This window comes from Lagenorhynchus albirostris, chromosome 18 (assembly GCF_949774975.1).
Source record: "Lagenorhynchus albirostris chromosome 18, mLagAlb1.1, whole genome shotgun sequence".
NCBI classification, from domain to species: domain Eukaryota; kingdom Metazoa; phylum Chordata; class Mammalia; order Artiodactyla; family Delphinidae; genus Lagenorhynchus; species Lagenorhynchus albirostris.
This window is the reverse complement of record NC_083112.1, coordinates 1,187,457-1,293,719: the sequence shown is the minus strand read 5'-3', so window position 1 is coordinate 1,293,719 and position 106,263 is coordinate 1,187,457. Positions and strand designations below refer to the sequence as shown.

Genomic DNA, 106,263 nt, shown 5'->3' with positions numbered 1-106,263 from the left:
ACTTCAAAATGCTAATTTGATAGGAAGCATACTCATTCTCACATTTAATATTTTTCCTTCTTCCTCTTTCTTAAAGAGTGTCTAGATGTAAAGTTCTTATGTAATTGCACAAAACAAATGCTTTGGAACACAGGGCCCAATCTGAAGCATCATAAGCCTCAAACATTTAATGTCACAAATACTCATTTGTCTACACTTTTGCAGATATATCATGGAACTGCCGTAATTACTATTTGTAGTGGGTAGAGACATTTTGTAATCTTTTGTAGGTTGCTTTATAAAGATCTTCCTTGACTTAGGATGGGATTATGTCCCAATAAACCCATTGTAAGTTGAAAACATCCTAAGGTGAAAATGCTTTTAATACATCGAACCTACCAAACATCACAGCTTAGCCTCCCCTGCCTTAAACGTGGTTAGAACACTTAATATCAGCCTACAGTTGGGCAAAATCATCTGACACAGAGCCTGTTTTAGAATAAAGTGTTGACTGTCTCATGTAGTTTGTTGAACACCGTACTGAAAGTAAAAACCAGAATGGTCTTAACGGTACCAGTGGTTCACCCTCGTGATTGTGCGGCTGACTGGGCGCTGTGCCCCACGAGGGTGTATCGGACAGCGCATCGGGACCGCACATCGCAGCCCCGGAAGAGATCAAAAATCGAAGCACGGCTTCCAATGAATATGTAACGCTTTCACACCATCAAGAAGTCGAAAAATCGTTAAGTCCAGACGTCTGTACTTAGTGAAGTATTTATTGAATGCCTACTACATGTTAACCACCTAGTTTCACACAATTTTTAAAGTAAAAAAGGCCATTCACTGCACTCTGCCCTTTTGTAACGAAATAAAAGGTACTTCGTTTCTCAAGCAATAAAAGCCTTGTTAATTCACTTCCTCAACTTCAAGTTGTAGAGATGCCCAATATAAGAAACCCGTTTTTCAATGGAGCTAATAATGCAATTCTGTTGCAGGGACATAAAAAAGGGAAAACCCCAAAGTATGGCTTATTTACCACTGAAAGAAGAGATAAAGGAAGACGTTAACAGAGGAAACTTAACGAACACTGAAATGAACGTGACTTTCTGTGCAGCCCCAAGAAGCAGAACAGCACCAAGAGCTAGAAACCTACGCGTAAGTAGGTGTCAGCTCAGAACAGAACAAGGTTTCCAGCAGTTGGAGCTGGTGTGGCCGCTGAAACAGTGAGGGGAGGAAGGGTGGGTTCCGAGGTCCCCTAACGGACCTTCCCGCCAGGCTCCACACCGAACATCGCTGCTGCGAGGTCCCCACACGGCACAGCGGGGGCGGCGCGCTCCACCGACTCCGGAAGCTAGGCTGCCCGCCGAGGGGGCTCCGGCCTCGTCCCCGTCCGGTGCCCGCAGCTCGGGGCTGTGTGAGGGGGGGGGGACGCGAGCGGGGAGGACGCGCGCTCCGCGGGGTCGCAGGCACTTCCAGTCCCGCAGGCCGCCCTGCCCCGGATGGAGCGCGGCCGCAGAGGACACGTTCGGGCCGGAGGCGCCCCGGGTCGGGCGGCGGGCGGCGGGCGGCGGGCGGGCAAGCGGGCAGGCGAGGACCGGCCCCGGGCAGGGGAGCACCCCGTCGCGCGCCCGCAGCCCTAACCCCGCGACCCCGCGTCGACGTCGGCGGCGGCGACGGCTCCGGCGGGAGCGCGCGAGCCCGGGACGCCGCGCGATTGGCCGGCCGGGCGCCCGCTCCCAGAATGCAGCGCATGGCGCGTCATTGAAGAGAGACCATGATGGCGGCGGCGCTGGGGCCCCCAGAAGTGATCGCTCAGCTGGAGAACGCGGCCAAAGTTCTGATGGTGAGTGGCCGCGTCCCCGCGCCCCGCGTCTGCTGCCTCCGGCGGCCCTGCTGCGCTCGGCCTTGGCGCCCGCCGGGCTGGCGGCCGGCCGCGGCCTCCCGGGAGCCCGGGGCTGGAGGGGGCGGCTGGCGTGGCGCAGGACTCTCCCTCCGGCTGTGCGCCTGCCTCCATGCCCCTGGCCGGACTGTCCCTTCCCTGGGTGTCCGGCGCCCCCGCCGCGCAGCGGAGTGGTGAGCCGAAGGAAAAGGGCTTTTTGCGTCCCAGCCCTCCCGCGCGGGGTCGGGGAGAGGCGGGCGCGAGGTCGGGGGCTTGTGCGCGCCGCTGGGGGGTGGGTGCTGGCCGAGGGCTGGCCCGGCCCCGGTGCTGTTAGCAGCGTTCGTTCCCCTCGTGCCTTCGGGTCCGCGAGTGCTTTCTCCGGCCTGCAGCCACGGCTGGGCAACCGCAGTCGGCCGCACGTGGAAGGACCGGCGGGCGGGCGGGCGGGAGGGAGGGGAATCTTAGGGACCAAGGTCATTGGGGCAAAACTTTGTCTAGTACTGAGCTCTGTGCGGGTCGCGCGTTGAGAAGAGTTGGGTCTGCGGTCCTCGTTGACTTCTTTCTTCCCCTTACAGTACAGTGAACAGAGCGATTTAGTGAGTAGGTTATTTACCTACTCGAGGAGTTGAAGCCTTCCACGCAGGGAGTAGAAGTAAGGATAAACCATATTTAGTTACTCAGTAAACTGTATTTGCTGGCTCAGTTTTGTTTTTTGTAAATCATGACTTCCGTGCTTGTAGATCTCTTTGGAAGCTAGAGGCTTATTTGATTTCTTGAATTGACACAGCCTTTCTAAGAATTGAATGTAGCCAGCTTCGTTACCTTTTTGCACCTTTTTTCCCCTTTTGGTTCGGTGTTTGGGTTATGTATTCAAGCATCATAGTTTAAAATATTTGAACTAATTCTAGCATAGTTTGTAGTTCCTTTTCTCAAGTTTTGTTTTCACACACAACACCAGGTAGCTCATGAAATTTAGCTCATGAAACTGAGAAGCCTAATTAAAAGCAGGATTTACTTGCTGCATTATGAGCGAAGTTAGGTGCATCGTTTTTGTCACAAAAACTGACTTAGAGAACGTTTTCAGACTCTTCCAAGTTAAGTCCAGAAAAAACTAGCTACTATTCCCCCTAAATACAAAGTTCTTAAAATCTCTGACTTACAGCGTTTCCTGAAATATCTGAAAAATTTCTAGGAGCTAGAGGCCCCATTTTCATTAGACTTTGGAAGGAGTATGTGACCCCCAAAACACTGCTTTAGTTCTAAGGTCGATAAGGTAAAAATGTGCCCTTCATCATTGGCCTGAGTTTTTTTTTTTTTTTTTTTTTTTTTTGCGGTACGCGGGCCTCACTGTTGTGGCCTCTCCCGTTGCTGAGAACAGGCTCCGGACGCGCGGGCTCAGCGGCCATGGCTCACGGGCCCAGCCGCTCCGCGGCATGTGGGATCTTCCCGGACCGGGGCACGAACCCGCGTCCCCTGCGTCGGCAGGTGGACCCTCAACCACTGCGCCACCAGGGAAGCCCCCTGGCCTGAGTGTTAATTAGCATTTGTGCTTGCTAGGACCTTCTGTCTTCCCTGGCAAAGCTAGTTTTATCACCTATAAGGGAGTAGCTGAGAAGAATCGGAATAAATACTGTTAATTGAGTGCACATTGCCTGCCAGATGCTGTGCTTGATGCTTTACACACTTTGTTAATCCTTGCAGCCGCCTTACAAGGTTGAGAGAGAGCTTAAGGTGGCCCAGGTTATGTAATTACTAAGTGGCTGAATTAGGTCTAGAACTCGCATCTGTCTGGCTCTAATACTCGCTCTCTTTCTACTCTACCTTACCACCTCTCATATGTGTTGTATAGGTATCCATTTACGTACTTTTAAATCTTTCCATAAGAGGATTGAAAAAAATGTTATTAAAAATTGGAAATTCCTGGGAATTCCCTGGCGGTCCATTGGTTAGGACTCCATGCTTCCACTGCAGGGGGCCCGAGTTCCATCCCTGGTCAGGGAACTAGGATCCCACAAGCCTCGAAGCACGGCTGGGAAAAAAAAAAAAAAAAGGAAATTCCTTTTTGGAAGTGTCCACTTACTATTTAAAAATGTGGAAGAGTAGCGCTTACTGCATGATTTCTCAGTATGAAAGCTGCATTCCATTTTATTATAATTAACAATAATAGCTCACATTTTATTGGGTGCTTACCGTGTGTGAGGCACTATGCAAGCACTTTGCATATATTACCGTATTTAATCATCAGTGACTCTGGTAGTTATTACTTTCATTTCCATTTTCTGGACTAAGGGACTGAAATGTGTAGATGCCAAGTAATTTACCTGGATTTTCAAGGCAAGTAGCAGAGTGGGGACTCCAGCTCAGCTTTGTCTGTTATCAGCCTGTGGTTCTTGGCCTGTGGGGTAGTGGGACTAGAAAGCAGGTAGATTCATTAATTTGAGGATAGCTAAGATTGTCAAATCTCCTTCAGTTACTTAGCATTAGAAGATTAAAAAAAAAAAACAGGTGATCGTAGCATTTATCGGGTCTGTGGGTCGGATGGATATCCCTCTAAGGAAATTTTTTTTTTCTTTTTTTTTTTTTTTTTTGGCCACGCCACACGGCTTGTGAGACCCTAGTTCCCCGGCCAGGGATCAAACCCGTGCCCCCTGCAGTGGAAGCGTGGAATCCTAACCACTGGACTGCCAGGGAAGTCCTTGAGGAAATCTTGTTTGTATAAAACTGCTGTGTATTTTAGCTGTTAATATGTTTTGGGATTCAAAGTAATTAGTGATGTCTTTCACAATTATGTTTGCTTAATTTTTCCGTTTGGTAGTCCATATATTTCTTTCATGAAAATCAGCTTGGAGTTTTAGTGTGTAAAACAATCTCAGGAGATCTTTTCATGCAGAGGTCTTAGGGAGTTCACGATGGGTATTAGAAGGAAATTGTAAGTAAGTTTTTGGGTGCAGACATAACATTTTTGGTAATAGGGTTTATAGCTTTTATCAGCCTCTCTCAGGAAATAGAGACCCTGAAAAAAAAATCTAGTTTAAGTGTTTTGCCTTCCATTCTACGGATGGGGAAACTGAGGTTCAGAGATGTAGAAGTGACTTGCCAAAGGTAGGTCACAGAACAAATGTGTGATAAGAGTGATCCAGAACCTAGATCACCAGACTCCCATTTCAGAACTCTTTTAAAATTTACTTACTCAACCATGTTACTTCTCAAAGTCATATTATAATACTATAAATGTTAAATTTTATTGCTTGATGGGAAATTTCACAATGTGTTTTTGGTTATTGCAGTTGCTTCACTGTGAACACCTATATTCTTTCCTCTTTAGGTTATTGGATAAGCTGCCAATAAAGTAGTATATTAGACCTTCAGAGTAAAAAAGATGTTTATGGGATTTAGAGATGTAGGTCTCAACATAAAGCCTGATTCCCCGCCCCCCACCCCCAAAGTAGTAATAGGGAATATTTTCTGTACATGTTTGTGAATACTGCTTAGTCTTCTGATTCAAGACAGTGAGGTTACTTGCTGGAAAATAAATTTGAAGGTGAACAAACTAGAATGAGGAAGGGCTTTTGTAAATTAGTAACAGTATGCACGTGACGCCATCTATTCTGAAAACAGTGTGCAAATGGAGCGTTGTTTAAATAGGTCTTGAAATTTTCTGTTCCAAAAAGATTCCAGTTGTTGGCTTCTGCTTAAGATACCTAGCCATGCGTTTTTGAGAGGATATTAAATACATACAGAGTAAGTAAAGTGGACCACACTTCTGTGCTGACATTCTCAGCAGTGAGAGTGACTGTAAGAACTTATAGCAGGTTACAGTTACAGACCTGAGAATTTGGTGTTGCTGATACATTTTATGTCATTTACAAATTATGACAGTAATACTGGAACATGTTATTTTAAAGTACATCAACAACGCACAATGTACAGAATAACAAGTGTTCCCTCCTTTCCCCACTCTCAGTCCCCTTTCCTAAGCAATCTGTATTAAGTTTGAATATACTGTGACCTTATTTCCTATGCTTTTACAATATACATTATGTAGTGCTTTCTGTATAAATGATACACTGTAAATATTATCCTTGATTTAAAAAAATCTCATCAATGCCTTTCTGAATAGTAAGAAATTCAAGCTGTGCAGAAAGGTATATGGGGAAAGTAAAGGCTCCCTAAGCCCCCATCTCCTCTCTTCAGAGGTCACTGTTCCTTGGGTATCCATCTTGAAGATCTCTGAGCATATAAGAGCACACATATGTTCTTTTTTAAAATAATCAATCAATTTATTTATTTTTGGCTGCATTGGGTCCTCATTGCTGTGCGCAGGCTTTTCTCTAGTTGGGGCGAGCAGGGGCTACTCTTCCTTACGGTGTGAGAGCTTCTCATTGCGGCGGCTTCTCTTGTTGTGGAGCATGGGCTTTAGGCGCGCGGGCTTCAGTAGTTGTGGTACACGGGCTCAGTAGTTGTGGCTTGCGGGCTCTAGAGCGCAGGCTCAGTAGTTGTGGTGCACGGGCTTAGTTGCTCTGTGGCATGTGGGGTCTTCCCAGACCAGGACTCGAACAGGTGTGCCCTGCAGTGGCAGGCGGATTCTTAACCACTGCGCCACCAGGGAAGTCCCTAATGTATTTTTTTACATAAATGAGATGGTGTGATCCATATCTTCCTGCACTTTTCTTTGTTGACTTCATTGTGGATGAATTTTAAAGAAGTTTATTTCCATTTTCTCCTTTATGTGAATAGATATAAAATAAAGGATGTGTTAGGATTTTACAGACACCATAATGGAGAAACCTAGTATTCTTTTGTTATTAATATTGCATTTGTTTGAACCATAAATCCAAAGAGTGATTTATTGTCTTAAATTTCCTTGGTTTTGCTCCCCTGGCTCCCTTGGATAAAGGGTTGTCCATAACAAGTGTGTGCAGTGACAATATAAAATAATGCAGAGCACATATGTTAATTGATACTTTATAGGAAAGTAATTTCATATATTTGTTTTAAAGCTGGAATGGATTTTAATAAATCTAAATGCAACTTCAATGAGAGAGATTCATGATTGGTTTTCATGGCTTTTATTTTGGAATTTGGTTAACATTTTAAAAGCATCTGCAAAAATGTGCTGTAGAACAATCCTTACCATCTTGTTTGATTTACTTATTCTGCAGCATTTCTTCAGTACACGTGTGCTGGGCACGATGCTGTGTATGCTGAGGAGACAGGAGAAACAGGCCTTGTTTTCAAGGAGAACAAAAGTCTAATGGGGAAGAAAGGCAAAACTATTAGCGAGTATTAGGTGATGTTATAATAGGAGCATATGCTGCTGCTCTATGAGAGTACAGAGGAGGGACGTCTATCTGAGGCTGAGATGGGACCTAGAGAGGGCTTCTCAAAACCTAGGTGATCCTTAAGCGGACATAAAGGACAAATTGGAGTTCTCCAGTTGGATAGGGGTGTCCCAGGTAGAGGGATATATTTGTGTGAAGGCCTGAGAGAACCAAGTGCAGTGTGTTTGGGGACTAGTTGAGCATTTATTTTGTGTTTCCTGAGCCCCTTCTATGTATAAGGTATAATGCTTTTTGTATGTGTGTGTGCGTGCGATCAATAGTGCACGTCATAAAATTAATAATTTTGCTTATAGAGTTTACTTTTCGTATTGAAAAGATTGATTGTATCGTGTAAGCATTTTTATTTATTTCAACCTTGTCTTTTCATCTCTGCTGTGGCGCTAGATATTAGACTGGCACTAACAGTTCTTTTTCTCAAAAAACTAGGTAACGGGAAATTTTTATTTAAAATTCAGTTTAATTAAATTTGTATTTTGCAGTTGGATTTGTGTCAAACTCAGCTAACTGGAATATAACCAGTGATCCAAAGAAGAAATGTGAAAGACATTTGAAATCATCCATAGATAACCTAAAAGGCAGCTGATAAAATTTAACAGCATTTTATGATTAAAAATTCAATAAATTAGGAAATGATAAACATATGATAAAAATAATTATTTGAAACCACCAGTAAATGGAGATAGTCTTACGAGTAAAAGAGGGAGTTCTAATAAAACTATTATTCAACACTTTCTGAAGGGGAGGGCCTAGCTGATACAGTAAGATAAGAAAAAGAAATAAGGGACTTCCCTGGTGGTCCAGTGGCTAAGACTCCGTGCTCCCAATGCAGGGGCCCGGGGTTCGATCCCTCTTCAGGGAACTAGATCCCACATGTTGCAACTAAGAGTTCACACGCCGTAACTAAAGATCCTGCATGCTGCAACTACAAAAAAGAAAAAAAAAGATTCTGCCTACCGCAACTAAAGATCTGCATGCTGCAACGAAGACCCAGTGCAGCCAAATAAGTAAATATCGTAAAGAAAAGTAAAAAGATCATAATTTGCAGGTGATATTCAGAAAGAAGAAATCCAAGGAAATTAACTAAAAGACTATTACTAGAACCAATAGTTGTTTGGTAAGGTGGCCAGATATAAGGCAAATAAACCAATTGTAAGATTTCCTTTATACCAACAATGGTCAGCCTAAAAATGGAAAAAAATCTCATTCTGTTAAGAATAAAAACTGGAGGAATAAACTGTAGGACACTATTTAATAAGAAATATACAACATTTTTGTGACAAAAACTAGACAGCTTATTTGAAGAATGTAAAAGAAGATCTGAATTAAATGAAGGTTGTGTTCCTCAATTCAAAGAGTTAATCTGGTTAAGGTGGCAGTTCCTTCCTCATTAGGCTATATACTGAATGTAATATTAGTAAAAATCCCTCTTCCCCCCTCACCCTTTTTTGAGGTGGGAGAAAATCTTGACTGATTAATTAGAAAATATATATTATCTGGAAGAATATTGCATGACAGTAACAAAAAACGTTAAGAAAAAGAAGAAAGGAGGGTTTGGGGGAGTTTGTACCCGTTATTGAAATGTATTCAGAAGCTACAGTAATTGCAGGGTTGTGGTGCTGGCGTGGAAAAAGAATGGGAAGTTGGAATAGAATAGTGCAGAAACAGACCTGTGATTGAGACGATATTTCAGGCTGTGGATGTATGGAGATGGACAGCGTGTGTGGACGCATAGCAGGCTGCACGTTTGGGAGATGGTCTGGAGGTGTGTTACAGGAGCCTTGAAAGTCTGCATGCCCTCTGACCCAGCTGTTCCACTTCTGCCCCTTCACTCAGCCTCCCGAAATACTTGCATATGGGAAAAGCACTTACTGTAGTGTCTATATACCTTGCTGTAGCAAAGAACTGAAACAGTGTGCATGTCTACTTGGAAGAAATTGTGGTAAATAAAACGTGGTACTCTGTATAGTGGAATATTATGGAACTTTCAAGAAATGTGGGTTTAATATGTGATAGTTTTTTTTGTTTGTTTTTTAATTTTTTGGCTGTGCCGCATGGCATGCGGGGTCTTAGTTCCCTGACCAGGGATCAGACCCGTGCCCCCTGCAGTGGAAGTGTGGAATCTTAACCACTGGACCTCGAGGGAAGTCCCAAATTTAAGTTTTGCTTTTTGGAACTTTCTGGAATTTTTTCCCCAAATATTTTCCATCTGTAGTTGGTTGAATCCTCAGATGTGGAACCTGTGGATTCAGAGGGAAGATGATAATTATTTACAAGTGTAAATTGTAGTACATTTACAGCTCATGATTCTTGCAGAACATTTTTTCTAAAAAGATTGAACTCTTCACATAAATCAGTTTCATGTGAGTTTGAATTTAATTTTAGGTGTAAGTTTATGAATATTTTAATGTTCCTGTGACAGTTATTGTTACTTGCAGAGGTTATACAAGAAACCACAAGTAGCTTAATGATTTGTATGTAATTAAAAACGCCCATTTATGTATCCTGTGGTTGTATCTTCAATTGTAGGAAAAAAGTAAAATTGTCTTCCTCATTAATAAATGGTTCATACAGAGCTTTATGTTAAAATAGCATTCTTCTCCATTGAGTGTGACAATCTCTGAATTTAATTTCTATTTCTAAACCTGTAGATGTTTGCTTTGCTGTAGCAGTTTGAAAATCAGAGATTCTTTTTAAAAAATATTTGTTTATTATTTGGTTGCACTGGGTCTTAGTTGCGGCAGGTGGGCTCCTTAGTTGCATCTTGCCAGCTCCTTAGTTGTGGCATGTGGGATCTAGTTTCCTGACTAGGGGTTGAACCCGGGCCCCCTGAATTGGGAGCACAGAGTCTTAACCACTGCGCCACTAGGGAAGTCTCCAGAGAGAAGAATCAAACTTTTTGAAAAATTCTGATAACTCCCTGAAATGCTTTATTGTGGTGTCCGTGTGTACATTTTTGTTTTGTAGTTTACTGAGAAAGTTTACTGACTTCCTGTCACAGTGCTCAGGCTGGAGAGTTAATGTCTGTGCAGGTGCCTCAGGGATGGGCTCTGGGGAGGGAGATGCAAGCTGGCCTCGCCATGGGCCCGGGTGCTGCTGCCTGCTTGGGCCCAGCTCCCACCCTAGCCACCTTGACCCGGTGCCCCAGGCTGCCTCGAGACACGTGCACGTGTGCCTGGCCACCATCCTGTCCTCACTACTCCCATGCACGCTCCATTGTCCCATTGGGCTTCGCTTACAAAACACAGGTTCAGAGATAAAATGATTAAGAATTTCAGGATGGCGAGCACAGAGTATTGCATTAAGCATGGGGCCCTGTGGAGAGTTGGGCCCCATGCTACTGCCCCGGTCACACATTGAGGAAGCTGGCCTTGGGCTGCGCAGACTGGGCATCCGTCCACACGTTGGATCTGCTCTCTCCTTCCTGAACCTTACACGCATGGATTCCCTCGGCTTAGAACACCCTTCTCCCTCTTTTGCCTAGTTGACATTTAATTTTTCAGATCTCAGTGTAGGTGTTTGCTTTGACAGGAAAGTCTGACCGCTCTGAACTAGGTTAAATTCTCTTCCCATGGCGCCATTTGCTTTAGTAACATTGATGGCATCCACAGTTTTGTGCTGCTTATTTGATTATATGATTGACTTCTCTGCTGGATTGTAAGCTCCTTGGGAACATGGATTCTGTTTGTTTTTGTTTATCAGTGACTCACTGTTGTGTCTGAAGCATCTAGCACATTGCCTGGCACATAGTGGACATTTGTTCGTAATTTGTGGATGGAAATATGCTGTAAGGGAAGGGTTCCAGAGACAGATTACCCAGGTTTGAACTGAAGTTTTATTACTGCTTTCCCTTTGTGAGGCTTTGGATAAGTTTTTATCTTTCCAGCTTCTTCCTTTTTTTTTTTTTTTTTTAAATTTATTTTATTTATTTATTTTTGGCTGTGTTGGGTCTTTGCTGCTGTGCGCGGGTTTTCTCCAGTTGCGGCGAGCGGGGGCTACTCTTCGTTGCAGCGCGCGGGCTTCTCATTGTGGTGGCTTCTCTTGTTGCAGGGCACGGGCTCTAGGAGTGCGGGCTCAGTAGTTGTGGCTTGAGGGCTCTAGAGCGCAGGCTCAGTAGTTGTGGCACACGGGCTTAGTTGCTCCGTGGCATGTGGGATCTTCCCGGAGCAGGGATGGAACCTGTGACCCCTGCATTGGCAGGCGGATTCTCAACCACTGTGCCACCAGGGAAGCCCATATTTCCAGCTTCTGAGGACCCTTCTCCCATCTTTTTTTCTGCATCAGCCACACTAGTTCTTTCTCCATCCTTCCCTCTCCTGTCCTTGGTCCTGTCACAGAACCTTTCATACACTGTTCCCTCTGCCTAAAACGCTCTTCCTCTCTCTCACCTGATCCTTCAGGTCTCCCCATAGTCGCTTTCTCAGGAAAGCCTGCCTTAGCTTCTCAGAAAGGTGAGACTCACCTGTCCTATACTTAGATAACACCTGCCCCATCTGGAATTTTACATTTATTTGTGTGGTTAATTAATGAATGTTGGTCTCCCTAGCTAGATGCTAATATGTGTTAGTTTAGGGACCTTGTTTGCACATAGTAGTTGCTTGGTAATATTTGTTGAATGAAAGAAATGAATAAAGGGGGAAGGGAGATGAGCCTAGAGAAATAGGCAGGGGCTGGGCTATGTAAGGTCTTATTTGCACAATAATTAGCTTGGACTCACCCTGTAGTGTGACATGTCAGTTCTGTGGTTTCACTCTGACAGCAGTGTGAAAATCTCATCTGAGGGAAGCAATTTGTGAGGTGGAAGACCAGTTAGGAGGCTGTTAAGTTGTTCTGCAAAGAGATGATGAGACTCTGAACAAAGCCAGGGTGGAAGGGAATATATTAATATTCTTAAAATTTGTTTTACTGCTAAGGTGACTCTTATGGTAAAAAGAGAGTGAATATATATTTGGCGGGAGCTAGGGAGTACACCAAAACAGCTTGTATAAGCTAAAATTTCTCAATTTTTATCTTAAAAAGTTAATAGAGGGACTTCACTGGTGGTCCAGTGGTTAAGACACCACGCTCCCAATGCAGGGGGCCCGGGTTCGATCCATAGTCAGGGAACTAGATCCCACGTGCTGCAACTATGCAACTAAGACCTGGCACAGCCAAATAAATAAAATATTTCAGAAAAGGTTAATAGAAATTTTATTCTAGTCCATAATATATCCATGTTTTAATATAAAATTATTTGACCCCAATCTTGCTGGTCTATCTATATTTTGTGGATTTGTGGCAGGAATTAGAGAACTAATTAGAAAACAACAGTAGTATGATAGTGACCTAATCAGATAAGATGTTAGAAAAATCACCCTATTGCTAGACTAGGCAGCACACATGGAGCAGTGTTGACATTTAGGAATTGAGCAGCAGTAGAACATAGAGAATCTGGAGCCAGACTGTTTGCATTCCTCTTGACTCCACCCCGTGACTAGCTGTGTGACATTTGGCAAGTCACTTAACCTCTTTGCGTCTGTTTCTTCTTCTCTAAACTAGGAAAATAATCATTTCCAGGGAGTTAATGTGTAGATTAAATGATTTCATTTACATTAAAAGGAAAGTGTTTAGAATAGTGCCTCATACATAATAAGTGCTCTATAAGTGATAGCAGTTATTTTGTACATTAATCTATCACATAACATCGCATCAAATCATATGAATCTAGGTAACCTTATAGTAAGCACTCTGTAAATATTTGTTGAATTAATTAAATTTCTTCAAGAGTAGCGTCTTCTATATCTGCACTCTCCAGTGTGGTGGCCAGTAGCCACATGTAGGTGTTGAGCTCTTGAAACGTGCCTTGTGCAGAGGAGGAACTGAATTTTTTACTTTAATTAATTTACATAGTCAGTGGGGGTAGGGACTGCCATATTGGGCTGCGCGAGTCTGGAGTGTGACTGTATCTCTTTGCGTTCATCTTCTGCTCTGTAAATATTGAGTCCAGGTTTCAAATACTCTTCATGGGTCCTGTCTCTACTCCTGGTTGTTACATTCTCACCCTCAAAATGTAGTACTGATTCTAGACATCAGATGAATCTTTAATACATTTTCGCTTATTATTCTGATTCTTTTTCCTGCTTTAGAATCATCAAAACAATACTTTTGAAAACATTGATGGCATTTAATATTTTATTTATTTATGTACGTATGTATGTCTGTGTTGGGTCTTCGTTGCTGCGCGCGGGCTTTCTCTAGTTGCAGCAAGTGGGGGCTACTCTTTGTTGTAGTGCGCGGGCTTCTCATTGCGGTGTGGCTTCTCTTGTTGCAGAGCACGGGCTCTAGGCGCGCAGGCTTCAGTGGTTGTGACACATGGGCTTAGTTGCTTCGCGGCATGTGGGATCTTTCCGGACCAGGGATCAAACCTGTGTCCCCTGCATTGGCAGGTGGATTCTTAACCACTGCACCAGCAGGGAAGCCCCCATACTCAGTATTTTTGTAGATTATATTCCATTATAGGTTATTACAAGATAATGGCCGTAATTCCCTGTGCTGTACAGTGTATCCTTGTTATCTATTTAACGTAGTTCTTTAATGGAAATATTTTCATTTTTATCTAGAGAGCTGTAGAGGGTGCTATATCATTAGGAATAGTAGTCTGAACTGGCTTTAGCTAATTATAAGAATTCCTTTAGGCAAGAGAATCAAAGTTAATTTTTCTTGGATTTACTTCTTTTTTTTCTATTTTAACTGAAAGTAGAGTAACTAATGTTGCATAATTGATATAGTTTGTAATGAATATTAATCTAATATACCTGGTTATGTTTTTCATCTTCCAGAGTCTTTGAATACAGCTGAAATGATGATTTCCCCACTTTATATTGGTTACAATAACAAAGGTTTATTTTCCTGCCAACTCCCCTCACCCTCCCCTCCCCTCCCAAATTGAGAAATCTGATATTTTGATCTGTATGCTGTATAAGCAATCTCTTCTCCTTCTCTTCAGATGGGTCTCAGTAAGGTCAAAGATAACCTTTGAAAGTATATTTTAGTAATGTATATTTTAGGTAGCGCTGTTCAGAAGAGTATTATCTTTGGAAGAAAGACTGTTAGAACAAAATGGAATTTAAAAACCTGAGCAGACTTTTAGGAGCTGTTTTTGTTGAGAGAGAAGGCTGGCTTTTCTGGCTGATTAATTGATTATTCAGAAAGGAGTTTGGTAAACTCCAAACTTCGCTGTTCCTAATTTTTCTGGTTTAATAGTGATTTTAGAAAACTAGAGGTAGAATTATCTGATAATATTTCTATCTTAAAGGATTGTTTTTAGAAGTTCAATTTTTAGTAATTTTGGATTCATTTTCACCAGGGCTGAAGAATAGAAATTATTTGAACTTGGTCAGTTTAGATGGAGTGGTATATTTCGGAATAAAAGGCAGTGAGTAGGCTGTGTTTTTTTAAAAAATTACAAAAAGATGTTAAATAAATATATCTTTCTTAAATGTAGGCAACTTGAAAGGATTCTGATCCAAACCTTGTCAGGAATTTGTTTCTTTTCCCTGAAACTGTATTTTAAATATTTATCATGAAGTTAAATACTATAGTTACTTAAGAAAAATTAAGCAAGAATTTGTACTCCCGTAGTCCCCTGAAAGTGAAAGTATTTCTCTTGTTGTGGGTAAAAGGATTGCTATTGTTCAAGCTTCCTTATTAAACAAGTGTGCTCTGTGTTTGTGTTTGTTTTTAAATCTCAAGGCACCACCTTCCATGGTTAACACTGAGCAGCGCCAGCATGCTGAGCATATATTCTTATCATTTAGGAAATCAAAATCACCATTTGCAGTTTGCAAGCATATTTTGGGTAAGTGTTTACTTTAAAAATACCTAGTTTTTCTATCTTGAACTTTAGATATTTTAAATTCCTTTAAAAATAAGCAGGTTTGTACAGTTATAATTTTCCATTAATAATCATTCCACTGAAGTGGCTTTAAAGATATTCCATAAAGCCAGAGAGAAAACTCTGATTTTGCTTTGGATTTTTCTTCCTTAAATAAAACATTCAATAAGTTGTTTTATTATTGACCGTAATATCAAGGCTGTTAATGGTGGGAGGAAAATCTAATGTTTTTTCTGTTGTTTTCAAGTATGATATCACTTACAGGAAATGTACTATAACGTATTCCAGTGTTTTAAAATTAAGATTATTTTGGGGGGTTTCTACAGTTTCTTTTAGTTGTTTTTTCATCATTTTTTAAAAACCATGTAGTTTGTACTCAGCTCGCTTAGTGAATATTGGTTAGTTATGTGTAGGATCTTCATCGTATGTCCTAAAATGAAGCATTGATTTTTAAGTCTTGTAAAAAATGTTTTGTGAGTACCTTATGTCTGACATATGTATGGAAGTGATCTCTTTCCTTTAAAAATTATCACAGAAGTCATAACTTATTCAGAGATGGCATTTTCTCTGCCTCTTAGGTATTTTTCAATAATAGTTAAGAGAGATTTCATTGGTTATTGTTATTTTATAATCTGATAATTGTTGGCTGTTTTTCTTAATTGGAGCCACTTTTTTTGTAACCCATATTGAAGGCTTAGAAAAGGAGGCTATTTGAGTTGTCCATGACCACAGAATTGGTTAGTTGAGTGTTAGAAACTAAACTATCTGACCTTTTATCCTTGTGCTTTTAGGAAGACTAATCCGTAGCCACCAGCACTCTGGTTTCTGGATGGAAACAGCCTGCCATTCCAGCTCTGTGTGCAGAGTGCTCTCCAGCTCAGGGCTGGGGCGAGGACTGTGGGGCTCAGTGGGCAGGGCCGGGCGCCAGGGTGCCTGCGGCCTGGAAGCAGCTTGAGGAAGTCACTTCACCTCTCAGGCCCTTTTTCATCTGTGAAATGGGCATAATGATGTCGTTTGCCTTAAATGGACTTGACTGTCTTAAGTCGTAGTGAGGTGCAGATGTAGTAACATATGAAAGCACTTTGTGAACAGTCATGTAAATGTCATTGCCCCGTTACTTCATTTCAGATGGCCTTTGAAAAATGCTCTGTCCTCTGCGCGGAGCTAGCATCGGCGGTAAAGGCGGCCTTGTCTCCTTCAGGAGTTAGATCTTACATTAGAGAAGCAGTTTAATAACCACCTTTAATTCTAAGTGAGGCGGGGATTTTTGTTTTTTGGGTTTTTTTGAGTAGTCTGTTTTTATACTCGGTTGAATTTGCTTCTGGCACTAAGGAAATTTGTTATCTTGTGGAGAATAACTCAGTGTTAAATTAAAAGAAGCAAAACTAAACATCATTAAGAATTTAAGGGAGCCTTACTTCATCCTTACTGCCTTGAAACTGCTGAGCATTAATAGATGTAGAAACCTCAGATGATCTGAGTCTGGCTCTTGTGGCTGTGCCCTCGCTGCATAAACAGGGTCCCAGCGGTGTTTCATCTGACTTCCGACTGACTGTGACTCAGTTGTCCTTCTGTGCTAGCTGGAAATACCCGATCTAAGTGATAAGTATGTTATTAGAGTGTATTTGTTTATACCACTCTTTCCTTTTTAGAGTATGTATATTTTATGAAGAACTATTGCTTTGTTATGATGTGAGCTTGTTTTAGAATACTTTTGTTTTCCTGATAAAAATTTCTAAAGAATAGCATTGCTAGTTCCAGCTGCGCTATTGGAAGCAGTTTGGGTTTTGAGACATTAACTGTTTAAAAGGTTGGGTGCATGTGTAATAAGCATAATCATTAATGTACTGCAAAGCCTTGTGTTACATTAATGTTTACATCTAAACTTCACAGAAAATCTTAACTCCTTATTCAGTTGCCACCAGCCCAGAAAGGTTAATTCCTCTAAGAAGACTTCTCATGCACGTGGCAGTCGATCGCAATCCAGAATTTTCACATTCTTATTTCGGGATTATAAGTCATTTTTATAGAATGTCTGGGTGATAGATTCTAATGAAGGGGAGACTTTCTCTTGGATGCTTCCCTTTTCTGGCCTCTTAAAATTCTTCCTTCCCACTTCTAACTTAAGTTTTATTATGTTTCTCATTTTATCTCATTTCTTTCTCGTCTTATTCTTTTGTTTTCACTGTAGTTTTAATTTCTTTGCTCTTTTCTGTGTGTTTGTGTGCGTGCGTGCGTGTGCATGTTGCATGCTTGTGCGTTTTGTTAGAAGAGCACTTTCAGACCTCTTGGCCTCAGAAGTCTTTGGCACTTAGGAATTTACCAGTTTTATAGGGTCAGGTGTTCCTTCAAAAAACCTGTGAGTTCTGCTCTTGTTAAAGAAATACCCCCAGACCTTGAGGGGTCGGTCCAGCACTTCTGGAGCTAACTTAGCAGCTTCCTTTTGCCCTTTTCTCAGGGAGAAAAGGATTTCTGTCATTTCTTATCTTGGAGGTAGCCGAGACAAAACAGAACGAGCCTGAGACTTATTCCATTACTGTTGGTGTGCTTGTGTGTGTCACTGTGCAGCTTACGTTGCCTCTGCTTTGGACAGGAGCCCCAGGGCCGGAGAGGGGAGCGTAGTTGCCGGAAGCCAGAACGCAGTGCTCTTCCTCTTGGCCCTTACTTTCACTCTCGCTTTAGTCTTCCTGGCTCGAATTCAGATGGCCGACAAGATGTGTGTGAATTTTATTTACGTAATTATTATTAAAGAGTTACTGTGGTAGGAAGTGAAAGCTTCCTGCTAAAGTGGCTTAAACTAAACTGTCGTCTAAACAGTGTCCTAGTCAGTGGGAAATCATCCCTAAGAGTATTAGAATTCTAGATGAACTGTGAGTTCTGCATAAGGACCTTGCAATTTGGAGCATCTTTCCAGCAGGAAGCAAGAATAAGGCTCCTGTGTGTGTCAAGTCCTCATCCTCCGCTGGCAGGCTTCCGGAGCTCCGGCGAGCATCTTCTGCACATTTCTGTTGTGTTTAAGTGCAGTCTATGAAGGCCAATGGCAGTTTTTATGAGAAAGTGTAATTTATTAGGTTAGGAAAACTTTTAACTTTGGAATCTGGCTTCTTTTTTTCAGATTCCTCCATTCTTAGAGACAGTTTCTTATAGGAATAGTAATTTAGAGATCTTCATTGATACCAGACAGAGAAATCTAAGGAAAAGAGGTATCTTGAAAACTTCTGAATGTGATTTACTTTCTGTAATTGTACCCCTACTGACCCTTGCAAAAAAGGGGAGGGGGCAGAAAAAAGCTAGGCTGTAAGCACAGGGAGTTAAGACAGGAGCGTGTTTCCTTGCTCACGAGAAGCAGGAGTATGTGCTGGGCCTTGTCTAGTTGGCACCTGCGCTTAGGGCAAGGCGCGTGTCACCAGAGGACACCACCCAGCCACGCGGGCTGCAGTTTCCTCTCACAGTCAAGTGCAGGGATCGGATTAGATGATCTTCGGAGTTCTATTTCTAAAATTCTATGAGTCCCTACAATTTTGCTTCCTTGTTAAAATCCATGGTTAAGAATTTCAGGTCCTTAAAATGTTTACGATTTCAGTAGAAAGTACAGATAGGCAAACAACCATCATTTTCTTTCAAGAAGAGGTTTATAATAAGAGATGATTTGAATTACCTTTATGAGGCAGTACCATATTTCTCCTTAGTGAGCAAAATAGATAGAACTGGTTTCTGTTTCCAGTCCTCTTTGAATAAAACACTTTTTGTTTTTCTCCTGGAACTTTAAACACATCTTTTTATAATAGGTTTACATTTTTGGAAGCTGTTGCTTTATTTATTCATTATATTTTAAGGTTTCTAAATTTTTGTGAGTTCTGATTACCATCTCAATTAGAATTCATGTTAAGATGGCATGGACTAATCAAACTTAAAAAAAAATAAAGGTCCAGATTGGTTCCTCTTACTAGTTTTAATATGTTCAAAACTCCCGTGCTGCAGTCTAGTGTGATAGGAATTGATGTAGGCATACCTTTTCTCGCACATTTTTATAGAAAATTGTGTCAAGATCACTTGTAATATTTTTAAATGATCTGTGCTTGAAATGGAGAGAAAATGATGTGCCTGCCTGTATCTTCATACTCTTCTGAGAAGTTCTTGAAGGTGTTATTCTGTGCCTAGAGGTATTTCTCGGGCTTCCAGGCACTCCTGTCTAGTGATCTTGGCAAATACCCAGGAGTTGAATCAGACTCTGCATGGGTTTCGCATGATGGTTATTTTGTAGAGCTTCAAAAAATTTCTGCTTTTTCTTGACTTCATTTTGACTGTTTCTCCCTTTTGATAATGCTATTTGGAAACTGATTGTAGTGGTATTGCTGAATTAAAGAAAAAATAGAAAATTAATGTAAAATATTTCTTCAGTATGTTAATTTTCTATTTTTTTCCCCTCCTGATTCAGTTCTTAGTTCGGATACTGTAACTTGCTAGTTAAAGCTGGATCTTTCTGAGTGTAGCTTTGGGATTTTACTCAGTTTGATCAGTATTGCAATCAGAAAATGCACAAGAACTTCTCACCTTGTGTAAATGTGATCCCCCCCCCTTTTTTTTTTAACATTTTGAGAAAATGAACATGATTGTGTTTATTTCTGAACTTGCTATTGGAGATGGGCCATCCTGCTGAAAGCTTAATTAATTACTGAACAAACATATTTTGACAGCATGGCTCCTCGCAGATAGTAATGTTCAAAGACTAGTTTATTAGATACTTTTCTGATACAAAGTTCTGTTTTGCACAGGGTGAGAATCTCTTAGGAAATTTTCTGATTGCTTTATATTTTTATTTTATTTTTTTTAAAGCTGTGTTATTTTTTAGTTCTTCATGCTTTGGAAGTAACAGTTGAAGAGAGGTGAGGAAAGTTTGTGAAAATTGTGATCGGTGATTAGCTGCCACCTGCCTGAGGTGTCTTCTGAGAGGAACTAACCTCTTTGTGGTGCTAGAGCAAAGGTCACTGGATAAAAAAGGAACAGGTAACCATCTCATTCCTTGTCTGAAAGTTCTCTTTAAAATTAAGAAATGCAGAATGTTCAGGGGAAGGTGAGCTGCTGTTTGAAGAAGGTGTCTGTTTCCTCCTTAGAAACGAGTAAGGTAGACTACGTCCTCTTTCAAGCTGCCACAGCCGTCATGGAGGCCGTTGTCCGCGAGTGGATCCTCCTGGAGAGAGGGAGCGTCGAGTCACTGCGCACATTCCTCTTAACCTACGTCTTACAGAGGCCTCAGTAAGTGCGCAGGGGAGGCGCCGCCAGACGCTTCCCTGAGCCATCCTTCGGGATGCTTTTTCCTTTACTTTTTAATGATTGACATTTATGGTTAAGCTCTTTGTGGGCTTGTATTTTAAAAACCCACACACGATTGTAGGTTGTTTGGGGACTTAATGAAAGAATACTTTTTAATTTAAGCTTGTGTCACTGGGTTTTTTTTTTTTGAAGAGATTGTGCTTCGATGTTAGGGTTTTTTGTTGTTGTTTAGTTCCGGGATTTTGGTTATAAATAAAAGTTGATCTTTGACTCTGTCGAAAATCCTTTATACTTAACTTGATCTTCTTTTGGTTCTTGGTATGTATTATAAGACGTAAGTGAGTAGCCAGGAGGGTGAGGGGAGATCAGGCACCATTATCAAACCAAACGTTACATGTATATATATGTGTCAATACATAGAAACGTGCATTGAAAAGGTTGTAGAAGAAAAAGTACCAGATTCTTTAATGATTTTTTTTGGATAGGGGATCAGATTTGAGGAATGGGATGAAAGTGAATTTTCTTTTTATATTATACACGTATTGTTTAAAAAATTTACAAGATTGTATGTATTCATTGCTTGTATGATTTAAAAACAAATGAGGAAAACTATTAGCCGTACAACTTTGGGAGAAATTCATTTACTCTGTATCTTTTTTTTTAAAGTCCCCTTAATTCCAAGTTGTCTTCTAAGACGAGGCAGCGTACATTGTATGTATGCAGTTTGTGCCGTTGAATACTTTTTTCATAGATACTTAGTTTCACACTCAGTGAAGAAAATGTTACATAATCAGAAATGCTGGCAATTCGGAATGTTGATTGACGGCAATAAAGATGCATAAAACTTTCGAGCGTGCTGTCATACCTTTGTTCCTGCTGACTTCACTGACAGCCTCTGAGTTCATAATATTTAATAATAATTACTGGCATGACTTTTGCACTCAGTAAAGTGCTAATAAGTGCTTCACATATCGAAAAATGTATGAGAGGAAAAAACCAAGTGTTACTTAGCCTATTAGCATTACAGGTTTAATGGGCAGCGTGTTCCAGGGATGAGCAGGTATACATATCTCTGAGTGAGGGTGTGGCTTATTTTTTCTGATTTTAACAGAATAAGGAAAACTTGCCCCCATTTCAAACCTTTCTCTTCTCCTTCATGCTGGTTTTCTTCCTTTATTTACATTTTAATCCGTTGTTTAATGAACCCTTTTGGGTGGATACCAACTTGCCCTGGAGCTGCTGATTTATCACAGCCCCACCTCCACCCCCCACTGAGCTCGGCCCGTTTCAGCTGTGTTTATGCATTTCATCTCTTGTGTCATCCAGAATCATCTCACTGTAATAATTTTGATTCAGGAGTTATTTTAGAGTTGATTGTAGGGGTCCACATTGAAATAGTTCACTTATATATTGTCTCCCAAACTCTTTCTTTTTTTTGCTGTGCAGCTTGTGGGATCTCAGTTCCCCCACTAGGGACTGAACCTGGGCCATGGTACTGAAAGCCCAGAATCCTAACTACTAGGCCACAGAGAACTCCCCCAAACTCTTATTTTGGAAAAAAGAAAAAAAAAGTTTTCAGCCAAGTTGAAAGAGTAGTACTGGGAATAGTACTGGGAACACTCACGTGCCCTCTCCCTAGTAGAGGCTCAGCCAGCATTCAGTGATACTACATCCCTGAAGACTGCAGCATGTCTCTTCTAAGAGATCATCTCAATACTCCTGATATAATTACTATATTTATATTATTTAATATAATTTTGACCTCATATTTTGATATTCCCAATGTTCTGGAAAATGCTGTTTATATCCTTTTCCTCCTTTATAGGTTACTTTTTTGATCCAGGGTTTAGCCTCAGATTACATGTTGTATTTAGTTGTTGTGTCTCTTTTTTTTTTTTTTTTTTTTGCGGTACGCGGGCCTCTCACTGCTGTGGCCTCTCCCATGGCTCACGGGCCCAGCCGCTCCGCGGCATGTGGGATCTTCCCAGACCGGGGCACGAACCCGTGTCCCCTGCATCGGCAGGCGGACTCTCAACCACTGCGCCACCAGGGAAGCCCTGTGTCTCTTTTAATCTAGAATAATTCTGCCTTTTTTTTGTCTTTCATGACACAGACATTTTAATCTTGTAGAATGTCCGATGAATGGATTAGAGTCAAGTTAAAACTTTTGGTGCTCTGCATGGGTAGAATGCTACAATACTGTAGAATACAGTATTCTATACTGTAGAATACTAAGTACGTAATGTTCTCTACTTCCCATTGCATGCATGGAAGTTTTCCTTTTCTATTTTTTCCTCCTAATTGTGATTAAAATTTGCACAGAGTGAAATGCAGGGTACACTTTTTAATTTTTATTTATTTTATTTTTTGGCCACACCGCATGACATGTGGAATCTAGTTTCCTGACCAGGGATCAAACCCACACCCCCTGCATTGGAAGTGCAGAATCTTAACCACTGGGCCACCAGGGCACACTTTTTTAAAGGCAGTATGGCATAGTGGTTGAGAAAGGGGCTGTGAGTCCCCCTCTGCCACTTAACTCCATGACCGTGGGCAAATTATTTAACCTCTCTGTGCATTAATTTTCTGATTATTAAATGGAGTGAATAACAGTACTGATAGTACTTTACTAAAAAGATTGTGAGGATTAAGTGTACTAATTTTTGTGAAGTTAGTTTATATAAAGACAGGTCATAGGCACTCAATAAATGTTGGGCATTATTATTTATTTTCCTAGTAATTTATAATTTTTGCCAGTAACAATGTTTAAAGCTAGCTTTATGTACATTTCTAGTAGCAGTCAGTGTGTTTGAAACTATCGTGTCCCCTCAAAAGTACGAATATTCCCTTTGGTCAAGTCACACTCTTGCACACAGTAGGATCTTTGCTTTTATTCACTTAGTGAATGCTTCAAGTCTGTTTTGAAGGAATACTTTTCGTTCTTGACAGAGCGAGACACGTTCGTTCGTTTGTATGAATGTCTGGTGAGTGCGTGTTATGCAGCAGGCGGCGTGCTTCTCTGTGGGACTACAGCAGCATGCTCGGTGCGGCGCGCTTCGTGTTGTGTGAAGTGTGAGGGAGCCCTTCTGTGTACTGACCAGCCACGTGCAGAGAGTGGCATTTACAGGCCAGGAACTGAAAGAGGTTTGGTGTAGCTGTGGTCATGAGAGTGCGTGGAGGGGCTGCGATGAGAGGGGAGCAGATCCCTGGCCATGAAGGGCCCTAATTAGAAGTGGGTGGCCATATCGTTTATGTCCAAATGGGGACACCTTTCAGAGTAAAAGAAAGCACTATTCATCATTGTTCTGGACAGCGGGTAAATTGGGAGTACCCCAGGAAGGCTGGGATGGGACCCACTGCTTATAAGCCGTGTTAGGGAATTTGGGTTTTATCCCAAGGGCATGTGGTGGTTGTATCTGTACGGCATTCTAGAGGCTGGATTATAGTTTAGGATTATGTTTTCTGAGCCTTCTTTTTAAGAAACCGTTGTGAAAAGGCAGTTAAATCCGTGTGCCCTTGTGGCCCAATGGCCCTTTGTAGGAGGTCTCCATCTGAGGTGGGTGCGTCTGCCACCACACTGAGGGACAGATATGAACATTAGATATGGACATTTACAAAGGTTTAGAAGAGCGTGTATGTTTCCATAATGTTGTATCTTGGCTAGCTAGCATGTTGCCTTTCCATGTTAAAGGGAATGGATCTAAGATGATACTGCTGGTTGGAGATGGAGATTAGGTCCGAATGTGGCTCTTAACTGGTAGAATGTTCATCTGGCTTAGTGAGCTGATAACACCACCCGGAGCTGCTGACACTCACATAGCGCTTAGTGTGCACGGGGTGCAGTGTTAAGAATATGTAATTCTTGTGACAGCCCTGTTACTGTTATCCCCATTTCACATGTGAGAAAACTGAGGCTCTGAGTGTGAACGGTCTTGCCCAGGGTCACATAGCCAGTGATAACTGGAGTGTGGATTGGAACCCAGGCCTCTGGCTGTGGAGTCAGCGCATAACCAGGAGCACGCTGCCTCTGGCTGTGGAGTCAGCGCATAACCAGGAGCACGCTGCCTCTGGCTGTGGAGTCAGCGCATAACCAGGAGCACGCTGCCTCTGGCTGTGGAGTCAGCGCATAACCAGGAGCACGCTGCCTCTGGCTGTGGAGTCAGCGCATAACCAGGAGCACGCTGCCTCTGGCTGTGGAGTCAGCGCATAACCAGGAGCACGCTGCCTCTGGCTGTGGAGTCAGCGCATAACCAGGAGCACGCTGCCTCTGGCTGTGGAGTCAGCGCATAACCAGGAGCACGCTGCCTCAGATGTGAGCCGCGCTGTCAGCAGCTGCAGGCACAGTGAGAAATTGGGGAGTATCTTTATATTGGATTTGTGTAAAAGTTTTCACAATGATTTTTATGTTTTACAGCCTCCAAAAGTATGTTCGGGAACAGATTCTATTAGCAGTAGCAGTAATTGTAAAACGAGGATCATTAGATAAATCAATTGACTGCAAAAGCATTTTTCATGAAGTCAGCCAGTTGATAAGTAGTGGCAACCCCACTGTGGTAAGTGTGCTAACTATTCGTAAATACTTAAAAGTTTTATTTTGTATTACGCAAATACCGTTATAGCAACAGTAATGGATATCTACATAAAAGAAAAAAGGCACAGTCTAAGAAATCAAGCAATTTCCATTTGTTCATGTTTTCCTCTAGTCCGTTTTTTACATGTGTACGTACTGTAGATACAGTATACTTTGCTTTTTCATTTGATTGTTTTTTATGTTGCCAGTGTTCATAGTCATCATAAGTTCATAAACCTCGTATGGTTTTCGTAATCCTGTTTAATGGTGTCAAATATTACAAGCTAATGTACCATAATATTCTTAACCATTTCCCTTCTGTTGAACATTTCCCCCTATTTTTAATAAACCTTGGACAAGTACTAGTGATAATGGAAATGTGAATAAAATATAAAATGATATCTGACATAAAAATTCTTAAATGTTGCAATACTAATAGGCCAAGGTATGCCATGACTACCAGGTGTGACTGTCAGCTTCCTGAGTTTTCTGGGAAGCCTGGTTGGTTTTTCCCCTCCCCATCTCCTGTCTGCCTGTGAGAACCGGTCAGCTGGGAGGGTGACGGGTTGTGGCCGCCCTGTCAGAGGCCAGAGGAGCTGGAGCTGGTGTTACTGATCAGCTGTGGTTGTTGGCTGGAACCATTGACTTTTATCAGCTGGGTGAGATTTAACTCATGTTGAATTGGGGTTGGCAATACCTCGCTCTTCTTTTTTTCCTTTTCTCATTGAATTACAGTTGATTTACAGTGTTGTGCCAGTCTTGGCCCTTCTGACTCTCAGGTATTAAATCTTTAAATATTTTGGGCAGTCTATTCACTTTCCCAGTTTCTTTAATCATTTGAAAGATATCTGTGAGGCTGTACCCCTTACGATTCTGTATGGTTGGTGTCTTCAGTGGGCCCTCGGCGTGTGGTGTGATTTTAGGTTGTTTGTGGTGTGAGTTAGGGTGCTGTGGTCATTTTAGGAGGACCGCGCGCACCGTCCCTTCCCTCTCACAGTGTCTGGGTCTCTCCTCGCCACACAGACGTGTGCTCACCTTCCCGCTCCTGCTGTCTGCCCTCCACTCTGCTGGGAGTGACCCAGCAGGGTCTCCACCGAAGGAATAAATGAGCAAGTTGTCAGGATTTCCTGTATCTACCCTAGGTATTTTTTGTTTTTCCTTTGGAATTTTCCTTATCAACTTTATTGAGGAGTAATTTACATGCGTTACTGCGTCCATTGAAAATATACACTTCAGTGAGTTGTGACAGCTCTGTGTACCAGTGAACAGTCACACAATCAAGATACAGAATGTTTCTATCTGTGTTTTCATTATTGATTGTGTAGATACTGTGTTCTATGTCATTTTTGTGGCAGGTTTCTTCCAAGAGTAGTGCTGTCCAGTAGAACCTTCTGTGTTGATGCAGTGTTCAGTATCTTTCCTCTCCAATGTGTGGAACCGCACTAGCCATATGCTGATTTTGAGTGTTTAAAATGTGACTTGTGTGACCAAGGAACTGAATTTTTAATTTTATATAATCTTAATTAAATTTTATTTGAATTCAGATAGCCACATGTCGCTAATGGCAACCATATTGGACCATGTAGTCTAGAGACTTTAAAGGTCTAATTTTATGTTCTTAATCTTAGTATTCTAAAATTTAATTGTTTATCTAAAACTAACAACTTCGAAGATGTGCATGTTTGAATCATTACTTTTTTTTTTTTTTTTTTTTTTTTGCGGTACGCGGGCCTCTCACTGCTGTGGCCTCTCCCGTTGCGGAGCACAGGCTCCGGACGCGCAGGCTCAGCGGCCATGGCTCACGGGCCCAGCCGCTCCGCGGCATGTGGGATCTTCCCGGACCGGGGCACGAACCCGTGTCCCCTGCATCGGCAGGCGGACTCTCAACCACTGCGCCACCAGGGAAGCCCAATCATTACGTTTTATGAGTTATTTTGGCTTTGTTTTATATAGTGAGGAGCTCTGTTGAAAATAGTCCCCAGATAAGATTCCATTTACAATGTTTTGAGGTGAAAATGATTGGGAAGCTACTTTTTACTAATAATAACCTATATGCTCTCAAAATTCTCTCTATTGGTAGACATAGTCTCCCATTTCTGATGAAGAGCTTTGCTCTCGAGATACTGATGCTTCAGGGCTGCCCACATTCATTGTGTCAGTACATCCGTAGTCTTACATTTCCGTGGATTTCTGTTAGCATTTCCTGCCTAACTAATGGCCGTGTGCTCAGTCCAACGGGGACGTCACTGTTGGTCAAGGGAAAATCAAGTGGTGGTCTGACTAGCCAGAACTCGTAGGGAAAAGGCTTGGAACGGAGGCTGCTACTTGGAAATATTATCCCAGCCCCTACTGCTCTAAATCAAGTTACTCTTCATCATTTTGGCTCTCTTCGTAATGTGTCAGGTGACACATTGTTTCACTTGACAATCTGCAGTGAAGGAGTCCAGCTCATTGGATTGACCAGGATTTAAACTTTAGGAACTTAAGCAGCAACTCTGGGATCTCTGCTTTTATAATTGTAGTTGGGTGATCATGTTGACTGGGGTTTCAGTATTAAGGTAGGATTTCTACAGTCTGTTCTCACCCCCACGAGTAGCTTCTTGGCAGCCGGATGCCGAAGGATCCGGAGCCCTGGCCCCTCAGGAATGAGCACACACTCGGGAATTGTGTTCTCCGCTTCCTCTCCCCTGGGTAATTTGACCCACCATAAAAAGTAGGCCCACTGCAACCTGGCAATTGGTTTTTTTGAGCCACTGAAATAACTGATGTTCTGAGAATGATTGGAACAGATGTAGCTGTCTAGTTAGAGAGGATTTTGCTCTGTTCACAGTACATACACTTTGAGGGGAGTGGATAAATTTAATATCCTCGTGAAATATTCCAAAGCAGGAAGAGTTTTTTAAAGTTGAATTTCTGCTAACAGGGTTGAGAACTTCTGTAGCGGTAAGAAGTCAGTAGCGGGGGGTAGAATTTAATTTCAAGATTGCTGGATGAATTTATTTTGGTGACCACACTGAAAACACAACTCAGAAAGCATTCCTGCGTTTATATGGCAAGTTCAGAATTCCTGCCTGGAGCCATTCCTGCTCATTCAGCAGGTCTAAAAAATGAGGTTAGAGGTTACAGACCAGTAAAACATTTTAATCTATCTTCCTCTCTGTCTTCTTCTCAGACTGTTAAGAATTTGTGGGAGTGCTTCAAGAATTTACTTAAGATTTTCTTAGTCTCAGAGACATGAATAGCAGTGGGAGAGAGGTTTAAAACTTTGCTAAGAAAGTAAAATGGTAAAATCAGAATATTGATACAATGTTGGCTAGAAACTTTCTTTATAAAGGTGATTTTAAGAGATATTTGAAAGGAAGAGATAACTGACTCTGGTTTTTTTTGGATGAAAGAAAGGGTTGACCTCATGAATTATTAAGTTAGGTGACTAACTTTACCCTTGCACATCTTCTAGAATGATGCTTCCAATCAACCCTAATTGACTGGGAACTGTATGTAGTCTGGCTTTCCTGCTTGCTTTCTAAGAGTGTATTTTTTGGTCCAGCATCATGCTAGTCAAGTATGCATGTTTAAATGAGTTTAGGGGCAGGATAACATGATACAACACAGATTTTGATTTTGGATTTACACTTAGGTTCAAATCCTAGCTCTGCCATTTACTACCTACTTAACTTGAAAAATTGTTTAACTTCTCTAGGTGGTGATTTACTAATACGTGGAATAAATGTGGTAATATCCAGGCCCAGAAGAGGAAAGACAATATTAAGTGCATTTAGTAAGCATTCAGTGAATGTTTGTTTTATGTCCCTAGTTAGTGGTTTCACAGCCCTTTGTTTATAGAATCTTAGGACATGAACTATCATCTCTTTCTATCAAATAATATTTTAAGTGTTGAAAATCAGAAGAAAGTATTTATACTATTATCCATGGACGGAAACTAATTGAGTATTTAAAAAATATATAACCAACGTATTAGCTTTCCTTTAAACGCTCTGAGAAGTATCTTATGGTCTTTGTTCTCTGTAGATATTTATGAGTTAAACGATTTCCTGTGGAGATTGTATTTTGTAGCCCCATTCAGTTTTCTGTGTATCGTGATGTCCTCTCAGAGGGACAGTGCTCGTGCGGCTCTTACGTTCTGTGCTGTCTGCTCCAGTTTGTGCACAGGCTGTCCTCCCTCTGTGGCTGCTTCACCTTGCTTTGCAGTGGTGTTAGACCTCAGAGGGATACATACAGAGGCTTCACTTCCCAAAGAAAGTGGTCAAATTTTTAATTTTAATTAGCATTTAAGCTAAATTTTTAACCTATTTCATGTTTGTTTTAGTTCCTTTGAAAGAAGTAGGCATATTTAAGTCACTTTTAAAGCTGTTGAACGCATCATTTAAGCCTCCTTTCTTCCTCTTTGCCATGCTAGAGAGAAGAGGGTGAGAAATTCCCCGTGTGCTGCAGTGCTGCCCCGGACGTGATAGCAACTTAATCTCTCTTATCACAAGTCTCATTGATGTTTGCTTAGAGGAGCAGCTGGAAGTCTGCTTTATGTATGGCAACCTTTCATAAAGTTTATTCTTGGTAATAAAGCTCCTGGGGTAAGAGCCAGGCTATTATAAGAGACAGTCCTCTCTCTGAACAAGAGTATTTTATTTTGTCAGCTGGAGTTAGTGTTTGAGTATCTTGTTCTTGTGACAGTAGGCTGGAGAGTAAGGCAAACTGTCTCTGAAGGGTGTTTTTCCACTGTCATGAAATTAGTGTCTTTTACTGGAAATGAGAATTCTGCTGAAAGATTTTTAATGCGAAGACAGCAGTTACTTCAGTTGTTAGCCAGTGAATTAACTTGTGATTTTTTAGTACTTCAGTGAAAGAAAACATATTAGACTCTTTCATAACCTCGAGACCTCATTGAATTTCTTCTACTTGTTTTACATATTTAACTTTTCTCTTTGAAATTCATCAGTAGGGAAAAAAAATAGGGAGCACATCATTTATTCATTTTCTGCCTTCCCTTGTGTTAATGTCCTGTCAGGCACAGAGGCAAACATTGGTTTATTAATCCAGGTGATGTTTAGTGAGTATGCACTCTATTGCTCTAGTGATGCTTTAGTTTAGTATATATTTTTTTTAATGGATAACTTATTTTGTGATTTTAATTTGGTGGATTGCAGATAACAGTCAAGAAGAACTAAGACGCCAAAACAGGTTTTTTTTGTGTTTTTTTTTTTTGCGGTACGCGGGCCTCTCACTGTTGTGGCCTCTCCCTCTGCGGAGCGCAGGCTCAGTGACCATGGCTCACGGGCCCAGCCTCTCCGCGGCACGTGGGATCTTCCCGGACCCGGCCACGAACCCGTGTCCGGGTTCATTGGCAGGCGGACTCTCAACCACTGCGCCACCAGGGAAGCCCCCGAAATAGGTTATTTTTTATGATAAGGATGAGAATACTGTTGCCGCTTCACCTTATATCTTATCAGAACCTGCTACATTTACATAGTACTTTTTGTTGCGTTATCTGATTTGAAGGTTAGGACAATCGTGTGAATTCTGCAGTGTGCAGGGTAATAGCCCTTTTCATAGATAAGAAAATCGAGGCTCAGGTAGATGAAGTGGTTTGCTCTCAGTTACTTGAAGTGATAAATCTTGGACTCTCAGAGCGCAGATTTTCTGACTTCTTTTTCTGCACTATTGAAAGAGACTGCAGAGTGTTGTTACTCAGAATTTATTGGGAGATAGTTGTGATAACGATTATTGTTTGGTTTCTGACTTACTGAAAATGAAAGCTGTCACTTTGGGACTGCTTGTTAGTGCTGGTCCAGTGGCCAGCAGCAGCGAGTGACAGGCACAGACAGAGTGATTGGGCAGAGCGGTGGGCAGACACGCATCGGGGCTTGGGGCTCTGCCCCCAAGTGTCGTAGGCTGGGAGCCCTGCCCTGTGTGTTTCAGCAGAGTCCAGGTGCTCTCCTTGTCACCACGTCATGTAATCATTGCCTTAGAAATGATTCTCTTGGAAAATTTTACATGAAGGAAGTTTCATTAAAAGTGTTTGCTTGCTACATTTGGAAAATTAAGATACTACCTGAATTCTTCATGATCCTGGAGAAGCATTGCCACGTGAGCCTCTTGGAAGTCTAAGATTTGTACTAATGGTACTCTATACTGGCTTCATCCCTGTTAACTTCAGTGTTACAACCCCATATATGCTGCTTACTAGTCAGTCCGTCACCTTTCAGCTGGTTTCATTGAGACTCACCTCTCTGCAGTACCCACCACAGGTTTTGTCTCCGACCCTCTGAAGTATTGGCATCACCATCTCTAGTACAGAAATAAGATCCAGCCCTGCCTGAGGCAGAGGCAGCCCTGGAGGCACTGGTCCGTCGGGGGAGGGAGGGGGGTCAAGAGGTAACACACTTGGGGTGACCCCTGACACCTAGAGTGTGAAGCAGGCAGACGGAACGTCCGCAAGGGTAAGGACGACAAGAACTTGTGGGTGCCTTTCCCCCGCTTCCTTCCTCCGTTTCTCTGTCCCGAGAAGGAGCTTCCCTAGCTGTCTCAGTGCCCCTGCTCCGCAAGTCACTTTATGTTAGTGAGATTTAATTGATAAATGGTTGTGGAAACGAATAAACGTATCGGGTAATGCGTCTTAGACACACGGTGTGTGCTTGATTCCTCTGTGAATAGGGAGAAGTGCTTTGCTGATCTGTGCAGAGTGCTTTGCTCTTTTAATGTACAATCAGTGCTTCCTATTCATCATTCTCCAGGAATTTCTTAATTAGCACCTCTGAGCCACAGTAGTATAATCTTTTTTTTTTTTTTTGGCCACACCATGCGGCATGTGGGATCCTAGTTCCCCCACCAGGGATCGAACCCGGGCCCTAACAGTGAAAGTGCCAAGTCCTAACCATTGGGCCGCCAGGGATTTCCCTATAATTAATGTTTATGATGCTAATCTCAAATCCTTTCAGGGCTTCCAGGTTAAGGAGCAATTAAACTGTTTGGTTATCTTTTAATGATGAAAATATCTTACTGAATTTTAGTTCTTATAAAGCTGGTAATTTTAGGTGGGTCAAGGCCAGGACATTTGACTTCTGGCATTACCACAAACCATGCTGCATAATTTATTTTTATGTATTTCTTAAGTCTTTGAGTGGTAAATTTGGTAAGGGGACACTTGTTTTGGAAAATTTGTCCTTTTATTTCATAAGTGGAAAGTGGAAAAAGTAGAATACAAAACAGTACATTGGGTTAATAGTAATGGTATTGTAATAAATAATGTATAACTGCATTTCAAAATTGGAAAGCTGTAAACAAATATTACAGTAGTAACCTATGGATGGTTATTTTTGTAGGAAGAAAAAGTTATTTAAAAACAAAATATTCTTATGTTCAACAAGCTAATTCCACAATAAGAATGTGTTTTGTTCATACTTATGCACTAAGAACACACTTTCTTTTATGGGTGAATTTGTACTTCATTGTCGTGAAGTTTGTAGTTGTGGTGGGATGTCTTTATTGCTACATCTCAAAAGCAGTCCCATCCCACCGAGGGCTCCTTGTTTGTCTGCTGAGGCTTTTACTTTTAAAAACTCTTCCTTTTCCTAAGTAGTAACCTCAAAAAGCTTGTCCCTTTTCACTGCTCCTGCCCTTTTCTGCGCTCACTGACCACAAACATATGCTTGTAATCCTAGGAAGTGTTTATTTCACAGAAAAATAAAGCTTTATTGTGAGTACATGTTGGCTTCAATCATTAATTAGAGTTGTGTTACTAAAAATTTAAATATGGTCATAGTCTAAAAATATGTTGTTTTGTGGTGAATATAGTTTGGCACTAAAAAACAATTTGTGGCTAAATTACTTGTGCAAAACTACTATAGATAATTTATTGGTAAGAACGATAAGTTTGTGTTTGATGGTGCTTCTGGGTTCTTTTCAGCTTGCATGTTTTTGTATAAGTTGTGCATGAATTCTGTTTTCAGTAGATTGATTATCTCACCTGAGATTCCAAAATTAGTTTCCTTTTTTTAGTAAGACGCATTTTCTTAAACATTTAGGTATCTGTTCATAGTGTCCTGTTCACTGAAGTCTTATTTAGAAAGGGTAGGAGAAGAGCAAAAAATATGGGGAAAGATTGTTTTCAGGATCATATGGTCTTGTAATCCATCATGGTAGATCCTTGTAAGTTAACTTTTCCTTTTGAATTTCATTAATTTGAATTTAATACTACCCACTTTCCCCACCAAAGCCTAGCTGTATTTAAAAACTGTTCATGGTTGATCCCAACGGTATTTAAATGTATCTGAACTTTTGATTGCTGGCACTTTGGTCATTAATCACCATTTTAAAAGAAAGCCATTTTTTAAAATACAATTTTGTTAACTAAAAAAGTGAACGATTGTACTTGATGTGTTTCTAAGGTCTCTTTCAACTGTAAGATGAAGTATGTGATAAACTGTTTCTCTGTAAGAGGCTCTTCAATGCTTGGTTTCTTCCTCCTTGTGCCTGGGTCCATGCAAAGGCAGTTGAACTTACACACTTTTCTTGAAAATTGGGTAAAAGGGGACATTGTAATGTTAAAACAGATGTATCAATATATTTTGAAGTACAATTACAGAGAGAGATGGGGGGCGGAGAGAGAGAGAGAGAGAGAGAGAGAGAGAGAGAGAGAGAGAGTTTAAGCTAAAGGAGCTATAGTCAGAGGACTTACTGTTGAACACAGCCCTGTCTGTATACCCCCGGATTCCCAAGGGTATTTGCACGTATTGTGTGTTGTTAGGGCTTCTTGGTGTGGAAAAGTCTGAGAAACTGCTTGAGTCTCTGGGCTAGTGTGCCATCGTAATTGCTAATTATACATCATACTTACCCTAGTTAAGACTGAGGCAAATAGGAATTTAATTCTTTTTTACATTTTCTTAGAGGAAAGTTTTAGACATATACACAAATATACAGATATACTACAAATAGTCTGTTGGTCACCTATGTAACCATCATTCATCTTCAACAAGTATCAACTCATGCTAATCTTTAGGAATTTAATTTTATGTATATTTGCTAAGATTTGCCAAGATAAGCATCTGTAAGGTCAAGGTACTGACATCAGAAGCATTTCTGAGCAAAGATGTTGCAGTTGGTGGGCGGGTAGGACCGTGCTCAGCTGTTGTATAAGCTGCATAAATAGTATCATCTTGACTTTAATCTTTCGGTTGTTCAGAGGTAGTGTGCATATTTCTCTGTAACCCTTGGAAACTTGCCAGAATAATTTGTATCAGCCCCATCATGGCACCTTGACTCTGAATAGTCCATGAATAAAAGCAGCGAGTTGAGAGTAGACTCTTGTTGGATACAGCCATTGAGAAGGAAAATCGTCATTTTCAATTTTAAAAACTTGGGAGTACTACGTGGTTAATGTTTTGGAGACCATAAAATCCGTTTCACTTTTCATCTATTTGGAAATACATTTTACAGACATCAGAACGTAGAGTCAGACAGACCTGGGTTCAAATCTCAGCTGGCCCGAATTACCTGCCCTTTGAATCTCACTTCTTTCAAATGTAAAATGGGGATAGGGATTGTTGTGTGAATTCAATGAAATGATATGTTAAATACTGATCATCTTAAAATATCATTTACACTCTGTAGTTGAGTACTAGTAGGAGTACTCAGGAGTGTGTCCTGAGTTCAGGTCTCAGATAGGTTTGTGTAACTGGAGTGAGGAGGAATACTAAACAGTCCCAAGGCCACTGGGAAAGGAGAGCTAATCTTTATCTTGTCATATCTGACTTTCTGGCTGGTAGGTATAAGATCTCAAGATACCATGGAAGATCTAAAGATAAAAATGTTTCATTATGTTTGAACAAATATTGTATTGAAACAAAGCATCGGGAAAATAATGCCTCACAATGATTTGTTATCAAATAATTACAGCAAACTCTGGCCTGTTCTATTCTAACTGCACTATTGAGTGAATTCTCAAGTTCAAGTAAAACTAGCAACATTGGACTGAGTATGGAGTTCCACGGCAACTGCAAAAGAGTTTTTCAGGTACCAGTATTTTTGTTCTTGTGTTTTAATTATTAGATCACTCACTTTTCACTCAATTTGTTGCTAATGGAGTGAGGACATTGCTTTTATCTAGTTGAACAATGGCCTATACTTGAAGGTTTGCGTTGTGATTTCACAGGATATAGTAAAGCGATAGGTATGGTGAACATAGTTGACGGTTTAAGATTATTTAATTCTAGTCTTAAAAAGGAAATGCTACTATTAAGACCCTTAGCTTATTAATTTTGTTCTTATTGTGTTTAGATAGAACTAATTCAATTGGTGGGACTCCGCTGGCCTTAAAAATAGGCCTGGCTATATGCCAGAGAGGGCTGTGTATTTCAGTGTTATTGCAGATGGTGTGGGCTCTTTGTTTCGTGTGTATTGTTTGGCTCTGAAGTAAAGTTGTGTGAAGGCACTGGTTTCAATCCGAGGGCTCCCACTGAAGCTGCTGAGCCCTCAGCTCTGTCGTGGTCGTCAAGACCTGCTTCTCTAGGGAGTGGCATTTATGTGACGGTAAATGTATTCAGACCGGCATCACTGTAACGTAAAAGCAGGCCTAAAAATGGAAGATGTCCTTGAAGAAGCGATATTTTCTGTTGGAAGCTTTAAGGTTTTTATTTGTTTGTTTTGTTTTATGGTTCTAAAAGGGAACATATCTTGAATAAGCTTTAGATACAAAAACACGTGTGGTTAATTTACTGCAGGAAGAAGACCTCCGTCAGATCTTCCTGCTGACGGTGGAAGTCCTGCAGGAATTCAGCAGGCGGGAGCACCTCAGCGCCCAGATGTCATCCGTGTTCCAGCGCTACCTGGCCCTCGCCAACCAAGTCCTGAGCTGGAACTTCCTTCCTCCAAACTATATCCTTTCAACAACCGAACGGTTTATGTGTGGTCACTTTCGTAGATTGAATTAATTATGGCTAAAAGTACTTTATCTCTGCAGATTTATGAAACATGTTGTTTGAAAGAAAATAAGAATCTTTTAGAAATGGAATTTTACTTTATTTTATAATACCACAATGCAGTAGAGTACTTAGAAAATTTTCAATTTCATTCATAACTTTGTAGAAGAGGGTTGAATAAATGGAAACATTTGGTGGGTCATTGGGCTGTTGCTAACCAAGGGATAGGAGTATGCCTTAGGAAGGGAAGGGAAAAAGGTGGGAAGTGCATTTTACCAAGAAACGGAATCACTTTCTCCTGTAACATGTAAATTCCATTCAGATTTTGACTGACTTTCCTTAAGGCGGGCTTGGAGTTCTCTATTTGATCTTTGTGGATTACAGTTGCTCAAGTGTAGATAATAAGGTAGTAACATGTTTACCCTTCGGAGAGTGTTCCCAGTATAAAAATAGGAAAATTCCATTTCTAGCAGGTTATTTATTAGGAATACAAATTAAGTTTAAATAGGTTATATTATAGATACAAAGTGTCTACCTTTTTATCATTTACTAAAGTGGAGAAATTTGTGTTAGAAATGGAATTCTAGTTCAGAGTTTATGATTTCCTTTTCTAGAACATTGCTACCTTGATAGATTAAAAGCAGTCATGTACGGTGGGCTGCCCGTATGTATCATAGTTGAGTCACACAGATCCAGGCTCAAGGTTCAGCCAATCGCAGGCAGGTTACTTAACGTCTCTGAGTCTCAGTTTCTCCAAATGTAAAATGAGGATATGGATTGTTGAGTGAATTGAAGGAAACAATACATTTAAAATACACTCAGGAGTTAGCTCCTGTTTATTGAGCTCTTGGTAGCCTCCTTGAAGTCTCCTCCTCAGCTTGCTGTGCTGTGCTGTTTCTTCTTGATCTGGTATACTGCTTATGGTATAGGAAATTACGGGAAGTTTACTTTAACCTGTTCTAGGTATTGTTAATAGGAGGACAGCGGTGGGGGTCTATTTAGGAGAAAAGGGCAGATGATAAGCAAATAGGACATAGATATCCAGCCACTTGAGAGATGAGGATGAGCCGGGAGCCCTGCACTCAGTGACACATATCTGAGCTAATTACCTGGGCTGTAAACTGTGAGGTTTTTAAGGGGGCACGAGCGGGGTGTAACTCTTTCTTCTGTTTTCAAGCTAATAATTCATGTAATAGAAAATGAGTTGTAAGATGCCATGTAGGGTGCGAGGTCTCTGACGGGAGCCCCGAGTTCTCAGTTCTTTCTCAGAGGCGGTCGTGGTGAGTGGCTGCCTTGCAGGGCAGAGCTCACAGGGAGGCTAGTCATGCCCCCTTCTACCCTAGTCGCTAATCCTCCTTCTGCTAATAGTCAATTTTATATCTTCAGTATATTCCTTTTGGCTGGTAAGAGGCACATATTTTCTTAGGTTTGCTTTTAAAAAATTTTCCCCTTTGTGTTTTGCTATCTAATTTTTGCTCTAGTTTTTGTTAGGGAAAAAAAAGATGTTGAAAAACTTTGAGACAGATTTAAAAAGTAACAGGCCATATGGAGCTATCAAAACATTAATTATATATGGGAAAATCAAGGAAAGTTACACTGCATATATTGTAGCCAATTTTAAAGTCTCTGTTTTAGGGGAAAATTCAGTTGGCTGAAAAGTGACTGTTTTGTAAAGGGAAACAGTGCTCTGGGAGTTTGGAAACAAAGTTTGTCTAAAGATACACACATAAAATATTTTTATAAAGCATGTAGATAAAGCTTTGGAAAACTTGTCATCTAAAAATGATAGGCAGGACTACAGTGTTGCTGAAGGAAAGAATTCATCGTTTAAAGAAAAGTAGATCTTGCTCTTGACGTACAATGTTCTGTTTCATGGCTTACAAGTGAGCTTTGTGCCTATATGTGTTCCTACCGCAGCCATTTGTTGGGTAACAGCTACAGTTAAGCATTCCTTCCTTTAAGTGGATTAGCTTAAGTGTAGGACAAGAATATGGCAATGGAATTAAATGAAGCTGCCTTGTCAGTGCTAACAAAGAAAACTAGTTTCAGGGAACCCAATTCTGCCATAATTTCTAATTTTGGCGATTACTTGCTGATCTGCTGTTCAATAAGCTGGGAAGGAGTTCAATAATTATTTAGTTTTTTAAATTAATTAATTAATTAAATTTTGGCTGCGTTGGGTCTCCGTTGCTGCGCGCGGCTTTCTCTAGTTGCAGTGAGTGGGGGCTACTCTCCATTGTGGTGCACGGGCTTCTCATTGTCGTGGCTTCTCTTATTGCAGAGCACCGACTCTAGGCACGCGGGCTTCAGTAGTTGTGGCATGCGGGCTCAGTAGTTGTAGCTTGCGGGCTCTAGAACGCAGACTCATTAGTTGTGGCGTATGGGCTTAGTTGCTCCATGGTATGTGGGTTCTTGCTGGACCAGGGATCGAACCCTTGTCCCCTGAAGTGCAAGGCGGATTTTTAACCACTGCACCACCAGGGAAGTCCCAATTATTTAGTTTTATACCTTGAAAAAGGTCTAATGATCATATTTAACTTAATTAATATATTGAGTTGATGTCTTTTTAAAATACGATTTGTCTTTTAGGATAGACAGAATAGCAAGTAGACCTTGTAAAAAATACGTTGTGTGCTTTGTATCACATCTATTTGATCATTTAGAATAGTATGTTAAATGAGTCTGTGTTAAATTACCAGTATCAGTTCCGATTCATAATTTTTGTAATCTGCTATCTTTTTTGTATCTTTTTATTTTGAAGTAATTTTAAGCATGCAGGAAATACTACAAGGGTAGTTGGGAGAATTGCCGTATGCCCTTTACCAAGATTCACCCGCTGTTAACATTTTGTCCCATTTCTTACTCTTCCTGTCTCTGTCTCTCATTACACACACACACACACACACACACACACACACACGTGTACGTGCGTTTGTATGACAGTATGTGTATATTTAAACACATTTCTTCTGAATCATTTGAGAGCACTTGCAGACATTATACCCATATACCTCTGAGTACTTCACTGTTTGTTTTCTTGTGATCAAGAATTTTCAAATTGCACTGCGGTTCTTATAGGAGAATGTCTTACAAAACTCTAGTATGATTTTCAAAACCAAGAATTTAATGTTGACACATTGTTATTATCTAATCTGCAGTCCATATTCAAATATTGTCAGTTGTCTCACTAATACCTTTTGTAACTGTTTTCAGTACTTTGTATTTAGTTGTCCTAAGTCATCTTTGGTCTGGAAAGCTCCTCAGCTTTTCTTGGTCTTTCATGAATTTGACATATTTGATGTGTATAGATCAATTACTTTAAAAAAATACCCCTCAGTTTGGGTCTGTTGGATGTTCCCTCCTGATAGTTCTGGGTTATTCATTTTCGTAGGACTACTGAGTAGTGGTTCCTTTATGTCAGGAGGAGTGTGGTCGTTTGTCCCATTTGCGGGGAGCGGGGCGGTCTCTCTTTGATCCTTTGGGTAAGGTGGTGTGTGCCAGGTTTTTCCATTGTAAAGTTGCTGTTTCTTTTTGTAATAAATGATCTGTGGTGTTATACTTTATATAAATATACTGTTCCTCCTAAAATTCCAACCATTAGTTCTAGCATCCCTTGGTGCTCCTGGCCTGAAACAGTTGGTGCGGTCGTTGCACATTGGTGATTTTTCTGATCCCATCATCTCCTTTTGTGCTTATTTGCAGCTTTCTGCCATAAAGAAGAGGTTTCCTCTCGTCATTGATTTATTCATTTATATCAGTATTGACTCAGGGATTCTTCTTCTTCAGAATGGATTGTGGTCTGTTGCTGTCATTGTGTATTTTGCTGCCCACGTTGCGCCAGGTCTGGCCCTTGTCAGCTGCCTTCTGTGTCCTTTTGGTTTGTCCCACTGTTCTAAGTTTTAACTGAAACAACCTGGGTTTAAAGTTTTAGGAATGAATGACTTATTTTAGATGTTCTATGAAAAGTTCACTCTAATTATTTAGAAGTTTTCTTTTAAATGTTAAGAAATTTAAACACTGAGCTCCCTTAAACAAAATATCTGCATGGACCCACTTTGTCTGTGCCTGTGCTCAGGTAGTGTCCGTTGCAGTGATAATGGGTTATTTTGTAGGACAGCTTTATTGAGATGTATTTCACATACCAAACCATCTGCCCATTTAAAGGATACAATTCAGTGGTTCTTTGTGTGATCATAGACTTGTACAGCACGACTGTCGTTAACATTAGAACATTTTCATGACCCCAAAAAAGAAGCCCTTGTATCTGTTAGTGGTCATTCCCTGTTTCCCCCAAATTCACCAGCCCATGTCACTCACTCATCTCCTTTCTGTCTCTATGCTGGACATTTCATGTAAATCGAGTCATATAATATATGGTCTTTTGTGACTGGCTTTCATTTAGCCTGATGTTTTCAGGATTCATTCATATTGTAGCATGCATCAGCGCTTCATTCCTTTTTATTGCCACATAATATTCTGTTGTAAGGATAGGCCATATTTTTATTTATTCATTGATTAGTTGATTGACAGTTGGATTGTTTCAACTTTTTGGCTATTATGAATAATGCTGCTATGAACATTCCTGTGTAGTACAAGTTTTTGTGTGGACTTAATATTTTCATTCCTCTTGGGTATACCTAGGAGTGGAATTGCTGGATCATAAGGAAACTCATTGTTTAACCTTTTGAGGAACTGCCAAGCTGTTTTCCAAGGTGGCTGTACCATTTTACAGTCCCAGTAGCATTATATGAGGGTTCCAATTTCTCCACATCCTGGTCAACACTTGTTATCTGTTTTTTGTTTATAACTGTCTTATTTCGTATGGAGTGGTATCTCATTGTGATTTTGATTTGCATTACCCTCGTGGTTAATGTATCAAACATCTTTTTTGTGGTCATGGGCCATTCGTGTATCTTCTTTGAGGAAATGTTTATTCATATCCTTTGTCCATTTTTAAATTGGGTTATTTGTCTCTTTAAAATTGAGTTGTAACAATTTTTTATATCTTCGGATAAAAGTCCCTTAGCAGATAAATGATTTTCAAATATGTCCTCCCTTTCTGTGAGTTGTATTTTTACCTTGTTTTTTTAAACATTCATTCATTCATTCATTCATTTATTCATTTATGGATGGCTGCATTGGGTCTTCGTTGCGATGTGCAGGCTTCTCATTGCAGTGGCTTCTCTTGTTGCGGAGCATGGGCTCCAGGTGCCAGGCTTTAGTAGTTGCGGCACGCCGGCTCAGTAGTTGTGGCTCAGGGGCTCTAGAGCGCAGGCTCAGTAGTTGTGGTGCACGGACTTAGTTGCTCTGCGGCATGTGGGATCTTCCCGGACCAGGGCTCGAACCCGTGTCCCCTTCATTGGCAGGCAGATTCTTAACCACTGCGCCACCAGGGAAGTCCCTGTTTTTACTTTTTTATGGTGAACTTTGAAGCACAGAAAATTTTAATTTTTATGATATTTAATTTATGTCTTTTTTCCTCTTGTTGTCCTGTCTCAGAAACCATTGCCTGATCCAAGGCCATGAAGACTTATGCCAGTGTTCTTTTCTAAGACTGACTTCTTACATATAGGCTCTTATATTGAGGTCTTTGATCCATTTTGAGTTAATTTCTGTATATCATGAGAAATAATGATGCAACTTGATTCTGTTGCATGTGGATATCCAGTTATCCTAGCAGATCACTGACGGTTGATGAGGAGGAGGAAGAGTCTGGTGGAGTAGGAAGCACTGGAGAGAGAGTGGTGGTGGGCGGTGACTGACTGCAACTTCGTTGCCCTAACGTCATTTGTGGGTTATTCGTCTTTTTAAGATTTATGAGTTGTGGGACTTCCCTGGTGGTTTAGTGGTTAAGACTTTGCCTTCCAGTGTAGGGGATGCGGGTTTGACCCCTGGTAGGGGAGCTAAGATCCCACGTGCCTTGCAGCCAAAAAACGAAAACATAAAACAGAAGCAATGTTGTAACAAATTCAATAAAGACTTTAAAAATGGTCCACATAGGGGCTTCTCTGGTGGCGCATTGGTTAAGAATCTGCCTGCCAGTGCAGGGGACACGGGTTCGAGCCCTGGTCCGGGAAGATCCCACATGCTGCAAAGCTACTAAGCTTGTGGACCACAACTACTGAGCCTGCGCTCTAGAGCCCGTGAGCCACAACTACTGAGCCCACGCGCTTAGAGCCTGTGCTCTGCAGCAAGAGAAGCCACCGCAACGAGAAGCCTGCGCACGGCAACGAAGAGTAGCCCCCGCTCACCTCAACTAGAGAAAGCCTGTGCACAGCAACGAGGACCCAATGCAGCCAAAAATAAATAAATAAAAGAAACATTTTTTAAATAAATAAATAAAAATGGTCCACATCAAAAAAAATCTTTAAAAAGGAAAGGTTTATGGGTTATAAGAGTTCTTTGTGAACTCTGAATATATAACACAAATTCTTTAGTGGATGTATGATTCTCACATATTTTCTCCCATTCGGTGGTTGTCTTCTTTCTTGATGATGTCCTTTGAAACATAGAAATTTTTAATTTTGTTGATGTCCAATTTATCTATTTTTTCTTTTGTTGCTTTTGATATATTTAAGATGGCTTTGCATAATCCAAGGTCACAAAGATTTTTTAAAATAGACTTTTGTTTTTTAGAGCAGTTTTCGGTTCATAGCACTCTTGAGCAGGAGGTACAGAAAGTTCCCATGTGCCCTCTCCCCGACACGTGCATGGTCTTCCGTCATCACCACCCTACCAGAGGGGGGCTTTTTTTTATAATGGAAGAACCTGTATTGACACATCATTGTCCCCAAAGTCCGTAGTTTACATTAGGGGTCACTCTTGGTGTTCTGTAGGTTTGGACAAATGTACAATGACATGTATCCACGTTGCTGTCTCACATAGAGTAGTTTCACTGCCCTGCAAGTCCTTTGTGATCCACCTGTTCGCCCCTTCCTCTCCCCGTACGCCAGGGACCCGCTGATCTGTTCACTGTCTCCACAGTTGTGCCTTTTCCAGAACGCCATATGGTTGGGATCATACAGTGTGTAGCCTTTTCAGATGGGCTTTCCCCGAGTCACATGCAATTAAGGTTCCTCCATGCTCCTCCATGGCTGATAGCTGATTTCTTTATATCGCTGATTAATATTCCACTGTCTGGATGACAGTGGACTCAGCCATTCCACCAATGAAGGACAGCTTGGTTGCTTCCAAGTTTTGGCAGTTATGAATAAACATGTGTGTGCAGGTTTTTGTGTGGATATAAAATTTCAGCTCCTTTTGGTAAATTCCAAGGAGTGCAATTGCTGGATTGTTTGGTGGGGGGGTATGTTTAGTAAGAAACTGCTAAACTGTCTTCTGAAGTGGCTGCACCAGTGTGCGTTCCCACCGGCGGTGAGGGAGCGCTCCTGCTGCTCCACACCCTCAGCAGCGTTTGGTGTTCTGGATTTGGACCTTTCTCCTAGGGGTGGGGTGGTATCTCATTGTTTTGCTTTGCATTTCCCTAAAGACCATGTGATGTTGAACATCTTTTCATGTGCTTATTTGACACCTGTATGTCTTCTTTGGTGAGGTGTCTGTTAAGGACCTGGGTCCATTTTTAACCAGATGGTTTGTTTTCTTATTGTTAAATTTTAAGAGTTCTTTTTATATGTTGGATAATAGTCTTTTATCAGAGATGTCTTTTGTACATACTTCCTCCCAGTCTGTGGCTTATTGTCTTATTCTCTTGACAGTGTCTTTCACAGAGCAGAGGTGTTTAATTTTAGTGAAGTCCAGCTTATCAATTCTTTCTTTCATGGATCATGCCTTGTTATTTTGCTAAAAAGTCATTGCCAAACCCAAGGTCATCTAGATTTTCTCCTATGTTATCTTTTAGGAATTTTACGGGTTTTTGTTTTTTTGACCACGCTGTGTGTCATGTAGGATCTTAGTTCCCCGACCGGGGGCCAAACCCCGCACCCCCTGCATTGGAAGCATGGAGTTGTAACCATTGGACTGCCTTACAGTTACACATTTTACATTTAGGTCTTACAGTTACACATTTTACATTTACAGTTACACATTTTACATTTAGGTCTATGATCCAGTTTGAGTTGATTTTTGTGAAAGGCGTAAGGTCTATCTGTATCTTGATTCTTTTTTTTTTTTTGGTATGTGGATGTCCAGTAGTTAAGTACCATTTGTTGAAGACTTTTTTTGGCTCCATTGCAGTTTACTACTTTGTTAAAGATCATTTGACTTCACGTATGTAGGTCTGTTTCTGGTTTCTGTATTCTGTGCCGTTGATCTATTTATTCTTTCTCCAATACCATACTGTCTCGGTTATTGTAGATTTATAGTAAGTTGAGTTGTGTCAGTTCTCTGACTTTGTTCTTGTCCTTAAGGTCACAAAGATTTAGTCCTATATTTTCTTCTAAGAGTTTTATGTGGGTCTGTCATATGGTAGGTCTGTGATCCATTGTACGTTTTGTGGAGATATAAGGTATAACAGGATCCTGTTGTTCCTGCATCATTTGTTGAAAAAGGTATTTTTTTTCCGGTCGAATTGTTTTGGCCCCCTTGTATAAAATCACCTGGCTGTAAATGTGACAGTATTTCAAGATTATTTAGTCTTCTCTCTGTCTCTTTCATATCCATTTGAAGTTTAGGATCAGTTTATCAATTTCTGCAAAAAAGGCAGCTGGGATTTTGATAGGGATTATGTTGAATCTGTAGATCAGTTTGAGGAGAACTGCCATGTTAACAAATGGCAAAATATTAAGTTTTCCAATGCATGAACATGGGATGTCTTTCCATTTTTTTAGATCTTTAGTTTCTTTCAACACTGTTTTATAGTTTTCAGAGTAGAAGTTTGAACTTCTTCTGTTAAATTTATTCTGAGTATTTTATTTTTTAATTCAATTATAAATGGAGTTGATTTTACAGTTATTTTTGTGTTCATAGTGGTGTATAGAAAAACAAATTCTTGTATATTGATCTTGTACCATGTAGCTTTGCTGAACTTATTTTTTAGCTCAAATAGTATTTTTCTGGATTTTCTGTGTATATGTCTTCTGCAAACCTTTTTTTTGGGGGGTGGGGGCAGTGCCATGCAGCATACGGGATCTTAGTTCCCCCACCAGGGATGGAACCCGTGCTCCATGCGTTGGGAGCGTGGGGTCTTAACCACTGGACCGCCAGGGAAGTCCTTGCAAACCATTATTTTTCTTAAAGGATTATTACATGTAGGTTTTATACATGTAGAAGATGATTTAGGAAAGCATCCTCCACTCCAGGCCTGGTGCAAAGTCTATAGCTCCTGGGCTTTGGCAGGTGTTAAAATCATCTCCTGGCCCAGTGAGCTAATTGCTCTGGCCATTCTGCCCTGGTCTTACTGTCTTGAAAGATCTGAGATGAAATCCACCTGCTTTTCATTCTGTTGTAGATTATTATTGTGTAAAGAAAGTACCCTAGTCCTAGGATCCTCTGTTATACCACCACCCCATTTACAAATGGGCGCTAGGATTCTGGATGGTCTGGTCTCTACCTTTCTCTCCGAACTCTCTTTGTCCTCTTTCTGTTGGTGCTGCTCCCACAGGCCAAGTTTCCTTCTGCCCTGGCACCTTTGCAGGTGAACTTTTCCCTTGCCTCCTAGTTGTGCCTACGTCATTCACTCCAGACCAGGTCAGGTTTCTTTTGATGTGGCTTTTTTTTTTTTTTTAATTTACATTTTTGGCTGCGTTGGGTCTTTGTTGCTGCGTGTGGGCTTTCTGTAGTGGCGGCGAGCAGGGGCTACTCTTGGTTGTGGTGCACGGGCTTCTCATTGCGGTGGCTTCTCTTGTTGTGGAGCACGGGCTGTAGGCGCGTGGGCTCAGTAGTTGTAGCTCGCAGACTCTAGAGCGCAGGCTCAGTAGTCGTGGCGCACGGACCCAGTTGCTCCGTGGCATGTGGGATCTTCCCGGACCAGGGCTCGAACCCGTGTCCCCTGCATCGGCAGGCGGATTCTTAACCACTGCACCACCAGGGAAGCCCCTGCTGCGGCTCCTGATATGCATGTTATACACACTTCTCTCCCATTTAGCCCACTTGTCCATTGTAATTTTCCTTTTGTTAGCCTGCTGGAGCAGTACCTGTTTACTGCTTGTCTGGAGGCTCAGGAAAGCACAGGCCGTGTTTTGTCCACTGTGTTGTCCACACTGTGCAGTATCTAGCATGTAGTAACAGATGCCTAACAAATAGATATGTTTTCGTTATTGAGACAAGGTGATTCAGAAGTAGTGTCTCCGTTCTCGGCTGTCTGTTCATGCTGCTCGTATTGTTTAGCCATTAGCTCACCTAGCGTCCGTAAATGCTTCGGGGTTTTGGCAATGCTAATCATAAATGACAATATCGTTTTGTAATAAGAATGCTTGGCAGGTATGTTTGGTATGTTGGCTTCAGTAATAATTCTTTTTTTAGTTTGGTTACACTGCCTTTTATTGGTATTCTATTTTTGTGTATCTGATTTGGTTTTGGTAAAAATTTTTTCAACTCAAACTCTTGGGGAAAGCTAACTAGATCATAAAATAGTAACGGGACACAGAAGCTTTCACCTAAATTAGGATTTCCAGTAAAGCCAACGTTACTATTTGGAGGCAAGGCTTTGGAAAACATTCAGGTGAGGTCAGTTCTCCTTTATTTCAAAGGACTTTGGTTACTTGGACTAAGTGCTCTGTGAGACCGGGCTCAGTGGTTCCGTGCTGTGCCAGAAATAGCGGTTTTTGTTGTTAGAAAGGTTAGTAGTGACGGAGATTAAAAATAGAAGGAGAAAAGCTGGGCCGCCCCTTGCTTCGGAAATTTTGTTTTACTAATGAGGTGGGATAAAAAGAAGACGGGAAGATGGGGAAATTAAAGTATTCCTTTTGTAAAATGTCCATTGTTGCTACAAGATCTTCCTGTATTGTGAAGTTCTCATAAGAATAGGCAGTGGAGATTTTCAGACTTTCCATGTTTGCCTGAGGGTAACTTGCAGCCGTTGTGTGCCTCTTTTGTTGTTTTACTGTCGGTCACCACCACAAGATGATCCCCATACAGAAGGTGTTCATAGATGGACTAGACCTCATTTGCATGTGGAAGGCCCGGTGTGTTTCAGAGGTGACCACCCCCCTTCTGTTAAGAGCATGCACTTACAGGTCACACTGTGTGGTTGACACAGAAGACTTCGTGGGTTTATCCAGTGGCGGTCGTGGCCGCTGCGGCTGAGCTCCGTCCTCCTGGCTCCTCAGGTGTGTGTGGTGCTGGCCGGCGTGTCCAGGGCAGGGCAGGTGCTGCGTGTCTGTGCCTTTGGTTTCTCAGGAGCGGGTGAGCTTCCCCAGCAGAGAGCTTTAGAGCTCGGTAGGATGGCCGTGGGAGAAGGGCCAGGAGACGGAGAGTTAATTCTTCAGTGTGTGTGCGAGGTTGAGTTGACTTCCAGCTGTGACTGATTTCCAGGGGACTGAGAGCACAGAGGTCAGAAGACGGGCTGGGTTTTCGGACTTCAGAATTGCAGCCTTGCTCACAGACGGGCTTGTACGGTGTCCAGTGACAGGAGAGTCCTTGTATGGTAGCTCCTGGTTCTCGAAGTGGTGAAAACACGGCAAGGTGAAGTGACGTTGATGCGATGACAGATTTTTAAAAAGACATAGGATTATTAAAGGCTGAAAACAGCGCTCTATGGCTGTCACGTGGGTTGAATTTTATTTGATCACAAAATGAATGATTCTGATACAAAATATAAATTACCTGAGTTTAGTATTTATTTTAGAAAAATATGTAAAGCCATAGCCCCAGAAAATTCTTGGTTTAAAATCTGATTTGAATTTTGGTAAATAATTGCTATTTAATGGTATCAATCTGGTGTGACTCATATGTCTCCTAAAATCTAACAAGCATATAATAAATGATCAATTAGTAAATAATCACTTCACTGTCAGACTTCTCTTTTATTGGTAATATATTTGGATAAAAATAAAGCAATATAATGTTGATATTATGACATGGCTGCTAAAGTAGTTCTGTGAACTGAAACTTCTGCAACTTTTAAGTAGGAACCTGCTGCTTTATTAAAACTGTTAGAGACTATTGCTTTGTATAACAATTTTTTGGGAAAAGTTATTTTTGGATATCAGGAAGAGAGAAACATGATTAACATTTGTATATGATAGTCTAGGCTTGGAGAGAATTATAGGTTATTAAACAAGAACTTGAAAAAAGTAAAGATTTTTGAGAAGGAATAAAGGAAGACGCAAAACTAGGAAAGAAGGAGGAAATACTGCTTGATTTAAATTTTAAATCATTAAAAAAATATTGTCTTAAGAGGAGAAGTGATAGAATTTTAGTGATGGTCTTCTCCTTGTTGTTTTTAAAGTATTCTACATTAAGAATTATCTGGGGAGAAGTGGTATTTTGGGGTCACTTATACACAGATACAGAAATAGTTGGTAATACCAAATTAAAAGTTGAATTGAGTGTGCAGAAACGGTCCAGATCTGCATGTGAAAGTCTGTTCACACTGTGATAAGCTTCTAACTAGCTTTTTAATTGAAAAGTAGTGCATGCGCCTTCTTAATAACAGTATTTCAGGCAACACAGAAGGGCCCTTATTCCCTCCTCTTTACAGGCAGCGCCTTCAGCAGATTCACAGTCCAGTGTGCTGACTACAACGTGTATTTCTTGTTCGAATAGCACTGTTCTTAAAAATTTGTTCCATTCGTTACTGTACTGTTCTTTTTGCTGTTTTTATGTTAAGTTTGTATTAAAATGCTTTTGAAGATAATTACATGTTCTTTTCGTAGAGAGAGAGAGATTATTTATAACTAAGTCATACGGTTGTGTCTCACTGTACACACTGGAGCATGTGTTCATTCTTATTATGAACAACTGGTACCGGGTGGCAGTGCTAGGCTGGCTGGTAAAAGGGAAGGTGGGTTAGTCTGCAGTGCTGTAGGGTAACTCTTCAAAGGACAGTTAGTGTGGCCTCTGTGCCAGGAGCGCTACCAGTGAGCTTTCTTAATAGGAGGCAAATGTCATGCCAGAGGTAAAGATCCTTTCCAGGTTTGGAGTTAAAAATAAAACTCACATGGAACTTTAAAATAATTATTGGAGAAAAGTATTTTATGATTGTGTCAGATATTAAAGTCTCAGATCTCCTTGTGCTGTGGGCAACATGCAAGGAATGACAATTCTAAAACCATGCTGGTCGTCAGCTTTTTAAGAACATTTGGCCATACAGACTGGGCACTGGGAATAGTGTGTTTAAAACAGGCCAAGATCAAGAGAAGCTAACATCAGGATTAAAAAAAATAAATAAAAGATTTGAGGATTATTTTGCACCTGATGTTTAGGTGAGCAGTTGCATTTAATTCCATCTCATAGCTGGAAAAAAGGCTTCTCTCAAACTTACATCCTTCTGTTTCCTCTTAATGTAAGTAACTGATATCTACAAGTATTTATGGAGTGTCCACATTTTGTAATTGAATGAAAGATAGCAAAGAGATCTTGGTCTAGGTCTCATTTCCTTTTGTAATATTTATTAATCTTTGACGTTAATCAACTCTCACTTGCTAAAGGACCTGGACAACCCCCTGTTGTTTTGTAACTGGCAGTCTTGGTCAGTTGCAGGGCTCTTCACTCACTTGAAACCAGCTTTTCCACATTTCCAAGACTAGCAAAGTCCATAAACACCACTCTTTGCGTCCGCCCCCAGCGCCCCTCCTCTCTGTTGGGCCTCTGAGGGGCCTCCGCTGCTCCTCACCTGAGGGCTGCGTGCATTTGCTCTGCCCAGGTGGCTGTGCGAATGAGACCCAGGACAGGTGGCCTGACCGTTTCATTACGGTTCAGTGACTCTGTCTCACATCCCACCTAAGGTAAAAGTAAAATCATGACACCGTTAGTGAGCAGATAAAGTATTAAGACATTCTGTTATTTTCCTCATGGAAAGTGATGATACACATATTTTGTTTGTTAGATTTGGGTGTCTGACACAAAGTTTCTTACCATTTTAATGTCAGATTGCAACTCCTTAAAAAATGTAACTAGATTGTCATAATTTGTGCATCTTTGTTCAATGTAGAGCTCAATATAAGTATTTAATAAATACTTTTCATTACTGAACAATTTATATACCAAAAAATTGCCTTTTAATTGAAAAAATAGGACACTGAAAATTAAGGGAATTAACCTGGAAAAGAAGTGGAATATTTTTTATGAAGTACAAAAACTTTGTCTTACTCTCAGGTGCTTTATTTCATGTGCTTGAGCCTCCTTGTTTTTTGGTTTTGTTTTTTTTTTGCAGTACACGGGCCTCTCACTGTTGTGGCCTCTCCCGTTGCGGAGCACAGGCTCCGGACGCGCAGGCTCAGCAGCCATGACTCACGGGCCCAGCCGCTCCGCGGCATGTGGGATCCTCCCGAACCGGAGGACGAACCCGTGTCCCCTGCATTGGCAGGCGGATTCTCAACCACTGCGCTACCAGGGAAGCCCGAGCCTCCTTGTTTTATGTCCCAACTTTTACTGTGGAAAATTCCAAAGGTGCACAAAAATAGAATACAGCTTCACCAGCTGTAAGTTTTATTTCCTCTCTGCTCTTCCAGCCCCAGATTATTGTGAAGCACATCCCAGACATCAGATTTCACCCACCACCATTTCAGTTTGCTTCTCTAAAGGATAATCAAGCCCCCGTTTTTAGATAACACATGGAAAGACCTAGTGTTTAGCTGTTGTGTTCTCTTCTGGGTGAGAGCCCAGTACTAACAATCTCACACCAGCTAGGTGCCTCGCGAGAAGATGAAGTCGTTCTAGAAGCTACGGACACACCAGTGGCTCTGGGTCAGGAGGCCCCGCGCTGCTGCTGTTTCAGAGTCCGGCAGCTCCTTCCTTTTGGCCCCAGTTCTCCCTGCCCTCCACAAGGGGGCAGACAGAGGAAGAGAAAAGTGAGATTTAAACGAACCTGGTTTGAGTTTCACTTTTATTCAGCAATTAAGTGCAATCACAGAACATTTCTGGAGTGATTGTTCAGAAACAAGCAATGGCTTCTTTTCTGAAAGAACTCTTGGTGCCCCTCCCTGCTCTTCAGACACAAAATAATATTAGTTATTTTAAAAGAGGGTTAAACAAAAATCTTTTAAAAAAATTTCCATAGCGTTGCCTTTAATTTTCTCTGTTAATGATTTGGGCTTTAATGAACATGTAGAATTTGAACTTATATCTAATTTTTGCAAACCGTAGTTTGGATAACTTGTTGAAATTTCTCATTGGGTGATGAGAATGGTCTGGCTCAGGGGTCCCCAACCTTTTTGGCACCGGGGACCGGTTTCATGGAAGACGGTTTTTCCACGGGCGGGGCGGGGCGGGGGGCGTGTTTCAGGCGGTGATGCGAGCGATGGCGGGGTTGGGGGGGTAGCGGCAGAGGAAGCTTCACGTGCTCGCCCACCGCTCACCTTCTGCCGTGTGGCCCGTTTCCTAACAGGCCGCGGGGCTGATGCTGGACCTCGGCTCGGGGGTTGGGGAACCCTGGTCTAGTTGGGCATTTGATGAGCGTGGAAGGGGCGTAACGCTGTCTGTGCCCAGACAGGTTTCTCCTTTCCTGAAACCTCAGTTACTGTGTCTGTGTCCCTGAATGAGTTATGTTCACAAACACCTGCAGGTGTATTTTATGGTTACTCTCTGTGTGGTAAAGACGGTGTTCTGTTTGAAGCAGCTTGACAGTGAACACCTGAACATCATAAGCGTTGCTTTTTAGCCTGGGATAGAGTTTTATGTAAAGTGATAATTGTCTTTGTGTGGAGTTGATGATCTGATGTTTGGAAGTTCTTCTTCGGTAGGATGTATATTTGCTCCTCCTTTACTCTTTTTGTGTCCCAGTAAGTGTATTTCTTTTGGGAAAATGCTATTTTTCCAAGCAGACTGTATGAAACTCACATTTTGTGTAAGTGGTTTTAGCTGCTGTAAGATATTGGGGGACATGATGGGATCAACATGTAGAAATGGGTTCTTTTCTTGCATGTGTTTTGGCATCTGTTTTGCGTTAGTGTTTCTCCTCCTGTTGCCACCACTCAGATCACCTGTGCTCAGACTTTATGTACCCCTGCAGCATGATATATAATTATGATGAAACTGTTATCTACATTCCTCTAGCATTCTTTTTTTCAGCACTTAATGCCTTTTATTCCTTAGCTTCAGGCGTGAATTATGTAGCATATGTGAAGAGGCTTAAACTGTTTCCATTACATTCTTTCTGGATGGCTCCGTTATATTTAGGATATACTTACATTTTAGACAAAGTCGGAATGTTATTGTGGTTGACCTTGACCCCAGCTAACTGGGAAGACATTATATAGCCATGTTTGAGTCCTCGCAAAATGTGCTCCTGAAGCCCACGGAGTCCTGGCGGGAGGCCCTTCTGGACAGCAGGGTCATGGAGCTTTTCTTTACCGTAAGTCCTGCTCTCCCTCGCCACAGGGAAGCCACAGAAAAGTGCCGCGGGAAGAATGCGTGCTTTTGTATCTTTTTTAAGTAAATCAAGACAGATTGCTTTTCTCCTCCAAAGCCTTCTCTCCTGATCAGTATATTTGCTTAAACAAAGATTATATAGAAATGTTTTTGCTGGTTTATTAAAATGTTATATAATTATGAAGGGTTTAACGTCGTAGAGCTCAAGCTTTTTGGTCTCAGGGCCTCTTTACGCTCTTAAAAATCATCGAGGACCCCGAAGGGCTTTTGTTTATGTGGGTTATAGCTATTAGTGTTTACCATGTTAAAAATTCAAACTGAGAACTTTAAAAAATAATTTATTAATTCACTTAAAAATAGCAATACCAAACCACTACATATTAACGTAAATAACATTTCAGTGAACAAATAGCTATGCTTTTTAAAACAAGCAGACGGAAAGTTTAGTGAGAAGAGTGGCATTGTTGACATTTTTGCAGACCTCTCCAATGTCTGGTGTCACAGAAGACAGCCAGGCCCTCTCATCTGCTGCTGCGTTCGCTCAGTTGCAGTGTTCTACAGTCACGTAGAACGTGGGTGTGTGACGGTAGGAATGGAAAAGGCAAACACTGCCTCAGTGGTATTATGAGAGTAGTTTTGACCTTACAGACAACCTGACAGGGTGTCAGGAACCTTTGGGGCCCCCTGGGCCGCACTTTGAGAAGTGCTGTTCTAGAGCAGTACACTTGTTGTGTACTGATGAGCAGCCGTGGGTTAAGTTAGAGTTACTGAATACCAGTTTATTTCAGCTGTAACTTTCAAATACCAGGAAGTTAGGAATGTGCTCCCATGTTTGCCCTAGAGGGCCCCCCAGTGTAATAGTCAAAAGCTGGAGAAAATATGGAAAATACGTGTGTGTGTAGTATGTGTGTGTGTGTTTTGGATACAGGTTTGCAGATGTAGGGCAAGCATGCAAGTTAGTTAGGTATAATGACTAGGGCAAAAGTCCAAATAAAGACCAATTAAAAAGAAAAAAGAAAGCTATTTTGCTAAATCCCAACCATTAATTATAGTTTACCTTTTCATGTGTTTTAAAGGTACTATTCACGAGCCTTACAAATTTCACCCCTAGGTGTACATAAAAATATTTTTCTATAGAAATGTTTAGACTGAGTGTTACCTTGCATTTTCTTCTTTAAATCCGAGAAATGATGGCTAAAAACGTTATCAGTATCAAAGATAATTGTAACTACATTTTAACATTCTGTTGCCTGCCTCTGGCAGAAATTGTTTTGATGTGTATCCAAGTTCAGTTCTCTGTGTTATTCATTTGACTGAAATTGGATCCCGTTCCAGCAGTTTTTGAAAAGGTGAAAAACTTGCTGGCAGTGCTGGAAACAGCTCCCCTGTCTGAACAGCTGTCTGGATGCAGTAGACAGCTGCTCCTGTCAGCTGGGAGCCTCCACATGCAGATAACTTCTGCATCTGAAAGTTAACCCCTTTCACCTTGTGATTTTAACAGTTTTGTGTTTGTGGCCTATTACTTTTTCATGTATGCACTTATGAACAATTTTAATTTTGTTATTTGTTAGAAAAATGTCAGTGACTAATCTTTTCATTCACTTTTTTTTTTTAAGTTTATTTTCAGTTATGTGAATTCATTGCCTATTTGAAGCAGTTTTCCACTGCATGTCACTTTTCCTCTAGATCTGAATCGCTGCACTTATGTGTACTGTGTCGTGGCCTCGAGACCCAGCTGTGACCCATCTGGGTTCAGGAGACCTTAGATGGCCTTCTGCCCCCTACAAGTTCACAAGCTTCTCCAGTTTTCTTCTTTCCATTAGGTGTTGGAGAAACCACTCTCCTTAGTTTTTCCTTTTTGACATATTCTTCCTGATCTCATTTATGGTCTCTTCTTACTCTGCTCGTTGGATAAATACTGGTGTTCCTATCTCAGTTCTCAGCTTTGCTGACTGTGTACGTGTTCCTTGGGCTTCTTTTTCCACTCGTAGCTCACCGAGCGACACTTCTGCACCAAGGACTCCTCGTCTGTATTCAGCACAGGCTGCTCCTGTGTCCCAGAGCCTCGTAATCCTTGCGCTGGGCGCTTTAACTTGGATGCCCGAAGTCGTCTCGGATTCAGTGTGTTCCCATAGGACTCAGCGTCTTACTAACGTACTTTTCTTTATTCCTTGTCCGTATTTCTTGTCTTGCTTCTCCAGTCACCTCCCTGGGTCTTCCGCTAGACTTTGCTTTTCTTTATCCCTCTGCTTTTCCCTATTCAGGTGGTGAATTCAGGTTTTAATTTGTGTAACATGGTTCAGATATGGTAGAATTCCTTTGTAATGGAAGAGAGCAAGAATCTACCGTGTTACGTAAGAATCAGCCATTGATTTATCATGTTTTATGTGGTTCATATTTTAGGAAACATAAGTATGCCCAGTAAAAGTCAGGCTCTGAGGACAGTTTCTTATTTTTATTTAATTTAATTACATAATCCATGTTGGCTGTTTCTTTTGCTTCCTCATGTCTGGACCAGGATTGAGCAACCATTTGGCTGTGTGGGTGGAGAAGCAGCCCTCTGTGGTCCCAGGTTGCGTTGTCTCTGTCATGTTTAAATGTTGATAAGGTTAAAAAAACAAGGTGACAGAAATGTAGTTACAGTTTTCAGATAAGGAACTTCAGAATAAGCTGTGTTCAGAAGTTCTTGAATGGATATATGGATTTGTGATTGTACTTTAAATTTACTATATATAAAACTTAGAATGTATTTTGAAAAACCCTTGTGTTGTTCTAGACCAGGGATTGGCTGGGTAGAATATTAGGCTTTGCAGGTCATTAGTTCTCTGAGGCAGCTTCAGCTCTGGCCTCCCAGTACAAGCAGTTACAGCAAAACTTCACTGATGGCTGTTACAACGTGAATTTTGTATGATTTTCACATGTCTTGAAATATTATTCTTTGGTTTTGTTTTTCCCAACCACATAAAAGGGTAAAAACCATTCTTACCTCACAGGCTGCACAAAAGCAGGCAGGAGGCCAGGTCTGGCCTGTGGGCTGTGGTTTGACAACCCCTTTTCTAAACCCCTTTCAGCATGTCAGTAGATAAATTAACTTTGTAACTTAACAGCGAGTTTTTAATATTTTAAATTTCTTAGAACCTTAAGCAGTTCAGGAATTAAGGATTAATGGAATCAACCAGTGAATTAAGGGTTTATGAGTATTCACTGTGTCCCCGCACTGTACCAGTGAATAGTTGGGAAGCATCCTAACTTCAAGTAATTTATAAATGATTGCAGAGTCAGAGTGAAATAACCTGACACAGATAGAGAATAAATGTTTAAATTGTGTGACACTCAGAAGGCACAGAGATTTGTGTAGGGAAAGAGGGGCTGGAAAATTCAAATCCTTGTGGAAAGTGGAAAGTGGCCACAGTAAATGTGGTGGATTAAGATAAACAATTACCTGTGATTTCTCTGCTAAAAATATTTTCCTTGTCTGTTTTAATTATGTAAGTCTGAGGATATTAATGACACTGTAAAATTAGGGAGCAGTATTTTGGGAGTGTTTCCTTCATCAGAACACTGTATGCCAGGTGTTTCACCTCAGTATTGCAGCATTGAAATGAATTCTACGTGAGGTTTAAAGTGAATTTAAATATAATTTAAGTAAAATTTAAACATTTAAAAAATTTATTAATAGCAATGATATAAGATAAAAAGAGATTCAAATAAATTGTAGGCAATATCAGAGTTGATGAAACACCATGTTAATATATTGTTTGAATGAGTGAATTTCTAGGGATTGGGGGGCATGCTGGTTTTGCGAGTGTGTAACTGTCTGCTTCCAGCGAAGCAGCATCTCTATGCTCTTGCCCGAACTTTGCTGACTTTAGCAAGAAGCTGCAGCGGGGCATAGTTAGCATAATACAGATGACTGTCGTTGCTGCTGTTTTTAGAAAAAGCAGTATGTCTGACTGGCCGGCATCTGTTTCTTTGTCATAACACGCCGGAGACAGTTCAGTTTTCAAAATGTAGGTAGCTCTCCACTGACAATTAATTGGTATGTTTAAAATCATGGCCTATAACATAAAATGGACTGAGGGACAATTTTCAAATTTAGTTTAACTCGGGAATTAGTTGTCTAGAAATGCTCAGCTACAGTGAATTTTTCTCTCACCTCGTTTGGCACGATAGACACGTGACCCTTACAAAAGAATTTATGTTTATGGATTAGCGATTCTTTCTAACAGGTACATCGAAAAATCAGAGAAGATTCCGACATGGCACAAGACTCCCTGCAGTGCCTCGCCCAGTTAGCTTCTCTTCACGGACCCATCTTCCCCGACGAAGGGTCCCAAGTGGATTATCTCGCACACTTCATTGAGGGCTTACTGAATACCATCAATGGGTAGGTATCCTGGCCCTTAGAACCAAAAAGGAGCTTCAGTTCTTCCTCATGATTAACAGTGGAGGAAAAAAGAAACTAGCGATTCCCTGCTTTTATATTTTAGAGGAGAGTTACATGTGTCAGTTGAAATGAGTACACAGAGACGTGCCTTTGAAAATGAATGGGTGCATGTTTGGAAACAAGTTACCTCTGCTCCACTTAACGCTGATGCTCATGCCTTGGGTTGTAGAATTGAGATAGAAGATTCTGAAGCTGTGGGGATCTCCAGCATCATCAGCAACCTGATAACTGTGTTCCCTCGCAACGTCTTAACCGCCATTCCAAGCGAGCTCTTCTCGTCCTTTGTGAGCTGCCTGACACACCTCACGTGCTCTTTCGGGCGCAGTGCTGCACTGGAGGAGGTGGTGAGTGGCTCCGACTGAACCGCGCTATCTCGCAGGGGGACCTGCTCTGCCTCTGAGGCGTGTCTCATGGCCGCTAATTGTTTTAAAGGAGTGCGTGTTTGTTTATATGTGCAAATCATTTGGCAGTCTGTGCTTGGGAACATGACTTCTTAAAAATCTGTGGAAAATCACTTTAGTAGACTAAATTTTATTTGTCTCAAGATTTTATTTTATTTTATTTTATATTTTTAAAAAATTTTTGGCTGCGTTGGGTCTTAGTTGCTGCCTGCGGGCTTTCTCTAGTTGCGGCGAGTGGGGGCTACACGGTGTTGCGGTGTGCGGGCTTCTCATTGCGGTGGCTTCTCTTGTTGAGGAGCACGGGCTCTAGGCGCGCGGGCTCAGTAGTTGTGGGTTGAGGGCTCTTAGAGCGCAGGCTCAGTAGTTGTGGCGCACGGGCTTATTTGCTCTGCAGCATGTGGGATCCTCTTGGACCAGGGCTCGAACCCCAGACCCCTGCATTGGTAGGCAGATCCTTAACCACTGTGCCACCAGGGAAGTCCCTGGTCTCCAGATTTTAAGTTGAGATAATTTAGTACCTGAAAGTAGGAAATGGAATGAAATGTTTTTATTAAAAACTATGTTGAAAGCCATTTTAATAATAAACTCTTTAAGTTCAAGGGGTGCTAGGAACTTTATGGTATGGTTGTGATTGTGTATAATTTTAAGTGTTTTTTGAGAATTTAGAAATCTTGGGCTTATCTGGAAATTATGTAAATATAATTTAGTTCAAATAATTGTAACCCTGCTTATTTTGATTAATTTTTTTGGTGTTTTTTTATGGTTTTAATAATATATCTTGGTAAATTTTAATTTGCATTAAAATTAAGACCAATTCCTGTAGTAAAGATGTTTTTTGGTACAGATTTTTAAATGCTTATCTTCCACATTTTATATTTAATTTGGAAAACTCGTACTAAACTCCTTGACAACACAGCTGTGTTTGTAACAGTTACTGGGAATAACTACGTTAATCTTGGGAAGTAATTGATTTTTTCCCTACCAAGTAGTTATTAAATTGTTGAAACTAATTGTTTTTTTAATGAAATGTAGATTCTTTTCAAAGATTGTAAGGGTAAAAAGAATACTTGTAGACCTCTGATAGAATTTCATGTTAAGTCCGAGCGGTGGTTTTGTTGGGGGTTTGGCAACATGTGTGGGAGTGATTTGTGCCCCTTCAGAGGTGTCAGAGCACGAAGAACTCGGGAATGACTGTGTTCACAACAGTGGGCGCCCCAGTGGTTTGACGGGAAAGGAACCAGGCCAGGAAGTTATTTATGTGTTGGAAAGTGTCGGTCATGGAGGAATAGAAGTTTACGGGCCTCATATGTGAGGTCTGAATTTCTAGGGAGAAAAATCATGTACTAAGCATGGGAGCAGAGGGAAATTTTAAGTATTTAAGCTGTACTCAAACTCTTTTCAAATGACCACAAATTCTGAATCACTCGGGTTTCACGTAACATCCCCCTTTCCCCCACCCCCTCCCCCTTGGTTAAATGGCACGTTGATCACATGTTTAGAAACACAGCTGCCTTTTATTATAGTTTGTTTGTGGGTTAAGGATGCTTCTAGAGGAATTGCTGGAAGATTTGTAACATTCTTGGCTTGCACATTTGAGGTTTAGAATTTATTTATTTTGCCTAGGGGACTAACAACTTGGAAAACAATTTTTCTGCCAAGGTTTGACCTAGAAGTGTTGGGACACAGGGAGCCTGGATGCGCTTTCAGAGAGTAGATGTTTAATTGTGCTTCACAGGGAGGCATGCACTGTACCTAATGGGCCTCATTCAGGAAAACGGCTATTTCTTTTCCTTTCTTTTAATTGGTCGATTTCTTTTAATCTGTTTATGACATTTAAAAAATGGTGTTAGAAACAGTTGGTTACCCATTGAAACAGGCAGAGGGACTAGATTTGTCTGATGCTTTTGCATGACTCGTAGCAGCCAGATTGGCGAGGGTTGGTGAAGTCGAGGGCTAACGGGGGTCCCTGCACGATGAGTTACCAGAAGACTAAGCGAATCCTAAATGTATCTCAGCCGCATGGGGTTTTCATTCTGGCTGTGTGAGGTGGGGGCGGGGCCTGGGGAGTGGGCGGCGGGGCGGCGAGGTGTAGGGACAGACCCAGCCCGGCTGCGGTGGAGCTTCTGGGACGCAGGGCAGGGCACCTCGTGCCCAATACATAGTTGTTGACCTAAGATGGCAAAAGGTATAAAGAAATGAGCTTATACGTGAAAATCGAAAAGTTGAGGCATATTAAAAAAACTGCTTTGGGGAGTCATGCGTGGTGAGAAAGATCAGGAACTTTTGAGGGAGACGCTGCGGCGTGAGCCAGAAGGAGTCCTCAGCTGCAGGGCCTTGGGCAGGTTGCTTCACCTTCTGTGAGCACGTTTCCTTGCGGTGTGGTTAGGATGCTGGTCTCTTCTGATGTTTCATGGGGTGGATTAATGTGAAAGTGCCCCTACGGTGTGCACAATAAAATGTGGAATTATAATGATACAAATGAACCTTTATAATGGGCTTTACTAACAGCCGTATTATGTGTGCTGTCCTATGAGTAAGACCAGATCTTGAGTTTTGTTGTTTCATGCAAATCAGTAATATTATTTGTTTATTTTTTAAAATGTTGTCTTTTGTGATTTGCTCTCAAATTATATCTTTTTATTTTTTTGTAGTACGCGGGCCTCTCACTGCCGTGGCCTCTCCCGCCGCGGAGCACAGGCTCCGGACGCACAGGCCCAGCGGCCACGGCTCACGGGCCCAGCCGCTCTGCGGCACGTGGGATCTTCCCAGACCGGGGCACGAACCCGTGTCCCCTGCATCGGCAGGCGGACTCTCAACCACTGTGCCACCAGGGAAGCCCTGTATCTCTTTTTTAAAACACAAATTTATTTATTTATTTATTTTTGGCTGTGTTGGGTCTTCGTTGCTGTGCGTGGGCTTCTCATTGCAGTGGCTTCTCTTGTGGTGGAGCATGGGCTTCAGTAGTTGCAGCACGCAGGCTCAGTAGTTGTGGCACATGGGCTTAGTTGCTCCGTGGCATGTGGGATCTTCCCGGACCAGGGCTCGAACCCGCGTCCCCTGCATTGGCAGGCAGATTCTTAACCACTGCGCCACCAGGAAAGCCCCAAATCAATAATTTTAATATTAGGTTTTTAAAAACAATTTTAATCTTGTGAAATGTTTTGTTTTTCTTTAATATTGAAAGAGTTTCTTTTCCCAGTAGGAAAACAGATTCAGCAAAACACTTTTCTTGTTTTTTTAGTTGTGCTCAGGAAGGAAGGTTTTATTTTTATTTTTAACATGTATTTATTTATTTATTAACATATTTGTTGGAGTATAATTGCTTTACAGTGGTGTGTTAGTTGCTGCTGTATAACACAGTGAATCAGCTATACATATACATATATCCCCATATCTCCTCCCTCTTGCGTCTCCCTCCCACCCTCCCTATCCCACCCCTCTAGGTGGTCGCAGAGCACCGAGCTGACCTCCCTGTGCTGTGTGGATGCTTCCCACTAGCTATCTGTTTTACATTTGGTAGTGTGTATATGTCCATGCCACTCTCTCACTTCGTCCCAGCTTACCCTTTCCCCTCCCCGTGTCCTCAAGTCCATTCTCTACGTCTGAGTCTTTATTCCTGTCCTGCTCCTAGGTTCATCAGAACCAATTTTTTTTTTAAGATTCCATATATATGTGTTAGCATATGGTATTTGTTTTTCTGTTTATGACTTCACTCTGTATGACAGACTGTAGGTCCATCCACCTCACTACAAATAACTCAATTTCGTTTCTTTTTATGGCTGAGTAATAGTCCATTGCATATATGTGCCACATCTTCTTTATCCATTCATCTGTCGATGGCCACTTAGGTTGCTTCCATGTCCTGCCTATTGTAAATAGTGCTGCAATGAACATCGTGGTACCCAGCAATACACTTTTGTTTTACTGTGGTATTTTTTCAAAACTATATTTATTTAGGAATACATATAGATTGTCTCTTGTTTTAGGAACTCGTGTCTTAGATGGTGATTATGTTGCTGTAGCAAGAATTTAAAAAAGCAACTTCATGGGAAGAAAAATTCTTGATACTAACATGTATTCTTGAACTATGTTCTTGTTTGGTGGCTGTAGCGTGTGTATGAAGAGAGGCTGTTATTTATGACTGCCCTCAACTTGCAGTGAACTTGAAAGTCTCTGCTCAAAAAGAGCAACTCCAGTCTTCAGCCACTTTATTCTGTTGGCTGTTAAAATTTTTAGGTGTTGGGCTTCCGTGGTGGCGCAGTGGTTGAGAGTCCGCCTGCCGATGCAGGGGACGTGGGTTTGTGCCCTGGTCCGGGAAGATCCCACATGCCGCGGAGCGGCTAGATCCGTGAGCCATGGCCGCTGAGCCTGCGTGCCCAGAGCCTGTGCTCCGCAACGGGAGAGGCCACAACAGTGAGAGGCCCACGTACAGCAAAAAAAAAAAAAAAAAAAAATTTCTTGGTGTTACTTGAGGCTTCCTGAAGCCAAGAATTTTTTCGTTGCACCCGAGAAATCAAATTTTTGTCTATTGCTAGACTGGAGAAGTGAGATGGATTATAAGATGAAATTATTGCCTTAAAAATTAAAATCCTAACAAAATAATTGTTCATATTATTATGTCAACTATTTTATAAAATGTCTATAATACTAGTATATGCATTTGAATTGATTCAGTGAAATTTGAAGAGAATATGGCTTGAACTCTAGACTCTCATTTGTTTCTTGGTTTCTTTTGTCGGTTAAGTTCAGCCCCCAGTAGGTTCATCAGCCAGAAGCCACATAACATGTTAACTGAACAGAGCAACCGTCATGGTCCTTAAACTTTGAAGTGTGTTTGTGTGTTTGTGTGTGTGTGTGTGTGTGTGTGTGTGTGTGTGTACGTGCGCATGAGGGCTGTGGGTTGGATATGTAAGGCAGGTGGGAGGTGATGGTAGTAAACTTTGCCAAGGAAGAACTTCATATTTAATTTTAGTACATTTGTTCCCTAACCTCAAGACCAGCAGGCCAAGGTAGAAGAAGAAAAATCTTGATAAAGTTGGGAAGTCCATCATAGAATGTAATGCAGTAAAATAATTTTGCAGTTCCTTAGGTGAGTGAGTGCATTTAAAGTTCAGCATTCTTAACTCAAAATCTAGTTTCTCCAGCTCGATGGATAATTACTCTGTGGAGAGGAGGTGTGGTGAAAGAAATGCATTGAAGCCAAGTTACAAATGGAGAGGTGGGAAGCAGGAATTTGGGGGTATTTCAGGGATAAGAGGGAAGAACTTACTGTCTGGAATGGTGATGTCAGTACAACACAAATGTGTGGTCGACCCTGCACCTTAACTGCCGGGGGAAGGGATGGTTTGAGAAGCTGTGCCAACCTCCCTACCCAGCATTCTGCTGGCCGGGGAGGAATGAATGGATGATAGTCCAGACGGCGACCCAGCTGTCCAGCTGCGCCGTGTGCACTCATTTCCTCTGCTTGTTGATCAAAGAAGAATTAAATGAGATGCATGAGTAGCCTTGCACATTTAAAGTATGCTTCTTTTTAATCCTAACAGTGGCTTTACCTCTGTTCAGGATATTTGAAAGAAAATTGGTTACTATTACAACTTAAATACAGATTCTTATTAAAAGAAATCCTTAAAATAATTTCTATGTTTCATTTAATTCTGGTTGGGTCGTAATTTTGCCATGCAGTGTTTCCTAGCTTGGATATGAGTCAGCCCTGATTTTTCAGTCTGCTTCCAGTCCTAGCACAGAACCAATGTTTGTTTTACAGAATTCTTGCACTTGAGATAGAATGTAGTGGATTTAGATTAAAGCTTATTTATCGTCATAACTGTGGTTTCATATAGTAACCTTTGTATTGCTTACAAGACTAGCATTAGAAACATAACCAGAGCTAATGGGCCAGGGTTTTGAAAATGGACGCTAGAATGAGGTGGAAGAAGAGATGGCCCTCCTACCTCAGGTAAGGCAGGTGAGTCCCAGCAGTGCCGGCCCCTTGGAGTACTGCTGAGTCAGTTCAGTTCCGTGAATATTTACCCATCACCTACATGTGCCAGGGACTGTGTTTGATAAATATACGTTCTTTAGCATTAAGAATTTGGAAATACATATATGTTTCCAAAAGGAAGAAGTTACGTTAATCTAGGAGTGTAACATTTAAAAACTCTCTGAAAATTACACCTTGGACTCCTGGTGCGTTTGTGGGGAGTCGATTTTTTTTACGTGATCTATTTATAGGATTCTTCTAGCAGCTGCACTGCTTGTCCACTAAGTCAGTTTCTCTTGGGGGATTTCAGAAGCCAGGAATACTGTCAGCTGCATAGGTAGTCTGGAGTCAAATTAATTCTGTGCTGTCAGGACTGGCTATGGAAAAAAAATGAGAGAATGAATTAATTTCTTTTGCATTTGACATTCAAAGACTTCTAAATTCTTTTTAAAATGGAGAGCTCATGATCTGTTTGTGACATTTCTGCGATTTTTCTCTGTATTGCCATTGTTGCTTTCTATGATGCTACACTAGGAAGGAATATTTATAGCAGATGAGTAGCAGCATGAACTATTATAATTCAGTCTTTAATCTTTCATGTGCCCTTTCTTATTGTTTTACACCATGCAGTACATGTATTATTTGACCTGTCATTGGACTTGGGGGTTATGGCTGTGCCTGTAAATTTTAAACTTACTGTGAAATATTCTGTTCACATAAAGTAAAAGCTTTATATATATATATATATATATATATATATATATATATATATATAAACATTTGTAAAGAAAAATAAAATGAACAACTGTCTGCCAGCCATGCAGATTAAGAAACAGTATATTGATAGGACCTTTTCCCCCTTCATTTACCTGGAGTTTCCCCGTCTGTTGTTATAAGCACAGTTTATGTTGTGCAGACTTATTTCTGCCAGTTGATTTTGTATCATGTTTGCAAATGAGCGCTGCCAGGGAACCCCTGGCCAGTGCTGTTGGCTCCTTTCCCACCCTCTGCGACCTCTGACTGTTCAGTTTGCTTTCGTTCCCAAGTCCTTATGAGAGCAGTAGAGCAGCCCCAGGCTCTAAATAGGGAACACCGAGTTAAACAGGGCTATTCCTCAGAAATGAAACATTCCATGTGAGAGCTAATGGCCCACACCCACCTTATTGCAATTTTTATGTCTATGAATCATAATGCTTTTCTTTTTTGTTAATAAATAAGTAAATTAATTTATTATTATTATTTTTTGGCTGTGCTGGGTCCTCGTTGCTGCGCGCGGGCTTTCTCTAGCTGCGGCGAGGGGGGGCTACTCTTTGTTGTGGTGCGCAGGCTTCTCATTGCGGTGGCTTCTCTTGTTGTGGAGCATGGGCTCTAGGCGCACGGGCTTCAATAGTTGTGGCTCGTGGGCTCAGTAGTTGTGGCTTGTGGGCTCTAGAGCGCAGGCTCCGTAGTTGTGGTGCACGGGCTTAGTTGCTCCGCGGCATGTGGGATCTTCCCGGACCAGGGCTCGAACCCGTGTCCCCTGCATTGGCAGGCGGACTCTTAACCACTGCGCCACCAGGGAAGCCCCTATGGATCAGAATGCTTTTCTTAACTGACTCATGTAACTTATGTTTACATATGAAGATAGCACTCAGGGTCAAAGAAAGAGCTTTCCGATTTCATGGAGATGATTCGGAGTTGTCACGTTGGTTATTTGCTCTTTGTAGAAAAAAAGCTATTGGAGTTCTTTGCAGCATAACAGATATTAGAACTACTGTAGCACAGGATTTATCATGTATACTTTTACAGTATCTAACATTAGGGACACATGCATACACTTAATTTTTTTAGAGCAGTTTTAGATTCACAGCAAAATTGAGTGAAAATACAGAGTTCCCATCCCTGCCCCAGTACACCCAGCCCCCCGCCATCAGCATCCCTACCAGAGAGTGCATGTGTTACACGTGATGAACCTGCACCGAGGCCGTCATCATCCTGAGCCCATGGTCTACATCAGAGTTCACTCTTTGTGTTGTACACTCTGTGGGTTTGGACAAATGTGCAGGGATGTGTAGCCACCGTTACAGTCTCATGCAGGCTAGTGTCACTGCCCTGAAAATCCCCTGAGCTCTGCTCTTCACACCCCCACCCAGCCCCTGGCAACCACGGATCCTTTTATTGTCTCCATAGTTTGGCCTTTTCCAAAATGTTGTATAGTTGGAATCGTACAGTAATGTTAGATTTTAATCTGAAGTTCACATCATTGTTAAAAGGCGGAGCAGTTCCACATACTGAAAGTTGTCTTTCCCAAGCTTCATTTGCCAGCATGTCCAGAGACAAAATGAACTGCTGCTTCTATATGTCCAAATACTCACCAGACGCAAAAGCAGATTTCTTTCTGTGGCTGAAGAGCTGCAGGTTCACCTCCAGTACACTTGCAGGTTAATTATGGACGTTGACATGTCAGTGCTGATAGCATGTTTTGATTACCTTCTCCACCCTCCGTTCCCAAATGGGGGAAAGTGGAGTCAAGTCGCCTCCTAAGCTCTGCGCCCCTCTCCAAAGCCCTCCTGGCAGCAGGCCCGAGACACCCCAGGCACGAGCAGAGTGTCTGGCTTGGGCCCTCGTCATCTTGGGGCACGTGCTCCGGCTTGGCGGCTGGGTCTTGGCCAGAGGGGCTGTGGAGCAGGGCCAAGGTATTAGGAAAAACCACTCGGCTGGGTTTCAGTTCTCTGTGATTAGCCTGAAAGATTTACCTGCCAATTGTCATCAGCCAAATTGCTCACACTTTGCCTGATGAGTTACTTGTATTGGTTTCCAAGTGGAACAGAGGCCCTGTACAAGTTTGCAGTTCTTATTTTAAATCACCATCCAGTGATAGGGGCTCTGATGGTCCGCTGTGATCTTCTGTTTTGTCTAATATCAGGGCTCTATGGGAGGAATTATGGAATGCTCTTCCAATAGTAAAAGGCTTATAAGGCTTTCCCATTTTATTTGTACTTTTCTGTATCTGAATGATTACACCATGATAAGCATGCATTGTATATGTGCTAGGGAAGAACAGAGAGAGTTCTTAGAATTGCCTACTGCTTCCTTCTGAGCGGTGGGGTCAGAGGATGCTGTTCCTCTTAAGATATGTTCCCAGTCTGTTTATTTTGGCAACATAAACTGTTCAGACTTAACAAATGATTTCTGCAAAGCAGCTGCTTTAAGTACGCAGAAACGGTCCGCCCGGTACTCAGCTGGCGGCAGTGATTTCTGCTGCAGGCGCACACCAGCTGCTGCAGCGACCAGGTGGGCACTTACCTGGCCTTTTGTTTAAATTTTTTTAAACATCTTTATTGGAGTATAATTGCTTTACAGTGGTGTGTTAACTTCTGCTGTATAACAAAGTGAATCAGCTATACATATACATACATCCCCATATCCCCTCCCTCTTGCGTCTCCCTCCCACCCTCCCTATCCCACCCCTCTAGGTGGTCGCAGAGCACCGAGCTGACCTCCCTGTGCTGTGTGGATGCTTCCCACTAGCTATCTGTTTTACATTTGGTAGTGTATATATGTCCGTGCCTCTCTCTCACTTCGTCCCAGCTTACCCTTCCCTCTCCCTGTGTTCTCAAGTCCAACCTCTGTGTCTGTGTCTTTATTCCTCTCCTGCCCCTAGGTTCTTCAGAACCATTTTTTTTTAGGATTCCATATATATGTGTTAACATACGGTATTTGTTTTTCTCTTTCTGACTTACCTCACTCTGTATGACAGACTCTGGGTCCATCCACCTCACTACAAATAACTCAATTTCGTTTCTTTTTATGACTGAGTAATATTCCATTGTATATATGTGCCACATCTTCTTTATCCATTCATCTGTCGATGGCCACTTAGGTTGCTTCCATATCGTGTCTGTTGTAAGTACTGCTGCAGTGAATATTGTGATACATGTCTCTTTTTGAATTGTGCTTTTCTCAGGGTATATGCCCAGTAGTGGGATTGCTGGGTCGTATGGTAGTTCTATTTTTAGTTTTTTACGGAACCTCCATACTGTTCTCCATAGTGGCTATATCCATTTACATTCCCACCAACAGTGCAAGAGGGTTCCCTTTCTCCACACCCTCTCCAGCATTTATTGTTTGTAGATTTTTTGATGGTGGCCATTCTGACTGGTGTGAGGTGATACCTCATTGTAGTTTTGATTTGCATTTCTCTAATGATTAGTGATGTTGAGCATCCTTTCATGTGTTTGCTGGGAATATGTATATCTTCTTTGGAGAAACGAGGTCTTCTGCTAAGTTTTGGATTGGGTTGTTTGTTTTTTTGATACTGAGCTTGCATGAGCTGCTTGTACGTTTTGGAGATTAATCCTTTGTCAGTCGCTTCATTTACGAATATTTTATCCCTTCATCTTGTTTATGGTTTCCTTTGCTCTGCAAAAGCTTTTAAGTTTCATTAGGTCCCATTTGTTTATTTTTGTTTTTATTTCCGTTTCTCTAGGAGGTGGGTCAAAAATGATCTTGCTGTGATTTATGTCATAGAGCGTTCTGCCTATGTTTTCCTCTAAGAGTTTTATAGTTTCTGGCCTTACATTTATTTTTTTAAAGTAAATTTACTTATGTATTTATGTATGTATTTATTTATATATATATTTATTTATTGTCTGAGTTGGGTCTTTGTTGCTGTGTGCAGGCTTTCTCTAGTTGCGGTGAGCAGGGGCTGCTCTTCGTTGCGGTGCATGGGCTTCTCGTTGTGGTGGCTTCTCTTGTTGCGGAGCAGAGGCTCTAGGCGCGCGGGCTTCAGTTGTCGTGGCACGCAGGCTTCAGTAGTTGTGCCATACGGGCTCTAGAGCGCAGGCTCAGTAGTTGTGGTGCACGGGCTTAGTTGCTCCGTTCCCTGTGGGATCTTCCCAGACCAGGGCTCGAACCCGTGTCCCCAGCATTGGCAGGCGGATTCTTAACCAGTGCACCACCAGGAAAGCCCTGGCCTTACATTTAGGTCTTCAATCCATTTTGAGTTTATTTTTGTGTACAGTGTTAGGGAGTGTTCTAATTTCATTCTTGTACATGTAGCTGTCCAGTTTTCCCAGCACCACTTATTGAAGAGGCTGTCTTTTCTCCATTGCATATCCTTGCCTCCTTTATCAAAGATAAGGTGACCATATGTGCGTGGGTTTATCTCTGGGCTCTCTATCCTGTTACATTGATCTATATTTCTGTTTTTGTGCCAGTACCATACCATCTTGATTACTGTAGCTTTGTAGTGTAGTCTGAAGTCTAGGAGCCTGATTCGTCCAGCTCCGTTTTTCTTTCTCAAGATTGCTTTGGCTGTTTGGGGTCTTTTGTGTTTCCATGCAAATTGTGAAGTTTTTTGTTCTAGTTCTGTGAAAAATGCCATTGGTAGTTTGATAGGGATTGCATTGAATCTGTAGATTGCTTTGGGTAGTAGAGTCATTTTCACAATGTTGATTCTTCCAATCCAAGAACATGGTATAATCTCTCCATCTCCTTGTATCGTCTTTAATTTCTTTCATCAGTGTCTTATATTTTTCTGCATACAGGTCTTTTGTCTCCTTAGGTAGGTTTATTCCTGAGTATTTTACTCTTTTTGTTGCAGTGGTAAATGGGAGTGTTTCCTTAATTTCTCTTTCAGATTTTTCATCATCAGTGTATAGGAATACAAGAGATTTTTGTGCATTAATTTTGTATCCTGCTACTTTACCAAATTCATTGGGTAGCTCTAGTAGTTTTCTGGTAGCTTCTTTAGGATTCTCTGTGTATAGTATTATGTCATCTGCAAACAGTGACAGTTTTACTTCTTCTTTTACGATTTGGGGTCCTTTTATTTCTTTTTCTTCTCTGAATGCTGTGGCTAAAGCTTCCAAAACTATGTTGAATAATAGTGGTGAGAGTGGGCAACCTTGTCTTGTTCCTGAGCTTAGAGGAAGTGGTTTTAGTTTTTTACCATTGAGACTGATGTTGGCTGTGGGTTTGTCATATATGGCCTTTATTATGTTGAGGTAGGTTACCTCTGTGCCTTCTTTCTGGAGAGTTTTTATCAAAAATGGGTGTTGAGTTTTGTCGAAAGCTTTTTCTGCATCTGTTGAGATTATCATATTGTTTTTATTCTTCAATTTGTTAATGTGTTGTATCACATTGATTGATTTGTGTATACTGAAGAATCCTTGCATTCCTGAGATAAACCCCACTTGATCATGGTATATGATCCTTTTAATGTGCTGTTAGATTCTGTTTGCTGGTATTTTGTTGAGGATTTATGCATCTGTGTTCATCAGTGATATTGGCCTGTAGTTTTCTTTCTTTGTGACATCTTTGTCTGGTTTTGGTATCAGGGTGATGGTGGACTCGTAGAATGAGTTTGGGAGTGTTCTTCCCTCTGCTATATTTTGGAAGAGCTTGAGAAGGATAGGTGTTAATAGAATTTGCTTGTGAAGCCATCTGGTCCTGGGCTTTTGTTTGAATTTCAGTGCTTGTGATTGTTCTGTTTATATTTTCTATTTCTTCCTGGTTCAGTCTCAGAAGGTTGTGCTTTTCTAAGAATTTGTCCATTTCTTCCAGGTTGTCCATTTAATTGGCATATAGTTGCTTGTAGTAATCTCTCATGTTCCTTTGTATTTCTTCAGTGTCAGTTGTTACTTCACCTTTTTCATTTCTAATTCTGTTGATTTGAGGCTTCTCCCTTTTTTTCTTGATGAGTCTGGCTAATGGTTTATCAATTTTGTTTATCTTCTCAAAGAACCAGCTTTTAGTTTTATTGATCTTTGCTGTTGTTTCCTTCATTTCTTTTTCATTTATTTCTGATCTGATCATTATGATTTCTTTCCTTCTGCTAACTTTGGGGGTTTTTTGTTCTTCTTTCTGTATTCTTGTTTCTTGAGGTAGGATTGTATTGCTATAAACTTCCCTCTTAGAACTGCTTTTACTTCATCCCATAGGTTTTGGGTCATCGTGTTTTCATTGTCATTTGTTTCTTGGTATTTTTTGATTTCCTCTTTGATTTTTTTCAGTAATCTCTTGGTTATTTAGTAGCGTACTGTTTAGCTTCCACGTTTGTATTTTTTACAGTTTTTTTTTCTGTAATCGATATCTAGTCTCATAGTGTGGTCGGAAAAGATACTTGATATGCTTTCAACTTTCTTCAATTTACCAAGGCTTGATTTGTGACCCAAGATATGACCTATCCTAGAGAATGTTCCATGAACACTTGAGAAGAAAGTGTATTCTGTTGTTTTTGGATGGAATGTCCTAGAAATATCAGTTAAGTCCATCTTGCTTAATGTGTCATTTAAAGCTTGTGTTTCCTTATTTATTTTCATTTTGGATGATCTGTCCATTGGTGAAAGTGGCGTGTTAAAGCCCCCTACTATTATTGTGTTACTGTCGATTTCCCTTTTTATGGCTGTTAGCATTTGCCTTATGTATTGAGGTGCTCCTGTGTTGGATGCTGAAATATTTACAATTATTATATCTTCTTCCTGGATTGATCCCTTGATCATTATGTAGTGTCCTTCTTTGTCTCTTGTATTAGTCTTTTTTAAAGTCTGTTTTGTCCGATATGAGAATTGCTACTCGAGCTTTCTTTTGATTTCCATTTGCATGGAATATCTTTTTCCATCCCCTCACTTTCAGTCTGTATGTGTCCCTAGGTCTGAAGTGGGTGTCTTGTAGACAGCATATACGGGTCTTGTTTTTGTGTCCATTCAGCCAGTCTGTGTCTTTTGGTTGGAGCATTTAATCCATTTACATTTAAGGTAATTATCAATATGTATGTGCCTATTACCATTTTCTTAATTGTTTTGGGTTTGTTTTTGTGGGTCTTTTCCTTCTCCTGTGTTTCCTGTCTAGAGAAGTTCCTTTATTTGTTGTAAAGCTGGTTTGGTGGTACTGAATTCTCGTAACTTTTGCTTGTCTGTAAATGTTTCAATTTCTCTGTCGAATCTGAATGAGATCCTTGCTGGGTAGAGTAATCTTGGTTGTAGGTTTTTCCCTTTCATCACGTTAAATATGTCCTGCCACTCCCTTCTGGCTTGCAGAGTTTCTGCTGAAATATCAACTGTTAACCTTATGGGGATTCCCTTGTATGTTATTTGTTACTTTTCCCTTGCTGCTTTTAATATGTTTTCTTTGTATTTAATTTTTGATACTTGGATTAGTTTGTGTCTTGGTGTGTTTCTCCTTGGATTTATCCTGTATGAGACTCTCTGTGCTTCCTGGACTTGATTGACTGTTTCCTTTCTCATGTTAGGGAAGTTTTCAACTATAATCTCTTCAGAAATTTTCTCAGACCCTTTCTCTTTCTCTTCTTCTTCTGGGACCCCTGTAATTCGACTGTTGGTACGTTTAATGTTGTCCCAGAGGTCTCTGAGACTGTCCTCAATTCTTTTCATTCTTTTTTCTTTATTCTACTCTGCAGTAGTTGTTTCCACTATTTTATCTTCCAGGTCACTTATCCGGTCTTCTGCCTCAGTTATTCTGCTATTCATTTCTTTTAGAGAATTTTTAATTAATTTATTGTGTTGTTCATCATTGTTTATTTGCTCTTTAGTTCTTCTAGGTCCTTGTTAAACCTTTCTTGTATTTTCTCCGTTCCACTTCCAAGATTTTGGATTATCTTTGCTGTCATTACTCTGAATTCTTTTTCAGGTAGACTGCCTATTTCCTCTTCATTTGTTTGGTCTGGTGGGTTTTACCTTTCTCCTTTATCTGCTGCATATTTCTCTGTCTTCTCATTTTGCTTAACTAACTGTGTTTGGGGTCTCCTTTTCACAGGCTGCAGGTTTGTAGTTCCCGTTGTTTTTGGTGTCTGCCCCCAGTGGATGAGGTTGGTTCAGTGGGTTGTGTAGCCTTCCTGGGGGAGGGGACTGGTGCCTGTGTTCTGGTGGGTGTGGCTGCATCTTGTCTTTCTGGTGGGCAGGGCTGCGTCCAGTGGTGTGTTTTGGGGTGTCTGTGAACTTATTATGATTTTAGGCAGCCTCTCTCTTAATGGGTGGGGTTGCGTTCCTGTCTTGCTAGTTGATTGGCATGGGGTGCCCAGCACTGGAGCTTGCTGGCCGTTGGGTGGAGCTGGGTCTTAGCGTTGAGACAGAGATCTCTGGGAGAGCTCTCGCCGATTGATATTATGTGGGACCGCGAGGTCCCTGGTGGACCAATGTCCTGAACTCAGCTCTCCCACCTCAGACGCTCAGGCCTGACATCAGGCCGGAGCACCAAGACCCTGTCAGCCACACAGCAACCCGTGCAGATGTCGTATTGCCAACCTGGTTCCAACTGACACTGTGAGGAAGGAAGGAACGCCGAACCGCCCTCACCAGCAGAGCGGGAGAGGCGAGTGCCTCCCCCATCCCCCCGTCATGCCCACTGTTCCCACACTCTACTGTCCGACGCCTCTACCTGGCCTTTTTAAAAATTAATTAATTAATTAATTTATTTAGACAAGTCTCTACCTTTATTGGCCAGCAGGCTACTTAAGGGGGATGAAGCGGGAGGAGTGGGTGGCCCCAGTGCCGGGCCGGCCGTGCTTCACAGGCTTGTAGGTGATGGAGAACTTGCCTAGGTAGTGGCCGATCATCTCAGGCTTGATTTCCACCTGGTTGAAAGTCTTGCCATCGTAGACGCCCACCATGCTGCCCACCAGCTCGGGCAGGATGATCATGTCGCGCAGGTGCGTCTTCACCACCTCGGGCTTCTCCGTGGGCGGCGCCTCCTTCTTGGCCTTGCGCAGCCGCTTCAGCAGCGAGTGCTGCTTCCTCCGGAGGCCGCGGTTCAGCTGCTGCCGCTGCCGCGAGCTGTACAGCTGCATCAGCTGCTCATAGGACATGTCCAGCAGCTGGTCGAGGTCCACGCCGCGGCAGGTGAACTTGTGGAAGGTCCGCTTCTTCTTCTGCTCCACTTCCGCCATCTGGTCGGCTCTTCAGAAAGGCTACCTGGCCATTTTATATGCCTTTTCTTCTGTCCTCAGAACCAGCATCAATGACTTTATTATATCATATATGATGAAGAGAAAAAATAAAACAGATAATAAAGTGACAGTGGGAGAGCCCACAGCCCAACTCGAGAACTTTCCTGGTCCTGAGGTTGCTGTAACTGGAGTGCTCATCCACTCCTGTTGCTAGCTGCCCGCCCCCCCTGCAGGAGAGATGGCCGCTGTTCTAAATTTTAACATTCCCTTGTCTTAACTTCTCTGATCATTTATATGGTAAGCTGTGTCGTTGTGTGAATATTATACCACACCTTGTTTTCCCATTCTGCCGTAAAGGAAATTTTGGGTTTCCCTTTTGTGCCGTTACGGTGTTAAAGTAAACGTTCTTCCACGTGTTTCCTAGCAACTTTCGTGAGACTTTCCTAAGGTCTAAACCTCAGAATGGAAGTTTTGGATCATAGGCTATGTAACGTTCAGTTTTCAAAGATAGTTTCCCGGAACTTCCCTGGTGGTCCAGTGATAAGACTCTGTGCTCCCAGTGCAGGGGGCCCGGGTTCGATCCCTGGTCAGGGAACTAGATCCCGCATGCTGCAACTAAGAGTCCGCATGCCACAACTAAAGGTCCCACGTGCTGCAACTAAGATCAGGTGCAGTCAAATAAATAAAATAAATGAATAATAATAATAATAAAAAGATAGTTTCCCATCGTTTGCTCCCATCGTCTGCATTCCCGTTGACCCACATCTTCACCAGCACAGCTTCTGCCAGACTCACAGTATGAAATATGATCTTAATTTGCTTTCCCAGGTACTAATAACATTGAGCATCTTTTCATACATATCAATACATAATTCCCATGATTATTATTATGAAATGCTTGTTTACTCTGTTGCTTGTTTTCCTATCAGATTGTCTTTTCCTTACTGATTTAAAGAAATTCTTTATATAGTCTGCACACGCATTTCTTATTGGTTTATTTGTATTGCAGATCTCCTAGTTTTGTGGCTCCTCTTTTCACTTTATGGTATCTTTTTTTTTTTTTTAATTTGGAATACTTTTAGATTTACAGAAAAGTTGCAAAGCTAGTACGGTATTCCCATATACCTAGTTTCCCCTAATATTACCATCTTGTATAGCCATGGTACATTTATTAAAACTAAGAGATTAACATTGGTGCATTTTTAAAAAATTTAAAAAATTTTTATTTAAAAAAAATTTATCTGTTTATTTTTGGCTGGGTTGGGTCTTCATTGCTGTGTGTGGGCTTTCTCTAGTTGTGGCAAGCGGGGGCTACTCTGTGTTGCGGTGCACAGGCTTCTCATTGCGGTGACTTCTCTTGTGGAGCACGGGTTCTAGGTGCATGGGCTTCAGTAGTTGTGGCACACATGCTCAGTAGTTGTGGCTCGCGGGCTTTAAAACGCAGGCTCAGTAGTTGTGGCACACAGGGTTAGTTGCTCCATGGCATGTGGGATCTTCCTGGACCAGGGCTCTAACCTGTGTCCCCTGCATTGGCAGGCGGATGTACAGCCTTGATATTCAGGCTGTAATATCTGTACATACAAGTTTGACTTTTTAGAAGGGGCTGAAGATACAGTTCCTTAGGAGGATCTCATGCAAAAAGAGGAAGCACACCTGCTTCTCAGAGGAATGTTTCCTAACAATAAGTAAAAAGAAAAAGAAAAAATCTCTTGCAAAGCTTCATATAGTGAACGATACGGAATCCTCAATCCCATGACAACAGATGATGCTGGAACAGGTTTTATTCGGCTCTTTCTTACAACATTGTTTAACCCTCAGTATACCACCAGGGTCTAGTTTTTGAGTTTCGTTTTTGAACAGTTCTAACTATTTTAAATGTCAGTTTTTCATAACTTTTATTCTTTCTTAGAGACTTTAGAACAAAAAGAACATTTATTACCATGTAATTATCTTAATATAAATCTAAAACACATTATGGATTTTTAGTGATCTGATTTCTCCCATATCTTGAAGCATTTTGCTATTTCATGATCTTGGGAAGTATTTCACCATTACTCATCAACTCCCATCCATAATAAAAAAGAGACTAAAAGAATAAGCAAATGGAAGAATGATAGAGTCACCTACAAGGATGGTATAGTAGTGAAATGAATCACCACAAATAGAATAAATGGCTACTCTTCATTATTTTTCAGTTTTCTAATTGCATTTTCCAAAATATAGCACAGTCTTTCAAGAAGTCTTGAAATAACCATCTTTTACGTTTTGTTGTTAATTGTTGTTTTTAACATTTCATTGGATGCTATTTGAAATTCAGAATTTTTCATTTTTCTGCCCATAGTAACAAAGAAAAGGAAATTGTCAGAATAAGATGTTTCAGTGATAAAACAAATCGGAAGGTGAATGTAAAGAGACAGTTGCACTCTGAGCCGTAATAACGTTGGTAAAATTGATAGTATAAGTGAAATCTGGGGCTGAGTTTTAGGTGATCAGTTTTCTCAAGCTCAATAATTTATGAGCAAACAGTATATTTCCAAGGACAAAACGAAAATATGGCATTCCCATCCAGTCAGTTATTCCATGGAAAACCTTCACCCAATATTCTGTGAGTTTAGAGTTTACTAAAGGATACTGACAGTATTTCTGTATCTTTTTTGATGTTCATGCAACAGCATTTACTTAATATGGTTTGTAATTGTATTGATGGTGAAAGCAGTATTTACAAAAGGGGTTGGAAGGAAATAAATGATGTAATGAAAAATATTGGTTGAATTGATCATTTTTATTGGTATTTATAAACCTAAATGAATATGTTATACTGCATTTATGGAACCAGGAATATGGCTGTCCTTCAACAAAATTATGAGCTGTCAAGGTTTTAAAAAGTGTAAAGCATTTTGATGGTACATGAGCGAGCAGAGCCAGCATTAGTAGTAAGTTAGAACCTCCTAGAGTTAGATTTTGCAAGTACAGTTGGTCCTCATCATTTGTGGATTCCATATTTACAAATTCACTTCCTTGCTAAAAATCCTTTGCAACCCCAAAATCAGCACTTGTGGAACTTTTCATGATTATTCATGGACATGTGTGTGCAAAGAGTGACAAAACGTATGATCCGCCGGCTTGCTTGTTCCCAGCAGGGGTCAAGCCGGGCGGTCGCGCTCTGCCTTGTTGTTTTCACCCTCACACCATAAACAGGTGTCCTTCTCACCGTCTCCAGTGCTTCATTTTTCGCATTTTTGTGTGAAACGGCATTTTCCAAAATTCTGTCACAAAATATTGAAGTTCTTGCAGTGCAATGACTGATAGGATGATTTTGCTGTTTCCGACGGCCTCCGGGTGCTGTGCCCAAGTGCGGGGAGGGTGGGGTGAGCCTTAGGGAGAAAATGTGGGTGTTAGATGAGCTTTGCTGGACAGGCTGCTGGCCATGAATCAGCAGTGCATGTGAAATAAGGTGTCTGTACACAGAAGCACACATAAACAAGGTGGTCACTGACCTCTCCACCTGCGCATGGTGAAAGCTGCAGTGACCGGAGTATTAGCTAATTCAGTGTTTGCGGGGACTTTGTAGGACACAAACACCACAGGTAATAGTAGGAGTCCAGTATTCACAACGTGAACATGTCCTAGTTAGTTACATTCAAAGAATGTTGCCTGTTTTCAGTATAAACACTTTCAAGGCCAGAAAAATAGGAATAAAATTTGGGTTTGCTATTTTAAAATTCTTAATAAAATTATCTAGTGAAGTTTTTTTCACTTTCCCTTTAGTCTTATGTAAAGTTTTCACAAAATTACTTTAAAAAAATAAATTTATTTATTTATTTATGTTTGGCTGTGTTCGGTCTTCGTTGCAGTGCGCGGGCTTCTCATTGTGATGGCTTCTCTTGTTGCGGAGCACGGCTCTAGGCGCACGGGCTTCAGTAGTTGCAGCATGCAGGCTCAGTAGTTGTGGTGCGTAGGCTCAGTAGTTGTGGTGCACGGGCTTAGCTGCTCTGCAGCATGTGGGATCTTCCCAGACCAGGGATCGAACCTGTGTCCCCTGCATTGGCAGGCGGATTCTCAACCACTGTGCCACCAGGGAAGTCCCCACAAAATTACTTTTAAATATTTTTTAAAAATTTAAAGGTTCATTTGATCCAGAATATGACAATTTTTCTTTGTATTCCGTGGGTTAATAAAAGCGAAAGACATAAAACACCATTCACTGGAAGCAGTTCCTTAGGTGCTTGTGTATTCTAATCTGGAGGTGGTATCCTGATGGTCCAGCTTACGCTGGAATACTAGAAATAGATCTCCCATTACTTTCTTTTTTGAGTCATTGACAAATTGCTGAAATAACAGTTTGGGGTGGCGTTCTCTGATGGAGGTTCTAGAGTTGGTGTATTTGTAGGTTGAGGCCTGTTTTGGAAACCAGGAGAGCAAGTGGTAGACCAGACCTGTAGACCGTTCGTGTTCCTGGCTCCTGGTTCGCTACATATTAGCAGAACATCTGAAACTGTGCCAAACAAAACCTTTTCAGGTGGAATACACAGCTCGAAGGCTCTGCTCCTTTATTTCTAACAAATTACTTACGAGAGATGCCGTTATTAAAAACTGACCCCGGAGTGTATGCTTATCTCTTGTGGCCTGTAGTGTATTTTCTGCAAGTGCTTTGCTTGCTTCTCACTTTTTTCCATTGGGTTGAGCTTGAAAGTCAATGAACGGTATGTTATTTATGTTTTTGCACCAAACATAGTGCTTGACACCTAAGTGTTCCGAGTTTCACTGAATAGTGATCTAGTGAATTTGTGGATGAAGAAATCGATGCAAAGATTGAATTATGTACCACATTACTAACTAATGGCAGAATTCGGACGTGGATTCTTGCCGGCATGTGAGAAGATGAGCAGAGCTGTCTGGCGTCCTCCGTGTGAGCTCTTCCTCCTCAAGTGGCAGAATCCTTTACTCTGAAGCTGTGTTAGGACCCAGCCTGTACATGGTGGTCGCATCCAGGCCTGGCTCCTTCCAGTCCGTCTGCTCACCGTCCATGGGGCTTCCCCGTGGGTCCTCACACGTGCTGCGCTGTTCCCGAGGGCCCTCCTGCCTCTGCGCCCTCCTCCGGCTTCTTTGAGGCCCATCCTTGCCTTCCTGGTTTCTAATAAAATGTCAAGGAGCATCTGTGAAGCTCTCCCCATGTGTTCTTAAATATGCTAATTAGGCCAGTCTGTTCTCATCATTCTTCAGTTTTTCTAAAATCATTTAATCTTACTTTAATCTTAACAGTTCTCATCTTGACTACAGAAAAACATTAACATTATTTTTGTTTGAAAAACACATCTGCAAAGCGCTGAATGGCTAGTCTTTTACAGAAATAAACATTAATTCCTATTTGCCTAAGAATTTAGATTAAGTTAGAAAGATTTTAGAAAGTTTAATAAAAAGCCTACACATATTTACTGCAATGTTTGAATTGATCAATTAATTTTAAGACGAGCTCAGTTAGCTTGATCATTGATTAATAATTGGGAACCTTTGTTAAAGGAAAACCTGTAACCCTGTCTGTCTGGCTGTGGGATGCTTGCTGTGATGTCCGTCTTACTCTCTGGCCATCTGTCTTGTGAATGTCCTTTGCTCTCAGCTGGATAAAGACGACATGGTGTACATGGAAGCATACGACAGGCTGCTGGAGTCCTGGCTGACGCTGGTCCAAGACGACAAGCATTTCCACAAAGGCTTTTTCACCCAACACGCAGTTCAAGTGTTCAATTCCTATATTCAGTGCCACCTAGCAGCTCCCGATGGCACAAGGAATTTGGTAAGTTTTAAGCCAGATTGTAATTAAAAATCTATTTCATCGTATAATAAATACTAGAAACATAGGTGAGCTCCTTCAGAGGACTTGCTGAGAGCATCAGATGGAGAGCAAAAGTCTAAACAGGTTCGTGTTTTGTGGGATGTGGCTTGTAGTTACCTTCATCTCCTTAGTTTTCAGTAACCCACCTGTGCCCTGTTAGTTGTCAGGTGATATCCAAAGGACTGTGGATCTTAAAGGTGTCAGATCTTTTCAGTGACAGAAGTTGAAGTCTCTGGTGTGGGAGGTGGGTGGGAGGTGTGCACTGGCTGTGTTTACGTGCGACAGTGGGGGGGCCATACCCCCACTCTTGCTCTTCGAGTTTCCCCCTTGTTGGTACCTGCCTGGGCAGCCGGCATGGCTCTGCTCGGCCTTCCTCTTCGCGTGTGGTGTTGCGGTTACGTGACAGCTCCGTCTTTATTTCTTTCATCGATAACAGACTGCCAACGGAGTGGCCTCTCGTGAGGAAGAAGAGATAAGTGAACTGCAGGAGGATGATCGAGACCAGTTTTCAGATCAACTAGCCAGTGTAGGAATGCTAGGACGCATTGCTGCAGAGCACTGTATACCTCTCCTGACAAGGTACACACAGTCCAAAGACACCCCATGGACAAATACTGTCTATTCACAATCCCCCGGCGAGCACTTAAAGTGTTTAAAGACTTTAAACACCCCCTCCCCGTACCCCAGCACACGGAACAAATGGACAGAAACACACTCACGATTGCGTTCCTTGGCTTGTACATTTGGAGCCCAGGCACCACAGCATAGATGGCAGAGAGATTATGGAAAACATGGTATGAGAAGTGATGGGACCCGTATCAGTAACATCTTGGAATAACCGGTTTTCAAATGCCTGTTGTAATAAACCTTGATTGTTTGTAAAGCGATGTTTTAATTCTATGTCATAAACAATAAATCACAATTCTTATAGCGCCATGAGAACATTGTGTACATAATAAATATTTTTGTATATGTGTTTTGTGCTAACATCTTAATTTCTGCTGTCTAATAAGTGGCAATAAGTCGTTCTGGGTGCTTACTGAGCTTCACGAAGCCGTTGATATTTTCCTTCTTGTAGTTTATTAGAGGAAAGAGTAACGCGGCTCCACGGGCAGTTGCAGCGGCGGCAACAGCAGCTCCTCGCTTCACCTGCTTCAGGCTCTGCCGACAGCAAGGTGCTGGATGATCTGTACGAAGATATCCACTGGCTTATTTTAGTTACAGGTCGGTTGGTTGTTTCTTTGTAAAATGTCATTGCCAGCAGAGTAGTCTCAGCCCCAAGAGAAGCTTCCTGAGTTAATAATGCTAGTTCATACGTAGGGTTGGCTTGAGATCTGGATACAGCTGTGGTATGTCACAGAGCTACGGCTGCTTCTCTCTACAGTACTGGCTGGCACGTGTTCAGTGCCTGTTCTGTACCACATGTTTTATGTGGAATTCATTGTAGCCCCTGCATTAGTACTATTATTAGGTATTATGGTTGTCCTTGTTGCTGTTATTATTACTATCATTGTTAATTATCACCCCGTCTTATACGCAAAGAATCTGAGACTTGGAGACCAGCCCTGGTCACACTGGTGTTAATGTTTGGAGCCAAGAGTTCAAATCCCAGCAGTCTTACTTTTCTTTAGGGTCTTCTTCTGTAACCATGTTGTCAGTGTTTCTGTATTTTAAATAATCAGGGAAAAAAAACACACAACTTTAATGTTTGGAAAGGCATTCCCAAATACTGACTTTTGATAAAGATAATAGTAGAATTCCTATTAACTTTACAGAATATAGTACTGAAAATTATTAAAAGATCACAGAATAAAAAGCCTACATGTCAGTATGAATTATAAAATTGGTGAATAAAACTTTTGTCCTTTGTCCTTTCCTGTGTTTTTTGAGGGTTAATTATCTTAGAAACAGAAAGTTTCTCATCAAACTTGAATTAACATATTAACATTTATAATTTACTTTTACATCAATTTATATGGTGTATATAAATCAGATAAAACTGAAAACATTTATAGTACAATTTGTTAAATGTAGATTGTTAAGTGTTCATTTTTAATTTTTTTTAAACTGAAGGCTACCTCTTAGCTGATGATACTCAGGGAGAGACTCCGCTAATACCTCCAGAAGTAATGGAATATTCCATTAAGCATTCATCTGAAGTTGACATTAATACAACACTTCAAATTTTGGGATCTCCAGGAGAAAAGGCTTCTTCCATCCCAGGGTACAACAGAACAGATTCTGTGATTAGGTAATATGACCTCTATAGCTGTGCTCTTGTAATTGATTCTGTTTTATAAGTTCTGAATTGACGGGTAGATGACTCGAGGGACAGGCGGGTTGTAAAGCTGACACACGAAAGAAGATAAAACTCGGAGAAGCCTTGAAACAAACAAGGATGGCAAGTACTCAGCACATTTAAGCGGTACCACTCTGGTGGGAATTGGCAGCTGTGTCCAGTACCGAGGAGGACAAGTGTAAGGTTATTCTGGATGCATGAGGCCTTGAAGGGACATTTGGTCTAATTCCTGCAGACACAGCCCTTGACCATCAGAAAGCAGTGCTAATGCGGGTTCAGGCACCTGAATGAAAGCACCAAGAGTGGGAAATTCTTAGAAACCAGGTGAACGTGAACACGTATTTATTGTTCAGGAAGCTGGAATGACTTTCCGGTGGCTTTCCTGGCCTCTCATAAAGTAGAAATATTTGTCCTGAGTGTGTGTGAACCTTGAGAGCCCTGTTATAAGATGGCAGTGTGCCTCAGATGAAAGAATTCACTGTGATCTTCCTGAGAGGAGTGGTAAAACTTCCATTAATTCTGGATGGTGAAGTTAAGGAGGGATGAACGTGAACTAAATATCCTCCTAAAAGTGGATTTGAAAACAGCAATTTAAGTTTCAGCATCTTAAACTTTAAGTTTAGGTTGCAGACAGAGAGAATAATGACATAATATTGGTTTTTGTCTGTTGCAAAATCATGAACTCAAACAAGGTGCTGTCCCCTCATTCTTTTTATTTTAATGCAAAATAACATAGATACCATTTAAACCTGTGCAATAGAAAATGTTTTTTTTTAATTAAACTGTTAAGTGGATATCAAGGAAATGTTTGGGAATTTATTTCCTTTATTGTTGCATTCTCTGATTTGAAATAAAATGTCAATGTCAATGCTCTATTGGAAAAGTTTTATTTCTTCCTTTTGGGATTGCTTTCAGCATTAGGTGGAGTAATTGCTTTGGTTTGGTTCATGGTGAATGTTAACTGCGGAGTCAGTTCATTTCAGGGTGCTGTCCTGTTGTGTTCTGCGTCACTGTTCTTGCCTGGGCAGTACCCTCAGGAATGCTTTCCTTGTATTTTCAGTGCTTTTTCAATTTTTGCCAGTCTTGGGTATCAGTGAGGGAGCAAAACATTTTGGTGTCTGAGAGCAAAGCCTGTGAAGGGTTGAGGTGGGGACCGGAACAACAGGAGTCACCGTTGTTCTTCAGTCCAAAGAGCGAGTGTGACATTGAACGGCAGGAGGGAGACAGACCTTGTTTACTAAGAAAGTGGTTTGCATTTCTTGAAGAAATCATCATTTGACAAGTAACTATCGAGTGCTTACTCCGTACCAGGCACTGTTCTAGAGCGGACAGATTGCTCCCCCTTTCAAGCTCCTCGTGTGGGAGAGGGAAGAAGTAAGGGAATGGCGCGGTTGTTAGCAGACTGTCAGTGCCGTGGGAAGGAGGCCGGCTGCCCGAGGGCCAGGTGTGCAGACCTCAGGGTGTTACAGACCTGTCGGTGTTACAGGGTGCCGTCAGCGTGAGCTTTATTACTTCACGTACTTGAGGGACCCCACTGTTCTAAAGACGCCTCCCATTAATTTATGTGAACGCGTTTTCTCAGTGCTCGTATCTATTGAAATGAAAAACAGGAATCAAATTACACATGGACTAATTTGGAAAAATCAAACCCTGCCACATTAATCTTATTAAGATACATCCGTTTTATTTATTTATTTTAATATTTTTAAATTGCAGTATAGCTGGCCTACAATATTGTGTAAGTTACTGGTGTAGAATATAGTCATTCACAGTTTTTTAAGTTTATGCTCCATTTATAGTTAGTATAAAATATTGGCTATATTCCCTGTGTTGTACGTAAAGTTTCATTTTTAATAAATGTGTTTAATAATTTATTTAAATTTGTGTGATATTTTGCTCAATTGTGTACTACTAAGTTTTGTAACGATAACTCAATCCAGAAGACATTTTTAACACAGTCTTATCACTGGAAAGTTTTAAAAATTATATTTTAATATCTATACATACTTGTTTCAGAGAAGTATATGGTGTGATCGATAAAGCGAGTATAAGAAGTTTATTATATTAGGATAATAGTCTGTGGGGAAATGAAATAGGAATAAAAATTTAAGGCGAGAAAGAAAGTGTAAAGCTTCCAACTGTGAAAGAAAAACTTGTTTCTCTTTCACATGGATGGTGATGGGTATCAGAATTCTAGGGTAGTTAAATCCCAGTGCATATATTTACATGGTTGCTGTGATTGCTTAGTGCACGTTCTGAGAGCCTGCAGATTACATCATTTAAGCTCTTTATTCTTATGGGGAAAATTTGATACTTCAACTTAAAATGCATTGTGAGATCGTTGGCTTAGTTTTGCTCACATACACTCTAAAATCATTTTTAAAACCGTGAGCACTGTTGGCATAGCGAGTGTATGTAGTGAAACAAGAAGACCGTAAACCCACCTGTGTAAAGAAGACGGTCAGAGAAGGGGGATGTCGCCAGCTGCGAAGGAGGTAGCAGTGGGTCGGGCTGAAACTGCCGTGAGGTTTCACAGCAGGGAGATGGCTTCACTCACCCTGAGAGCAGCAATGAAAGCAGCGTTCCTGCCTTAGCGCTGATATTCCTAGAATGGTGTCATGATGGGCTCTTTCGCCTAAGTCCTTTGCGTCTTTGCCTTTTAGCTAAAGTCAGGTTAAATACAGATCCCTTGTGCCCCCCTTCCAAACCCAGAACAAAGCCTTTTTTTTTTTTTTTTTTTTACTGGTCTGCATATCGTGCTGTGTTAACGCTGCTCAGCGTATGAATTCGGTAGTGTAGAAAGGACAATACATGCACTTATGTAGGTAATTCTAGCAACATTTTTTTTTTTTTTTTTTTTTTTTTGTGGTACGCGGGCCTCTCACTGTTGTGGCCTTTCCCGTTGCGGAGCACAGGCTCCGGACGCGCAGGCTCAGCGGCCATGGCTCACGGGCCCAGCCGCTCATGTAGGTAATTCTAGCAACATTTTTATTTAAAAATAACGTTAAAAGTCAAGTTTGTTAGGAAATAAATAGGACTGTCAGATTTAGAGACAAGACTGAGTATTCAGAACGTTCTGGATGAGTCGCTGGCCCGTCCCCACACCATAAAACGACCAGTGTCCGTGGGTTTTAAGTAGCTTTTAACTGTGTGCATTTCTCTGTTTTGAACCTGAAAAATCTCTTTAGACAGTAGTGCTGAGACTCGCACGTGTAATCACAGCCCAACAGAGGCCATGACTAGTCCAGCCACGACTCTCTTCCTTTTCTCCTGCTTCCTGAAAGGTCAGCAGTAAAATGGGGCATCTGTCTCCAACCCTCTTGAAGAAAACTTCAGAGAGTTGAGAAACAGAAAAGGGCTTTTTAGGAAAAAAATATGGTTAGACAGCCAATAAACTGATAAAGGAATAAATGACTTCCTTTTTGTACCTACAGGCTGTTGTCTGCTGTTCTCAGAGTTTCAGAAGTTGAGTCTCGGGCAATAAGGGCAGATCTCACGCACCTGCTAAGCCCTCAGATGGGCAAAGATATTGTTTGGTTTCTAAAGCGCTGGGCAAAGACTTATCTCCTGGTGGATGAGAAACTGTACGATCAGGTCAGAATGTAAAACCGTTTGATTTCGTTTGGATTTATGAGCATGGGAATTATAGAAATGAGAACATTTTTCTTGGTGATTTTCTCATCAGAATGTGAGTAAGAGCTGAGCATCTTCCACACTGGAGAAAACTGTGTGGACAGCGTGCCGTTTTGTTAACTTTTCCTAGAGCATATCATGTGATTTCTGCTTATTTTAACCTATATTAAGTTCAGAGTACTGTTTGGGAATGGATTAATTTATGTTCTTTGTATTTGGTGTGAATGTGTGACTGTGTATGTAATATGAGAATAATTAAAGCTAATAGGAAAACCACACTGGGAAACATCAGTGGATTGATGATGTTCCTTTTTGGACTTTGGAAATGAATACATTTAGAAAATTGGTGTGAAGTAAGCAATACTTCTGATTTAGTGCTAATTTCAGTTTGATTTCTCTATGGGTTTTTTTGTTTTTGTTTTCTTTCCTTTTTCCGGCAGATCTTTCTTTCTGACCTTAAAAAATTTGTTTTCTCTGAAGATAAGCGTGCCATTCAGTACAGCATTTGGAGCAGACACAGAGGGCTCTCAGTGGATTGTTGGCTACCTCTTGCAGAAGGTCCTCAGCAACCTCTCGGTGTGCAGCAGTGAGCAGGACCTCGCAAATGACACAGTGCAGCTGCTCGTCACTTTGGTGGAGAGAAGGGAGAGGTGAGCTGACATGTGTGACTTCAGTGGAGTCTTTTCAAGTGGTGAACGGTTACACGGTCCTAAGGTTTAGGTAGACCCAGCGTTTTTGGAGCAATGTGTTTTAAAAAATATATCATAGTCTTGTTACAAGTGCAAACAGGGCTTTTCCATGTTACGACTGAAGATTGCATAGATGTTCAAGGATTTGTCATCAGAGAATCTTTATGAGTAACATATTTAATTCAGTAATTTACAGTTTTAATATAGAATAGTCTTATTTGAATTTTCAGCTATCGCATTAGTATTATCCCATTTTAAAGATGAGAAAAACTGATAATTTGACAATAATTTAATTTTGCAAAGTAAAATTTTTAGTGCTTTCTACAACAAATTCTGGAGATGTTTTCAGTTTTCTTACTATATAGGAAAATGATTGTTATTATTACTGTCATTGGCTACTATTTATTGAATTCTTGTAATTTATTAGGTACTGTTGCAAACACTTCATATGAAGTATCTGATTTAATCATTTCATCAGTCTCAGCCATGAAATTTAGGGCTGTTATTACTGTTGTTATCTTTATCTTATAGATCAGGAAACTGATAATTAAGAGAGATTAAATAAACTTTACGTTGACAAATGGCTAGTTGGGTCTGAATACAAGACTTCAAAGTCTATACCAAGTTGTCTGTGCTGGACTTGAAACAGAAGTTGAAGCTCGTAGCCCTGCACTTTGTTTACTTAGTGCACATGCAGTGTAAGCAAGTAATGCGTCTTGTCTCTCCCTGCAGGGCAAACCTGGTGATCCAGTGTGAAAGCTGGTGGAACCTAGCCAAGCAGTTTGCGAGCCGAAGCCCACCTCTGAACTTCTTGTCCAGCCCCGTGCAGAGGACGCTGATGAAGGCGCTTGTCCTGGGGGGCTTCGCTCACATGGACGCAGAGACCAAGCAGCAGTACTGGACAGAGGTAACCATTCCCCTGCCTTTGACGGCTTTTCCACGTCGCCCTGCCGGCGTTTCATCTATGTGTTGCCGCAGACAGTCTGTGGAAACATAGCTTTTCTGGTGTTTTCCCTCCTAACGAGTGGGTTGGCGCTTAGAGTTTGTCCGGCCTGCTGACCTGCTTGCGTGAGGACGTTGAACACTGTTGAGTGCCCGGCACTTTAGACACCTTTTCCCCAACGCGAATGACAGCCTGAGCTGGTGTGTTGCTTCTCCATGAAGAACCCGTGACATGTTCCTTTGTCTTGGACAAGGACATACAAATTAACCACTGCGTTGGCTTGCTAGGGCTGCTTTGACAAAATACCACAAACTTAGTGGATTAAACAACGGAAATTTACTGTCTCACGGTTCTGGAGGCCAGAAATCCAAGATCAAGGTGTGGGCAGGGCTGGTTCCTTCTGAGGCTGTGACGGAGGGCCTGGGGTTCCCGGCCTTTCCCGGAGCTCCTGGTGCTTTGCTGGCAGTTTGCGGCGTTCCTGGGCTTGTGGGTGCATCACCCTGATTCCCCTGCATCTCCGTGTGCCCATGTCTGTTCCAAATTTCCCCTTCTTATAGGAACACCAGTCATACTGGGTTAGGGGCCCGCCCAAAGGACCTCATCTTAATAACTAATTACATCTGAAACAGCCCTATTTCCAAATAAGGTCATGTTCTGAGGTACCAGGGGTTCGGACTTCAACATATGAATTTTGGCGGGATGTAATTCAAGCCATAGCCACCACCCTGGACACGTCGTCTTATATAATAAGGTTTAAATTGGGAACCAAGAGTTACCAGTGCATGTAGGTTGCCAGCCTGTAATCCCTGTGACTGGATGCCCTTAGTGTTGAGAAAGGGCACAGTAACAGAAATAGGCAGTAGTCTGCGACTTCAGAGCCAGAATGGAAATCAGCCTGACCATGTGTTTCCAGTTTAAATCATTTATTTTCATACGTGCAGCTTTAAATAGAATTAAGAGATCCTCTTCATGAATGTGCCTGTTTACTCTTATACCCAGAGGAGTTGGAAGGGGAAAAACAGGCTGGAGCTTTGTGTTGGTCTTCACCCAGTAGGACAGAGGCTGGACATTGCAGCCCACAGACCAAATCTGGCCTGCTGTTTTTATAAATAAAGTTTAAAAAAAATATTTATTTAGGGCTTCCCTGGTGGCGCAGTGGTTGAGAGTCCACCTGCCGATGCAGGGGACATGGGTTCGTGTCCCGGTCCAGGAGGATCCCACATGCCGCGGAGCGGCTGGGCCCGTGAGCCATGGCCGCTGAGCCTGCGCGTCCGGAGCCTGTGCTCCGCAATGCAAGAGGCCACAACAGTGAGAGACCCGCGTACCGCAAAAAAAAAAAAAAAAAATTATTTATATATTTGGCTGCGACGGGTGTTCGTTGCAGCATGCAAACTTCTAGTTGTGGCACGTGGGATCTAGTTTCCTGACCAGGGATCGAACCCAGGCCCCCTGCATTGGGAACGTGGAGTCTTAAGCCACTGGACCACCAGGGAAGTCCCTATAAATAGTTTTATTGAAACACAGTCATGCTTAACCGATTACATCTTTTCCATGGCTACTTCTGCACTACAGTGAAATCATAATTGAATAGTTGGGCCAGAGATAGTACGTCCTGTAAAGTGTAAAAGATTTACCCTATGGCCCTTTATGAAATATCTTCTCTTTTTTTTTGCTAATGGGAAAGAGATGAAGATAGTGGCAGAATCCTGTGAATGGCGTCAAGGAAGTCTTTTTTTTTCTTCTTTTGAACTTAAATTACCTAAGGAAGTATGATGATAGCATGCACTTATATTTTTTCCATAAGTAATAATTTCTTTTTTTCAGTTTTACTGAGATGTAATTGACATACATCATGGTATAACTTTAAGGTATACAGCATAATGGTTTGACTTACATATATTGTGACACGGACAGCATCTGTCATCTCACAGATACCAAAAAAAGTAAAAGAAAAAAAAATAATTAAGGAGCATTTTTTTCCTTGAGATGAGAACTCTCTGATCTCCTCTCTTCACTTTCCTACATCTCATATAGTCATCATGATGTACGTTACATCCCCAGGACTTTTTTTTTTTTTTTTTTTGCGGTACGCGGGCCTCTCACTGTTGTGGCCTCTCCCGTTGCGGAGCACAGGCTCCGGACGCGCAGGCTCAGCGGCCATGGCTCACGGGCCCAGCCGCTCCGCGGCATGTGGGATCTTCCCGGACCGGGGCACGAACCCGCGTCCCCTGCATCGGCAGGCGGACTCTCAAGCACTGCACCACCAGGGAAGCCCCCCAGGACTTATTAATCCTGTAACTGAAAGTTTTTATCTTTGTCTTCCTCCCTCCTCGATTCCACGTATAAGTGAGATCATACAGTATTTGTCTTTCTCTGTCTGACTTATTTTACTTAGCATAATGCCCTCAAGATCCATCCATGCTTTCATGAGTGGCACGATTTCCTTGCTTTTTATGGCTGAGTAATATTCCATTGTATATATGTACCACGTCTCCTTTATCCATTCATCTGTCGATGGACGCTTGGGTTGCTTCCGTGTCCTGGCTATTATAAATAGTGCTGCTATGAACATAGGGGTGCGTGTATCTTTTCGAATTAGTGTTTTCACTTTTTCAGATAAATATGCGAGGTGAAATTGCTGGATCCTATGGTAATTCTATTTTTAATTTGTTGAGGAACATCCGTACTGTTTCCAAAATGGCCGTACCAATTTGAGTTCCCACCAACAGTGTGCGAGGGTTCACTTTCCTCCACACCCTCGCCAGCACTTGTTATTTCTTGTCTTTTTGATGGCCCTTCTGATAGATGTGAGGTGATATCTCGTTGTGGTTTTCATTTCCGTTTTCCTGTTGACTGGTGATATGAGCACCGTGGCACGTGCTGGGTTATTTATTTGTTTGCCAGAAGTTAGGATCCCCTTCAAAGCGGGGCTTGTAACATGTGGTTCGGGCATTTTTTGTTTTTTGTGCTTTTTTGCCTCCAGCAATTAGAAATGTTTTGGAAAGTAAATATTTACGCAAGCTGAAGAAGCTAAGCATGTCAATCAGACTCCTAGAAAGTTCACGCCTTGTTTTGTAGGTTCTTCAGCCTCTTCAGCAGCGGTTCCTAAGAGTGATAAACCAGGAGGACTTCCCGCAGCTGTGCCAGCGGGAGGAGGTGAAGCGGGAGGTCACCGCCACGCTGGAGGCCCTGTGCGGCATCGCTGAGGCCACCCAGGTCGACAATGTGGCCATCCTCTTCAACTTTTTAATGGACTTCCTTACCAATTGCATTGGATTGATGGAAGTTTACAAAAATACCCCCGAGACCGTCAATCTCATCATAGAAGTTTTTGTTGAAGTGGCACATAAGCAGATATGCTATCTTGGAGAGGTGAGCACGGTCTGCTTTGATCCCTCCCAGATCAAAACTCCTGAGAGCTATAACAAAATGATAGACACTTTGCTTCAGATTAAATGAATGTTATTTGAAATAATACTTCTATACCTCCAAAAGATTTTTCAAAAGAACTCAGAGTTCAGAGGAAGGCATATGGAATGAATGCAAATTCTTGCCCTAAAAATGTTGACAATGAGGCATTTCTTTGGGCTAATATGTTACTCTGTCAAACTCATTCACATGAGGAATATTTGATAAAACAAATGGATTATGGTAGAAAATGTTAATAAATTGCTCTGTGGTAGAACCCTAGGACTTAGCATTTTAAGTGGCAGTTTGCATCTTTGTTTTGTAAGTCAGATGAATGTTCAGATACACTAAGTTCTTTTATATTCAGTCAGCAAGGATGTTCGTGATTTGTGTGTTTGTTGTTGTTGTAGATCAAAGGAGCCGGCTTAAAAGTGAGGTTACATTTGGTCAGTGTTACAAAAGTCGTCACAGGTGCACTGTTCAGAGCTCAGGCCAGTGCCCTTTATTCCAATGCTTGGTGCTCTGTGCTTCTGCACCTTAAACCATTCTACAGCTTAAAGTAATCCACGTCGTACAAGAAGTTAAAGAGCAGGAGTAAAGCGGTTCTGTTGCCAAAATTGTATTGTCTTTCTAGTAGGCACAATCTAATGCACACAAGAAGAGTGTCAAATTTTATTGTTAGAAAACTAATGTTTTAAATATAACCGTAATCTTTATGCTTTCTCATTTTTGTCAGTGCTGTAATGTAGTTTACGACAAGCATTAGAGCTGCTGTTGGGATTCAGAGTAAATTTATTGGATTACATCTTGGACTTCTGTAGTGTTTATGTTCCCCAGCCAGGCTCCCCCAGCAGCCTGACCTCTGCCTGCTTTTTCCCAGTCCAAAGCCATGAACCTGTACGAGGCGTGCCTCACCCTGCTGCGCGTGTACTCCAGGAACAACGTGGGGCGGCAGCGGGCCGACGCTCCCGCGGAGGAGGAGGAGCAGTACCAGGACCTGCTGCTCATCATGGAGCTCCTCACCAACCTCCTGTCCAAGGAGTTCATAGACTTCAGCGACACAGGTAGGCGCGCCCGCGCTCGGCCTCTAGGCCTGCGCTTGCTTCTGTCCAAGCGAAGCAGTGCTTGCTTGGATCATGGATCAAGCCAGTGCTTGCTTGCTATAAAATGGGGTCTCACGAGGAGGCCCCATTTACAGAACAGGCGGAAGCCAGCCGGTCCCCGCGGCCACGGGCAGGGCGGGACCAACAGCCCTGTGTGCCTGGCCTTCCTCTGGTAGAGATGAAAGTGCTGGTGTCTTCCCTGTCCCAGGCTCCTAGCCAGTGCCGGGCACTGTCCCTGTCACGGCAGCATGAGTCTGGTGCCACTGGTGCACGCGTTTTAGAGGCCAGGAAATAGGCCCAGGAGTTTACACCACTTGCCTGCAGGTGTGCAGCTCGCGCACCCCAGCGTCTGACTTCAGAGGCCAGTGTCAGAGCTCGCTTTACTGACGAGTTCCCCCTCCGTGTCCTCTGAGGAAGCCCCAGCCCTGTGCCCACTGCAGCCTGGGAGCCACTGGACTTGGGGGCTGACAGGCGACACTCCAAAGCCCTAACCTGGGGCTCCCCAGCAGCATGACCTTGCGGAGTCTGTTGCCTTCCTGGGCCTCCCTTGCTGTTACAGGGGCTGTGACGATCGGTGCCTGCCAAACTGTTCACGATGTGCCGGCAGGTACCCCCGGTGCCTGCCGTTGCCGTTCTCGTCACCGCTGTTGTCACAGGCAGGCGTGTCCGGGTGCCCGGAGCCCCGCGTGTCCGCAGCTCTCCTTCAGCACCTCTTGCCCACCGCCTGCCTTGCCTCAGGACACAGGGGCCTCCAGCGCCACGGGGAAGATGTGCTGTCCACGTCTCCTCCCCGGGCTGAGCTGCCCGCAGGCAGCCGGTGGTGCTGCCCCTCCCTCCTCCGACCCCTTCTCGCCCCCTGCGCTCAGCACACCTGACACTGGACGTGTTCTTCTCTGTTCCCTCCACCGGTTCACTCAGCAGAGGTTTCTGGCAGAGCTGCCCTGTGCCAGGTACCGTCAGCTTCAGCCCAGGAGCTTCACTGCCCTGGGCGGCTGACAGGGCACCAGGTGAAGGGCGTCCGCTGCCGCTGTTTCCAGGCCCAGCCACTCGTGCGCGTGTCGGTCCCAGGCTTTCTGATTCCTTCAGGCCGGGGTTGCTTCACCTTTTCTAGATCAGATGTGCCTCTGAGGCCTCAAGTTGTTCTGAGCCTTTGCCTTGAAGGGTGTATGTTACATGACCCGCTGAGGTTCACATGCCGTGTTAGTTGATTTGTAGACTTCCCAGGGGTGTAAGGACCAGGATAAGAGCCCTGTACCCTGATGAACTGACTCTCAGTTAAGAACTGATACTGAGAGGGCTGGGAGAGCTTTGTATGAAGGGCATCTGGAGGGGACAGAAGCCCTCTCAGGCTCCCCTGGGAGTGAGCTGTGGAGTAAACAGTATGGGTAAGTGTGGACGGGCAGGTTTTCAAAAGAAAAAAGCAGAAGGATTGAAATCGTAATACAATGTTAGAAAAGAAATGGAGGCCAAAATGCTCAGGATTGAAAGTACAAAATAAGGGTAAAAAGAATAGAATAGGGTTGAGGTCTAGAAAAAAGAAAATGAAGACAATTAAAATAGGAAATGATCAAGCAACAGATAAAATAGATGGTAAAAAGGGAGAGTAATTTTTTAAGTAATTATTTTTTAAGTAATTATTTTTTAAGTTTTTTTTTAAGTAATTATTTTTTAAGTTTTAAGTAATTATTAAAAATAAAATACAGATAATAGGTGAGATAAGAGAAAATATTTTAAATATTATGAAATAAAATTAACATACCAGGTGAGATATAAAAGCATAACTGAAAATGAGCCTCTGCATGACATTCTTGAGCCCCTGGCAGAGCCCGTGGCTGCAGAGCTGAGTCCCACAACCCAGGCCAGGAGCCGTCTCTCGAGCAGACCCAGCGGCGGTGGCCAGCCTGCCATGGCCCCGGCCCAGCAGGCCCAGGCTTCCTACTGGATGGATCCAGGCTCGCCATGCCCGGCTTTGGAAAATGGGATTCTTGCAGCTGGAACTGAGGCTCTTGGAGAAAAGTACAGAATTAGGCTGAAAACGTGGTTTTTAAGTAGAAGTGCTTTTTTACCACATTTTGTCCTTTTTTTCCCCCTTGTTCTGAAAGTAAATACGCTCATAATAGAAAACACTTGAAGTACAGGGACAGAAAAATCACCCATGCTTTGACATGATCCAGAGTAATTGCATTTTGTTAATTTCCCTTTTGGTTATTTTGTATAATTTTTTTGTGATTATGCTCCAAATATAATTTTATATTCTGCCTTTTTCATTAATGTATTATTAGCCTCTTCCTTGTCATTAAAATTTTTCATGACTTTTTGATGGCTGCGTGGTAATCCACATTTTGGAACCTAACCCTGTTTTTGTAATACAGGACATCTGGAGTATTTACAACTTTGCTGTTACAGTGATAGACTAATTACTTCTGTGGATGAATCACTGTCTGAATTTATGTTTATATCCTTACTATATACAGCGCTCAAAAGTCTCTTATTATGTTGCTTTTGAGGGTAACTATCACACTGTATCCTCACCACCATTTACACGTTATCATTCAGAAGTCACTTGTAATCTAATGAATCAGAAGTAGTACCTTCAAAAACCTTGTATTGCTTGCTTAATGATTGGATCGAACTTGTTTTTTTTCATTGGGCTTATGGTTTTGTTAGGTGTTTGTCTGTGGATTTTGGTCCTTTATCTGTTAAGGTTTTAAGATTCTGAGTAATTTATGTGCCTCCTTTATGGATTAAGGGTAATAATGCTTTGTCATATTAGTAGCTTTTTAAAAAAAACTTTCTTTTTTTTATGCAATATTTAATTCCTATATCTCCCCCCATTCCTTTCCAGCTTAGAAAAATCCCACACACCTAGGAGAAAAGTGAATAGTACTGTGGAAATTATTTAACTCGCAGTATGACCAATGTGTCAGTGGGGTCAATTTTACTTTTCAAAAAACATTGATTAAGCGTTAGTTTTACTTTCATCGTCGTAGAATGATAATGTAAACACAATATCTGCGTCCAGTATTCAGACCCTAAACAGGACAACACGAAAGGCTGTATTATCCTCTTGTAGATTTATTTTGTCTTGGGGGCTTGACTTCGCTTTCACGTTCATGCAGGAGAACATACCCACCTTCGTAGGTTTATTGACGTTACGGCTGTAAGACTGCGTTGTTCTCACTTTATAGATGAAGTGTTTAGGGGTCAGGAGCCTGGGCCAGCAGCAAACAGATCTGTGTCGGCAGCCGATGTTGTGTTATATGGAGTGAACCTGATTCTGCCCTTGATGTCACAGGACCTCTTGAAGGTAAGTGAAGAAAGGAATGTGAAGTTAAAACCGCGTATGCTTGAACTCGAAGGTTCAAGATATTTCAGGCACGAATACACGTCCGATTTAATTAAGGGGGCCAGTACCTACTCATCTGTTAAGTGTGTGTGGAAATAAAGTGTTTGTGTGGCTGTCCTGTGTCCTTCACACCCATGCCTTCCCTGGAGCCCTGCACTCACTGATCCCTCAGTGTCAGGGAAAGGCTGGTTCTTCTAGAACCCAAGTGCCGATGTTCGCGGTTTTGATTCCCTCGTCATTTGTCGTTCAGCAAATACAGGAAGTTTCGTGTGTAGTGTATTTCTCTGGTGCTTTCCCAACATCATTCTCAGGCTGAGGGTTTGGGCAACAGAAGGCATTTCCCAGCCGCTCCGTGGAGAAATGGAATGGTAAGAAACCAGGGCTCACACAGCTGGTCAAGTTCCATACGTTCTGACTGTACTGGGCCTTGGTTTCTCTCACTGGTTGATGTCAAGGGTGTGGTGGTGATGAGGCTGCCCTTTCTCCCACTCTGAGTACCATCGAGGGAGGGTGTCTTCTGCGTTGTCAGGAGGTGGGAGGTTGGAGAGGAAGAGTGAGGTGGACAAAATAGAGGGGCAGAGGGAGGGGCCTGGGGAGGAAGCAGGGCTGGGAGGGGCCTGTGCAGTTGAGGGTCAGAGTGAGAGCTGTTAGGTTCCCAGCTCGCGGCTGTGACTGTAGGCTTGTCCCTCCTGGAGAAGTGTCTCTGCGGAAAGCAGCCAGCAGGATGGGAAGTTTAGGAAGCTCTGTGTATTGATTTGCTTTTCGGGTTCTTTTGTTTTTTGGTGTTTATTCATCAAATAAACCATTAGACATTTAGATGTGTATTTTCTTAAATGAGGTTAGCTGTAGATTACCTGCTTTTTACCTCAGTTCTCCAGGACTGTGCAACCAGTAAATAGATGTTGGAAGTGTGCAAGGCTGAATACTCCGTTCTAATCCTGATTTTAACAGTTTGTATTACGTTCTTGTATTTTTCCACATGCTTGAATGCAAATGCTTTTATTCACAGGCCATTTCGTAATTTGAGATTTGGCTGCTTTGTTCACTTTTCCAAGGTAAACATAGAATACCTGGAATTGGCTATGGCTTTGGTAACTATCCAGAAGATGACTGTTTCTGCTACGTGTTACTTTCATATTAGTTACTAAAGTGTTCCCGTTTTTGTAACTCACTTTTACATTTAATTAGGTCTTTGTGTTTTCTGTATCCTGTATATGTTTTAAACAAATCATTATACTTAGAAGCTTGATGGTTATTACTTTATTCCATTAATGAAAACAAGTTAGATATCATTAAACATCTAAATATTTAATGTTTCTTTTTCAGTTTCCAACCCTTTGTAATCAATACTACAAATTAATCACATTTATCTGTGAGATTTTTCCTGAAAAAATACCACAGCTTCCTGAAGATCTTTTTAAAAGTCTGATGTACTCGTTGGAACTAGGAATGACGTCATATCCTTTGAGTGAACATCGTGATCACTTGTCACTAGGGAAAAAGAGGTTGCTAGAAGAAAAGTTTTCAAAATTTGTATTTCTTCTTTTGTGGTTCAGTCTTATTTCTTTAAAAAGCAGTCATGCCTATAGCTGCCCTACTTCTGTGTTTCTTTCATTAACCTGCCCCCTCGTCCTCCTTTCACAGACCCAGAGGCATTCGGCCCCGGGCCCCAAAGTCACTGTCTCATGGAGCCCAGGTAGTAGTGCCACATCCTGTTGCCGCGTCTCTGATCTTTGCCACTTGGTTGTGTGCATCACAGTCAGAACACACACAAAGCTCCAGTCCTGGGCCCCAGACACATACGGATAATCTTGGAAACACTGGGACTCTCCTGTCCTCACCTAGCTCAGTAAAGACTCACCGACGTACTCACCTTCTAGAAACAGCCATCCATTGGATAATAGCTTTAATTGTTTATCTTCTGTAAGTCAAGTATCTCTAGTTTGTTCTTTGACCTTCGTGATCAGAATGAGTTCGGAGGTTTGCCAGCTGTGCCTGGAAGCTTTGACCCCGTTAGCTGAACAGTGTGCAAAAGCACAGGAGACAGACTCGCCACTTTTCCTGGCAACACGGCACTTCCTCAAGGTGAGATGTTTGGGTGCAGTCATTGCCCGGGGAGGGCGGGGGGGGGGGGGGCGTCTTCCCTCCAGGGGGCAGCACCTTCATCCACGAGGAGATCATGCCTTTCTGTTCACTGCAGTTTTTGGAGATCAGCTTTCTTGGATACGTTATCCTCCACGGTTATTTTGTGTTCCTGAAATTTTATGTGGTGAATATAACATGGAATTTGATAATTTGATTATTTCATACACCACAGCAAGCGATAACATCTTCATGTTATCCTTGGATTTTTTAAAAACCATTTTCTTTACTTTTCAGATTTGTTTAATAAAGAAGAATAACCTCTTTGTCCTTCTTTTTCCCTTTCGCAATGGGGAGCGGCTGGAGGGTTATATGGTCATCATGTGTCTTTATTGAGAGGTGTTACTGTGTACTTTCAGCTGGTGTTTGATATGCTGGTTTTGCAAAAGCACAACACAGAAATGACCACCGCAGCTGGCGAGGCGTTCTACACGCTGGTGTGCTTGCATCAGGTACTGGACGCGCCTCCCCGGGCCCCTCGCTCTGTGTAGTGAGGGGATTTTCAGACAGATGGGCTGTTTGTCCCTCAGTCCTCAGAGGGTCTGTGCCTCGGTGCTTCCGCACCATTCAGTGAGGCTGTATTTCTTTTCTTTTTTATTTATTTTTGGCTGTGTTGGGTCTTCATTGCTGCGCGCGGGCTTCCTCTAGTTGCGGCGAGCGGGGGGCTACTCTTCGTTGCGGTGCGTGGGCTTCTCACTGCGGTGGCTTCTCTTGTTGCAGAGCACGGGCTCTAGGCGCGCAAGCTTCAGTAGTTGTGGCTCGCAGGCTCTAGATCGCAGGCTCAGTAGTTGTGACGCACGGGCTTAGTTGCTCTGCGGCATGTGGGATCTTCCCAGACCAGGGCTCGAACCCGTGTCCCCTGCATTGGCAGGCGGATTCTTAACCGCTGCACCACCAGGGAGGTCCAAGGCTGTATTTCTTCACACTCTCAATAGCTCTAACTTTTAATTTTGTGTTTATCTGACAAGCTGTTAATAGCAGCTACTTTCCCTTCTCCACTGTTATGAACCGTCCTTTATGTCGATCGCTGCCCTAAAGCTTGTCCTTACACAGCTGTGCTGGGAACCAGGACTCAGGACAAAGTAACGGAGACACAGTCTCTGTCCTTGAGGAACTCACAGCTTTGCAAGGAATCAAGATGGATAAACCTGGGGACCCCGACGAGTCTGCCTTCAGAAAGCATGGAAAGCCGCAGTGTGTTATTTTGTAGCGCAGTCTGGAAAACTGGTTGGTTGGAGCCTGGAAAGCCTCTGCAGCACTCCGTGACGGGGGCTATAGCAGAAGGAGAGTTAGGCTGGCTTGCCTGTCCCTCCCTGTCCCTGCGGAGGGTGCCCATCAGGTGTGCGAGAAGAGCTGTGTCGGGTCCTCAGCTGCCTCGGTTTCCAGTCTGTACCCCCACCCCTCCTCCCCACGCACAGGCACACAACCCAGCATGACCAAGTCATCGGCCGGAGCAGCTTTTTTTTTTTTTTTTCCTTCAGTATAGAGGCTGTAGCATTTGCTGTGACTGGTACGCAGGGTTTGATTTTATTTCCCTTCTTTTAAAAAGGGAGGATTTTGAGGAGTCTTGCATGATACTTAAAGACCCCCTTCCTGCAGCACCTGCGCCCCAGGTGGGGCGGCTCTGGGCTCATCTCTTGCCTCTGCCCTGGATACTGCCTTCTGCGGATGGTGCCCTTCTTGGGGGTGGACCTCCTTGCTCTGCATACATAAGCCGTTGCGTTCTGATGTCTTTTTTTTTTTTTTTTTTTTTTGCGGTACGCGGGCCTCTCACTGCTGTGGCCTTTCCCGTTGCGGAGCACAGGCTCCGGACGCGCAGGCTCAGCGGCCATGGCTCACGGGCCCAGCCGCTCCGCGGCACATGGGATCTTCCCGGACCGGGGCATGAACCCGTGTCCCCTGCATCGGCAGGCGGACTCTCAACCACTGCGCCACCAGGAAAGCCCCTCTGATGTCCTTTTAAAAACCTGGGTGCACGTTGTAGACAAGGGATCAGGGACTGGGGCTGGGCTGGCCCTGGAGGCACTGCCATTTCTCAGGCAGGGGGCGCGGTGGGTGGGGGGGACTTGAGTTTATACTTATCCCCGTGCGCAGGCCTGCCTCTGGGAAGGGCAGCTAGCGTGGCCCCCTGGACTCGTGCGGTGGGGGCGTGCCTTACTACTCTTTTCCAAATGGAGTTAACATCTGGTTTCCCCATTTGCATCTATCATGACATCCCAAGAAGCTAATGAGGAAGAGTGACAGGCCTGCTTTTCTCATGAGAGCTTAGCTGTGAGAGCTGCCCCGGTTCCGTTCCCCTTAACCCCACACCCTCTCCTCTGTGTAAGGCTTTACATGCAGGGCAGTAAACCCAGGAAAACTCCAGCCATGCCCTACTGTTCTGTGTCGCTGAGCCCCTTCCTCGGGGAGCCCCTCTGCACAGCGCTCCCTTCCGCCCCTCGCCACCTCCCACGCAGCCCCCATCTGCACGTGTGCGCATCTGCCGTGTCGTGGCTGCCGCCGTGTGGGCAAGACGTCTGTGTAAACCTCCAGGAAATTTGAGAGTCAGCTTGCAGACTTAGGGCCTGAGAATCTACCGTAAATCTGTCGTACTAAGAATCTATCGTAAAATGCAAAAAAAAAAAGTGCTTTGAAAACACAGAAGGAAGAGGCAGCGTGACAAGGTAGGTGATCGTATGGGTTCTGGCGCCGCGTGGCCGGTTCTTGCTCAGAGGCCTGTGCTCTTGGGTAGGTTGTGTGATCTCACTGTGTGGAAGAACTTTGGTGTGTAAAACAGGGATATAAACGATATCTTCCTCACACGGTTGTTATAAAACAGTGAGTTACTAATGGAAAAGCTTGGAACAGTACCTAGATGACAGTAAACTTTTAGTAAATGTTAAATATTCAAAAGAGCTGTCAGACCCTGCCTTTGGGACCCCCGTAGCCCACTACTTCGTATTTCGTGTGGTATTGGAGGAAGGTGCGTGTTCTTATGTGTACTTATCTCTTCAACAGGCGGAATATTCTGAACTGGTTGAAACATTACTGTCAAGTCAGCAAGACCCAGTTATTTACCAGAGATTAGCAGACGCCTTCAACAAGCTCACTGCAAGCAGCACGCCCCCTGTGCTGGACCGGAAGCAGAAGATGGCCTTCCTGAAGAGTTTAGAAGAGTTTATGGCAAATGTTGGTGGTCTCCTTTGTGTAAAATAAACAACAGAGCTTTATGCTTAATCAGATCCTTCCTGCAAAGTGCACTGAATTGCTAACAGTTGACTTGAGTCTTGTCCTTTTTGTCAGTTCGTTGGCCGTTTGGATTTTGGGAGCCTGGCAGGGCACTGTGTGGTGCAGGGAAGCATTACCCTCAGTCCGTCGTAGGTCTTGTAGCTTTTGAATGGTGATTTCAGATTCTCAAAATGAAATTCCACATATGTGCAAAGAGATATGGGCACCATGAAATACGTATTCAGTGCCTTTTCCCTCTTTATCAAAGCGTTAGGTGGCTACCCAAAGTTTAGCGTTTTCACTATCAGATATCAGCTGGATATCTGCTCATCTGTGTCACTGAGGAGCTGGTTGAAAAGACAGATTCCTGGGCCCACCTGTAGACAGACCCTCAGAGTCAGCATTTGTTTGTTGGACCTTGGATTCTTGGTTTTGATAAGCGCCTCTCCTCTGCCACCCCTGCAGTTTTCAGTCAGTGCAGAAGGCCGGAAAGCGTCTAGAGGGGTGTGCTTGCCCAGCCCTCCCTTTGAGGAGGGGGAGGGGACTGGGCAGGGGGAAGGGCACCGCCAGGTGTTTGGCTTCCTGTTACCACGCTCTCCCTGTCTGTCTTGTGTCACAGCAGCCTGGTAATTGCAGGTTTTGTGAACCTACTCTGATGCCTGAACTTGAGGAGGAAAATACATGTATATTTTTGTTCCATAAGAAGAACTTTAGGAACTGTAGCCATTTCATTGCCTTAATTTGAAGAAGGAATTACACAAAGCAGATTTGTTTAGTAAGAAATCCAGTCTTGCTGCTTCAGAGTCGGCTTAGGGTGTTAGCTGCTGTGAACGTGGGGCCCTCTTGATTGTGTGTATTTATGTGGTTTTATGGGTGAAGTGAAAGGCTCATTCAGATGTAGTGTAACTTTCTGAGTATGTTTCTGTCCAGCCACGTAGCCCATGGCTAATAATTTGCTCTGAATGGCTTGCTTAAGCAATAACTATTTTAAAGGGTGTGAATTACTGATTCATATAGACTCTCACACATTGGGACATAAGGGCAGTAATTATTCTAGAGTGGGTGTTATACTCATTTCACAGGAGCCGTGTAAATTTAAGAGATTAAAAAACTCACTTTAGGTCCTGTAGTTGGATTTTTCTAATCAGGATTCTTGTTCTGCTGCCGTGCTGCCCTTAACTCTGCGCACCAGCTTCAGTTATGGACACGAAAGCTAACTTACAAACAGCGGGCGCGCGACGCTGCCCACTTCAGCGTCAGAATCACACAGCGCAGTAACAGGCGCGTTCTGAAACTGCGCCTCCGACGGGCGGGCTTTCTCGTCCCGTCCTTAACATGCGTGTGCTCGGCTGACCTCCGAATGTGGTGGTAACAGCTGGACTGCACAGAGTGGATGCACCTCCCCATGCACGGCTGCACAGCGGTGAGGGCAGCTCCGTGCTCTTGGCAGTTGCAGTTAAGCAGACGGAGCATCTGAATTCCACCCAGCCTGGGCAGGCGCCGCTGGACGCAGATGAAAGCAAAGCCTAGAGCCACGGCTTTCTGAGAACGTAACCGAGGTGGAGCAAAAAGTCTTAAAAGACATATAGGGCAAAACTAGTATCACTCTTTCTGAAGCGTACGTATTATTGTGTTCTTAAACATACTTTGGACAGTGCATTTACTTTTAGATTTCTTCTTCTTTCCCTTAAAGAACTTGAAGTCAGAGGCAGCGGTAGTCACTTTGTTTGCATTGTTTCTGGTGTTTCATGTTTCCCAGCTCCCTAGCGCCCAGCAGTTGTGAGCTAAATATGTCCCTGTTCCTTTGCCTAAGGGCACCAAGACACGCAGCCGACTGGATTGGTCCACTGACTGTGACAAAACTGTAATCAAGTTGTTATTGAAAATAAAGATGAGTAGGAAAGGAATGCCATGGTAAACAAAAAGGGCATCTGTATCTAATATCTTTTATCTAGACAGATGTATTTGCTGTTTGCCCAGATTTTATTACAGTCCTGCATTTTCATTAGACCGCTTTTAATTGAAACAAGATTTTCTTCAGATTGGACCAAATAATACATAAGATATCATCAGAATGTTGGTTAGTGGCAAACTGGAAGGAAACGCCACCACCGTTTTTAGGTAGTGGGAAAGGCCACTTAATTGCAACAGCCAGGCTCTTTTCAGTTGTTCGCAGTTTGTTTTCCTGATTGGATATTTGATTAGTTTGGGGCTTTTATCTTGTCAAGTTTTGTCTTCAGCTATGTTTGTTGGCTTTTCAGTTTTGGGGCGTTTTGTTTTAATGCTTTTGGCCCAGTGGGTGCCAAGAATACTGGCTTAATTCTAGTAAATTGATTTTTACTGCTAAAACTGTTGTCAAAGGAGTTTTAAAAACAAAAACATTATTTGTGCCCCTTTTTATATATGTTAAAGGGACACTGTTGAGTATTTGATTTTTTTATAATGCTGTGTTTTATAAACTTTCTCTTATTCATACACAGTATCCTATCACCTCCGTTTTCAGTTCAGTCTTTGCTTGCTTTTATTTTCCTTGGCCCTTTTATTTCTGAAGGCACAGTCTCTGCAGACTTTGTACCTTCACAGTGTGTATTTGTGTGGCAGCACCTGTAACTAATTCTTGTAGCTGTGTTTGAAGGATTGGTTTGCATTTGTGGTCCTGGATGGGTGGCTGCCTGGGGGGTAGGCCACCTGAGACAGTATCTGACAGTGTCCTTGCTGTCTCTTCATCTGTTGGGAGACAGTGGCATGTAACCATCACTGCAGTGAGTTTTCAACAGTGTGACCTTTTATGTAAAAAAGCTTTGGAATTTTTTTCAAACTGGTTTTAAGAATTTAGTCTTACTTCGTTGTAAACCGTGTTTCTAATTATATTACATCACTGTTCAGAGGAGATGGTTAGTACTGTTTTTTCACAGTTTGCATTTCAAAACCAAACACCTCTGTGATGCTTACCCCAGTCAGCATTATTTAACTTCCCTTACTGTCTTTGAACTTTCTCTTCTACCAAGAAATGTCAAGTCTTCGTATTTTTCCTATCACCATATTTCCCATTTCTGTTAATACTTGTATGAACCCCTCAAGTATTGAAGGGAACAAGTTGTCAGTTTCAAGGATTTCAAGTTTGAGTATCTTAATTTACCGTGTCAGTTGGACCCTTAAAATACTATTTTTGTCTGTTACAATTTTACTTCTTTCTGTTTGCCACCTCTGTCATTAGAGGTGTTGTCATTAGACCTTAGTAAGTTCGCTGTCTCTGACAGATGATTATCATTGTTAGCTCCTGAATAAAACATTAACTGTTTTGAAACCTCAGTACTTCTTAGGGGTTTTTCAAAACCAGAGAATAAGGCACTGATTTGGATATGAGTTCTTAACATTATAATTTTCTGTAAATTCCTCTATAAAACAACATAGCTGATTTGAGGATGTAATAATGTTTTAAATTATTTTAAAATGTAGGTGGATATTCTCTGACTTGGTAACTATATTCTGAAAACACTGCATCTAAGAATTCTTGAAAAATTGATTTTCTAAAATTTTAAAATGTCCAGCTTTAGGTATATTGCTGAGCTCAAATTAATTTGCAGTGAGTGCCATGGTTCACGTTGAACTTTAAACGATTTAATTTAGATGTAAGAAATGTGAAGTATTCCTGATTGATTATAATGGGAACCCATGACCTATTTAGCCAAAGACTGTATTTGGTTCAGGTAAAGATAAAAGCTTAATAATGGGCATCCATTCTGTTCTAAAGAGGACGGATGAGGGGATGTGTTTCTGGCCCCTAGCTCTGTACACGTAAGCCTTTGTAAAGGCAGAAACGTGGTGGCGGGGAGGCCCGTGTGTTAGCCCCCCGAGGCTCACACTGCAAACTATCTTTGTCCCCCTCGTCCTCTGTGGTTTGCTCTTCGCCTGGTCCCAGACTTCCCAGCAGTGGAGAGATTTTGTTTTTGGCTTTTCTTCTAAGTCTGTTTTCTTAGGCCTCTCAGCTCTTAGGAGCTGTCAGAATGTACTAACAGCTAATTTTCCTAGCCTGACATTCAGCACTGCATCTGCGCTATGTACCTAACGGGGATGTGACCTCAAGTGTGTCCTGAGCCCGGGCTACCTGGTGTGGTGTCTTTTACCACATACAATTATTGACAGATTGCAAAGGTTGGTATTGTGATTTGGTTCTCTGTACAAAGGAAAAGGCTCCATGCAGTGAGTTTCTGGTTTAATGGTCACAAAATGTTAGCACTGCTACCATTCAGCACGTGTAAAATTTTTTAAATTTATAAATATTAAAATTTTAAACTTATACTGACTTTTCAGTTTTTTTTAAGAGACCCAGGGATGAGTATACTGTTTAAATATTTACCTCTATTAACATTATTAATAAAGGTATAAAGTTGCATTTAATTTTTCAAAAGATGCTACAATACGATTTTAGGAAATAAGGCCATGTACTGAGCCAGTTACAAGCTGAATATAAAATTTTATTTGTATTTTTTAATCCATAAATGGGAGTTAAAATATGTCTTTTCACTAAATATTTTTATGACATTTTTGTTTTGACCATGTGTGATTTGTTCATGGGTGTCTAGCTAGACTGTTGCATGAAACTTATTGAATGGTGCTATAGTTCATTTACCAGCCTAGGGTGACTGACACTGGGGACATTACACAATCAGAATAATTTTAAATAAAAAACATGAGGACATATCTGCACAGGTAAAATAGGGATTTGCATTACCTTCTGGGAGAACACCCAACCCTAATAGAATCTCCAGAATTCAGAAAGAAAATCGAAGTTTCGTTTATACTCTGTAATATTGAGCATATTTATTTTTATCTCAGCTCACAATCTTAGAAACAATTTCAGAGTTACTAGTTAAATCATTGGATTCAGGGCATATTTGTAGTAAATGTAGTTTGGGTCATTCTTTTTGGCCTTTCAGGGAAAGTGGAAAAGTACCATTCTTCTGTGTGTCAGACAGACTTTCCTTTTTACCTAATTCTAAATCTTGTAAACATATGCAGTGAAAAGTTATTTTTTTTAAGGAAGAAAATGCGTTTTGAAAATACATTTATTTTAAACTTTATATTGCTTGGAATGTTCATTGATTTGTAATGGTATTTCTTAGGTTATATTGAGATCTGATTCCACTCCAAGGATGGATAAAGAACCATTAGGCTGTTTAGGAACTAAGTAGAGCTCATTCATTTTCAAGGGGGAAGCCTTAGGCCCAGGCTGATCACCTTTCATTGGAGGGAGCTGTGGATGATTTTAGAGGCCCCAGATATAAAAACCTGGTATTGTTTCTTAAAAGACATCTTTAAAATATTGGTGCTCTCTAAAAATACAGTCTGTTTATATTGAGTGGTTTATGAATGATGACTCTGGTGCATTAATTAGATTGTGAAACATTTTTGTTTGTTTCCTAAACATAGGATCGTGCACTCTTTGTAATCTCGAATGGCAGATCTTTTAAAACTAAATGGAAGCAAAGGGCATATTCGGTGATACTAAGGAGAAAATCTTTTGCTTGGAGTCTCCATACAGTCCCAATGGTAGCATACTCTGTCGGTTCTAGCACGTAAGTCAACATCCTGCTGAGCTCTTGCAGTGTAAATTACTTGATCCAGCAAGAGAGTGAACTGTGGTTAAGTCATTGATGCTTCCCAGAACTGATAAATGAAAAAAAAACGGAAGCAAAGAGAGTTTATTTTTATTTATTTATATTTTATTAAAAAAAAAATTTGGGCTGTGCCACGCAGCATGTGGGATCTTAGTTCCCCGACCAGGGATCGAACCCGCACCCCCTGCATTGGAAGCGCAGAATCTTAACCACTGGACCTCCAGGGAAGTCCTGCAGAGAGAGTTTAAACAGGGATGTGCTAAGTATTTTTATTCCCATAGTAGTTAGCAGTTTTGTTTTTAAGTTTCGATAGTGTTCACTACTGATTACTTTGCCAGGTCAGTTTTCAACTATTCCTTTTAGTAAGCTCCAAATCTTAGGCTGCAGTTTTGCAGCTCATAACTGCACTGCCCTGGATGGTCCTTTCTGAGGACTGATTTGGTAAAGCTCTTTGAACTGGCAGAGTACAGGGTAGAGGCCGGGAGACCTAGATTCAGTTCACAGCTACACTACTTAGGGTTTACGTGGATTTCCACAGTCTGTCATCTTATCATAGGACCAGAAGTGTTGTTAATTCCCAAAGAACAAATTGAAAGCACAGTGATGGATAAAATATAATAGTAGATGCTCAATAAATTCCATTCTGTTTAAAGATCATTGATAAGAACACATTTTGCTCCACTAGATAAATGTGTCCTGACACAAAGTCTGACACCTGATAGTCATTCACTCCGGTGGTATTATGATAGAGTTAACTGTATTATTTACTGCATCTTCTTTTCTAAATGAGAAAATTGATCTATTTAAGTCAGTGGTTTCAGTTTCTGTTGAATATGCTCGTATTATTCCCACAACAAAAAGGCCTAATAGTGATTCCCCAAATAAGTTTCATGCACCACTAATTCTTTATAACTTAGCTGTTACCAAGTAATTGGAGAAATAAAACTAGTTTCTTTACTGTGTGAAGTTAAATGCTTTACTGCACAAGTGCACGTTGGGAGGCTGTAGGGGAAGATCTTAATCCGACTTTCCTTACGTGGTGGCCTCTTCAC

The 106,263-nt window shown here is 41.9% G+C and overlaps 2 protein-coding genes across 10 annotated transcripts; one reads left to right on the top strand and one right to left on the bottom strand.

Annotated features, from left to right (window-relative positions):
• Positions 1 to 1,733: 1,733 nt before the first annotated feature.
• XPO4 (exportin 4) lies at positions 1,734 to 102,897 on the top strand. Of its 9 annotated transcripts, none has more exons than XM_060129450.1 (23): positions 1,734 to 1,822; positions 14,929 to 15,034; positions 20,185 to 20,326; positions 24,759 to 24,897; positions 34,824 to 34,940; positions 35,648 to 35,801; positions 52,144 to 52,256; positions 56,503 to 56,660; positions 56,890 to 57,064; positions 78,605 to 78,781; positions 79,257 to 79,399; positions 79,899 to 80,044; positions 80,894 to 81,071; positions 84,554 to 84,713; positions 85,233 to 85,402; positions 86,174 to 86,348; positions 89,463 to 89,756; positions 90,673 to 90,856; positions 94,084 to 94,202; positions 95,568 to 95,695; positions 96,209 to 96,326; positions 96,743 to 96,835; positions 99,381 to 102,897. In XM_060129450.1, the coding sequence occupies exons 1-23, from the start codon at positions 1,754 to 1,756 to the stop codon at positions 99,576 to 99,578; spliced, it is 3,456 nt and encodes a 1,151-aa protein (XP_059985433.1). In that variant the 5' UTR covers positions 1,734 to 1,753; the 3' UTR covers positions 99,579 to 102,897. The 9 variants fall into 9 exon arrangements, 8 of the variants coding, with proteins under 8 accessions (XP_059985433.1, XP_059985432.1, XP_059985435.1 ...); XM_060129449.1 differs by having other exon boundaries at positions 95,568 to 95,699; positions 96,210 to 96,326; XM_060129451.1 differs by lacking the exon at positions 1,734 to 1,822 and adding an exon at positions 19,923 to 20,077 and having other exon boundaries at positions 14,971 to 15,034; positions 95,568 to 95,699; positions 96,210 to 96,326.
• Positions 72,512 to 73,002, bottom strand: LOC132508635 (small ribosomal subunit protein uS19-like). The gene has a single exon (XM_060128960.1). The coding sequence runs from the start codon at positions 72,985 to 72,987 to the stop codon at positions 72,550 to 72,552; it is 438 nt and encodes a 145-aa protein (XP_059984943.1). The 5' UTR covers positions 72,988 to 73,002; the 3' UTR covers positions 72,512 to 72,549.
• Positions 102,898 to 106,263: the final 3,366 nt, after the last annotated feature.

Coding starts and splice junctions, on each gene's coding strand:
- XPO4 (XM_060129449.1), top strand. CDS start 1,754: ATGATGGCGGCGGCGCTGGGGCCCCCAGAAGTGATCGCTCAGCTGGAG. Junction 24,898..34,823: donor GTAGTGGCAACCCCACTGTG/GTAAGTGTGCTA, acceptor AAATAATTACAG/CAAACTCTGGCCTGTTCTAT. Junction 52,257..56,502: donor TCATGGAGCTTTTCTTTACC/GTAAGTCCTGCT, acceptor TCTTTCTAACAG/GTACATCGAAAAATCAGAGA.
- LOC132508635 (XM_060128960.1), bottom strand. CDS start 72,987: ATGGCGGAAGTGGAGCAGAAGAAGAAGCGGACCTTCCACAAGTTCACC.